The sequence below is a fragment of the Saccopteryx bilineata genome, chromosome 9 (genome assembly GCF_036850765.1).
Source record: "Saccopteryx bilineata isolate mSacBil1 chromosome 9, mSacBil1_pri_phased_curated, whole genome shotgun sequence".
NCBI lineage: Eukaryota > Metazoa > Chordata > Mammalia > Chiroptera > Emballonuridae > Saccopteryx > Saccopteryx bilineata.
Window position 1 is genome coordinate 92871966 of NC_089498.1, and position 109070 is coordinate 92981035.

The 109070-nt window shown below is 41.9% G+C and overlaps 1 protein-coding gene, 1 non-coding gene and 1 pseudogene across 4 annotated transcripts; 2 read left to right on the forward strand and 1 right to left on the reverse strand.

Moving 5' to 3' along the window:
• Positions 1 to 28674: 28674 nt before the first annotated feature.
• ERCC6 (ERCC excision repair 6, chromatin remodeling factor) lies at positions 28675 to 108858 on the reverse strand. 3 transcript variants are annotated; one of them, XM_066242279.1, is made up of 21 exons: positions 108720 to 108858; positions 103340 to 103771; positions 101332 to 101452; positions 99080 to 99194; positions 93310 to 94039; positions 80048 to 80176; positions 75489 to 75647; positions 66152 to 66287; positions 56974 to 57144; positions 56321 to 56497; positions 47879 to 47995; positions 45839 to 45934; positions 42830 to 43045; positions 42258 to 42368; positions 41752 to 41871; positions 40947 to 41041; positions 39456 to 39601; positions 38672 to 39370; positions 37035 to 37239; positions 35775 to 35853; positions 28675 to 34667 (listed from the first exon to the last, which is right to left on the reverse strand). In XM_066242279.1, the coding sequence occupies exons 2-21, from the start codon at positions 103759 to 103761 to the stop codon at positions 34248 to 34250; spliced, it is 4464 nt and encodes a 1487-aa protein (XP_066098376.1). In that variant the 5' UTR covers positions 103762 to 103771; positions 108720 to 108858; the 3' UTR covers positions 28675 to 34247. The 3 variants fall into 3 exon arrangements, with proteins under 3 accessions (XP_066098376.1, XP_066098375.1, XP_066098377.1); XM_066242278.1 differs by having other exon boundaries at positions 103340 to 103775; XM_066242280.1 differs by lacking the exons at positions 101332 to 101452; positions 108720 to 108858 and having other exon boundaries at positions 103340 to 103477.
• On the forward strand, positions 51286 to 54391 carry LOC136313409 (scaffold attachment factor B2-like; annotated as a pseudogene).
• LOC136313744 (U6 spliceosomal RNA) lies at positions 104524 to 104630 on the forward strand. Its single transcript, XR_010727189.1, has one exon. It is a non-coding gene; the product is annotated as a U6 spliceosomal RNA (small nuclear RNA).
• Positions 108859 to 109070: the final 212 nt, after the last annotated feature.

The window sequence follows — 109070 nt, forward strand, 5'->3', positions numbered from 1 at the left end:
TGAATGCATAGTTTGCCACCTGGCTATCTTGGTAAAAAGGGAGTGGGTAACAGCTCTTCCACTTCCGCACTTCTGTGCTTACTCTAGGGGGCTCCTTTTCCCTGGCGTTGCCGTCACTCCCCTCCCTCCCCCCCACACACACACTTCTGTATCTGGCTTCTCACTGGCAATGCCTATGCTCAGCTCCTCTCTGTACAAGGCATGCCTCTCTCCTTCTGTCTCTGCAGTAGTTCTCCCAAGAGCATTTGCATTGGCTTTGACCTCTCACCACCTTCACCCTTTTAACCAGAAAATAGTGTTTGCAGGGAAGAGGTATGTGTGAATGCATAGTTTGCCACCTGGCTATCTTGGTAAAAAGTTTTTTGTTTGACCAGAATTGATATTGGCTTTGTTTGATAATGTTTAACATGTGAAAACAATTGTACAGAACAGCACTGGCTGAGGCCCATGCCATGCCCTGTGGAATATCTTGCCTGTCACATGATGATGATTTCAGCCTGATGTCAAAAGGCATCTCAATTTACAATTCCTGAATAGATATTTTTTCAAATTTTTATTCTTGAACATAAAGCTCTTCTAATTAAAATATAGATTACCTACAATATTATATTAGTGCCTTGTGTACAACATAGTGATTTGACATTTATATACCTTGCAAAGTGATCACCACAAGCAGCCTAGTAACCATCTGCCACCGTACAAAATTACCGAGATATTATTGACAGTATTCCCTGTGCTGTACATTATATCCCTGTGACTTATTTATGTTGTAACAATAAGTTTATACCTCTTAATCCCATCTTCCTTTTTGCCCATCCCCCCACTGCCCAACCCTACGTCAACTATCAGTTTGTTCTCTGTGTATATGAGTCTTGTGTTTTGATTGTTCATTTGTTTAGTTTTTTAGATCCCACATATAAGTGAAATGATAGATGATTTGTCTTTCTCTAGGTGCATCCAGGTTGACACAAATGGCAAGGTTTCATTATTTTTTCTACACACACACACACACACACACACAGTGGAATATTACTTAGCCATGAAGAGGTGCAGCTCTTCCAGGATCTAGACGTTGCATGTGTTACCCCTGCTTTCATCCTCTTGTCCAGAACTGTGCTCACATCTAACCATTATGGAGGCTTAGAAACAGTTTTTATCTTGACATCCATTTGCCAAGACAAACATCAGTTTCTATTATTATGGGAGAAAAGAGAGTGGATATTAAAAGACAACTCTCCATATCTGCCACAATGGAGAACAGGGAACAATTATCAGTGTCTGGACTGTTGTGGGATGGTTGTAAGATACATTTTTAGTAGACAAACTATTTCATCAAAGAATAAGCTATATTTAAGATTCCTGAGGCCCTGGATGGTGGCTCAATATAGAGCATTGGCCCAGCATATGGATGCCCTGGGTTCAATTCCTGGTCAGGGCACACAGGAGAAGTGATCATCTGTTTCTCTGCCTCACCCTCTTTCCCTCCCACAGCCAGTGGTTCAATTGGTTCAAGTGTGGTCCCAGGCACTGAGGATAGCTCTGTTGGAGCACAGCAGCCTCAGGCACTAAAAAATAGCTCGGCACTGGAGCATCAACCCCAAATGGGGGTTGCCAGGTGGATCCTGGTCAGGGCACTTGTGAGAGTCTGCCTCACTGTCTCCCCTCCTCTCATCTAAAAAAAAAAAATTCTGAGAGTTGTTTGCCCTTTTTCCTGTTTATAAAAAAGCCCATTTCCACTTAAATTTTTCTTTTTGGCTTCCCCTTTACCTTGAACACACTACAGCTTTCCATCCTTTCACAAGGGGACCAGTCTACGCTGGGTAGTAGACTTCAGTGAACATAACTCCAAATGGAAAACAGGTCCGTAATGCAAATCCCACAAGCCTGAGTCAGCCCCTTTATTTGGGGGTGGCAAAACTGCAACCAGAAACAGTCACTAAAATGGTCTGGAATGTCAGGTATTTTTGCTGAGGATCCACACACAGGCCAGGGGATGGAGGTTCAGATGGAAGCCCTGACCCTCCAGATTGATGCTTGAGTAAAAAGGTTGATTGAAGACAGAAGTTACAGTCAGGAAACCCAAGGCAGAAGGACACTTGAGTGGAAGGTGGACTGCTGTGGAGGCAGGTCTTGGAACAGGCATGATGCCGGGGCTTTTCTTTTCAGGGTGACGGAGAATGATTTTCATTCATAAGGTCAAATAGCAGTGAAGATGCCAGGCCACTAGCTGATTTCTCCCCATAAGAGGGTCATTTAACAGTGGTCCTCAGGAACCCATTAAGCTCCCCAGGGTGGGGGTGGTCTTAGGGGAAGCTTTCACCAGCAGATGAAGCTCTCTGTTTACACCCTTTCAGAGTGGCCATAGTTCCTGGGTCACATAGGTCAGTTCTGTAAAGTCCATGAAAAAGTAAAATCATAATAGCAACTGGTGTCTCAAACCAAGCAGAGGGAGGGAAGGTAAATAGGGAAAACCCTAGGCAACTCCATCTCAGGAAGCAAGGGCATATAGAGGGAGGAGGGATCTCTGAATCCACAGTTTCCCAGCCATTCTTCACCGGACCGGGCTGAGGAGGTGCCGACCCACTGAGCAATTGCTGAAATGACTGCAGCTGTCTTGACGTTGCAGGGAACCAGCCAACACAGAACTGCGTCCCCCACCCCCACCCCAAGCCAGAGCCAACAAATGCCACCTGGTGGCACCAAACTGCAAAGGCAGTAGGTAGGTCCTTTCCTCTTCTGCAAAAAATTCTGTAGCTACAACTTTGTGTTGAAGAACAGGGCCCTGGCTCATTTATCTGAGCTTTGCCAACTCCCACCAAGGCCCTTGCACAGAATAGGGTTGCAGGATGAAAGGATTTCCCTCTCAGGAGCTGTGCACCCTTCTCCTTCAGGTGGGCGCTGAGATGACGCTGAAGAGATATGGCCTTGACCTCACAAGCATTTTGCTGACTGAACAAACAACCCCCAGCCATTCTCTGGCTGGACCAGCTTACAGAAACCCCTGCTCCCCTCTGTACCTCCTGCACTGAGCCAGGACTCCCCACCACCAGTACAATTCATTACCCTCAGAAGTGCTCCTTCTTGCTAAAGAGGCAACTTCTCCTTAATCTTCTTGCTAATTATAAGTCCTATAGTCCAGCCTCTGCACCACCACCATTGCAAACTTCATTCCCTTACAAAGTTCAGAATAAACAAATCCACTAGATTTTTTTTTGAGAAAGAGAGAATAAGAGAGAGACAGGAACAGAGAGAGGGTGAGAAGCATCAACTCATAGTTGCTTTCACTTAAGTTGTACGTTGATGGTTTTATCAAATGTGCCTTGACCAGGTGACTCAGTGTCCCCTTGCTCAAGCCAGCAACCTTAGGCTTTTCAGGCCAGTGACCTTTTGGGTTCAGGTTGGTGAGCTTTGAGATTTGTGGTGATCCCTTCTCAAGCCAGTGAGCTGACGCTCAGAGCCAGTGACCTCAAGGCTTCAAACTGGAGACCTCAGTGTCCCAAGTCAATGCTTCACCCACTGCAACACCGCTGGTCAAGCCAATAGATCTTGTTTTAATTATTACTGTTTAATGGGCCATAACAAAAGTAGGATGAGAGTGCTCAGAGGATATGATTTCAAGTCCACACAGGTGCAGGGCACCGGTTAGCAAGAGACCCTTGCTGTCCAAGTCTCTTGTGCTGTGATCCCCGCTGCCTCTCTGTGCCCAGAAACCCACCACTTATTTAGCCCTCTTCACCTTTGGCTCCAGGCCTGCCAACCAGTAGGATATCTGCCCCCTAGAGAGGAATCAGGAACCCAGGGAGCAAGGGACAATGGACGTCGCCACGGGACAGGTGCTTGGGTCCGTTCCCCCACACTCATGGGGTGGCAGGTGATTTTTTAAATATCTGACACTCTGACAAGCCACATACAAAAGAAAGGCAGGCCCTGGCTGATTGGCTCAGTGGTAGAGCATTGGCCCGGCATGTAGAAGTCCCAGGTTTGATTCCCAACCAGGGCACACAGAAGAAGCGAGCACCTTCCCCTCTCCTTTCTCTCTTTCTCTCTCTCTTCCTCTCCCGCAGCCAAGGCTCCACTGGAGCAAAGCTGGCCCAGGAACTGAGGATGACTCCATGGTCTTGCCTCAGGTGCTAGAATGGCTCCAGTTGCAACCAAGTAACAGCCCAGATGGGCAAAGCATCGCCCCCTAGTGGGCATGCCAGGTGGATCCCGGTAGGGCACATGCGGGAGTCTGTCTCTTTGCCTCCCTGCTTCTTGCTTCAGAAAAATACAAAAAAAGAAAGAAAGAAAGAAGGAAGGAAGGAAAGAAAGAAAGAAAGAAAGAAAGAAAGAAAGAAAGAAAGAAAGAAAGAAAGATGAAAGAAAAGCATTTTGTTTTATCTTTTCTTTTTTTCTCTCATTTTTACGGCATTAAACAGTTTACAATGCACATATCGCCTGTGATGTACAGTGGTACCTTGAGATATGACTTTTATTCATTCTGTAACCGAGCTTATAAGTCAGTCAACTCGTATATCAAACAAATTTCTCCCATTTAAAATAACTGAAATAGATTAAATCCGTTCAAGCCTTGTAAAACATCCCCAAATCATCCTAAATTATGAAAAAGGACATGTTTTTAATTAAGAACCACACATGTATATTTTACCAATGCATAACAAAATATATGAAATAAAAGAAAAAAGTGTTATTTAGTACTGAATTCTTACCTTGGAGATAGACGAGTGAGCCTAACAGAAGTGAATGGTGGAGGAGGAGGGAGGGAGCAAGGGATGCAGGCACTGCAGACACGTAAACTAAAACTGCACTTTCTTAACACTAAATGTAAACTAAAATTGCATTTTCTTTAAACGAAACTAAAACTGCACTTTCTTTACTTAAAATGAAACCACAAAAACTTAATTGTAAAAAAAAGGCACTTTCTTTTTTTATATATAATTATTTTATTTTTTTAATGGGGTGACATCAATAAATCAGGATACATATAGTCAAAAATAACATGTCCAAGTTATCTTGTCGTTCAATTATGTTGCATACCCATCACCCAAAGTCAGATTGTCCTCTGTCACCTTCTATCTAGTTTTCTTTGTGCCCCCTCCCCCTCCCCCTTTCCTTCTCCCTCTCCTCCCTCCGCCCGTAACCACCACACTCTTATCAATGTCTCTTAGTCTCACTTTTATGTCCCACCTACATATGGAATAATGCAGTTCCTGGTTTTTTCTGATTTACTTATTTCACTTCGTATCATGTTATCAAGATCCCACCATTTTGCTGTAAATGATCCGATGTCATCATTTCTTATGGCTGAGTAGTATTCCATAGTGTATATGTGCCACATCTTCTTTATCCAGTCATCTATTGATGGGCTTTTTGGTTGTTTCCATGTCCTGGCCACTGTGAACAATGCTGCAATAAACATGGGGCTGCATGTGTCTTTACATATCAATGTTTCTGAGTTTTGGGGGTATATACCCAGTAGACGGATTGCTGGGTCATAAGGTAGTTCTATTTTCAGTTTTTTGAGGAACCACCATACTTTCTTCCATAATGGTTGTACTACATTCCCACCAACAGTGAATGAGGGTTCCTTTGTCTCCACAGCTTCTCCAACATTTGCTATTACCTGTCTTGTTAATAATAGCTAATCTAACAGGTGTGAGGTGGTATCTCATTGCAGTTTTGATTTGCATTTCTCTAATAACTAAAGAAGATGAGCATCTTTTCATATATCTGTTGGCCATTTGTATTTCTTCCTGGGAGAAGTGTCTGTTCATGTCCTCTTCCCATTTTTTTATTGGATTGTTTGTTTGTTTGTTTGTTGTTGAGTTGTATGAGTTCTTTGTATATTTTGGATATTAGGGCCTTATCTGAACAGTTGTTTGAAAATATCATTTCCCATTTAGTTGGCTGTCTGCTTATTTTGTTATCAGTTTCTCTTTCTGAGCAAAAACTTCTTAGTCTGATGTAGTCCCATTCATTAATTTTTGCCTTCACTTCTCTTGCCTTTGGAGTCAAATTCATAAAATGCTCTTTAAAACCCAGGTCCATGAGTTTAGTACCTATGTCTTCTTCTATGTACTTAATTGTTTCAGGTCTTATATTTAGATCTTTGATCCATTTTTTTTTTAATTTTATTTATTTATTTATTTATTTTTAGAGAGGATAGAGAGACAGAGAGAAGGGGGAGGAGCTGGAAGCATCAACTCCCATATGTGCCTTGACCAGGCAAGCCCAGGGCTTTGAACCAGCAACCTCAGCGTTTCCAGGTTGACGCTTTACCCACTGCGCCACCACAGGTCAGGCTAGATCTTTGATTCATTTTGAGTTAATTTTAGTACAGGGGGACAAACTGTAGTCCAGTTTCATTCTTTTGCATGTGGCTTTCCAGTTTTCCCAGCACCATTTGTTGAAGAGGCTTTCTTTTCTCCATTGTGTGTTGTTGGCCCCTTTATCTTATTTTTTTTATTTATTTATTTATTTATTTATTTATTTATTTTTATTTTTTGTATTTTTCTGAAGCTGGAAACGGGGAGAGACAGTCAGACAGATTCCCGCATGCGCCCGACCGGGATCCACCTGGCACGCCCACCAGGGGCGACGCTCTGCCCACCAGGGGACGATGCTCTGCCCCTCCGGGGCGTTGCTCTGCTACGACCAGAGCCACTCTAGCGCCTGGGGCAGAGGCCAAGGAGCCATCCCCAGCGCCCGGGCCCTCTTTGCTCCAATGGAGCCTTGGCTGCGGGAGGGGAAGAGAGAGACAGAGAGGAAGGAGGGGGTGGTGGTGGAGAAGCAGATGGGCGTTTCTCCTGTGTGCCCTGGCCAGGAATCGAACCCGGGTCCCCTGCACGCCAGGCCAACGCTCTACCGCTGAGCCAACCGGCCAGGGCGTTGGCCCCTTTATCAAAAATTACTTCAGGCCCTGGCCGGTTGGCTCAGCGGTAGAGCGTCGGCTTGGCGTGCAGGGGACCTGGGTTCGATTCCTGGCCAGGGCACACAGGAGAAGCGCCCATCTGCTTCTCCACCATTCCCCCTTTCTTTCCTCTCTGTCTCTCTCTTCCCCTCCCGCAGCCAAGGCTCCATTGGAGCAAAGATGGCCCGGGCGCTGGGGATGGCTCCTTGGCCTCTGCCACAGGCGCTAGAGTGGCTCTGGTCGCAGCAGAGCGACGCCCCGGAAGGGCAGAGCATCACTCCCTGGTGGGCAGAGCATTGCCCCCTGGTGGGCATGCCGGGTGGATCCTGGTCGGGCGCATGCGGGAGTCTGTCTGACTGTCTTTCCCCATTTCCAGCTTTGGAAAAATACCAAAAAAAAAAAAGACTAAGCCTTTCCCACCCTTTAAAAATAAATAAATGAATAAATAAATAATTATTTGACTATATCTATGTGGTTTTATTTCTGGGTTTTCTATTCTGTTCCATTGGTCTGAGTGTCTATTTTTCTGCCAATACCATGCTGTTTTTATTGTCGTGGTCCTATAATATAGTTTGAAGTCAGGTATTGTAATGCCCCCAGCTTCATTCTTTTTCTTTAGGATTGCTTTGGCTATTTGGGGTTTTTTATAGTTTCATATAAATCTGATGATTTTTTGCTCCATTTCTTTAAAAAATGTCTTTGAAATTTTGATGGGAGTTGCATTAAATTTGTATATTGCTTTGGGTAATATGGCCATCTTGATTATATTTTTTCTTCCTAACCAAGAACAAGGAATATTCTTCCATCTCATTATATCTTTTTCTATTTCCCTTAACAACGGTTTATAGTTTTCATTATATAAGTCCTTTACATTCTTTGTTATGTTTATTCCTAGGTATTTTATTTTTTTTGTTGCAATCGTGAAGGAGATTATTCTTTTGAGTTCATTCTCAAATGTTTCATTGTTGGCATATAGGAAAGGCTAAGGACTTCTGTATGTTAATTTTGTATCCTGAGAACTTACTATATTGGCTTATTGTTTCTAGTAGTCTTTTTGTGGATTCTTTGGGGTTTTCGATGTATAGGATCATATCATCTGCAAAAAGTGATACCTTTACTTCTTCTTTTCTGATATGGATGCCTTTTATTTCTTTGTCTTGTCTGATTGCTCTGGCTCGAACCTCTAGTACCACATTAAATAAGAGTGGAGAGAGTGGACAACCCTGTCTTGTTCCTGATTTAAGGGGGAAAGCCTTCAGTTTTGTGCCATTTAGTATGATGTTAGCTGATAGCTTATCATATATGGTCTTTATCATGTTGAGATATTTTCCTTCTATACCCATTTTGTTGAGAGTCTTAACATAAAATTGTGTTATATTTTATCGAAAGCCTTTTCTGCATCTATTGATAAGATCATGTGGATTTTGTTCTTTGTTTTGTTGATATGGTGTATTACACTAACCGTTTTACATATGTTGAACCATCCTTGAGATTCTCGGGTGAATCCCACTTGATCATGATGTATTATTTTTTAAGGTGTTGTTGTATTCGATTTGCTAGTATTTTGTTTAGTATTTTAGCATCTGTATTCATTAGAGATATTGGTCTGTAGTTTTCTTTTTTTTGTGTCATCCTTGCCTGGTTTTGGTATGAGGGTTATGTTGGCCTCATAAAATGTGTTTGGAAGTATTGCTTCTTCTTCAATTTTTTGGAAGATTTTCAGTAGAATAGGAACCAAGTCTTCTTTGAATGTTTGATAAAATTCACTGGTATAGCCATCTGGGCCTGGACTTTTATTTTGGGGGAGGTTTTTAATGGTGTTTTCTATTTCTTCTCTACTAATAGGTCTGTTTAGGCTTTCTGCTTCTTCTTGACTCAGTCTAGGAAGGTTGCATTGTTCTAGGAATTTATCCATTTCTTCTAGGTTGTTGAATTTAGTGGCATAAAGTTTTTCATAGTATTCTACAATAATTCTTTGTATATCTACGATGTCCATGGTGATTTCTCCTCTTTCATTTTGAATTTTGTTTATATGAGTTCTTTCTCTTTTTTCCTTGGTAAGTCTTGCCAAGGGTTTGTCAATTTTGTTGATCTTTTCAAAGAACCAGCTCCTTGTTCTATTAATTTTTTCTATAGTTTTTCTGTTCTCTATTTCATTTATTTCTGCTCTGGTTTTTATTATCTCCTTTCTTCAGCTGGTTTTGGGTTGTCTTTGTTCTTCTTTTTCTAATTCCTTAAGGTGTGAAGTTAAGTGGTTCATTTGGGCTCTTTCTTGTTTGTTCATATATGCCTGAAGTGATATGAACTTCCTTCTTATCACTGCTTTTGCTGCATCCCATAGATTCTGATATGTCGTATTGTCATTTTCATTAGTCTGTATATATCTTTTGATCTCTGCACTTATTTCTTCTTTGACCCATTCATTTTTTAAAAGTATGTTGTTTAATTTCCACATTTTTGTGGGATTTTTTTCCTCTTTTTTGCAGTTGAATTCTAGTTTCAAGGCTTTATGATCAGAAAATATGCCTGGTACAACTTCGATTTTTCTGAATTTGCTGATGTTGTTTTTGTGGCCAACATATGGTCAATTCTTGAGAATGATCCATGTACACTGGAGAAAAATGTATACTCAGTCTCTTTGGGATGAAATGTCCTGTAGATGTCTATCATATCCAGGTACTCTAGTGTTTTGTTTAAGGCCACTATATCTTTGTTGATTCTCTGTTTGGATGACCGATCTAGAGCCGTCAGCGGTGTATTGAGGTCTCCAAGTATGATTGTATTTTTGTCAGTTGTTGTTTTAAGGTCAATAAGTAGCTGTCTTATATATTTTGGTGCTCCTTGGTTTGGTGCATATATATTAAGAATTGTTACGTCTTCTTGATTCAGTATCCCCTTAGCCATTATGAAATGGCCATTTTTGTCTCTGAGTACTTTTCCTGTCTTGTAGTCAGCATTATCAGATATGAGTATTGCTATGCCTGCTTTTTTTTGGATGTTTTTGATTGGAGTATTGTTTTCCAGCCTTTCACTTTGAATTTGTTTTTATCCTTGTTACTTAGATGAGTTTCTTGTAGGCAGCATACAGTTGGATTTTCTTTTTTAATCCATTCTGCTACTCTGTGCCTTTTTATTGGTGAGTTTAATCCATTTACATTTAGTGTAATTATTGACACTTGTGAGTTCCCTATTGCCATTTTATAGATTGCTTTCTGTTAGTTTTGTGTCTTGTTTGATCCTTCTCTTTCATTTTTCTATCTTTTGTTTTTATTTGGTTGTATTCCATACATCTTTCCTCTGTTGCTACCATTTTTAAATCATGTGCTTCTGTGGTGGTTTTTTCAATGGTGGTTACTATTAAGTAATGAAAAGGGTTCCTACCCTGTTCACTGTAGTGCACTATTTTGTGAGTACTTTTGCACTCCATTGTCCTTTACTACTGTTAATCTCCATCCTCTCCCCCCTTTCTTTTTGTTGTTGTCACAGTTTAAATTTGGTTTTGTTGTGTTATTCTTGGAGCTTTTACTTGTGGCTCTGTTTTTTTTGTTGTTGTTCTTTGTATCTGATTGGAGAACCTCCTTTAGTAATTCCTGGAGTGGAGGTTTTCTGATGATAAATTCCCTCATCTTTTCTGTATCTGTGAATGTTTTTATTTCTCCTTCATATTTGAAGGATAGCTTTGATGGGTATAATATTTGTGGCTGAAAGTTCCTCTCTTTCAGGACTTTAAATATTGGGGTCCACTCTCTTCTAGCTTGTAGAGTTTCTGTTGAGAAATTGGACGATAATCTAATGGGCCTTTCTTTATATGTTGTATTCTTCTTTTCCCTGGCTGCCTTGAGAATTTTTTCTTTGCTGTTGGTTTGTGACAATTTCATTATGATGTGCCTTGGAGTAGGTTTCTTGGGATTAAGAAAACTCGAAGTTCTGTTTGCTTCTTGAATTTGAAGCTTTAGTTCTTTCCACAGGCTTGGGAAGTTCTTCAGTCTCGTTGTCAGTTGAGGCTCATTAGCATTTATAGGCTCTGACTGTGAGAGAGTCCATGTTCCTGGAGCCTCTCTCCTAGTCTTTCCTTCCTGAATTAGTAGCCTGATAATCCAGCTATGGGGTTGCTGCTTCCTCTGCCTGGATAGTAAGAGGCTCAGAGAGCTGGCAACTCCCCACTTTATTCCCACTCAGCACAGGGCTCTGGGTAAGGCTCAGTCAGTCAGAGCTACTAGCATAATCAGGCGGGGCTTCCGCCCACTCAAAGACCTCTGGCTCTGCCACTTGTCCGGTAACACGGGCGGCGCCCACTCCCAGGGCACTTGGAAAAAACTCTCACTCACTATCTGCACGCGCAGACCAGGATATCAGGCCGGCAGTCTCACCCTCTGAGTGAAACCCCCGCCCGCACAAAAAAGTTCCAGCATTGGAATTGGCTTTCGCTCTCTCCCCGTGTGCGGCTTTTTCAGAGTGCTGGGGCAACCTGGAGATTCTGCTTTTGGCCCACACAAAGGCCTCTGACTCTGCCCCTCTGTGGGATAACACGGGCACCCACTCCCGGGGCTTTCGAAGGAATCTCACACCCACTATCTGCGCACGCTGACCAGGAGATTGGGGTGAATGGCTGCCCCACTTGTCTTTCTTTGTCTGGGTTTGGCGCAAGTGTTAGCTTGTGTTGCCTGGGTTGCCACAGTCACAGTTTTTCCTCGGCTTGGATCTCCGTGCCAAAGCCTGGTTCAGCCGTTTGTGCTGCGGCCTGGATCTATTCACACCCTTTGCCCGCCTTAGTTTCTATACTCTCAGTTCTCAGTGAAAGCAGCCCTATTTAGGTTAGTGAGGAAGGCGGAGGATTTCTTACTCCCTATTTCCCTCGGGGTTTGATTATATATTTAGCCAATTTTTCACTCGACCATACCTTTGGGTGTATTGTGAAACATCTGGAGGCTCCAAGGATAGGTTTTTCTGTTTCTGGTTGAAGATCTTGTTAAGTTTGGGGGAAGATTTATTGGCATTGCTTCCTACCACACCATTACTCTGTGTCCAGACTTTTTTCACAGACCTCAGTAGGGTGTGGCCCCAGAAGTCCAGTGAGTCTGGCCTCTGAGACCCAGAGGTGTGGTCTGCCTGCAGTCTGGACTATTTCCACTGAGTCTCTCATGAGGTGGAAGCACCAGTCTTAGACTCAGGAGTGTGGTGGAAAGCTTTGGCCTCAAAACCAGAAAACTGAGTCACTATCATGCCCCCTGCTTCCTGGTCTCTCAGAAATGACCCTTTGTCATGACTGGGGCAGGAGAGACTCCCAAGGACGAAGTAGTTGCTTTTCCCCAGGCTGGTGCTGCTCAGGAGAGGACTGCTCCATCCACCCATGAAAGATGGCGATTGCAGTATTGGGGGAGTACTCAACACAGGGGTTCTGGTGGCCATCCTTCACAATGTCTCTCCCTGAGCCTCCAACTTACCACTCTCCTTATGCAACTCTAGTTCTCTCAGCTCTCCCTCACTGGAGCCTGGGGTAAGTGGCTGTGAATGAGATTTTCTGTGTGGGCCCTTTAAAATAGAGCCCATGTCTTCAAGAGCTCCATCTCTTTCTTGCAGAGAGAAATCTGTCTCTTTTCACCACCAAATGCTGTCTGGACTCCTCTTATAGGCCCTGGTGCTCTAGGCTGGGGCTCTGGACTGGGGCTGAGCACCCATACTTCTCAGGGCAACACACCCCCCCTCACAGTGAGAGCCCCTTCAGACCCTCAGCCACTGCTAGCTCCTGGGAGCAGGGCAGCCCTTTCCATGTCTCTGCCCTTCCTACCAGTCTCAATGTGGCTTCTTCTAGGATCCCGGATTATAGACTCCTCTCCGTTTAGTCCAAAGTTGGTTTTCCACGATGATTGTTCTTGAATTAAGTTGTAATCCAATTTGGTCCTGGGAGGTGGCAGTTGGAACATCCACCTACTCTGTCACTATCTTGGAATTTTCAAAACAGAGACATTTTTTAACTTAAAGGGTTTTGTGTGCTGACCTGGATCCTCTGCTTTTGTCATCATCAAAAGAGTGGAATAAAGGTGGGGCTGACATCCATCCTGCAGCCCAGCACCTGCATGCGGTGTCCTGGGGCTCCTGAGCCTGACATGCTCCCTGGGAACTGACACCAGGGAAGCTGGGTTTTCAGGTTGGGGAAGGCCATGGAGACTTATCTGAGACCATGTCTGACCCACAGTGGGCGCTGAACAACCTGGCTTTCTCACTCTACAGCCCCACCAGCCGGGAGAATTGAGCCCCTTCGCTTGGACCACCTGGATGACAACAAATACCAAACCAATTTTGAAGGTCATAGGCAGGTCCTTGCTGAGAGAACATCCTCTATTCTGTGTCTGGGGTGTATCCCAGGACCTCGCGCACTTCCACCATGAGACATGGCAATCTGCAGTGAGCTGAGCCCTTATCCTCAAAACAGAAGGGGAAAGCAGCACATGACACTGTGAAGAAATAAGACCCAGATGCTGAAAAATGCCACCATGTAGGCCCCTATGTCAGCCAGGGAGCTGGCCTTGCCCTTCTGGGGAAGTTTGAGGGATGCTGACCTGGGAGTCCTTTCAGGAAACAGATTCAGAGAGTAGAGAAAAGACCTGCTTTCATGGATGGTCCACAAGTATCATTTATAACGGAAAAAACAGGAAGCTATGTCAAGTTATTGTGACATATCTGCATGATACTATGTTATATGACCAAAAGAATTCTCTACATAGGCATGACTGGTGTAAGACACTAATGGAAAATATATATATATATATATATATATATATATATATATTTTTTATATATATATATTTTTATATATATTTATATATATATATATTTTATATTTATATATATATATATATTTTTTTCCCCCAGCCCCAGCCCCGAGGCAGTCCGGCTCACCCCTCCGGAAGCACTGCACCATGTTGCCCATGTTATATATATGTAAAATAGACTCTATTATGGAAAAACATTCAGAAGAAACAAAGACTGGAAGGAAATACACCTGGAAGTTAATTATAGTTGTTCATGAGTAGTACGATTATTGATATTTTAATCAGTTCTCTATACTTTATGTAATTTCCAAATTTCCTTCAGGAAGACTGTGCTGTGTCTCTTCATTACCTCTGAAGTAAAATCTAGCTCCTTACCTGTCACTCCAGGCCTTGCGGGATGATCTCCAACCCACCACCACCTTGTTCCAGCATGGCCTTCCCTGTTCTCTTCCCGGCATCCCTTCCTCCTCTGCCTGGCATGGTCCAGGCATCTCTCAGGAATGGCCTGGATAGCAGGAACCTTCCTGGGGACACTGCTTGGCCTGCAGTGGGTGCCCCGCAGATGACCGTGGAATGGACCTGAGTAATGCCACCTTCTATGCCAGCATTCCTTGGATCCCTGTGAGAATCCCTCTGTCTGTCTCTTGCAATGTGTACCAGAGTGTGGGTTCATCCTGACCCTTGAGAGCTTATTGAAAGCCTGTCTCCTCAGGATTGGGTCTCCTTTGCCTGCTTGACCCTTAGAGAATGAATTAATGGTATAAGAAATATGACCCAAATGAAAGAGGGAGTGGGAGGGAGAGGAGGAGAAACAGAGATGGAAAGGAAAGGATGAATTTGGGTAGGGACTTGCTAAATTCTCTCCAGAAACACAAAGTGATCTTCCTGTGCACTTTAGTGCCTGCTGCTGGATACCCACCTGGTCTCCTTCAGAAGGAAGCCTCTGCGGCAAAGGTGCTATCTCCCATCACAGTCTCCGCACGGCCTCCCCAGGTCCCTTGGGAGAAAGCACTCCTGCCAGAAACTTTGGTGCAGCTGCCCCGACACCCACCAGCTGTGTGCGATGAGGTAAGAGCTTGGGGAAGATACATATGAATGGGCCAAGCCGGCTGTCCCTTCCCAGACACTCTACCTGTGTCTTGACTGGAACCAGTGCAGACCAGCGAGCAGCCTCCCTCAGGCCCTGCTCACCCTGTGGACATGGTGGGCCCTGTTATGAGCAGGGGGCTAGTGTGGATGAAGGAACTTGAACACATGGAGCTCAGCTCTTCAAAGCGTCCCATGTTTGCCCACTGAGGACACGCTGAAGAGAAAGTGGGACTGGTCTACATACACTGCCAAAGACCTGGAAGAGCGGGACGCGGGCAGCATCCATGCCCCCTTGTTCTCACCCTGACACAAGGTTTGGGGACAGGAAGGGTAAGGCAGAGGGGGCTGGGTCAGTGGAGAAGTGACAGGTTCAGGGCTGGTATTCAGTGCCCGGAAAGTGGAGGTTCTGGCCTCACTCTTCACTCCCCTTCCCCTTCTTCAGTTCTCCTCTTTCGCCCCACTCACCCTCTACCTCCAGGCCTTCCCTGCAGGTTCCCGCCACCCCACTGGTAACCCCAGCCCCAGCCCCGAGGCAGTCCGGCTCACCCCTCCTGGCCCTGCAGGAGGGGCACTGCACCGTGTTGCCCATGAGGGCATGGGGTCCTTGGTGATCCCACTGGATTTGGCCCCCCTCTGGAAAAGGTCCAACATGAAGCCAGGTGGACTTCAGCTAAGCTCCTCCATAGTGAACAAATATTCCTCCTACACCAGCTTCTACTTCTTCTGGACGAGGTCCCTGGCTGCCAGCACCTCCAGGCCCAACAGCAGCAGGGCACAGATGGCCCAGTGCCCCTTGGTGAGCAGCTTCAAGGCAGCCACTCCCTGGGCCCTGGAAAAGGGGGCCTGGGTCCTCCCCAGGGAGATGGTATCACAGAAATGGGGGGTGGTGATCAAGGGGTGAGGAGGGATCAGCAAAAGCCCCCTGGGAGGAAGGCCTCCTGAGGGACACAGAGAGCATGCTCTGTGGCCTTGAGCTGCCTTGTATGTGGGCCTCAGTTTCCCCATCTGAAGGGAGCTCCTAGAACTCTTAAGGGTCCCAATGGATAGTCTGAGGCTGTGATTGGGGCACCAGAAAAGCACGGGCACCAGACATGAACTAGTTTGAAGGGATTCACATTGGACACCTCAAAAAGAAATCTAAGTGAACAGGAAGCAAACCAGTACTTGGTGGGGCCTCTCCACATTTCAGATTAGTATTGGGGTATTTGAAATTAATGAGAAAGGAGCATTATAAGATATTCAGTTGGAGGTTCTAAAGGTCATTATGAACCTTGCCAGCAAGCCACCACCTGTCTCCCTTCTTTCACTGGGCAGAGGTGGGACTCCCACAGGACCCACCCCCAGATGTTCACTCCCAAAATGCTGCTGGGTGTCCTTTCAGCTCAGGCTCAAGGCTGGACATCTAGCCCACCAGATCACCACAGTTTTCCCTGCCTTGGTTTCTCCATGAGCGAACCAGAGATTCATACTCCTGTTGCTGACCTGCAAGGAGCAATAAACAAAGCAAGGGTGTGAGCCCACCTAGCCCGCCTGCTAGACAAGACGCAGCTATGACCAACCCATGGTTCCCCTTTCAGAGTTCTGCCTGAACAAAATCAGAGATTGGTAAACCTGGTTGGCCCCTAATATTTTTAAAATCAGGAGCCTGAGGAAACTATTTTAGGGAAAACAGGTGAGCAAGGCTATGACTGAATCCTGTACTCATTTGGTTTAGAACTTGATTAGGATTCAGAGAAACCTAACAGCATGTTCTGTCCCTTGTGCAAACAGGTGCATTTTTTTATTTCAACTTTTTCATCTACCACAAGGAAAGATAACGTCCCCTCCCACGGCTTGCCTGTGGGATCAGTGATCAAAATTACTATATTCAACAGCTCGATGGGAAGACTAGTGCTGGGTGCCTCCTATCCAAGCTCATCACCTTCGGTGGGAAATCCCAGAATGGATGGAAGGCTCTGAGAGCTCCTCCCAACAGCCACCCCAGAGCCAGGAGGCCCCTGGAGGCCCCGATGGCTGAACTGACAATGCAGCCTCCTTCCTTTGGGATTCAACAGGAAAAGCCATTCTATGAAGTAATCAAGTCCAGTGGTTCAAAGATTTCATCATGGTGACAACCCTCTGGTCTTTTTTAAAATATTGAACTCATTCCACCTATTTCTCCCACTGGAGCTTAAGGGACTGATGGGAGAGGGGCCTGTGGGGCCTCCTTCTGCAACTCAGCCCTCTGCTTTCATTGCCCGAGGCCATCCCCACTTCTAGCAGGTGACTTTATCCAACCCTAGCTGATTAGAGTCCTCCCTCTCCCTGTCACTGCTCTTTATGCTGAGGAGTGATCCTCCCCAGACAGTCCTTCTCCTGGGCTCCAAGGATGCTGTGAAAACGCCTTGACATGTGTTGGGGTATCCCGGGACTGTCTCCCACCTTGAAACAGGTCCCCCTGGCATGATAGCTGTTTGTATTTGCAATTTTTCTTTAGCAGTAAATATCCACCGCATTTTAAATGTGCACTTGGTCTAGAAAAAAATGCAGCACATGATAGTGCCACCAAACCATTATTGGACCTTTCTTGCTCAGATACACAGTCAGTGGCAACAATTTTAAGACAAATGCCTGTATAGGTGCTTTCTGTGCACATAATTGTGAAGAATAGAAACCTAAACTTTGATTGCTGGGCCAAAGGGTGTGTTTGCTTTTCATTTAAATGGACACAGAAAACTTCTATTCAAAGAGCCACATCGGCTTACACTTTTCTCCACAGATGGTTAGAGTGTCCCCTTCCCACCTGGGGGACATTGTTCATTTTTTGTTATTTTTTTGCATGTCAGAGTTAACACATGCAGATCCTTGGTGACTGTTGTGCCCTTTTGGTTCTGATCACTCCTGAGACTATATTTTTCATGATGCCTCCTGGCCATGTGTTCTGCACCATAAATTGCCTGCTAATCGATGTATTCCACTCCTCCATTGTCCTTTCTTTCCTTACGGCTTTGTAAACAAATCTGTGTGTTCTAGATGTTGCAATATGTCCTCCAACCTTGGTTTTTACCTTTGCTTATTGTGTCTGTTGTGGTTCAAAAGTTTTCAATTGTTGAAGGAATCAAATTTATCAACCAGCCTGGCCAGTTGGTTCAGTGGTAGAGTGTCAGTCGTGTGTGTGGAAGTCCCGGGTTCAATTCCTGGTCAGGGCACACAGGAGAAGAGACCATCTGCTTCTCCCCACTCCTCCTGCCCCTTCTCTTTCTCTCTCTCTTCCCTTCCCAGCAAGTTGGCCCCAGGTCCTGAGGATGGCTCTGTGGGTTCTCAGCCTCAGGCACTAAAAATAGCTCAGTTGTGAACATGGCCCTAGATGTGCAGAACATCAGCCCCAGACAAGGGTTGCCTCATGGATCCCTGTCAGGAAGCATGCAGGAGTCTGTCTATTTCCCTTCCTCTCACTTGAAACAGAAGAAAAAAATCCAAATTTTAGAATGAAGAAAATGATAAAATCATGTCCATTTGGGGAAATAAATAAAATTAAACCTTTACCTCACACCATGCATAAAAATCAATTCCAGTTGCGTTAAGTACTTAAACAGCAAAAGTAACATTTTTAGTAAAAAATATAAGTAAATATTTTTCTGAATTTACAGTATAGGAAAATATTTTTCAAACAGTACATAGTAGGCACTAACATTAAAATAAAAGATTGATAAATTTGACTATAAGAATTCGTGTTCATCAACAAACACCTCAAAGAAAGAGCAAAAACAAGCTGCAAACTGGGAGAAAATATTTGTAAAATGCATAACCCACACCATACCGGTATCAAGAATATGAAAGGGACAAAACAAACAAACTAAAAATGAACAGGGAAAAGACAGGAAGAGGAAAGGAAACATGTATGAAGAAATGTTTCAAATCATTAGTGAATAAGACAAATCAAATTAAGATCAGGATGAGATTTTATACTCATATGATCTATAAGAATTAAGAAGCCAGTCAGCATCAGTATTGATATGAATTAGCAGACTTTCTTAAAGTATAAACAAAGTATGTTTGAAGAGGTAACCGATATTTGGTACAACTGGTACAATGCCATTTCTGGTTATATGCCCAATAAAAATAGTCTTACCACCGTATACCAGGAAGTATATATCAGATTGTTGATAGCTACTACCAAGTTTATAATATAAAGACTGAATGTCTTTTGTTGACTTCAAGAAGAATACACCTGCCAAAAAGGGCTACTCGTGGTTAATTGGATTCAAATCAATAACCAGAGACCAGCTCCCCTTGTTTGCAGAGGACCCTCACCAAAGCTGCATTCAGGGGAAGTCACAGGCTGGGCTGCCAAGCTTCCGGCACTGTGCCGCTACCCTTTGAGTCAACCCTTATAAAAGATGGCAAATCATCCAATGGGCTGAAGAACTACCCCAGCCAACTCACTCTGCTATATTCTTATTTGCATCTTCACCAACCAACCAGAATGACTGCATTTCAACCAACCAGAACAGTGCTCTTTAGACCAAACTGTGAGGATTTGGAGCTCGTATTTGCATAAAAATCGGCCAATCAGAAACCAGGGGTGGGAACTCTTCTATATAAGTCAGCCTCACTCCTTTCTCCATGGAGCATACTCTCAGTTTCTGTAGAAGACTGTGTTTCCTCAGCTGAAGCAGCCACATCAGAGCTAGAGCCGTCTAGCTAGACCGCCAGAGTGGAGCAGAGCTGGAGCACAAAGGCTGGTTGGCAACCTGGCTGGGCTGCCTGGGCTGCCTAGCCGGGGCTGCCTCACAGCCACGACGCTCCACAACTGAGCTGTGTCACAACTGAGCTATTCCACAGCTGGGCTGTTTGCACTGAATAAAGTCTGTTTCCCTCTTCACCGCACTCCAGACTGGGATTCCAGTGGGCATGGAACTGATGGCAGTGACCTTCAGTTGACACCTTCAATAGTAGAATAGATAAACTGTGAATATTCACAAAATGGAATATCATTCCACAGTGAAAGATAAAATACAGCTATGTGCAGTAGTATGGATGAAACACAGCAATATCATATCAACTCTAAAGAACAAGTCCCAGAATATAATGTACTGCAAGATGCCCTTTTTATTAAGAACAGCTCAAAATAAGTGGTGTACTTTTATAAATACACAGAAACACAAGCAAGAGGATGAAAAGCTCAGGAACCAGTATAGTAGTTACTCAGTTGGGAAAGCAGGAAAGGGAGTAAGGGGCGAAATAATTAGGGAGACGTAAGCTATTGGAGGTGTCCTTTCTCTCATGTCAAGCAGGGCTCCCATATGCTTATTCCTATATACAGTACATAAACATAACACAACAGGTCAGGACAAGATAATGATGGGCATCCTGAGCCAAGAATTCTCACTTATTCAATTCTGAGCACGTGAGACCCATTAGAAAGTTAATAACATAGTAATCAAAGAAATAATTGAGAGAATGACAAAATCTAAATGCTTTCTTTGAAAAGGTTCTTTGAATGGACTAATGAAAGAGACAACCCCCTAGCATGATATGAAGATAAAGAGGAAAGGCACAAAAACAACCTTAAAAATATTAAGGAACAATTACAGATACAATCAAAATTTAAATCACCATTTCAGAATAAGATAAATAACTTTATGCCAATAAATGTGAAAACCTGAATACAGTTAAACATCTACAGAAACAGAACTTAATAAAAGTAATAGGAAAAGGTATAAAGATGCAGAATAGATTCATATCTATTTAAGTTGAATCAGCAGTTAAAACTCTTCCCACATATATAGACATACTCAGTAATACAGGTGCATTTTTCCAAAATTTCAGGGAAAAAATAATCTTATGCAGATTTCTTCAAAGAGTTGAAAAGCAGGGTAGCTCTCTCTCCCAACATAACATATGTTTTAAATGAGAAAAGTACACAAAAGGAAAACCATACACCAGGTTTACTTATGAGCACAGGTGCAATGACCCTACATCAAACAGTGGCAAATAGAATCTAACAGTGTATTTTAAAAAGTGACAGTAGAATTTATCACGGGAACTCAATGACAGCTCCACCTTAGACAACAGAGCAGTGTGTTCCATCATGTTAGAAGATTAAAGAAAGACATACAACCACAATCCCCTCAGTAGGTGTAGGGAGAGCATTTGATAACTTTCAACACCCATTCCTCGTAAAATCAGAGAAGTCTGATTTTAGTCTGGTAAAGGCCAGCTATCAGAACCAAAAACAAACATCATACATAATAGTGAAATTTAGAAATCATCACCTTTAAAAAAAAGAATAGGAATTTTTTACAAAGGACACCTGGCCTGTGGTGGCACAGTAGATAGAGCGTCAACTTGGAATGCTAAGGTCACTGGTTTGAAACCCTGCGCTTGCCCAGTCAGGGCACATACAACAAGCAATTAAAGAACTAAAGTGAAGCAACTATGAGTTGGTATTTCTCGCTCCCCTGTCCTCTCTCTGTAAAATCAATAAACAAAATCTTGAAAAAGAAAAAAAGAGCCTGACCAGGTGGTGGTGCAGTGGATAGAGCGTCGGACTGGGATGCAGAAGGATCCAGGTTTGAGACCCTGAGGTTGCCAACTTGAGCGCAGGCTCATCTGGTTTGAGCAGAAAGCTCACCAGCTTGGACCCAAGGTTGCTGACTTGAGCAAGGGATTACTGGTCTGCTGAAGGCTCACGGTCAAGGCACATATGAGAAAGCAATCAATGAACAACTAAGGTGTCACAACGAAAAACTGATGATCGATGTTTCTCATCTCTCCTTTCCTGTCTGTCGGTCCCTGTCTATCCCTCTCTCTGACTCTCTCTCTGTCCCTGAAAAAAAAGAAAAGAAAAAAAAGAATTTTTTACAAAGGAAAAGGCAAAAGAATCTATAGCTAAAACTAACGAATAGATCTCATAGAGCAGGGGTCCCCAAACTTTTTACACAGGGAGCCAGTTCACTATCCCTCAGACCGTTGGAGGGCCAGACTATAAAAAAAACTATGAACAAATCCCTATGCATACTGCACATATCTTATTTTAAAGTAAAAAAAAAAAAACAGGAACAAATACAATATTTAAAATAAAGAACAAGTAAATTTAAATCAATAAACTGACCAGTATTTCAATAGGAACTATGGACCTGCTTTTGGCTAATGAGATGGTCAATGTGCTCCTCTCACTGACCACCAATGAAAGAGGTGCCCCTTCCGGAAGTGCGGTGGGGGCCGGATAAATGGCCTCAGGGGGCCACATGTGGCCCACGGGCCGTAGTTTGGGGACCCCTGTCATAGAGGATTCAATCACCAATTGATAAATACATCAACAAACCATTAGGAAATGTAATTTTTAGAAGGTATTAATCACAATAGGAATAAAATCTATAGCTATCATTGAATATATATATTATTAAAAATAATAATATAAAATATATATATATATATTAATATGAGTGGAGGGGAGGCAGAGACAGACTCTCACTAGTGCCTGACTGGGATCTACCCAGCAAGCTCCCTACAGGGCAGTGCTCTGCGTATCTGGGTCATTGCTCCATTGCTCAGCAACTGGACTATTCTTAGTGCCTGAGGCAGAGGCTGTGGAGCCATACTCAGTGCCTGGGGCCAACGCACTCCAATCCAGCCATGGCTGAGGAAAGGGAAGAGAGAGAGAGAGAGAGAGAGGGAGAGAGAGAGAAGCGAGAGGGGGAGGATAGGAGCAGATGGTTGCTTCTCTTGTGTGCCTGACTGGGAATTGAACCCAGGACATCAATACACTGGGGCTGATGTTCTACCACTGAGATAACCAGCCAGGGCCACAGAACTGCATAGCTTTTCATAGCTGATTAGTATTTCATTGTTTGGATATACTACATTGTTTTATCCATTCATCAGTAGATATTTCAGTTGCAGCCACCTTTTGGCTATTTTGAGTAGTGCTGCTATGAACATGGATGTACAAATATCTCTTTGAGACCTGGTTTCAGTTCTCATGGACATATATCCCAAAGTGGAATTGCTAAATCACAAGGTAATTTTATTTTTCTCACCAACAATGCCAAAGGTTTCAATTTTCCGATACCTCATTGTAATTTTGATTTGCATTTCCATATTAATGTTAAGTATCTTTTCATGTGCTTATTGGTCATTTGTATATCCTCTTTGTGGAAAAATGTCTACTCAAGCTCTTCACCCATTTTTTTAAATTTATTTATTAAATTAAAAGCAGTGACATTGATAAATCAGGGTACATATGTTGAGAGAAAACATCTCTAGATTATTTATTTATTTATTTTTATTTTTTTATTTATTCATTTTAGAGAGGAGAGGGAGAGACAGAGAGAGAAGGGGGGAGGAGCTGGAAGCATCAACTCCCATATGTGCCTTTACCAGGCAAGCCCAGGGTTTTAAACCGGCGACCTCAGCATTTCCAGGTCGACGCTTTATCCACTGCGCCACCACAGGTCAGGCTAGATTATTTTGACATTTGACTGTGCTGTATACTCCTCCCCCAAAGTTAAATTGTCCTCTGTCACCTTCTATCTGTTTTTTTTTTTGTTTGTTGTTGTTGTTGTTGTTGTATTTTTCTGAAGCTAGAAACCTGGAGAGACAGTCAGACAGATTTCCGCATGCGCCCGACTGGGATCCACCCAGCACGCCCACCAGGGGGCGACACTCTGCCTGCTCTGCCCCTCCGGGGCGTCGCTCTGCCGCGACCAGAGCCACTCCAGCACCTGGGGCAGAGGCCAAGGAGCCATCCCTAGCGCCCAGGCCATCTTTGTTCCAATGGAGCCTCGGCTGCGGGAGGGGAAGAGAGAGACAGAGAGGAAGGAAAGGGGAAGGGGTGGAGGAGCAAATGGGCGCTTCTCCTGTGTGCCGTGGCCGGGAATCGAACCCGGGACTTCTACACGCCAGGCCGACGCTCTACCACTGAGCCAACCGGCCAGGGCCTCTATCTGGTTTTCCTTGTGCCCCTCCCCTCCCCCAACCCCTCACTCCTTCTTTGCCCCATTCCCCCTCTCTCCACCCCCTACCCCTGTTGCCATCACATTCTTGTTCATGTCTCTGAGTCTCATTTTTATGTCCCTTCTATGTATGGATTCATATAGTTCTTAGTTTTTTTTCTGATTTACTTATTTCACTCCGTATAATGTTATCAAGGTCCATTCATGTTATTATAAATGATCCGATGTCATCATTTCTTATGGCTGAGTAGTATTCCCTAGTATATATGTACCAAAGCTTTTTAATCCACTCGTCCTCTGACGGACACTTGGGCTGTTTCCAGATCTTCGCTATTGTGAACAATGCTGCCACAAACATGGGGGTGCATTTCTCCTTTTGGAGCCGTTCTATGGTGTTCTTGGGGTATATTCCTAAAAGTGGGATAGCTGGGTCAAAAGGCAGTTCAATTTTTAATTTCTTGAGGAATCTCCATACTGTTTTCCACAGTGGCTGCACCAGTCTGCATTCCCACCAGCAGTGCAGGAGGGTTCCCTTTTCTCCACATCCTCGCCAGCACTTATTCTGTTGTTTTGTTGATGAGCACCATTCTGACTGGTGTGAGATATCTCACTGTGGTTTTAATTCGCATTTCTTTAATTATTAGTGATGTTGAGCATTTTTTCATATGCCTATTGGCCATCTGTATGTCCTCTTTGGAGAAGTTTCTATTCATCTCTTTTGCCCATTTTTGGATTGGATTGTTTGTCTTCCTGGTGTTGAGATTTACAAGTTCTTTATAAATTTTGGTTATTAACCCCTTATCAGACGTATTGTCAAATATGTTCTCCCATTGTGTAGTTTGTCTTTTTATTCTGTTCTTGTTGTCTTTAGCTGTGCAAAAGCTTTCTAGTTTGATATAGTCCCATTTGTTTTATCCTGTCTTTTATTTCACTTCCCCGTGGAGATAAATAGGCAAATATATTGCTCTGAGAGATGTCCAAGAGCTTACTGCCTATGTTTTCTTCTAAAATGCTTATGGTTTCACGGCCTACATTTAAGTCTTTTATCCATTTTGAGTTTATTTTTGTGAGTGGTGTAAGCTGGTGATCTAGTTTCATTTTTTTGCAGGTAGCTGTCCAATTTTCCCAACACCATTTGTTAAAGAGGCTGTCTTTACTCCATTGTATTTCCTTACCTCCTTTGTCAAATATCAGTTGTCCATAGAACTGTGGGTTTATTTCTGGGTTCTCGGTTCTGTTTCATTGATCTATATGCCTGTTCTTATGCCAGTACCAGGCTGTTTTGAGTACAATGGCCTTGTAGTATAACTTGATATCAGGAAGTGTGATACCTCCCACTTTATTCTTCTTTTTTAAGATTGCTGAGGCTATTCCTGTTCTTTTTTGGTTCCATATAAATTTTTGGAATATGTGGTCTATATCTTTGAAGTATGTCATTGGTATTTTAATTGGTATTGCATTGAATTTATAGATTGCTTTGGGTAATATAGACATTTTAATGATGTTTATTCTTCCTAACCATGAGCACGGTATATGCTTCCACTTGTTTGTATCTTCCTTGATTTCTTTTATCAGTGCTTTGTAATTTTCCGAGTACAAGTCTTTAGTCTCCTTGGTTAAGTTTACTCTTAGGTACTTTATTTTTTTGGTTGTAATTGCGAAGGGGATTGTTTCCTTAATTTCTCTTTCTGTTCATTGTTGGTGTATAAAAATGTCTCTGATTTCTGAGTATTGATTTTATATCCTGCCACCTTGCTGAATTCATTTATCAGGTCCAGTAGTTTTTTGACTGAGACTTTAGGGTTTTCTATATACAATATCATATCATCTGCAAATAATGATAGTTTTACTTCTTCTTTTCCAACTTGAATGCCTTTTATTTCTTCTTTTTGTCTGATTGCTGTGGCTAGGACTTCCAGGACTATGTTAAATAAGAGTGGGCTCTTCACTCATTTTTAAATTGTTTGGAGAGGGTTTTTTTTTTTCTCTCCCATTCTGTGTGTTGCTTTTTTACTGTTGGTAGTGTCCTTAAAGTACTTTTGAAATTTTCATGATATAATTTGTCCATTTTTTTGTTGTTGTTGCCTGTGCCTTTGGTGTTATATCCAGAAATCATTGCTAAATCCAATGTCATGCAATTTCAGTCCTGTCTTTCTCTGAGTTCTTTTTTATTTTTAGTTATGCTTCTCTCCTTCTACATTAATAAGGTTTGTTTTACAGCCTAGTTCACAGTCTATTGTGAAGAACGTTCCATGTGAACTGAGAAGGCATATTCTGTAATTGTTGGGTGGGGTGCTCTATAAGATGCCGGGCTCAGTTGGCTCATAGGTTGGTCAGATCTTCTGTTTCACTGTTTACCTTCCACCTGGTTGCTCTCTGCGTTAATGAAGGTGGGGTACTGAAGTCTGTGACTATTGTTACTTTCTTCATTTCTGCCTGTTTTTGCTTCATGTGTTTTGGTGCTGTTATTTGGTGCATCTGTTTATAATCGTTCTATGTTCTCACTGGGTTGACCCTTTTTCCATTATAAAATTTCCCTCTTTATCTCTAGTAACAATTTTTAAGGTTTTGCAGTCTATTTTGTCTTATGTTAGTATAAGTGCTTCAGCCTTCCTATGGTTGCTACATGAAAACCCTTTTCCACTCTTCTTGAGTCTCTGACTTTAAAGTGTGTCCTCCTGCAGACAAGATCTTGTAGATACTTTTTTATTTTTAAATCCAATCTGACTTATGATTGCTGTTCATTCATTCACATTTACTACTGGTATAGTCGGGTTTCCATGTGCCCCTTTATTTTTGTTCTCCACATGTCTTTTTTTGTTCCTTGTTTCCTGTTTTCTTTTGTACTTAAGTTTCTAATGTAGTATTTTTACTAATAATTTTTTCACAATTTTTTGTTAGATTTATACTAATTTAGCTAATAATGTATAGACACATTACTACTATATAGCGTTTTTGCCTTTTTCCATTCTCTGTAGCAGCTTTGTGATACATATTGTGACAAACCCGATATTACATTGTTAGAATTATTATGTTACCATCTGTCACCATTTCATTAGCCTATTACAGGCTTGCTTGTGTCAACTCACTTCCTTGGTGCTGTTACGTTTCTATATGTGATAGGCCCAGCAATGCTTAATTTTAAAATTGTTTTTTGAATCAGTGTAGAGAAAAACATGCATTTAGTGTTGTTTATATTGATATTTTTACTATAAAATCTTTTATTATAGTTCTTTATGTGGATTTGCATTACTATCTGAAGTCACCGGCTTTCAGCCTGAAGAACTTCCTTTAGTATTTGTTAGGCAGGTCTGCTAGTAACAAATTTTGGTTTTATCTCAGAAAATGTATTTCACTTTAATTTTTGAATACCTTTGCTGGATACAGAATTGTTGGTTTATAGTTTCTTTCTTCGAGCACTTGAGTTTTATCCTTACCTTCTGGCCTCCATTTCTCTTCTGAGACATTAACTGTTAATCTTAATGTTCCCTTGTAAATGGTGCATAATTTTTCACCTTTTACTTTCAAGATTTTCTTTTTATCTTTGATCTCAGCATAATTATGATGATGTAGCTGTGGGTCGCTTTGCGTTTTTCCTGTTTGAAGTTAAGCTTCGTGGATGTTTTTCAATAAACGTGGGCTGTTTTCAGCCATTATTTGAGGGGTTTTTTCTTCTTCTTTCTCGATTCTTCTGGCATCCCATTATGAGTACATTGGGGCACTAAGTGGTACAGGATATTTCTCTTGAGGTTTTGTATTTTTAAAAATTATTTTCCACTGTGCCCTTTGCATAACATCTTTATTAATCTACCTACAAGTTGGCTGAATACCCTGCCATTTTAAATCTACTGCTGAGCCTGTCTAGTGGATTTTTAACTTGTTATACTTTTTGACTCCATGAATTTGGCCCCTGAACCTTGAAGCTGAAGAGGGTGAGATATGTGGGCAGCATGCTCCTTCCATTAAGATACCGTACCCCTTGATTGGGAACTAAGAGAGGAAACACAGCTTCTGTCATTACACTGAGATGCAGAGGAGTGACAGGAGAAATAAATTGTGGCTCAAAATGACGGGCTCTTACTGTAGATTTCTTGATCAAGTGTTTGTTTGCAGTGTTCCCCTAGGACTGTTTCTGAAAACATTATTTTTGGGGGGGGGGAATGGCAGTGGTGTTTGTCTTCTGGAATTTTGTCCAAGTATAGCTGCTTTCTGGATAGTAATTCAATTGGGGTCCCTCACAATGCCATTCTGAAAGTGGCATTCTAAAAGATGCTTTAATGTTGGAGAATTTAAGTGTGTACTTTATGATACTAAGAGATATTTAAAAGAGAAAATTTACACAATTAAATGAACAGATGTGGACAAATTATTTAATACATTCATTACTGGATTCTGGACCAGAAAGAGCACTTCCTTAACCTGATTAAGACAATCTTCTAAAAAACAACAGCAACTGTATGTCAAATAGTAAAACATTAGATGCTTATTGTCAATCTCAGGCACAAGACAAGGATGCTAATCATTGTCATTCACATTCATTATCATATTGGAAATATATAAGTATTGGACTAGAAGAAATATAATTGTCATTATTTGCAGCTGACATAATTGTCACATACAGGACAATTTTTAGACGACTAGAATTAATAAGAGTTCATAAAGATGGGTAGATACCAATATGTCAAAGTCAACAGTAAAACTAGAAGACAATTTTTAAAATGTCACTTATTGCAGCAACCAAAACTATAGGATGATTAGGAATTAAGTGTAAGATGTGTACAACCTTATAAAAAAATCAGTGAAAGACATGAGATTTGTCTTAATAAGTATGCATTATAAATGGAGTTATATCCTTATTTATAGGTGAGAAACTCACTATTGTTAAGCCTAATCCGGAGGGACCCGAAACATTGAAGACACGAACAAAGTCCGTCGATTACACATCAAAGCTTTATTGTCTAGCTTGGCCAAGCAGCAGCTCCTCCAAAAGTGGTCTGAGGGCGCGGCGCACGCGCCGGCCCTTTGTTCTACTTGGTTTTTATAGTTTTGTAAGTGGGAAGTACAGAAGCAAAAATTGTAATTAGGAGCCCTTTACCACTATTTGTTATAGTCGTATGTCCTTTAACATGATAGGGCCATGTTCCACTTGCAAGCCATACATCCTTTTGGAGAAAACAAAATTTACAAGTCAACACAATGGCAGAAATATATCTTTTTACATATTAAAAGGCATTCTCATATTATCTAGTGTTTATCTGCTCTCTGTCCAGAGTCACACGTATTAACTACACGCATTTACATAGGAGACGTAGTTTCCGTGGGGACAAAGGCCCACAAATGGCTCATAGTTATAAGAAAAGGTTTATTTTGGCTTTTCTCTTCCTGCACCTGGCTAGCCATTCACCCCTTCCCCCACAGGTGTGGTGGAATGTCTGGGGATCCATGTTTTCCTCCCCTTGCATTTACAATACAATGCCAATCACACAGTACAGAGACTATTCTCACAATTTCTCTGCACACCTTAACCCAAATTAATAAAATGTTCTCCAAGCCTCTTAAAATATTAATATTAATTCTGTAGTTTTTGGTACCTTACAACACCTGTGGATGTAGTGGCTCAGTGGCTCCTCAACTATTATAAAACAATTTTCCCCAAGCAATCTGTACAGTTATTACAATTTCAAAAACAACAAAATCCAAATACAAGGCAGTCCCAAAGTCTATATGGAACAAACATCCAAGAATTAAGGCATTTTTAGAAGATGGCAGGAATCATTCTATCATATATGAGAGCCGATTATAAAGCTACAAGATTAAAATAGCAGGTTATTGGCAAAGTTAGATAAGTGGACCAATTAAACAGAACACAGAGCCCAGAAACATTTCTGTAATTACATGGAAATTAAATATAATGTAGAGATGGCTTTATGAATTAGAAAGGATGAACTATTCTTTTAAGGGTATAGCAAAAATAACTATCCATATAGAGTTTACAAGAGAAATTATGAGAATGTAATTGTGACCTTAAGTTATTAAAGGGGTTCTTAGATAAGTAAACAAAACATGGAAAGACTGAATTTTACTATAAATTAAAATTTTCTGTATAATAAAAGACATCATGAACAAAGTGCATATATAGATGTTCCAATTCCTCATGTTTTTGTTAAACTAAAAAACTTCTCAGCCAAAACAAAAATACTATAATATTCCTAGAAATAAATTTAATACAAAATGTGTAAGGCTTTCATGAATAAAGTTATTAAAATTTTATCCATGAATATAAAATATTTTAATAAAGAGGTCTATCATGATACTAATGGGAAAAAAATATATATATTAATTATAAAAAAGTTTGTTATCCTCAAATTAATGCATAAACTAATGCAATTCCAATAAAAAGAGCAATCCAATTTTAGAAGAACTTCATCCATTGATTCTAAGACCCCCAGAACAGAAACTGTACAGGAATAAGAATGAAGTGGGAAAAGGACGGGGAGCTTGCCTACAGATAGCAAACTGCACCCAAAGTCCAACAAGTGAGGAGTGTGGCTGGTGGGATAAACAGCCAGGTCCACAGTCCAGAAAAAGGTCACTTACCATATGATAAACTTGACCTTTCAAACAAGTGAAGAATATTCAATAATAGTTGGGACAACTGCCTTTTCATTTTTGCTGGGGGGGGGGGAAGGGTGAGGAGGAACCCCAGAAGATAAATAACCAATAGTAAAACTAGACAAATATGACATGAACAGGCAACATAAAATTGCGTATATATCAAAAAAAATTGAGTATCTATCTATAAATGACCAAAAGTAATCAGAGAAATTCAAGATAAAGCAAGATTATTTTCAACCACAAGACTTAACAAACAAAAACAAAAACAAAAAAAAACACCTCTGGAGACACCATTATCTACTATTAGCAAGGGTGTAGATATGGGTTCTGTGAATTGAAGAACAGTTTTATTACAGTCATTAAAATTAAAAATATAAACAAATTTTAACCCAGCAATTCTATGAAAGTAGAACTGTAATTAAAGGGATGAAATGATGTCTTGCATACACTATTAAATGAAAAGTTAACTATAAAAGAATAAGGATGGTATAATCCCATTTATGGAAATCACAATATAAAACAAAACTAGCTGCTATAATAAAGACTCCTAAGGACAGTCGTTTAAACAGGCGTTTATTTCGCTCCTAAGCAGCAGGTGGAAGGATACAGCTGAGACCGGCAGTCCTGTCTCCTCACCCTCAACATGTGACTCCTGTCGATCACCCGAGGTTCACAGTCCCACTGGCACCTCGGTCAGCAAGAACAGAGTGACAAGAGGAGTGCACACCCATTCCTTAAGTTCTGCTCATGTCCACCGCCTGGTCATGTGGCCACAATCACCTTCACAAGAGGCCAGGACAGTCCTTACCTGAGCAGACACACGTCAAGACAAAATGTGGGTACTTTACCAGTAAGAGAAGGAGGAAATGGACGTTACCGCAGTAGTCCCCACCATGCGTCTGTGAACAGTGTGAGAAAGTGCACACACCACACGTAGTGCTCATCTTTGGAACAGGGACAAGAGTTGGGGGAGGCAGAGCAATTGCTTGAAAATTTTAAAACAGTATATTTACAGACTAAGGAATTTTTAAAATTTCACATTTTACAATCTTTCATTTGTACCTTGATACTGATCTAATATGTTAAAAGCATATAATCTATCTATACTGTACAAAGCTTTTAAAGTTCCCAAAATTAGATTTTATCTACACGAGTCAAGTTACTCTCTCATTAGAACCATTACATTTAAGAGCACATCCCACAAGCCTCTCACTCCAGGAAACATGACCGGACTTACAGGACAGGGACACTGAGACATAGGCCAGGCAGTGACCTACCCATGGTCCCCACACACCAGCAGTTGAGACAAGAGCTGCAGTGAGGACCACCTTGCTCTCACTGCATCATCACTTCTGAAAGCATTTTCTACATGTTATGAAAGGTGCAACTTCTCCAACACAGTGTAGTTTAGATTTCAGATATGATGCCCAAACACTTCACACTCATTAACTGCAAACAGGAGTCTCAGAACAAGCCTATAATTCTCTCATAGGCTAATTGTTAGTGCCAGTGGCTGAGGGCAAGCAGGTTCACACTGTATTCGGGGAGATGGGAGAAAAACTGTGGAGCCAGAAAGTGTTAGGCCATTCCATTTAATAAAGTCTCACAACAGCGGACAAGCACACAAGCAGGGGAAACCGCCTCTCAGGCAAACAAACAGCAAAATGGCCCCTCACAGTGGCGGGCAGGCCACCCGCCATCAACAGTCCCCCATCTCTCATCTCTTGAGCGCAAGCACCCATATCTTTATGTAAGTTATGCACACGGGCCTCTGCCACGTGCTCACGCACTAATCAAGCAAAGAGCTTACAGCTGGTAAACCAGCTGCCCCACACTAATGATTACAAAAATAAAAATAAAAAAAAAACTTCTCAGAAAACAAATAGTGATGAGTCTGACTCCCTTCTGAGCCAAGTACTCAAGTTTAGGATTTATGGAGCTGTTGAAAAGTCTTTTCTATGGCTCCTAGGTAATGATGGCAAATAAGGAAAATGACAGAATCTTTCTTCTCTAATGTTGAATCACTGGAAAGGCAGGAAAAAAATGAACAAGTCAGAATTCCCCCTCCCCCTCAAAAAACCCAGAAAATCCTCATAGTAATCACAATTCTATAACATCTCCCCCCGAAGGGGAGGGGTTCTTGGCACCAGCTTTTTAACAAAATCTCAGAATAGGAAAGTAAAACCAAAGTCTTCCAACTCAAGCTGCATGCCGCCTGCAGAGGCTCCCTCGACCCCCACTCCCAAAGCCCTCTGCCTGAAGGGCAGGGAGGGACACACAGAAGTCATGGACACAGCTGCTCACCTCCAGCAGGAGTATGAAGTAACAAAGTAGAATGGGAGGAAGGCAAGCGCACTGTGGAAAGATCAGAGGACAAAGCGAGCCTGAGAAACAGACCCAAGAAACACGGAAGATGCACTTTTAACAGCTCTAGAAAAAAATTAAGGAATGCAACGAATTGAGAAAACAAGACTTCAGAGCTGAGATCATAACATAACAATGAGAGGAAATAAAGAAAAACAAAGCTAAGGGAACAAAATGAGGGTCAAAATGACACCGTCATAGAACTACAAACACATAACGTCTAGACACAGGCGCAACTGAAAATCAAGCCCCTTCAACAGGACAGTCATTGTGAACATGAAGGAGAAAGAGATGGGAACAACAGGACAGAAGGTGACTGTGGGGCAGCTGTGTGAGGCTTGCTCACGGGGTTACCAGCTGCAAGCCCCTTGCTTGATTAGTGTTGTGAGCACGTGGCAGAGGCACGTGTGCATGGCTTACGTAAGAGAGGAGAGACTGGGGATTGCACATGTCGGATGGCCTGCCCACCACTGTGAGGAGCCGTTTTGCTGTCTGTCTGCCTTGAGAGACGGTTTCCCCTGCCTGTGTACTTGTCCGCAGGCAAGAGACTTTATCAATGCCCTAATGCTTTCTGGCTCTGCAGTTTCTCTACCGTCTGCCTGAATCCAATGTGAACCTGCCTGGCCTTGGAGACCAGCATTACAGTGACACACCAGAACCATGCTGCTGCAGAGAAAGCAATTAGCACCATTAGCAAAACAGACAATGAATAATATAGAAACGTTCATCACCTCCCATCATGAAAGCAGAGACAGGGCGGGAATGGTCACTACCTGGTAGCAGCAGCCCACCTGGCTGGGGTCTGGAGTGATGTTTGTGTGCGTGTTGGTTGTGTTATCTGTACTTTTCACTCTACCTGTTTTTTTTGTTTTTTAAAATAACATTTCATTTTTCTAAAATCAACAGTCATTGTAGGGACGATGCTTAAAGTCAAGCCAGCATAAAACTGAGTGTATTACAACCTCCTACAAACACGTCTTATTACCAAGCTATTTTATGCTTGACTAACAAAACACCTGACAATTTAACACACCTTAAAACAAAGATTGTTTAAAGGCAATTAAAATGAATCAAAAGATAACAGATCTGATCTTTTGGGGAGTGGCAAATACTAAATTTAAATATTTAAAGAATCTAAGCAGCAAAAATAATGCTGTTACCAGATACTGATAAATTAATTTATTGAATAGGTCTGACTGAATATAGGTTTTTAGCACCAATAAAAAAAATTTGAGATTTCTCATTTACAGACTTATAAATAAGCAGTGACGTGCCCCTGAGAGCATCTTTTGGGGGGGAAATAACAAACATTTCCAAGGACTGTTAGGCTCTGATTTTACAGTCTGATTCATACTACTAACAAAAAATTAATCCAAGTATTCTTAAAACTTTTGTTTCAAAGAATTTCTTCTTCCTTAAAGTTTTAATTACGAGGTAGCTACCATTCAAAGAAAACATCAAATGCAGACAACCTCTGTTGATACATATGATTACTAATGGTAATAGTTGGAAATTTCCATTTAAAAAGTCAATTATAAGTTTAGAAATTAATGTTAATTAGCAGTATTCTGGCTTTAGTTTCCAAATTCCTTCACCACCGGAAGTTCTATGAAAAGTGCAGAGGTTTCTCAGTAGTTCTCGGAAGACACAAGACTGTGAGACAGACAGCCTGGACTCGAACTCCTGCAGGATCTCCTGAGTGCTGGCCTGCCCGTCCACACGGGCCTGGAAGGCAATGAAGTTCCTCACGTCTACCAGAAGGTCATCGTGCTCCGTGGCAGGGGGTGGGGCGGCGGCCTCTGGCAGGTGCAAGCTGTCACTTCCGAGGCGCTCGGGCAAAATCAGGTGGTTTCTAGCTCTCATTTTCGCCAGCAGTGAGGATGACGTGGGGACCCCGGAGGAGGGCTCTCCATCTTCTCCTTTTCCACTGAAATGCTCAGAAATATGGTCTTTTCCATCCTTTCTCATGATGCCACCCTGAAGAAAGAGACAACTGCATTAATACACTGAATTTCTAACTTATGGTCCCACCAATCTTCCCAGAGCCTCTGAGGGCCATGAATAACACCTGTGCCCAGGCAAGGGTGGTCAAGTTAATTGAGAGAGTGAAACACCATCGACCACAGAGGGAGATGAGGTCAAACATCTGAATCCACCCACTATTGTTATTTCCTAAAAAACAAACACCCCCGCAAATTACACTGTTCACATCATCACCATCCTGAGTGACAAGAACGAAGGGAAGAGCAGAGCCTGGGGACGGGCTTTAGGAGACCGCCTTTAGGGAGGCACAAGACCCGTGGGATCCTCCTTACGCTTCCTGCCAAGTTTACCCTGATCTGACAACGAAGGATAAACAACAATATCACAGCCTCACTTCTTTTTCTTTGCTTTTACAGCAAGTTATTCTTTACTACTTCATGCCTCTTGTTCTTTGCTATATATATATATATATATATATATATATATATATATATACATACACATACTTTGTTTCCTTAAAACAACAAAAGTTCTCTATTCTTAACTGTGCTCATGTTAATCCAAAGTAAAAGTCTGAACCTGGGAGCTTCCAAATGTTACAGTAACATATCCCTTCACCAGAAAAGACCAGAGAGAGTGCTGAACGGCCTGGTCATTACTCTCAGCTAAGCGCTCAGGGCATAAGGGAGCTACAAGACGGGATGAGACCCACATGGTGCTCGAGCAGCCAGGAAACTGCAGACAGTTCAAGGCAACTTTCTAGAGCTTTACTCCAAAGGGTAAGGATCCGTGGAACGGGGACTGAGCCTCTGGGTGGGGCCGGCATATGGGCAGAACATTAACTCTCTCCCCCACACCAAACTTATACCAACTTTCTAAGGAAAAAATAGATTGTGCCACAGATTCAGGGTTCAAGCCTTTCTATTTAGGAAGTCAGCTGTCCCTTTTGGATTCAGGTGAAAGTGCTTCATAAGTCAGAGCACACAGCACAAATATAAGGTGTCATGCTAGCGTTTTTTTCACAAAGGAATTGGGTTAAATTCTCCTGGCAATTCAATCAAGTATTTTCACACACGAAATGCAAACAGGCTGTCACATTACCTGGCACTTTTCCTTTGCAGATGCTGAAGAAGGATGCTGTATAGAGAAGCTTGAATTCCTTTTCTGACCAAATCTACTCCTAAATAAGAAAAAGAATCTTAGTAGATAAAATGCCTGCCTTTGTGGCTTATGAAAATGCCTTTTCAACAAGTAAACTCTTCTTGGGAAAATTTTCTTCTGTAGTTTTCTCCTTTCATAGTCATGACTCTGATTCCTCTACTTTATTCTCCTGGGAAGTCACTGCTGCATCTCAAGTAAGAACCAATCAACATCCCTATTAACATGTAATTGAGACCACGCTCAATCCTACTTAGGAAAATCCTTCCAGGAGAGTACACTGAACAGCACAGCAACTGCTGACTACTGACAACTGGCTAATCATCTTAATAAGGTTTAATCATGACTCAGCATCTCGTACTATACTGCTCACAAAAATTAGGGGATATTTCAAAATGAATATGAAGTGATAAAAAAGATGCATTTGATTTTTTTTATTAAACAAGAACATCAGGAAAGCAAAAGACAAGTCAAAGAAAGTTGTTTGATTATGCAAATGAGATGCAAAACCAACTTTTATTTCATTGGTGAAAATGCACTATAGGAAAGGCTGAAAGTACTGGAGTATATCTGCACATTCCTGGATCCCCTAATTTTGATTTTGTTTTTTACAGAGACAGAGAGAGTCAGAGAGAGGGATAGACAGGGACAGACAGGAATGGAGAGAGATGAGAAGCAACAATCATTAGTTTTTCGTTGCAACACCTTAGTTGTTCACTGATTGCTTTCTCATATGTGCCTTGACTGTGGGGCTATAGCAGAACGAGTGACCCCTTGCTCGAGCCAGCAACCTTAGGTCCAAGCTGGTGAGCTTTGACTCAAACCAGATGAGCCCGCGCTCAAGCTGATGACCTCGGGGTTGAACCTGGGTCCTCCGCATCCCAGTCCGAGGCTCTATCCACTGTGCCACCGCCTGGTCAGGCTCGGACTCCCTAATTTTTGTGAGCAGTATATTTTTATCAACATCATCCCTTAAACAGAGATTATTTCTCATCCCCAGAAAAACTCGCTTTGGAAAGCAGGAGAGGAGAGCGAGAAGAAGACTATCAATGTGCTTCCCAAGTCACAAAAGTGGCTGACCCCGTCCCTCCCTGTGGGATCTCCACTCCTACAAATCAATAGGGCAGGGTCCACCCCGCCCTGACTATATCCAGAGCCTGGATAGATGGACCTGCTCACAGCACAGCAGCATTAAGCTCTTACTTCATTCCCGCTGGAGTACTGGAAGTGGCCCTGCATCCAGTCCAGGTGGGAACCCCAGACCCTGCTCCTAGACACCACCGGCGAGAGAGCCGCAGCGCTTTCAGGGCATCCTGTGCCACGCGGGTGGCCTCCGCCTCCACAAGCACATAGTCGGGGCTGGCTCCATCCACGATGGCGTCGTGTTTCATGACACTGTGCACGCCAACTAATAAGCACAAAGGATACAGCAGCGTGTTATTTCAGGTTGTGAACAGTCCTAGCTCTTCCTCTGTACAGTCTAGCATGTTCTGGTGGAGAAAAACAATGAACGTTTTCAGTTGCTGTTTCCCAAGACCAGGAGCTGCACACGGCTGTGGCTGTCTGTCTGAACCTTCCCTGCCCTGTGAGGTGGAGACTACGACTAACCCTGCATTACAGGGAGCATAATGTTTGATCACAACTTCAACATATTCTCTTCCCACATACCTAGACAATTTGTAAACCTTCTATTAATAAATTCTTTATCAAAAGGAGAAATATAAACCAGAATTGTAGAATTACTAAATGTAATGACCATGAAAACACTACATATCAGAATAATTCAAGGGTGTTATCAGTGGAAAATTCACAGCCTTAAATACTTATACATCAATAATAATAGAATAAAAAAAATTTTCTAAATCAAATGATTTTATAAAAATTAAGTCAAGAAATACACCAAATCACAACAAAAACAAAAACACAAGAAAGAATTAATGAGGTAGAGAATAATCATGGATCTAATTTAAAAAATCAAAATCTTGGTTTACTGAAAAAAAAAATATAGACAAACCACTACCTTAATGTAAGAAAAAAAATGGGGTGGGGGGAATATACAAAATTAGAAATGACAAGGTGGGAATTATCTTGAAACACAAGCAATTTAAGAAATATCACAAGAGTCTTTTCTATGTCTCTATGCAGATGAACTTGAAAGCAAGACAAAGCAGCAAACTTCCTAGGAAAGCAGACCAGTCTCTGCAGAAAAGTGTTAACAAGTTATGAGAGCACCAGGCCCAGGCAGTTTCTCTCTAGAATGCCACATGTGAACCTGCCTTCTTGAACAGAGAACTCTAACAGCAATCTTCACAGTCCAAGTTCACATCACACTGAACACAGTGACTGCCAAGGCCTGAGCACGATGACACCCCCAGGGACGGCTGCGCTGCGCAGAGCAGCCAATCCTCCAGGGCTCTGAGCAATCGTGGACTCTGCTCCCTGACTTTTCTCCCCTGCTGTTAGCTGTCAGCTTTCCTGCTTCCAGAGCGCCTGCCTCTGGCCACACCCCACCCTCTCCGCCCCATGGAATCACTGACATCTGTGGGAAGTCAGATAAACACCGCATACAGAGACAGTGAGAACAAAGCCACTGGAAGCACTGCACTGTCCCATGAGGCTATAAATACCACTGTTCTCCCAAGTGTCAAATTCTTCTCAGGCTTCATAAAAAAAAGGTGAATATGATTTTCAAAAATGTTAAAATTCAAATCTCAATTTTAGAAGAAAAAACATTTCCAGTGGAGAGGCCACTGCACTTTTAGTGAGCGCTGCTCCTGCTGGAAACGGCCTTCTCACGGTCTGTTCCCAGCAGCTGCGGCAAATGCAACAAAACAGGTTACCTGATTTTCGAAAGAGCGTCTCTAAAACGTAATCATCACTGCTCTGCTCCTGGGGCGCACTCCCACGCTCACTGCTATGCCTCTGGTACTGCCTCTTCTTCACCAGGTGTGGGACTCGAATGCCTTCGAACTTGGCGTCTCTTCGACACCTAGACTTCCTGGGCTTTTCTTCCAGCCTCAGAAGTTTCTCCTGGGTCTCCTCTGCCACACTATGTTTTATTTTTGACTTACACTTAAAAAAGATATTTTCCATTTGTTCACACTCCCAACGTGATTCTGTTTCAACCTGGCAGTTCTGTCTTTTATCAGAAAGACCTTGCTTTTCATCGATGCTCTCCTCACCAGACGTCTGGTACATTTTACTGGTTCTTAGAGAATGTGAACACTCCCCATTCCCACTCAACACAAATGAGTCCTGCAGTCTAGACACCACGCCTGTCTCCTCTCTAACCCCGTCACTGCCAGTCACTTCCCCAGCTGTCTGAGGAGCTTCTCTCAGAGGAGCGTCTTCACTAGATGTCACTGTGTTTACATCAGCCTCTCTAGCTGCAGACTTCTCTTCACATGACGTGCCATCATTAGCAGATGCGCTAGAATCAGGAAACTTTTTGCATATTGGAACATGCTGGTCTGTCCCATACGCTAGTCCAGGTTTTCTTGTTAAATGGCGTTTGGTTGTCTGAACATCTGAACCAGTTCCTGTAAAAGGAAAAAACACACTAATATTACATTTTGTAATTCTCACATAATTCAGTCGTTTAAGTGAAGTGACTTTGTGTAATACCTGCAAAAATGGCACTGGTCTCAGTGCTCTGGGCCGCGTCGGGACTGGTCAGCGTGAACAGCTCATAAAGATCGTTGGACTTGAAAAAGCGCTGCTGCTTTGGATCTTTGAGCACTCTGTTTGTCAGAAACTGCTTGAAGATTTGTCTAAAAGAGAAACATTAAACTGGTATACGACAATATTTAGCTCTACCTCAAAGTTCTGATTATAAAACAATATGAGATATGATTGTATGGATATCTTAAAAATCCCCAAAACTTTTAGTTTGAAAAATTACAATCCAGCAAGTACGTAACACATCAGGCGGCCTCCCATGTTTCACAGAATTTAAGAAATAAGAGCTTATTATTATTCATACCCAATGGGTTTTTGCAACTTCCAAGATTCATCATATTTTAAGCAATACCTTTTCCTACACATTTAAGTGACTCCCAGCCTCCCTAAGCTGAAAAGTCAGCCTCCTGACTTCTGGACCGGGGTTCTCCTGCCCTACCCTACGCAAGACCCTCCTGTGACGGGGCTCCGGAAGCTCTCAGATGAGCCTTACAAGGTCTCACTTAGAGCTCTCTCAGCAGCTTCCACCCACCAGCCCACACTTGACTAGAGCACCACACTACTGTCACTCCTGCCCAGACATCTCCACAGAGCAGCCCCTCCTCGTCCCTTATTCTGAGGCTCAGGCATGAACTTCTAACAGAAAGCTCTCCCTCTCAAGACTCAACTCATCTCCAGTACTCTCACATTTAGGCCCGGAATAACACAAACCACCCATTAGTGGCCCAACGCACAGGGGGAGCAGGGGCCTCCCTTTATGAGCTGGGATGTGGCTCAACAAAGGATGTGGCAGGAGGGGTGGGGGAGAAACTGGCAACATTTCCTCTCTGCTGTAAGAGTTACCCTTGCTTAATCCCCTACCCACTAGAGAGAGAAAGGTGGAGGGTGAAACAGGTGTCCTGGTCAACTTTTCTCTGTGGGTACCTGAACCAAGGCCACCAGAACCCCCACACTAGTCACACCTACATGCTATGTGTCAATACCAGTATGTGAGCATTTTAGTTCTGCCACTTCTATAAAAAGAAGAAAAGAAATGATTAAAAAAATACCTTTTTTTCTGAAAAAAGATGGCACACTATAGTAGTAGATAGGGACATTTCTCTTAAATAACAATATAAAATTTAAACATAAGCAGTCCTTGAAGTTTAATAAGTAGAAAAATGGACATGTTCAAAGACAGTTTTTTAGAAACTCACAATAACTCATTTAGGTTTATTTTAGTAAAAAATATATAAAAACAAAACAAAACTTATAGATAAACCACATTATTCCTCAAGTTATAGCAACTATTGCTCCAAGATGGAAAGACTTGTTAAAACAATGCTTTTATTTAAAAAAAAAAAAATCTCTGCTTGAAAGCTTGCCGGGGTCCTGGTACACCCTGCACAGGTTGCAGCCAGAGAGCAGATGCCAGTCAAGGCAGACGTCCGTACTGACCGGTGGTAAATCTTCTCCTCAATGGTGCCCGCAGTCAGGAGGCGGTACACTGTCACCTGCCTCTTCTGGCCGATCCGCCAGGCACGCTCACGGGCCTGCAACAGAGAAGAGACATGTCTCAGCAAGGCCCCAGGGACAAGCACTGACTAAAAAGAAAGAAAGATCACTGGCTGCTTCCTTCCACTCACAAAGTTAAGAATTTTGCCTAATGAGACTAAATATACCTAAGGCCTATTAAGAAGATCAACAGGCAAGTGACAAAGGAAGACGGGTATGTTTACCTGAAAAATAATGAGTGTGTCTAATATCACATCCTCACACCTAATATTTCAGCTCGACCCTGGTGATGGATGCTGTGAACAAACTGCCAGAAGGCCTCCTTCAGTGGCTGCAGGGTGTCTTCCTTGTACTGATGTGAGGGAGAAGCTAACACGAACACTAGAGACACAGCCAAGTGCTAGCACTAAACTACAGTTGGCCTTGAGCCACATGCTGATCCCAGCATAAACATGTGCGTGTAACTTCTGACTCAACCCCAAATTAACTAACAGCCTACTCTTGATGGGAAGCTTACTTACAACATAAATGGTTGATAAACACATAATCTGTACATTATATGTATTATATACTATATTCATACAATAAAGTAAGCTAGAAGAAATGTTACTAAGAAAATCATAAAGACATACATTTACTGTACTTATTGAAAGAAATTCACATATAAGTGTACCCACGCAGTTCAAACCTGTGGTGTTCAAGGTTCAACTCTACGTCACCAATACACTCCTTTTAAAAAGAGACAGACCTGTGTGTCTGTGCTTGGGTTCCAGTCAGGGTCGTAGATGATGACTCTGTTGGCCCCCGTTAGGTTGACTCCAAGGCCACCCACTCGCGTGGTCAGAAGAAACACAAATACAGATGTGTCCTAGAGTAAGACATGCGACACTCAGTATGTACATGAGACCAGTCGGAACTCTCCACCTGCTTTCTCACATTCTACATATGGAACACATTCCTGATACCAGGAATGGGTTACTTCCTAAAGACCTTTGGCGTCAAGGTGCCACCTCTCAACTCCTACTTTTAATATAAATATTAGTAATATGTAAAATTAGATTTTCAAGAAAAAGTATACACATATTAATAATTTTAAATATACACATCAATACTCCAGAAATGCACAGAGTTAAAAGCAAAAGCATGCCTGCACCTGCTCCCCCACCCAGGAATCAGCACTGCTCAGGCAGGAGCTCGTCCTGCCCTCGACACACAGCAGCACTCTCTGACTTGACTGTCAGAGTTACCTTATACCTCATTGTATCTCGTGATCAGTGGCTGTCGTGAAGCTATTGCAGTAGTTCCATCCATTTTGAGATAGGAATATTTCTGGGCTCTAAGGAATACTTCAATTATGTCCAACATCTGTTAGGGAGAGACAGTGGAAGATGAGTTTAAAAATCAAACACCCCCCCCAGCGAGTACTCCAACATTTGTACAAACAGTCACACCTTTCCACATGTCTTAAATTAAAAGGGTTTCTTGCTTTGAGGTAGACAAATGATTGCTACAAGGGTATTTCTGGTACTTTTCTGCTATTAATTCTTACAGGTTTTGTAAATAGCTGGGCATTTATTTGAAGTAGGCCCCAAACTCGCCCACACCCCAGAATCACATTGGTAACTAAACTAAGTCTTTTTAAAATACCAATTCTGGGCACCAAATCTAGAGGAAGATCTAAGCTCCCAGAGAGATCTGCAGGCTAACAGTATCGGAGGTAGGCCTGCATTTGTAATTATTATTGTGGACTGTATCCCATATTCTGAATCCTTGGTGATAAGCTATGAAGAACCACCGTGTTTCCCGTAGAAGATGGGTGTGCTCACCTGTCTGGACTGAGAAAATAGCAGCACCCGCTGGCCCTGCTTGTGCCATATCTTCAGCAAGGACTCAACCACGATCATCTTCCCAGAACGTTTCCAGTATCCAAACTGGTCTTCCTCTCGCTCATCATGTGAAATGCCTCTGAGATTCTTTGGGCCTCCAGAAAAGAGATCAGGGTGGTTGCAGATTTTTCTCAGGGCAGTAAGTCCAGCAAAAATCTGTGACACAAAAGAATTATGTGCACCCAAGATTATTTCATGTAAACTCATATTCACTCAGGAAGAAAGGGGAGGAGGCTCCTCACTATGTAATGCAGATTAAGAAGTAATTCTTCACTAGTTTCTTAACTTTCTCCCTAATCAGAGCATCTCAGGAGCTGGAAGAAATCAACCTTCACTCTTCCTCTCCTGATAGGACAAATTCTCTAGACACAAAAAAATTCTATTGGGCCAGACATGTCTATAGGGGTCATAGTCAATTACTGGTGATTTATTTTCCCTCAAGAAAAAAAGTATGCAGCTCACAGCATTAGAAAACCTTGATATAAAAAACTGATTCATCTTTTAAATATAAATAAAAAAGGTCATGCCCATCTAAATTTGAAATCAGTTATGTGACTTAGCAAATGCATTACAGTCCTAATTACCTCATTAAAAGTTCTATAACTTGACTCAGAGGTTGAAGTTTATTTTTTTTCTTTTTTTAAATTTTTATTTATTCATTTTAGAGAAGAGGGGCAGAGAGAGAGAGAGAGAGACAGAGAGAGACAGAGAGAGACAGAGAGGGGGGGAAAGAACAGGAAGCATCAACTCCCATATGTGCCTTGACCAGGCAAGCCCAGGGTTTTGAACCAGCGACCTCAGCGTTCCAGGTTGACGCTTGATCCACTGCACCACCACAGGTCAGGCCACAGAGGTTGAAGTTTAGCTTACCTTTACGTTAGTATTATATCAGAAAATGTATCTGCATGGAAAGTACAGAAACGGAAGATATGAAAGAGAGTTTGCTAGCAGGACCCAGACACAGGTGAGTGCCTGCCCGCCCCCCCAGCAGGAGGGAGTCTCTCACAGCTTCCAGAGTGACTCACACCAAACTTACCAGTGTAAGAGCCCAAGCAGAAAAAGATAAATCATAGATTAAGCCAGTAATTGGAGAGTATGAAGAGTTTGACCAGTAAATAACAGTTAAACAAAGACTCTATAAGAGATCTGAAATAATCAGGAACATTGCCAAAACTCCCCCAAAGAGGCATCTTAACCCATATCCCTTTCATTGGCCTATGCTGCCCAGAACAGCAGTCATAGATCCACGTCTGCTCTGCACATGAAGTGCAGCTTCTCTAAACTTAGATGTGCCACAAATGTAAGATACAGGTGATCCTTGAACAACACTGGTTTGCACTGAGCGGGTTTCTTATATGTGAACATGTTTCAATACCTGTAGTCGGCCCTTGTACCCAGGGCTTTAACATCTGTGAATTAAACCAACCATGGACTGAACACGGTATTTTGATTTGAGGCTGGGAATCCACTTTATGGGGACGGCTGACTGCAAGCTCTGTTCTATGCCATTTTATATGAGGGACTTGGGCATTCTTGAATTCTGGTATCTGTGGGTAAAAATCTCCCTCAAATACTGAGAGACAACTACAGTTAAGTTTCTGAGGAATCAAAAGTTAAAAGCAGATTTTTGACTGTGTGGGGTGCCAGTGTCCCAACCCATGGGTTGTTTAAGGGTCAACTGTACGCAGTTTTGAGAATTTACTACAAAAGAAAAAAAAAAATACAGGCAGTCCCTGGGTTATGAATGAGATAAGTTCTGTCGGTTTAAAAATGTTTATTTCCAGGCACAGAAAGGTAAACATAAATACTATGTTAAGACAAACATCTAAGTTGTATTTAATAGGCAAATGTACCTGTTCCAACTTACATACAAATTCAACTTAAGAACCCACAGAACCTGTCTTGTTCATAACCCAGGCACTGCCTGTACCTCAATAACTATTTTAAAATTTTGATTACCTATAAAAATGGATTTCACCATTTTTCTTTACCTTTTTTAATGTGACTACCAATTTTACATCACACGTATGGCTTGGGTTCTGTTTCTACTGAATAGTGCTGATCTATACCATCAAAGGCGTCATATCTTGGAAGCATATGAAGATAAAGGGAAATTTAGGAAAAATAAATAGATGCAAATAATTTTAAAACTTCAATTAAAGACAAAATAATAAATTATAAACAATAGTTAAAAGAACTGCCAGGACTTAATCTGGAGGAAAAAGCATGTGGAGGTTAGGGAACATAGGTAGCCATGCCACATGCATTCATCTCTGTTTCTTTTTCTAGAGAGAGATAGGGACAGACAGACAGGAGAGGAGAGAGATGAGAATCATTACCTCATAATCGTGGCATCTTAGTTGTTCACTGATAACTTTCTCATACGTGCTTTGATCGGAGGGCTGCAGCCAAGCCAGTGACCCCTTGCTTAAGCCGGCGACCTTGGGATCATGTACATTAGTGGTCGGCAAACCGTGGATCGCGAGCCACATGTGCCTCTTTGACCCCTTGAGTGTGGCTCAAAGGCCAGCTTAGGAGTACCCTAATTAAGTTAATAACAATGTCCCTACCTATATAGTTTAAGGTTAAAAAATCTGGCTCTCAAAAGAAATTTCAATTGTTATACTGTTGATATTTGGCTCTGTTGATAATGAGTTTGCCGACCACTGAGATGATCCCAGCACAGGATCAGCAGTCCACTACAGATGCTGTCAGCCGGTGCTCCTCTTCCACTAGACCACACAGTGTTGGCCTCAAGTGAAATGTAACACTACTTCAGTGCAGACAGGAAGGAAGTGGGCTGGAATTTAACTGTGTGGTCTCCTACTTCTGTAAGGCTTCCAAATTAAGTGAAGGCTTACACCAAAATGCTCTCAAGAGAGTAATCATGAGCCCTGACCAGAGCTAGTTTCCTTCCTCCAATTTCTCTAGCCCTGTCATGTGACTGACCTGCATCTCTCCATTGAGAATTCTGTAGACTTCTTTGGAGTCAATGAAATTCTGGTAGACTTTCTGCTGCTCATCAGTGAGACGGCAAAATAAGACCTGTGGGGGCGGGGGGGCGGACAGAAACTATAATTTCAAAAAAATTTTAACAGGATAAAATAATTAAAATATCAACAAAATTTCCTAATCAAAACAGCACAATGTATGCATTTTTAACAATGTATCTCTTGTTTAAAAAAACCACAAAACAAAATAAAGCCACATCTCAGGAACTAAAAAACAAGTACAGTCCTAAGTTCCCTCCTCTCACCAACCCCCATTTCTGTCATCTGTCCACATCTTGGTCCCCACCCCACTACCCCATAGGTCCCTGAAGACTGGCTTGCTGCTCACAGGAACGTCTGGGACTAGGTGCACAAGCCTCCCTCCACCTAGCCAATAGCTGCTCGACCGGCTCCCCGGTGTCCCTCACCTGTACTCGCCAGCAAGCCTAGCCAGGGACTGAACCTCACCTGGAGTCCCCAGAGTAGGGCCCCAGGTTCACCCTGCCCTCCCAGCCCCACTGTGCCAGCTACTCCAAGTCATCATGCCCCCTTGACTTGGCTTCTCACCCTTCTTTTCCATCTTCAAGTCCACCACCACCACCTCATAGCTGGACTTAATTCCTTGGCTGGTCATGTTCCCAGGGAATCTTCCTTAGTCACCCCTCAGCCACCTGCTGCATCTTCCCAGGAAACTCCCAAATCTCCTGCTTCTCTACTCCTTTCTCATAAGTGCTGAGCACTGTCAGGGCAGCATCCTGCTGCTGTCGGCCCTGGTCCCCTGGGATCCTCTGTGCATTCTCTGCCCAACACCTTCTGCAAACCCAAAATGGCTGTGACAACACTCGCCACTCTCCCCAAGCCACCCATCTACCTTTGTCCTAACCTCTACTTAAAAACTAGTTTTCACTCCCTAAAATGTATCCACTTCTTCATTCACCTCAGTCTTTTCCCTTTATTCTCAGAACAATAGGCTCCTGTTTGAAATCAAGAGCAACCCTTCAATCTTCTACCAGACCTAAACCTTCATCTTCCTCAGGAAAGAGTCCCACCTCTGAGCCTCTCCAAAAATTGAGGGGGAAACTCCTTCAAAGTGTCACGTACAATCACCATCTCCATGTCCTTGCTTTCTAGTCTCTCATGGACCCACACAACCCCAGAGGGCACTTCTGCTGACACCACTGAACCTGTTATGGACGAAGTCGCTAATAACTTCCTAGTTGCCAAACACCCCAGGGTGACTCTGCTTCCCCTGGCCCGTCCCTTGCCTTTACACAGGCCTCCAGTCTTCCCAGTCTGCACCATGACCGGTTGGCCCTGGTGAGCGGGCCAGCAATCTGACTACTTCCTCTGAGCCCTCTCCTTGCTCCTGCCCTCCAGCCACATCGGCCTCCTTGAATGTACTGACACTGCCCTACTTTCCATCCACCTAGAATGCTCTTCCTCCACAGTCTCCTATAACTCCCTCCTTCACCTTCTTTAGGCCCTGCTCACAGGGCGGTTTATCAGAGAAGTCTGCTCTGACCACCCTTAAAACAGTCTGCTTCCCCAGTCCTCGCCCTCATCAGCCCATCCCCCACACCCCACTCCATCTTCACCTCCACACTTACTACCACCAGCCATCTGATATACTTATTTATGACTGTCTCTCCTCAAGAAGGAATGTGAGTTCCGTACGGGCGAGTGTTTGCTTCATTCACTGCTATCTCTCAGGCATGTGTGTCACCTAGCACACTCTCTCTGTAACGTGAATGAACTGGGGACTTGAAGACAGAGAAGCTTAGAAAGAGTACTGTGGGATGTTAGTGAGAGACCTAAGCCTGTGGACAGAGAAGGAGCTCTGCCAGGGCAGGGCCGCAGCAGACTCACCAGCTGCACGCTGGTCTACACAAGTGTATAAGCCTGCCCCACAGCTCCTGCTCCTCACCAACTCCGCACGTGGAAGGTGGGACGGAGGGACGGGTACTTTAGCAATATTTTGGTGACCCCTGGATTTACAGACCTGTTCGTTTTTATCTGGTAAAGAGAGGCTCATTTTGACATCTGACTTCATTCTCCGCAGTAGGTATGGATTTATGGTGTCTCTTAAGACACATGCACACTTATAAGCAGTTTTAACCTTTAGTAAGATAGAAGAAACAATTACTGCATGGTTAAAGGATGCATTTCTTCTTACCTCTCAATTGATTCCAACGCTCAAAAAAAGAATTTTCAAAAGAATGAGCAATGATTATACAAAACTGATTGGAAATGACTAAAAAATGGTTTAGAAAAATCAGTATAAGTTAAACATGCTTCAGGAGGTGGGAAGCTTTCATAATAATATCAGTAAAAAAGAACTTAATAACCAAAATACACAAACAAAAGAACAATTAGCAATCTTTCACCCCATTCTTCTTTGCTTTAATTATTGTTGTAGAGTTAAACCCTAAAATAGAGATTTATTTGGTTCTCAGCTACCCTTTAGGGATCAAACTGCTTTCAAACAAATCTGCACGTATAAGCCTGTACTCTGCAAAAACTAGAAGGGAGATGCTACTCTGTGAGCTGAAATCAAACACTGCTACGAGGGAGCATGGCAGTATGAGCCATCGATGCTCGGCAAAGCCCACTGCTGCTGGAGACCCCAGAGAGTATGTGCAAGAAAAGCCCTGTGAGCCCAGAAATGAAAGGTCCCCACAGTCTGAAGGGAGCACCCGTTCTGTAATGCAGTGTGGCCACAGGAGGTGGGACTAACTGTGCTAGAAAACAGACCCTCACACAGAAAACTCTCTACAGTCCACTGCAAGGCAGACAAAGATTTCAGTAAATTACTGATAATAAAAAACAATCTAAATAGGTTTAACAACCTAGTAAATTACTCTTTAATGGAACAAGGAAAATTCCAACCAAAGTTTAAATTTAAGAAGAGTAGCTGCAAAATGAATGAGAGGTTGATCATAATAAATACAGAAGAACTCATGTTACATGGTAAGAAATAAAACATTTTAAAAGACCGTAAGAATACCTCAAGTGTATAAACGTGCACATGCATGCATGTGTGTTTCTCTTAGGTGTGTACGAGTGTTAAACATAAACAATAGGTTTTACAAGGACTTGCAGACAACCATAAAGCTCAGTATCATTTAGACCACGCGTCCCCAAACTGCGGCCCCCTGAGGCCATTAATCCAGCCCCCACTGCACTTCTGGAAGGGGCACCTCTTTCATTGGTGGTCAGTGAGAGGACCACTGTATTTGGCAGCCCTCCAATGGTCTGAGGGACAGTGAATTGGCCCCCTGTGTAAAAAGTTTGGAGACCCCTGATTTAGACATTGATTAAAATTACCTTTAAGATGATGATCAGGTACCTAGTACTTATTATGGGTTGTAACACAGAGATAGTTAAATTTCAGAATTTAACATTACAATCCAACCAAGGAGGCAAGTACTTGTTCAAATTCTTCCTAAAATACACATATAGTGTGTTAAGACTACACCACTTTCACCCCTCACCTCAACTCACTTTGCTCTCCCCTCCCCCGGGGACTGAGTGAGCTCATGGGTGATGCTTGAGAACCAGGGCTGGGCTACTGAGTGGCCCTGTCACTCATTCTATGCACCTTGTCCTGCCTATTCACTCTTCTGGAGAGTCCCACAGCTCTGGACCACTGCAGTGAACCAACAAGGTCAGAGTCCAGAGTGGCTGGGGACAGATCTGGTCTGCCTGTCACTGTCACACCCACTTATCCCTAGAGGAAGACCTTGGACTCCAGCCTGGGGTGAGGACAGGAGGGCAGGGAAGGCTGAGAGAACCAGTTTAGCCTTGATGTCAGCTGCATTCTCCAGACTGGTTTGAGGGAGCCTGAAGTTCAGGCAGTAAAGCTGACTGTACCTAATTCCCACCTGCCTCTTGTGTCTTTTCCTTTGTGAATGAGAACACAGGGAGGGGATCCACCTGTACCTCCCTACCTCTCCCACTTCCCCAGCACTGCGGGAACACAACACGCTACTCTGACAGGGTGGAGTGATAATTATTATCCAGCTCTGCCTCTTCCAGACCTAGGGGACCTTAAGTCAGTCACCAAGATGCTGAGCCTCAATAACCTTGAGCATGAAATGAGAGGTTCAATTAGATGATTCCGGGTTCCTTTCATTTCTAAAATCCTTTGCACAAGTTAAGAGTCCAATGCAAGAACAGTCCCTAGTTTTGGCAATTACTCTTCTTCCCCTCACCTTACCAACCTTTTAGGTATCAGCAGTCACCTACCCCCAGAAAGCCTTTCTTGATTCCCACAAGCTTTGACACTGGATTCTCCTCTGATCACAGACCTATCACCCTGTACTATGATCACGTTTACCACATTCCTCCCTGCACCTCCACAATGGACTGGAAATGCTATTCAGAGGCAGGTCCTGGTTGCCAGCCGCCTCCCGTAATTTTAGCCCCAGCCAGACACAGTAAGTATCTTCCTGGGATTCCACAATACATGGACCTAAACAGAAATAGGCACGTGAAAACAAACAAGAATGGTCAGTGCACAGACCTCTGAAACTAGACCTTCAAGGAGGGCACAGACAATATAACATGGTCTCTAAATGCTCCCTCACAAATGACTTGTTAATTTCAAAGGAGAAGTGGTAACTTCAGAGTTTAGAAATCTGGCTAATACTACCTCATCCAAGTAATCAGACCACCACCTACTAATATCAGCAACAAAGGGACAGACCAGCAGCATGTGCCTCCAGACAGGCAGCACCATGAAAGGCACGGGCACTTCTGTGATGTTCCTGCCAACACTGCACCACCTAACTCCAATCTGAATGAAAGACAAGCCCAAACTGAGTCAGTCATATTCTATAGAATACAGGCCTGTGGTCTTCTAAAATGTCAAGGACATCAAAAGGCCTAAGAAAAATTAGAGAAGCTGTACCAGGTTAAAGGAGACTAAAGAGGCCCTGCCCAGTTGGCTCAGCAGTAGAGCATCGGTCCAGAGTGTGGAGGTCCTGGGTTCAATTCCCAGTCAGGGCACACAGGAGAAGTACCCATCTGCTTCTCCACCCCTCCCACTTCTCACCCCCCCCCCCCCAGGCATGGCTAGAATGGTTCCAGCAAAGTTGGCCCTAGATGCTGAGGATAGCTCCATGGCCTCACCTCAGGTGCTAAAATAGCTCTGTTGTTGAGCAATGGAGCAGTGGCTCTAGATGGGCAGATAATTGCCCCCTAGTGGGCTTGCCACTGGAGGTGCATGCAGGAGTCTGTCTCTCTGTTTCCCCACCTCTCATGGAATGAATGAATGAATGAAGGGATGGATGAATGAATGAATGAAGAAGACTCAAAAGACACAGCTACTACCAGAAAAACTGGCAAAATGTGGATGACACATACTTTCAATAAAAAAAAAAAGAGACTGGAGATGGGAAACTCAGCATGGCGGAGACTGTTGGGGGGCCTGGCGATTCAGGTTCTGGTACGGCTGCTGTTGGTCTGGTCATCTCAGAGGCAGGGATGCGGCGGCTCAGCGAATTGCGGGTGATCGATCTGCGGGCGGAGCTGAAGAAGCGGAATCTGGACACAGGTGGCAACAAGAGTGTCCTAATGTAATGGAGCGACTCAAAAAGGCAGTTAAGGAAGAAGGACAGGATCCTGGTGAAATTGGTATCACATTGGACACCACAAACAAGAGGACAGTGAAGAGATGTGTTAAAGGACAGAAAACAGAAGAAGAAAACACAGAAGACAATGGGCTGGAAGAGGATTCCAGAGACAGGCAGGACGATGTGGAAGCAAGTTTTGAGAGTTTGCAGAATATTGATATGATGGATGTTAGTATGCTAGAAGAAGCTGAAGTCGAGAACAGCAGTGCCCCAGACTTTGGGGAGGATGGCACAGACAGCATTCTCAATTCCTTTTGTGATAGCAAAGAGTATGTGGCCACACAGCTGAGAGAGCTCCCAGCTCAGCTCACAGAACATGCTGTAGATGGGGAAGGCTTCGAGAGCACTTTGGATGCTTCATCATTGGACTTCAAAGTACCTTCAGATATTGAAGAACCACTTTTGGAGCCAGAAAATGAGAAAATACTCGACATTTTGGGGGAAACTTGTAAATCTGAGCCAGTAAAAGAAGAAGGTTCCGAGCTGGAGCAGCCATTTGCACAGCATACAAGTAGCGTGGGGCCAGACAGAAAGCTTGCGGAGGAAGAGGACCTTTTTGGCAGCGGCCATCCGGAGGAGGGTGATTTAGATTTGGCCAGCGAGTCAACAGCACAAGCTCAGTGGAGCAAGGCAGACACCCTGTTAGCGGTAGTGAAAAGGGAGCCCGTGGAGCAGACAGGCGGTGACGAGAGGACGGACTGTGAGCCTGTAGGGCTAGAGGAGCCAGTTGAGCAGAGTAGTAAAGCCTCAGAGTGCGCAGAAGCCTCTAGCGAGGAGGTCGTGGAAGCACCCCGGGAAGCCTCAAGCCCAGACTCCAGAGATAGCAAAGAAGACGTGAAGAAGTTTGCTTTTGAAGCTTGTAATGAAGTCCCTCCGGCTCCTAGAGTCCTCAGCCAGTGAGGGCGAAAATGAGTTCTTTTAAGGAAGAAAAAGATATAAAGCCAGTCATTAAAGATGAAAAAGGTCGTGTCAGCAGCAGTTCTGATAGGAATCTGTGGGTCAGTGGGCTGTCCTCCACAACTCGAGCAACAGATCTGAAGAATCTTTTCAGCAAGTATGGCAAGGTTGTCGGAGCCAAAGTGGTGACCAATGCTCGCAGTCCTGGGGCTCCGTGCTATGGCTTTGTTACCATGTCGACATCCGATGAGGCCACAAAGTGTATTAGCCATCTTCACAGAACTGAGCTGCATGGAAAAATGATCTCCGTAGAGAAGGCCAAAAATGAACCTGCTGGGAAAAAGCTCTCTGACAGAAAGGAGTGTGAAGTGAAGAAGGAAAAAGTATCCAGTGTTGACAGACATCATTCTGTGGAGATCAAAACTGAAAGAACCGTAATTAAGAAGGAAGAGAAGGTTGAGAGAAAGGAGGAGAAAAAGCCTGAAGACATTAAAAAGGAAGAAAAAGATGAAGACGAACTGAAACCAGGAACCACAAATCGGTCCAGAGTCAACAAATCAGGAAGCAGAGGAATGGAACGGACAGTCGGGATGGATAAATCAAAAGAAGAGCCTGTCAGCCCTGGCCGGTTGGCTCAGCGGTAGAGCATTGGCCTAGCGTGCGGAGGACCCGGGTTTGATTCCCGGCCAGGGCACACAGGAGAAGCGCCCATTTGCTTCTCCACCCCTCCGCCGCACTTTCCTCTCTGTCTCTCTCTTCCCCTCCCGCAGCCAAGGCTCCATTGGAGCAAAGATGGCCCGGGCGCTGGGGATGGCTCCTTGGCATCTGCCTCAGGCGCTAGATTGGCTCTGGTCGCAACATGGCGACGCCCAGGATGGGCAGAGCATCGCCCCCTGGTGGGCAGAGCGTTGCCCCTGGTGGGCGTGCCGGGTGGATCCCGGTCGGGCGCATGCGGGAGTCTGTCTGACTGTCTCTCCCTGTTTCCAGCTTCAGAAAAATGAAAAAAAAAAAAAAAAAAAGAAGAGCCTGTCATTAGTGTGAAAACCACAAGCAGATCAAAAGAAAGAAGCTCCAAGAGTCAGGATCGCAAATCAGAAAGCAAAGAGAAGAAAGACATTTTGTCGTTTGACAAAATCAAGGAGCAAAGAGAGTGAGAGCGCCAGAGGCAGTGGGAACGGGAAATCCGAGAGTCGGAAAGGCTGCGAGAGCGGGAGCAGCGCCTGGAAGCCTGGAAGGAGAAGGCACGGCTGCAGCGGGAGCACATGGAACTTGAGTGCCAGCGGCATCTCCTGGAGCGCGAGCGCATGGAGCGGAACGCAGGAAGGAGCAGAAGTGCATCCACCGTGAGCGGGAGGAGCTGCGCCCAGGGGCAGCTACGAGCAGGAGCAGCGGCAGGGGCTCCGGAGGCCCCATGATGATGGGCGGAGAGATGATGCCTATTGGCCAGGAGGAAAACGTGTGTCCCTAGAGGATAGGTACCGCCCAGACTTCTCTCGGTATGATCACCACTTCCATGATGTTGACCATCGAGACCTAGGCCAGTACCAAGACCATGCAGTCGAAAGGAGGGAAGGCTCAATCAAGGTCAGTGATGGGAGAACGAGATGGGCATGGAGGCCCACCAGAGCGCCACAGCCGGGACGGACTCTCGAGATGGCTGGGGGAGCTACAGCTCGGACAAGAGAATGAGCGAGGGCCGGGGACCACCACCTCCACCTAGGGGTGGACATGACTGGACGGAGCACAGTCAGAGGCTAGAAGAGCACCAGGAGTGTGTATGGCCGGGCATGGTCAACACAGGCACGGCCGGCCGGGAGCACGCCAGGTGGCTAGGCGAGGCGGCTTTGCACAAGGTGGGCATTCCCAGGGCCATGTGGTGCCCAGTGGAGGACTGGAAGGTGGAGGACTGCCCGGCCAGGACCCGGGCAGCAGAGTCCCCCCCCCACCCCCACCCATACCCCCAGTTCACTCGCCGCTACTAAACCCCACTCTTTCCACGTGTTCAGGTAGGCAGATGCACTGTTGAATCTCTTAGCCAGTTACCTTGAACTTGTGGAATCTTTTAAGAAACAAAAAACAAATCCTGCCACCATGTTGTAGCTCTGTAATATGTGAACTCACTTTTTTAAAAAAATAAATAAGCGTGTTCTTGTTCTGCCATTTTTGAAACAAGGTTTCTGTAATGAGGCATTCCATTTTCCAGTAATAAAAGTTTACGGTTCAAAAAAAAAAAAAAAGAAATATATATATATATATACACATACATATATATATCTCAATATGAAATTTCCTCCTCATTCTGATGTGGCAAAATGTTAGCAAAATGCTAAGAATTGGTGAATCTGAGTGAAGAATACATAGGAGTTTTTTTTATGATTCATGCAATTTTCTGTTCAATTTGAAATTATTTCAAAATAAGAAGTGTAAAAGACAAAAAAAAAAAAAAAAGCCTGACTAGGCGGTAGCACAGTGGATCAAGTCAGACTGGGACACAGAGGACCCAGGTTTGAAACTCAGAGGTCGCCAGCTTGAGCATGGGCTCCCCAGCTTGAGCACAGGGTCACTGGCTTGAGCGTTGGATCACAGACATGACCCAATGGTCACTGGCTTGAACCCAAAGGTCACTGGCTTGAAGCCCAAGGTTGCTAGCCTGAGCAAGGGGTCACTTGCTCTGCTATAGCCCCCACCCGAGTCAAGGCACATATGAGAAAGCAACCAATGAACAACTAAGGTGCCACAACAAAGAATTGATATTTCTCATCCCTCTCCCTTCTAGTCTGTCTGTCCTTATCTGTCCCTCTCACACATACACACATATACTCACACACACAGAAGTGTAAAAGAGAACACCATAAATGAAGAACAACAGGGAGTCAGTAGAGGAAGAGAGCCCTTACAAGAGTTAATTAAAATTATTCAGTCTCAAATGCACAAGTTATTAATGTTGCTGACAATCCTCTCATTTCAAAGGTTTAAAATACTTTAACTGAGAATTTAAAACATGTGAACCTGTCTTCTGGTGAAAGGCTTTCCTGTGGCTGTGGTTCAGTCCATCCAGGCTGTAAGGACCCTGCCCTCCCCTAGGCTGGGGCTGCCCTCTGGTCAGCACCTCGTCCTGGTGTTCCTGCCTGTGACAGCTCCAGTCTATGAGCCACCCAGGCTGACAATCTCTGGGGTCAGCTGCAATAACCTCACTACCACCCACCCTACTTCCTCTATCTTACCAGCCTCCACATCTTGTCATTCCACCTGAAAAGTTGCCTCTGGAGGCCCCTTCTCTCCACCTTCTTCCTTAGGGCCACCACGCAGATCCTAGTCGTCACCATCCTCACCCTTGGTGACTCCTGCAGGTCCCTCAGTGCCAGCTTCCTGTCCTAACCCTGCAGCCAGAGCAGCCTCTGAGAACAGCCCTCCTGCAGCCTCCTCCGAAGACAGCCTCAGGGCTCTGTCCTCTCTCTAGGCTCCCATTCCAGAGCCCAGAGCTTCCTGCTCCTTCCCACCAGCATCTCCAGTCGGATCAAGTAAGTCTCCTCACTGCCATGGAAACATATTGTGGCTGCTGCCTTTATCTAACACCCTTGCTCTTCTTGGCCTGCTTCCCCTCATTAGGATGAGGGATGCCCATCTCAGTAAGTCTACCCTGAACAATTCTCTCTGGTTTCCCCCTTTCTAAGACTTTATACCACTACCCCAATTTGCAATAAATTATATGCTGTCCAGAATGGATTCACTCATTTCATTTATTTCTGACTGCTCTTGAATATTTCACATGATTTTTAACTCACCTGGAGAAATATGAGCAATCGAGCAAAAATGATTTTGTGATTTTTATCAGATACCAATTTACAAGCTTGGCCATTTCTCTTATATTCTAAATGACTTGGCTACAAAGCATAATATTAAAGCGTTACCTGTACTGGGGAGGCATTTGAATACCCTCCCATAGTGATGGGGACTGAGAACTGCTCCATGAACACGGGCAACGTGCCCAACTTTCCTGGGAAGACAAAGTCAAAGAGCGACCACAGCTCCCGGAGGTTATTCTGCATCGGGGAGCCAGACAGGATGATGCGGTGAGGGGTGCGGAACTGTGGAGAGAACATGTGCTTAGTAAAGTCACCTTCTAACAGACAATCGCCAGCCCCACCCCAAAACACACCCACTCAATCAAGGGGGTTACTTAACCCCTTTAGGTATCATTTTGGTTTTCTCCAAAACATAGAAGACATTTTATGTAATTTAATTCTTTGATTACATAGGGAAAATTTTTTTTCTTATTGTTCAAGCTGAATACTATGGATTTGAGTTGGATTTGGTTTCATTCTAACTGATCCCTACAAGAGACTTTAAGTAATATTAGGTAATATGAACAATTAGAATTTTAAAAAACATGATTCAGAGCAAAAATAAAGAATTTCTTGCATTAAGGCAAAAATGTATATTTCAAATTCCTTATGCAAAAGCACACAAAAAGATTCAGTAAATGTGCTACTAAGATCAGGGAGTTTATTCTCAGTTAAACACTGTTTCCCGCCTGGAAACCATGTGTTATAAAATGTCCTACCTGTTTGCAGGCAAGGGTGATCGCAGCATTCGGATTGCGGATTTTGTGTCCTTCGTCCAAGATCACGTAGTGCCAGTCGTGCCTACTAATACCATCTTGCATCAGCCGAATGTAGGAGTAGGAAGTGATCAAAATTCCGTGACAATGAGCAATATCTCGAATTAATTTCTCCTACAATGATGATACAGTGGTAAAGCCAGTTTTAAATAAGACATTAAATTAAATAAGCATGACTCTTAAAATGACAATCTTCCAACCATGATGTAATCTAAAGCACTTTATAAATATGTATACCAACATAATACATACAATTGTAACTATACATTATCAGCAATGGAAGATTACTGTATGTTTCATTCACTTGTATGTAGTAAATACTAACATAGCCACTGTTGGAGGGGGAAGCTCCGAAGAAGACCACAAAACACTATAACATACTAATGCTTACTCAATTTTTCTTTCTTTTTTTAAAATTATTTTTAGAATTTAATAATGTATCGTTTTTGTTTTCTTGAATATTCAGAACATAGCTGCACATGTTTCATTTAAGACAAGAAATTTGAAAAATGTTATGTATTGCATTGTACATGACAGTGTCATGGGGTGAACAAAATAGATATCATTACATATGATTTTTCAACCCAATAAATAAAAATTAAGAGAATACAACTATTTCAACCAAGCTAAGTAAAAAACACCCTCTGTGTCAATCCTTGTTAAACTTAAAACAAGGTAGATAAAAAGTGACTGATTTTAAAACAAAAGCAAGAAGATGAGAGAAAAGCCAAGGAGATAAGAAAAACAAATCCAGGAGCTCTATCACATGAATTCCAGAAAGATGGAGTAGAATGATATCAAACAAGTATTTTTAAAATGGCAGAAAAAAATTCTGAGGAGACACTTGGGTCTATAGAGCAAAATATCCCAGAAACACTGAAAAGACTCAGACTTAGGCATATCCCTATGAGATGCCTGAATTCCAAAATTAAAGAGTGAGTAGCTTCTACTAAAGAAAACAAGAAGATTCCCTTCAGAGGAAAGACTCCACCTGTGTTGAAAATCTCTGCAACATTAAAATTTCAGAACACAGAGGGAAAATCGTTCCATACTTCCAGGGGAAGCAGTGATTGGAATTCTGCACAGATCCAAATGAACGTCATGCACAAGGAAAAACGAATCCCAGCTTCAGGCAGGCCAGGAGGGAAAGCACACCAGCAAGTGTGGGGCTGGTCCAGCACTGCGTGCATCTGAGCAGGGCGGCGGTCCTGGGGGACACACGGGCCTGCAGACAGCAGTGTTCCCACCCGGCACAGCCACTACACATGTGCACTCAGTCCATACTGACAGGGCAGTTCTGTCACTAAACTCCATCTGAGAGGGCACAGTGGCCCGAGACAGAGAGTGACGTGTCAGGTCGCACAGCTGCTAAGTGGTGGAGTCAGGATTTAAATACAGGAAAGAAGCCAACTCTAAAGATAGTGTTAACTAAGTATTAGGAAACGCTGCTTCCTACTTTACTATAAAAGAAAAAATTTAAGGGAAAATTACATGTAATAGGCATACCAATTCTTAAAATAAATTATTAAAACAATAAATACATATTAAAACTTTTAAATACTAATGAAACTTATAAAATGACCTAAAGTATAAAAAGGAATATATTTTTAAGCACTGTTACAATTCTGGTTTAGTTTAACAAAACCTAGAGTAAGAATAGGGGAAAATAAAAGAGTACTAAAAATCCCACCTATTCCAAGGGTAGACAGGGGGGCATAGGTCACAGATGCTGTTTAAGTCTTAAATGCAAGAGAAAAACAGGTTGACACACATTTGTAAACCATTTATGCCCACTTACTGATTAATAGTTGCTACTTCAGCATGAGTGTGAAAAAAAGAAATAAATTATAGAACTAGCAAACCACTACTGGGAAGAAAGAACGAAACATGCCAGGGGTCACATGCACAGTGGGCTATTAGCAGCTGGATTTTCCACTGGGTAAGTGTTGCAAAAACACAGTCTTGTGTTTAAAAGACCCAAATGAGACTTGACTGAAAGATGAAATTATGGCAATTGTCAAAGATAGATCAAGGAAATGCAAACAAAAACAGGGCAGGATAAGAAATATAAATATCAGACAAAAAGAACCAAACAGAAAAAAGAGGGATGTTTTATATTTTAAAGGAGACAACATAAAGAAAGAAGAGCCATGAACCTCTCACTAAGATAAAACATGAAAGCATAGCCCTTCGAGCTCCCATGACAAAGCGCACATCCACAGCCTGCAAGGGACCCAACCACAGCCTCTCCGAGCTCCAGAGGCCAGAAGAGAGAAGATATCAAACAAAAACCTAGATACAAAGGATCTGAGCACCATCATCAGTGAGCTCCTGTGCTTGGTACCAGCAGAGCTGCCGGCCACACACAGAATGCACCTTATTTACACTGTCAGAGGGCTGAAATCAAACTCAGCAGTCAACAGTCTGCTAAAAGAGGATACTGGGAGGATAAATAACAAAAACAAAAATTAGTGACTCTTAAAGAAAAAACCTGGTAGAAGTGATAAAGCAAAAACTAAACGATTCTTTGAAAAGACCAGAGAGAACTAACTGACAAACCTCTACAGATTCAGCTGGAACACAGACTCAGCCACGCAGCCTGAGAAGTATGGAAGGCGTCTACAACCATACCCTGAACTTGCCAATCTCGACTGATCTCGGAAGCTAAGCAGGATCGGGCCTGGTTAGTACTTAAATGGGAGAACTATGGCAGGAGTGACTGCAGAAACAGTGCAAACATCAGCCATTCTGTGTGTATCTAATGCCAAAATCCCTGAACACCTGACAGAGGACAATTGTTAAAAAATAAACCACCAAAATGTACCCAAGAACAATGAGACAAAGCAACGCTACCAATACTGAAGAACTTGAAAAAGATGTTAAGTCCTTCCCACCAAAAGTTTTCAATAGTAAAGTAGGAATCGATTGTTATTTAAACTGTTCCAAAATACAGGAAAAAACAGAACACATTCCAAATCATTAATACAAAGCTAGCAAAATGCTGTTTTCAAAACTGAAAGACATAACACATTAGAGATTTATTACTTTATAAATAAAATTTAGCAATATATTAACCTAATAAGGCTTATTACAGGAATAGATGAATAGGTAAATATCAGGAAACCTAATACAATAATTCATGTAATCACAATCATATAAATTTTATAAAATTCAACATCTTCAAAAATGGTATCACAATAAACCAGGATTACAACATTTTTAAATTACATAGAGTACAACAGGGTTTAACAAGGGCTAACAAAATTTTGAAAGATGTTAGTCAACAGGAAGACTTGTCTTCTCACATGTCACAATACACCTCAGACCCCCAGAGCTAGTGACTCTGCTCTAAAGAGTAACCACAGGGCCCGAGGCCCATGGAAGGTTCCGTGGAGGAGAGTCACATCACTGCTCTTTTCCCACCTTCCTACTCGCAGGTCTCAGGGCCTGCACAACACTGCATTACAGCCACACCAGATGTAACCATTTCCTGACCTTCCACCTCATGATGAAGGTACCAGTGAAGACTTTGGGACCCACAGCCTCACAACACACGTGCCAGCTCTCAGGACCTGCCTGATCCATTCCTTCCTGACCCCTGTTTCCATGGCCACCGACCACTATGGCTGTCAAAGCAGGCTGTCCAGAGGCACTGCTCCACGTCGAGCACCCCACCCCACCCGTCCTGTCTAAATGTTCCACAGAGATTCTGGGTAGACAGCTGTCCCAACCCCACCCCATTTTCCCTGCTGCTAGAAGTCATGAAGCAGGTAGAGCAGAAGACAGACGACTGCAAACTGAAACCCAGAATGCTCCATGCCCCTTCACTGCAGGCACAGAGCTGTGTGTGCACAGAGCTACATGTGTGCACAGCACGAAAAGGGAGGAAAACAACCACCTGGGGCCTGAAACACAGCAGAAGTTAAATGACCACTCTCATTTATAAAACTTCCACTGGATCACAGCCAGACCCTTCAAATGTGGACCTTTGCAAATGTCTCCATTGTAAAGATAATCTCTACTTAATTAATGCCTCTAGGTAAAAACACATCTAAGACTATTCGTTTTCACTCGATTCAATCACAGAACTCTGTAACTGCTTGCAGACTGGAGTTTCAATAATGGCGAATTGTTGAATATTATAGACGTCTCTATCCAAATACTTAAGACAAATTATCTCGGGTGGTTTCAAATTAAAAGCTTGTAAAATATGTAACCTCTCTCCTAGTTTTTGCAATTAATAGGGTATGTCTGCAATTAGCCTGACTCACTGAATGCAGTGCTGTTGTCATTAGAAGATGTGTGTGAAAGTGCTGCTGTTATTATGAAGGCTCAGGAGACCAATCGCTCCTAGAGAGCAAACAGTGAACTGGTAGGAAACAACAGCCATAAATCACACTGTCAGCAGTGGGGAGAGCGAAGGGGAGCACACAGGCACATGAAGGCCATTCATGGGAAACACGGCATGGCAGCTTTCCGGGCAGGACTGACTGCACCTGTAATTAATTAAAATTTCCTTCCAGCTAAATCTTTAATAAACAAGGATTTGTGCTGACAACAAAGGAAAAGGGGCTCCAGCGACATAATTTTACAATATACCTCACAAAACAAGCATAACATCTATCATTTTTTGTATCAGGTGAATATACTGTCTCTAAAGTTAATAGGAATTACATCACTTTGTGTAATAATTTGTGTACTTGGAATGGGTCTGAGATAGTTAAGATACTTGAGGGACTACGTGGCCCTTTTATTTATGTTTTTACTCCCTTCTAGCTTTTTACAAGGCCAAATCTTTTCCCTCTAGTGTTTCAGAAAACAGAAATGATAGTTTCATCAGATGACCATGTTTTTGTGTGGTTTCTTCTTCTTCAATCACTCCCGATAGGTCCCAAAAAGAATTTAACATTCTATTTCATTGTTTCCATCTGGGGCTCAGTGTGTCTGCACTTGAGGAAAAATGGTGTGTATGTGAATGACCATGAACATTTTTGTTATTTATATGGAATCAATCAAAAATGTCAGAGAATCTTTTCATTCTCAACTACTAATATTCTTTTGTTTCTAACAGTAAAAATTACCTGAGCAAATTTAAGCTTTTCACACACACATACTAATCCAACAAATCCTCATATAATTACTAAAAATTCCCATTTTACAGAGCTAAAACTGGGTTCATAGAAGCTGAGTGACTTTTCCAGGGTCACACAGCTGTAACCTGACAGACTTGACTCAAACCCTGGTCTCGCACAAAACCTGGGCTCCAAACCTTTGTGCTGTCACGCATTTCTCTCTCTCAAGCCTCTAAGCATCATTAATTGATCAAAATGAGATAAAATCCTCTGAATTATGTAAAATATTCCACAAATTTACTACATCCTACATACAAGAATAAGGTGGGAGAGACAAAGTGACAGTTGTTTCAAAAAATCAGCAAGAAACTTCTCATTACACATTTTCCAACAAATGGAAACTTAATTATATCAACTTCACAACAGAGTGGTAAGGACCCTACCACCCATACAGCATAAGTATCACAAAACTGTCTTCTTTTATTATCTTTTCATATATATATTTACTTTCCCCAAGAAAATGGTTAGCTTTTCAGTCAGTTAAAACCAACACATTCATTTGGCCTCCGCCAAACAGCCTGGAATATGATGTTTATTCAACAAATATTAATTGACTAACATTAAGTGTCTTTATATTAGAAAAATAGGATCATAAAACCTAATGAGAAAGGGAAAACCTTTGACTCCTGTTACATAAGATTTCAACTAACCATTAAAAAAGATTCAAAAGACTAAAAAGTCTTTACCTGATTGGGTCATTTGGTTGAAAATATTAGACAAATATTTTTTTGCATGGTCGGGTGTTTATTTAATAATTCTCAATTATGCTGTCAAAGAAAATATTAACAAAGATAAAGATAAGGTAAGACAAAATGGTGAGAAAGGGGGAAGCTAAGAGGAAAGCTATTTAGGGAAGAAGAATGATAGATGTGTCCCATTCAGAAATTGATCATTTAATATGTTCTCTAAAGGCAAAAATTTCAAAATGTTGCCATACTAGCTACAACAAATCATAAGAAAAATAATCTATTTGAATGATAAACAGACCAATTCTGGCATTATTACTCTTAAGTCTTTTTTTTTTTTTTTTTGACAGAGACAGAGAGAGGGACAGACAGAGACAGACAGACAGGAAGGGAAAGAGATGAAAAGCATCAGTTCTTTTTTGCAGCACCTTAGTTGTTCATTGATTGCTTTCTCATATGTGCCTTGACTGGGGGGCTCCAGCTGCACCAGTGACCCCTTGCTTAAGCCAGTGATCTTGAGCTTCAAGCTAGCAACCATGGGGTCATGTCTGTGATCCCACGCTCAGGCTGGTGAGCCCACGATCTCAGAGTTTTGAACCTGGGTTCTCTGCATCCCAGTCCAATGCTCTATCCACTGTGCCACCTCCTGGTCAGACCTTTTAAGTATTTTTTTTAAATCTCTTCTCTTTTCTATTTTCCCCAGCACTGAATGTCCCTATGGCCAAGTACCAACATTTCATTTAGAAAGGACAGCCGATGGTGCACACAGAAAGCTTCCCCATGGACGGAAAGGTCAGACAACAGAGGCCAGGTTAAAGCCCAGGCTGACACTGACAGAATATTTGAAATGTGATTAAGAAACATGAATTCTACTGCCATCTAACAAACCTGTAAGATAACAGGTATGCATGAGGCAGCAAAGGCCATGCATACAAGTGTAAAAGAACGGGACAGGGGTCAACGCCACTTGGGTGCTGGCATCCAGAAGCCAGAGTTCTGATCTCGGAAGTGTTACCAACAAGGCCTGTGCAAGGAATTAACATATTTTTGACATGCTGTCATCACAAAGAGTAAAATGATACTTGCATTAATAATAAATAATAAACTGATGGTGTTTCTAAGTCAAGAGTTTGGTTTGAAAGATGCAAAAAAAAATCATTTTGATCTTTTGCTTGACAGCTTGTATCTTTAGAGATCTGATATATTTTGCAACGAAAAAGAAACAGGTGAAAGAGTTAAGGGTCAGAGTGAAAACAGAAGTCCACTGCTTTTCCTCAAAAGTTAAGTTAGAAACGTCAAGTCCTTGGTGAACTGTGAAACCCTGGAAAAGTCATGCGCAACCACATGCATGCGTGTGTCTATGTCTGCAAAACAATCTCTGTTTACAGGGAATCCCTGTAAACAGAACTGAAATATCTGTTCTTTAAGGTTTGCCTCTGAACAAGTTAAAGAAGCAAGCATTACCAAGAAACACTGACCAATGTCAATGCTATTTCCATTAATGAACCAAAGTAGTCAATATTTAATTTACATGAAGGTAGCTCTTCAGGTTATAATTACAGAGAAAATTCAGGGGAGCCATGATCTAGGTGAAGGTGTAAAATATATATACTTCACAAGCCCAAAAAAATATAAAAAGATAAAGGAGAACTTATGAAAAATTTGTCTTTTAAAGAAAAACATCAACTAATGAATCTTTCCATTGAATTTTACAATACAAAACTTAAGAAATGTTTAAATAGACAATGGAAGTGAAAAAAGAAAAATGTTTCCAAGGGTGATGACAAGATGGTTACAATTTATTTTGAGTAGAAAAAAAAAATCTAAACTGTTGTTTCCACGCTGCTAAAAAAAATAAAAATCACTTTTTTATCACAGCATTATATTTTAATTCAGTTTGTTTTTCATTTACCATTTAAAATTCAAGACAATGTCAGTTGGTTTTAACAACAGCTAGCATAAGGAAGATCCTGTCTCCCCAAACTTGACCTACCAAACTACAGATAATCCCAATTCACTTGTATCAAAAGTTCTGCTTACTCATAATCACAAACAAGAAGGGAATTTGGAGGAAAGGGGTATTGACAAAATTGCAGAAGCACTGGTGTTTAGTGGCTCCCACGTGTCTCACTCAGCAAGGCCAACGTTCACTAGCTCTTTATGGGGTACAAGAGCTCACTCAAGAGCTCTGAAGACTCGGGAAAGAAAAAACTCAATGAACTACCATTTCATGTCAATAAGACAACCTGCGCACCCCAGTGAAAATGTGCAATTATTACTTATCCAGCAAGGGAATAAGGAATAGGGAATTTGGAGTACAAAAATGAGGAAGACACAGTTCCTACTCTACGGAGCTTACCAACTAGATGATGAGAAAGACTAGAAAAAAAGCATAATACAACATATCTATGCTACCCACAGGAACACAAATAAACCTCCCTTTAAATAATGTGGCTAAAATTATGAATAAGTGAGAAAATACAACTATTAAAGTACAGTGCTTATATTTATATGATGATCAAGGATTCAAAGAACAGCCTGACTAGGCTGTAGTAGATAAAGCGTCGGATTGAGATGCAGAGGACCCAGGTTCAAAACCCCAAGGTTGCCAGCTTGAGCGCGGGCTCATTTGGCTTAAGTGTGGGGTTGCTGGCTTGTAGCCCAAGGTCACTGGCTTGAGCAAGGGGTCATTCGCTCTGCTGTAGCCCTTGGAGGCACATATGAGAAAGCAATTAATTAATGAGTTGATGCTTCTCATCTCTCTCCCTTCCTGTCTGAAAAAAAAAAAAGGATTGAAAGAACTACAAAAAAAATAAACTAAAAAGCAACAATACAAATTGTAAAATTCTCAAAATGGCAGGTTGCTCTTTCATTCATTAAAACCATGTTTTAAAAGCATATTAACAAATGTATTTACACCAATTAAGAATTATTATATTACATTTTGTACCCACCTTCCTAAAACTGTTTAAAGTTAAGAGTGCTCCTCATCAGCTAGGTAACTGTCCCAGAGGACCTGAGCCTTGGTCCCACTTGTGCTGCCCACCCTGTGCCCTGTCTGTGCCCAGCTGTTTCCCTGGATAACAACAACGTCTCAACACCACTAGGGACTATGAATGGGAAAGCCTACATTCGTAATTGTTTATAAATTACAGAGCTCTAAATTAAACCAGTAACAAGTTTAAATGCATGAAGAGAAACAAACGTATTTCAGAAATACACAGATCAAAGAAAAAACAAGAATGAAAAACAGAGAGCTTTAAGACAAGACAAAAATAAAAGTACAAAGTGCTGTCATGTTACCTTTTTGCGGGTATAGGAGCCGGTTTCGTGCAGAATTGCTACTCTGAAGGGAGGCCACCACGTGTGAAATTCCTTCACCCACTGATGCATCACTGTCGTTGGACAGACAATAACAGTTGGACCCAAACCCTCAAACCTACACCCAAAAGAGCCAAGAAGAAAATACAACCATAAATGACAGCATATGGATGACAAACTGCCAAAAGCAAAAAGAAACAAAAGTTAACACTTCAGAAAAGAAAATCCTAGCTCAGTAAATTAATTGATATTCTTTTTAAAGAAAAGCTACTGAGGTTAAAAGCCAGTAAATGAACTCTCTACAACCCCATTCAAGTAGTGAATGCAGGTATTTAAACACCAGTTAATACAGTAAAAAAAAAAAAAAAAAAAAAAAATCTAAAGTAAGAGAAAATCCAACAAAAATTATACAATAAAAATATTTCACTTTCCTCCCCTATTCCAGACTAATGAAGGTATTATACGTCACATCTTAAACTAAGTGAACATCAGAATATCTTCCGTTTACATGACTCTCTGTAGTCTACCAAAAGTTTTCACCCACAGAATTTCAACCAATCTCAAAGCCCTGGAGAATAAGGGCAAAAATGCTCTGGCATTTGGAGGCTCTGAAGGTTGCTGTGTCCAAGGCAGCGTGGTTACCAGATGAGGCAGTGCCTACAGATCAGTCTTTTGAATGTTGAACCTGTTCTTTTACAACACGCTGCTGCTCGCTTCCCGTCATACAACACCAGAGGAGCACCACAGTGACCGTCTCTAGTGGCAAGCCCACGTCCATCAGTTGTAACCTTCTCCATCCTCGTAGAACACATAGCAAGAGCTTTAACAATAGCCCACGTTTGCCAGCAATCCCAAAGAGACATTTATGTACCAGAATATGCACTGCAAAATAATTATACTGTGGGAAAAGTAGGCCTTTTCCCTATATATTTCCAATTTCAACTTAAAACATCCACAAATAAGAGAAGCATTGGCCCTTATTACAGAAAACTGCCAAGTATTATTAGAGCATTAAAAACTCCTGAAATAAATAGGTATACAATGTTCACTGTCAATTATTCCTGAGTACTTTATACTTTTTGTAGCTATTATGAATGGGATATTCCCATGTTTTCCAACTGGTTACTGTGAGTACCTATATAGTAGTGCTATTGATTCTTGTATGCTCATCTTGAGAAGAAAGCTTTTAACATCAACTTGCAATATTTATCAAGAAATTTTTATTAAAGAAATAAATTTGACATTCATTCTTGAGAGAGAGAGAGAGAGAGAGAGAGAAGGGTTGGTCAGACCACCCCAGTCTTTAATACAGCGAACACTAGTTGTTAGCAGTGCCTGGTCTGAACCCCAGCTCTGTACACACTAAGTCTGGGATCTTGGGCACAATTATTTAATCTTTCTGAAGCTCAGTTTCTCATCTGAAAGTAGGAATAATAAAACTGCTGTTCATACAGGGTTATATAAAGGTTAAATCAGTCAATATCTGTGAAGTGCTTACAATAGTACTATGCAATAAATACTATAAGGCCTAGTTAATTAAGACGGACCATCACATAACCATTACTGTTCTTTTTGAGGAATATTTTAAAACCTGGAAATATGTTCATAATAAGTCTTTTAGAAAAACAAAACTATGTATGGATTCACCCCAATTCAGTTCTACTATCTCAACATGACTTTCTCCTATCCCTCCTTCTTTGGAGAACCATGACTTTGTGCAGGCACCCACTCTTCCTTTCCAGACGTGGGCTGGAGGAGACTTTGACCTGGTTGGGCTACAGTGAAGGGGGAGGAGCAGTAGTCCTGGCTCCTACAGCCTACGCACACAGCCTTCCCCTGGCAGCACTCACCAGAGAGCTGGGGCCCGAGAAGACTGTTTCACTCAGAGTGAGGAAGGACATCAAGTAGTCCTTCCTTACCTGTAGTTTTGCTTTCCATGCTTTCAGTCTGAAAATACTAAATGCAAAATTCCAGAAATAAAAAATTTGTTTTAAATTGCATGTTGTTCTGAATAGCATGAAGAACTCTCACAGGCTGACATCATCCATGAGTCACCTCTTTTCCCAGCATGTCCATGCTGCATACACCCCTCACCCATCAGTCACTCGGTAGCTGCGGGGGCTACTGATAGACTGCCGTGGTATCACAGTCAGCTTTATGTAGCCTGATGCCTCATCACAACACCCACATCACCTCATTCCATCTCATCATGTAGGCACTGCCCCACCTCACATCATCACAAGAAAAAGAAGGGTGAGTCCAGTATAATCAGATATTTTAAGAAAGCAATCACATGCATATAACTTTTCTTATAGTATGTTACAATTATTTTATTATTAGTTATTATTTTTCATTGTTTCTGTGCCTGATTTATAAATTAAACTTTATCATAGGCATATATGTATAGGAAAGCAGAGTATAAAGGGTTTGGTGCTATCCAAGTTTCTGGCATCCACTAGAGGTCTTGGAACATCTCCTCCTCAGATAAGGAGAGGCGACTGCACCTTTTAGGGTGGAGGAGAGCTTTCTCTGTTGGGTCTCTCCTGCTGTATGTGAACAAGGGAACAGCTCAGTGGTCACTAAGCAGCTGGGCTATAGCACAAGGAGACCTTATGATGGACCACAAGGAGAACTGGTCTTAGGAGAAGAAGCTTCCTATACCTGGTTCCTTGATGACTTCCCTAACCTACTGATCACTCTGTGTCGATAGCCCACTCCTGTGGTTTCTAGGTATATCACACATGTTGTGAATGTTTAATCCAATTTGAGATAAGGTTTTATATGCTTACAGTCAAAATGTCCTAATGCGTTATATACCATCAGTACCTCACAGTCTACACATCCCGAGTGTACCTTCTCTTGTCTGAGACCATCCCAGCTTTGCCTTGCTGGGAGCCCATGTCCCATCACAGCAACACTCTCATGACTGTAGCTGATTCATCAGCAGTCTTGGGTGCTAGTTAAGTGCATAAGATGAACATTAAGCAAGTCAAACTAACTATGGGAACCTCTTCAACACTATACTCACTCAGTTCATGCTATAAGAGGAAGGTATCTGGGAGCCTAGACTGGCTGAGGACACTAAAGACCCCAACGGCCCACCTCTCCCTCATGGGGAGCAGCCACTGGCACTTTTTAAACTCTTTCTTCCCCTCACCTACACGTGTTGAATAAGTTAGATGCACACTGCACTATTTTCCCTGTGTTATCTCATTAATTCCCATAGTTTCAATTACTCCCTCTACACTGAGATGCCAAGCCAAGGTCTCCAGCCCAGATCTCTTTCCTGAACTCCAAAGTACCACATGCTTGGAGGTCTAACTGCTGGCCTATATCTCCACTTAGACATCCCCATAGTGTAAGCCTCCCCTACATTTCCTAATCCAAAAGAAAGAACTGTCACCTATTCCCCAGCTGCTCAAATCAGAAATCCAGGCCTCTCTTTTTCTCTATATCCAACCCACAGAGTTCACATCACAAGTGCCTCCTAAATCCCTCTCAGAGCCACCCTGTCTCTCCATCTACAGTACTGCTGATACTCCAGTGATGGCCATTAATATCTTTTACCTGGGCAACTATACTTTCTAGCATGATCATTTCTTTCTTTCTTTTTTTTTTTTTATTCATTTGAGAGAGGAGAGGGAGAGACAGAGAGAAGGGGAGAGGAGCTGAAAGCATCAACTCCCATATGTGCCTTGACCAGGCAAGCCCAGGGTTTCGAACCGGCAACCTCAGCATTTCCAGGTCGACACTTTATCCACTGCGCCACCACAGGTCAGGCCTAGCATGATCATTTCAATAAAACAAAATATGAATGCTTCATCCTTTTGCTTTAAAAGCCTTTTAATGTTTGTCCATTGTTCTTGGGAAAGTTTAAACACCTCCACTTGGCTTGTGAAACCACAAGGATCTGCAACATGCTCACCTCTGCAGCCTCACCTCTCCTGGTCTCCACCCCAACACCTGCCTCTGAGGCTCACCCTTCACCTGCCAGCACTGTCTTCAGTTCCTATAAGAGCATAACCCTGACCTCTCACCCTGTGCCTTGTCCCTTTTTACCCTTTTATCTTAGCTACTGTCTACTGGTCCTTCAGACCTCAGCCTCTTCTACGCGTCTTCCTTATGTCCTTTTCTCTCCAGAAGGACTAAGGACCCTTCCAAGGTGCATCCACACTGATAAGAACCCCATACTAAATCCTGTCATATCACCTATTGTAACCATGCATTAGAGCCTTCCTAAGTTCCCTAAAGGTACAGATAGCCTTTCTTCAAATGATCTCAATGCCCAAACCATAGGAGGTATAATTAATGAATATTGTCTTTATTAAAACATTTTTTGCCTGACCAGGCGATGGCGCAGTGGATAGAGCGTCGGACTGGGATGCAAAGGACCCAGGTTCGAGACTCCAAGCTCGCCAGCTTGAGCCCAAGGTCACTGGCTTGAGCAAGGGGTTACTTGGTCTGCTGAAGGCCCACCCACAGTCAAGGCACATATGAGAAAGCAATCAATGAACAACTAAGGTGCTGCAACGCGCAATGAAAAACTAATGATTGATGCTTCTCATCTCTCTCTGTTTCTGTCCCTGTCTATCCCTCTCTCTGACTCTGTCTCTGTAAAAAAATTTAAAAAAACAAAAAACAAAGAAACAACATTTTTTTCAGGGTTAGGAAAAAATATATTGAAATGTTAAAAAAGGTAATTTCTGAGTTGGAGAATCATGGGTGATTTTTATGTTCTTACTACATACAGCTCAATAAATGATACCAAACCTTAAAAAAACTAAATTAGCATAAATCACACAGTGCTTGAAATATTAAAAGCAATCTTCTACAAAACTGAAAAATACCTGTAGTTCTAAGACAATAACAAGCCGAAACTTAACTGAGGCTTGCTCTCACTCCCAGGTGACAAAGCGTCTCCCTCTACTTCCCAGTCCTTTCTCCCTCCAGCTGCAGGCCCTGCCCAGCCCTCTGCTGCAGCCAGTGGCAGCAAACCACTCATACACCCTGTGCAAGTCCCAAGAACCCTGCTTCTCACGGGGACAGGGCCCCCGCAGGCTCCCTGGGGAGAGTATAGCTCTGCCCTGGCCCCTTCCAAGACAACAGCCCTTTCTAAAAGGAGTAAATGCACCAGCTTATATCCTCCAAGAGTTTTGGAACAAAAGAGTTATCGTCAATATGTACTTAGCAGGGATCAGGAAACAACACATCAAAGCCTGTCTAAAATAGTTAAAAACAAACTCACTTTTATATAAGCTTAAATACACACATATGCTTTTCAATTTTTTAAGGTTCTACATTTTTCTCTGTTTATAACATTTTCTGTAAACTGCTACAATGACTCACATTTTGTCATTTAAGGCCAATACTTTATTCTGGCTAAACATCCACCTGGCACTCTTATGCCCTTTAATTTCTGCCATTCTCCCCTTACTAGAAGACTCCATTTTCAGGCTAAGTGGACAGCTAGGAGCAGACCTACACTGTTCTTGAACCACGGAAGGGCAATCAATCCATTAACAGTCATAGCAGCTACACCACCCTTTTCCAGCCCTCAATACTGGTGAAATGACCACTAAAAATGGCTGAATGTACTCAAGTGATTATCATCAATTACCAAACTGGCTATAGTTCCTTTCATCTTTGATTTTCATTGATGATCTAATGAATTTAGGACAAGTCAATAGTTCCAGGGTCAAATATTTCCACCTACAGAATGGAAATTTGTTATTAATAGCTTAAAACTTACCAGAAATTACAAAGTAAAATATCAACCTTTGAAAGTTTATTAACTTTTTCAGGCCATTTATTTGTAATTGGGAATTTACTAAATGATACCCAAGACGTTGAAGTATTAACTGAAGTTTGAAAGATAAATTATGTATCTCCTCTCCATCACAAAATCTGGAGGGTGTGTGTGTGGGGGGTCTATCAGAATAGCAGAGTGAAAATAAGATAGCATGTATATTATAAACTAGGAACACGAGACCAACCAGTACAAATTTAATATGTTTCTTTCTTCTTTTTTTTTAGGTGAGAGAAGGGGAAATAGTGAGGCAGATTGCTTCTCAAAAACACACACACATACAAAATACATTTGGGGCCCTGGCCGGTTGGCTCAGCGGTAGAGCATCGGCCTAGCGTGCGGAGGACCCGTGTTCGATTCCCGGCCAGGGCACACAGGAGAAGCGCCCATTTGCTTCTCCACCCCTCCGCCGTGCTCGCAACATGGCGACGCCCAGGATGGGCAGAGCATCGCCCCCTGGTGGGCAGAGCTTCGCCCCTGGTGGGCGTGCCGGGTGGATCCCGGTCGGGCGCATGCAGGAGTCTGTCTGACTGTCTCTCCCTGTTTCCAGCTTCAGAAAAATGAAAAACAAACAAACAAACAAACAAAAAATACATTTGGGAAAAAAAAACACAACTTCTTTTACCATTACACATTTCTTCTTTCTATCCCAGAAACTTTTTAACAATCATGGACCTTAAAACTGACACACTAAGACCATCTCAAATTAGGGCCCAAAAATCTACAGTCTATAGGAATTGAGAGGAAACACACAACAAATGAAACAATGCCCACTTACAGCACTTGACAATTCAGTTTCATTTAAACTTGACTATTCATCTGACTCACTCTTTAGGACACAAACACAGAGGAAACTCTAACTTTACTCAGCTGCATAAGAGAACGTGTTATAAACTGTCATACAATCTGCTCTGGCACACAGAAGTGGCGGGGTCCCTCGTACACTTCTATTCATGAAGAGCCAGCTGTTTTGATGATATACAACCACATTCTGGGAGCTACATCTACCGATACTATTTTAATGAAGATGATCTGGGCTATAGTCCAACATGCCACACTATATCATTATGGAAAAAAGGATATGAGCATCGATAGTTAACTGATTACAGCCGTTGTTCAGCCCTGACTTCACTCTAGGACCGTGATGGCGAACTTTATTATAAAAACCGCCCACTTTTGCAGTACTGGTCAACCTGGTCCCTCCCGCCCACTAGTGGGAGTTCCAGCTTTCATGGTGGGCCAATCATGGCACCGTTCGGTTGCTTCGCTACTGCCCACCATGAGAGCTGGGCTGCCCACTAGTGGGCGGGAGGGACCAGATTGACCAGCACTGCAAAAGTGGGCAGTTTTTATAAAAAGGTTCGCTGTCACGGCTCTAGTAGAACTGTCACTACTCAAGAGAGCATGTTTTAATTTTTAGATCAAAATTACAATGCAGGGGCCCTGGCCAGTTGGCTCAGTGGTAGAGCGTTGGCCTGGCGTGCGGGAGTCCCGGGTTCGATTCCTGGCCAGGGCACATAGGAGAAGCGCCCATCTGCTTCTCCACCCCCTCCTCCTTCCTCTCTGTCTCTCTCTTCCCCTCCCGCAGCCGAGGTTCCATTGGAGCAAAAGATGACCCGGGCGCTGGTGATGGCTCCTTGGCCTCTGCCCCAGGTGCTAGAGTGGCTCTGGTCGTGACAGAGCGACGCCCCAGATGGGCAGAGCATCGCCCCCTGATGGGCATGCCGGGTGGATCCTGCCTCCCCATTTCCAGCTTCAGAAAAATACCCCCCCCAAAAAAAAATTACACTGCAGGGATGACTTCAAATTTCCTAGACCTTGAGTACTAGATTCTACACAAGTTTCACGATAATAGGAAAGGAAGAAAAGACATAGGAAATAAGAAAATCCCAGAAATCATTTAAGGAAAGAAAGACAGTCCTAGAAAACCTTGGGGCCGCTCAGGGTATTCTAGTTATCAAAAACAAAAGAACACAGCCCAACCAGAACTACAAAGCCAAACCATCCAAGGGCTTATCTATGTAGAACACAGAAAGCATTCATACAAATGCTAAACTAATGGCAGTCATAGAAAAGAAAATATTAATGTGCATCTCTTTAACTTTGAATTTTTACTTGGGTGGGAATGACTTCACGCTTTTCCAGGCAAAATGTAATAGAATTCTATTATTTAAAGAAAAATCTCTGCTTCAGTGCAACTTTCTTATAACAACAAAATATTTAGTATTTTAAAATCTCCAAATGTTTTTTCCCTTTCCCACATTTATATGAAATTTATAAAATATTCTAAAACTTGACTCCTCATGACACGTGCTGATCAGCTAAATTAATAAAAGAGTTAAATACAAAGCACTAAACTCGAAAGACCAAAAATAAAGTTCTTCATTCAGTAGTTTACGGTTTATATTCGGCTCTCTCCTGAACATTTATCTGCTGATGACCCAGAGAACAGCACAGGAACTTTCTGCAGTTGCTGATGTTGGGCACACTGACACAATTTTAAAGGAATCTCCAAGCATATCTAGAGAGTGCCTAAGGTTTCTACAATAAAACCATCTAGTAAATATCTTTTTGTTAACTCCTTAGACAAGTCTATTGGAATCTAAGTAGCTCTCAGACTAACTGGGTTCAAGATTAAATAACCCACATAACTTACTTAGCATTATTTTTACCAACACTAAGTTATATAAAGCAAATATACAGCTTAGATATCAAACACTATTGTACTGATTTCAAGATAAAGTACTGCAGTGCTATCACACCAAACAGTTTGAAATGCTTATTCTTTCAGGATACTAAAGCTTTCTCAGTTTATTTCAATTCCTAAAGGGAATAAAGACTAAAATCTGAACACAGTTTTCTAGCATTTTAGCATTTTAGACAGTCATTTAGGCTTTGGCCTTAGAATTTATATGAACTTCTGAAAGATGTAGAAAAGTAGAAAGCACAGTGAAGAGACAAGTAATGTCATTATAAAGTCACTTTCTCTACATGCTCTCATCCACACTGATTATAAAAGAAATTTCGGAGGATGGCTTCTCCAGAGCTCCAACTTTCCCCCTGAATAGACTTTGTACTTACGGTAATGCTCACCTGGTTTCCTGCCAAAACAGATATTTTAATATAAAGTTTAATAAATGGAACTAAAAGTACTGTCTCATTTAAAATTCCATATTGTGTAAACTATTGATATTAACATAATTGAGTTTGTAAACAATCCATTTGTAGAAGCTAACCTTAGACAACTGTATTGACCCAAAATATCTAGTGGGGCTCATCTGCAAAATGAAGCCTCAATGCCTGGAATTCATTAAAAGTGTTACATGTTTAATTTCTCCTGCCCTACAGCTCCACTGTCTCGTAAAAATTTTCCTTTGATGTCCCCCACTAAAAGAATTAAAGGAATATTGTAATTGAAATGTCATCAATAATTCACAAGACCCTCCTCCACAGCACATTCCATAAAATATTAATTGAGCTCCACAGACTGACAGTCTGCAGAGGAGCACTTGCCTGTAATTTGAGCCACGAGTCCTGATCTTGCTGTAGCTCAGACCTGCCAAGAAGGCAATTATCTGGATGGTCTTGCCCAATCCCATTTCGTCTCCCAGAATTCCTCCTGCCTGCTGGCAGTGCAATTCCCACAGCCACCTAACACCTGTCTGCTGGTACCTACAACAACAAACATCAATAAGAAAAAGAAAACAGCAAATGGTGGGTAATACAGACTGTTAACAGAAAGTACTCATGAATTAATCATTTCACTATTCCAGCACCAGAGAAACATACTGGACGTGTGTTTTATATGACTGTTGTATTTAAAAGGTCATACATTTTGATTACCTAGGCATAAAATCACAAATTCTTCTCTACAGAACATTAACACATTTCTAATTAAACTGATGGGGTAATTAGAAACTATTTTATTTCTTTAACAACATTAAAAATAGCTTGGTAAACATAAATAAACTTAGTACCTTTTATTCAGTATCATTTCTGAAAAAGAATCTCAAACATTTTTAGTTTTTTTAAGTTGCAGTAATTTTTCTATTAAAAAAATAGGCATAAGCAGCATTAAAAAGCAGGACAGAGAACACCACAACACAGCATATACTGTTGAAAAGTCACTTGGTAATCATATTCTTTTTATTAAAAAAATTAAATTATATTTTAAGGCCATAAATAAGTCTGAAGAAGATTCCTCACAAAATAAATACATAACAGATAATTATCATATTCTAGCAGATGCAAAAAAGAACAGTTGAAAGACTCAAAAATACAAAAAGGCTTTTTAATATTTTAAAGCAGAACTTGATTCAGGGGCTTTTTCATATATACAAAACATCAGAGCTATTAAAATTTTAAATAAGGAATAGAGGTCAAAGAGTGCCATCTACATAGTCCCATCTACAAAGAAAGAAAAATAAAAAAGTTCATATTTTCCTCTCTCAATGGAACGTTTAACCTATAATCTAAAAATGAAGTTTAAAAAATAATGCAGAAACAATTTTTGAGTGAAAGATTTAACATTGGAATGGTGTAAAGATTATATGCCAAGTTAAAAAAAAAAACAAAACCTAAAGCAAAAAACACAAGTTAAAAGACAATGAAATCCAAAGAATTTTCTTTTCAAGGAAAATACGAAGACTAACAAGCCTCCCACTTTAAAAAAAATTTCATTGTTTTACTGTCAAGATGTCTGCTATATATTTGGTCCATGGTGCGTCTTCTTAAAATCTCAATATGAACTTCAGTCCTTGTTGAACTAGTTCTATTTCACCTTCTCTCAGTATATGTGTCATAGTTAATTTTCCCCTAGTATTGCAAATCAATTCTAGAAGTCTGACTCTAGCTTCTGCCATTATCTATAAGGAAAGCTTTGAATGAGAATTGTGCTGCTTACTAAGTTTACTAATTATAATATACACTTTAAATATGCACCCTGGAATAAAGAATTAAAAATCAAAACATAGTAAGTGCAGTATGAATAAAAGATCATTTAATTTGGCAAGAAGGACAAGTTCTACTAACATGTGGTATACAATCAGAGAATAATGGCAAGTACTTAAGGAGCCCAGAGCCTGCTGCAAGGGAGGCACCAGCCCAGGACATTTGGAGATAGCCTCAAAACCATCCTGTCAGGAGATAGCAGTCCATTTTATAGTGAGGTAACGAAGACACAGAGAGGGTAAGCAACTTGCCAAAGGTCACACTGCTAGGGATAAAATGAGCAAGCCTGAACTGAAATTCAAAACCTCTGGTTCCAAACCACTTTAGAGATCATTGTGACCAGTGGTTCCCAAGAAGGCGGTTATTTTGCTCCCTCGGGGACATCTAGCACTACCTACAGACATTATTGGTTATTACAACTGTGGAAGTGCCATTTGTTACCTAGTGGTAGATGCCAGAGATGCTGGTCAATGTCCTACAATGCAAAGAAATAGCCCAAAACACCAGCTGTGCTGGAGAGGCAAAGCCCAGCTCTAGAATAAAAGCTGGCTGTAAAGTGACTACAATGCACAAATCCCAGCTTCAGAAAAGATGTATTCCAAAACTCTCTGAACAACTAACTGACGGGCAGTAGTCCCCCTTTAACTGTGGTGTCGCTTTCCATAGTTTCAATTACTTGCAGTCAATCACAGTCCCAAAATATTAAGTGGAAAATTCCAGAAATAAACACACCATAGTTTAAATTTGCACACCATTCTGAGAAACATGATGAAACCTTGAGCCTTCTCCGTCCTGCCCAGGACATAAATTCATCCCTCTGTCCAGTGTATCAATGCGGTATATACGCTCCCCATGTATATATGCTCCCCATATATATATAGTCACTTAGTAGCCTTCTGGGCTATCACACCACCTGTTGAGATATCACAGTGCTTCTGTTCAAGTAACCCTTATTTTACTCTATAATGGCCCTTAAGGACAAGAGTAGTGATGCTGCCAATTCAAACAGGCCTAGGAGAAGTGAAAAGGGAAATCTGGTACTATCCACTGTTTTAGGCATCCACTGGGGTTCTTTAGGGAAAATCTCTAACAAACTATTGCACAGCAGTGAAGAAATTACTATACTCTGCTTATCCCGTGAGATTAAAACATCACAAAATAATCACATATAATTGGTATATTCTGGCATTGTAGCATTTACTAGTGTAGCCAGAAGGTCAAGAGTGAAGTTTGTCATTCCATTTCTAAATTATACAGATGAATGCATTTGCTGGGCAAACTTTCAAAACAGAACTTTAAAAATTGAACACTATCTTGCAGAAAATAGCACAAATGGATAATGGTACCTTCAGACTCCCTTGTGTGCAATACTCTGTTAATGTAATTCCACAGAGTGCAGTAAATACAGTAAAAATATATATCCACAGTTTAAAATTAAATTGGCCGACCTAAAATTCAATCATAATGGAAAAACAAAGACTATCAATCCTATCACTTTTTTCATATAGCAGAAGAAAAGGAACAGAAGTTTTACAACATTCATGAAATATTTAAAATTTTGTTTTTGAAAGATGGAAGACAGAAACAAAAGACCTTCCAGGGATGTGTAATTAAGATAATTCAACAAACAAATGTGTTACATTAACTACAATAAGGTTAATCGTCAATACACTGCATCCTATATACTCTTAGTAAGCAAAGTTGGGTTGTATTAACTGTAAAATTTTTTTTCTAGAAAATCTCACATTTATAAAAACAATGCACATTCAATTCAAGTCTTGAGGATATTTGCCAATGTAGAATCATCTTGTCTTTGAGAAATCAATTTAATCTGTAATTTGGGTATTCCATTTGCTAGTACAACACTGATATTGTTTGGCCTGTTACTTAATAAGCAGTCACTTGAGAGAAGATGAAAAGAGCTGACAATAAATGCTTTTATTTACATTCCCATAGTTAATTTTCACTTTGGAAAAATAGCAAAGTAGCCATCTCTCCAGGCTATAAAATACGTAAAAAAATTACTAGAGAGACTTGAATTTTAATTTCCTTACAGCCTTTCTGTTCAGTTATTGCAACTCAACCAACGTACTTCACCCTTTCAGGATTCTGATTTCCTGCATGTTTCATGGCATAAAATAACTCTCCCTGCCCTTGTTTTCTTCCCCACACTCCAAGAAAAATTAAAACTATAAATGAAAGCTCTTTGAGATGAAATATAAAAAGCATGATATTTTAAAATAGACATCTGGCAGAAATTTAAAGCATGGCTGACCGATAAATCTATGAGGATGAAACATAACCCTGAAGAAAGAAGTTCCATCCTGTACTCAACTACTCAGTGATGATACAAGACACACAAAGAAGACATTTAATGGTTTAACTTCCTATATGCATCTAAGAAGCCTTCCTGAAGTACCTTGTTAAGCAAGTCCCAAGAGTAATGAGATGGAAAATGCGCCCCGGAATTTACATGAGCCACAGGAGCCCTGCCCTGCCAGTGCATAGACTTTGGCGTCGCCTATCCCACAGCATCCGGCTGTACGTAACCTGGGGCCACTCCACATACAAACCACGGTCAGTTTCAAACAGCAACTAATCCTGAAGGTGTTCATTTTTGTCATTACAAAAACATCTAAATAAAATATTTAGATCACATTTGGTCAGCTCAAAAAAATTACGCCCTTAGGTACAATATAGGGCACTCATAAAATAAACAGTTTTTATTTGCACACAGGAGTAAAAAACCTCCTCAATATTGATTTTAATATACAACTCTTCTTAATTAATCTGATTTAAGAAATTAGAGGTTTGGTTCCTTAAAATTCCTAAGAACAAGAAAATAATGTAGATGGCTTTTAAATGTGCTGCTTTTAGTTTGCTAAGACAGGTCCATATAGATTTATCAGTTTATAAACAGACCCAATACACACTTCAGCCAATTTATTATCATCTAATTTTAATGAACAGCATGTGCCTAAAATTTCATTTGACAGTATCTGCACTTGCAATAAATTGCTACAAGTACCTAAGGGCCCGAGGTAACGACTGTGCAATTCCTAAAATATTAATCTGCACACCGGCCTGATGACAGACACAAAGGAAAGAACCAGGGCACATACTTAAAAAGCTTTCTGAACAGAAAACCTGGCACTTTAAAGCCTTCATCAAATTCGGCATCACTTTCCTCAGAACCATCTTCAGGCTTCGGACACTTCTCCTTGTCCTGTAGTCTCAGTTTGTTCCATCTCCTACCATGAAAATAAAAACCATGTTTCCATTATTTTGATTGTAAAACAGATTAAAATAGATCTAGATAATGCACAGGAAACACAGGCAAATTAGAATTATCTCTTAGCTTTTTGTTGCCATCATTACCCAACACACCAATATTCAAAGAAGAAAAACAACTAAATTCTCTTCCTTCCCAATTCAATTCTTATTTGAATTATCATGGCTGCACTAGAAATGTTTTCATGAGGTCCCATTTCATTATCAAAACTACATGTTCCTCTTCTGGCACACCCTATGGAAAAATTTCTCTGCTAGTTCCTAAGATATATGAACTTAACTCTAGAAAAGATTCAATATAACTATCTCTAAAAATTTTGATGTAACTACCTCCAAAACAGCAATATAACAAAAAAATTTTATTTAAAATTCCTATTTTCTGTGCTAAAAATATGCTAGTAATAGTATAAAACATCACAGGACCTTGATAAAGCAAATTTTTGGTCAAAATTATTATATATCAAGTTTAAATGTTGATTACTTAATTAGGGAGGCATCAGCAATATGAAAGCACCGTTAATTACACCACTGAGAAGTATGTCCACTAAACAAGTTGTAAATTTAGTAATATGATGTTTCTCAAATATAAAGTAAAATAAGCATTTGTATTTCAGAAGGGTAACTAGTGGGTGATCAGAAGCTGCTCTCCAGGCACTGAAAGACCTATAAGTAAACCCTGTTACTGATTCCCATACAACAGTGAATGGAAGAGGCAGTATGTAGCCAAGTCTAAGGAAATAGCTTCATATAAGGTTTAAAATGTGATGGTCTCTTTACGTAAAAATTAATATCTTTTTGTGCTTACTTCTAAAGGCAATCTCTTCCTCTCTTTTATTTGTATTTTTTTTCCTTAATAATCATTTCCACACAATTGACAAAATGAAATACCATTAGGTGGCTCTAACAGTCTTCTGAGTTTCACATTATTTATAAATTTAGTTACATGCAATGGCATACAGCAGTGGTTTTCAACCAGAGATAAATGACCATCTTCCATCACCCTCTTTGTCACCAGGGTAATCTGACAATGCCTGGAGATATATCTGGTTGTTACAACTGCTGGGGGAAGGCAGATACACTACTAGCATCTAGCTGGCTGAGGCCAGGGACACTAAGCATCGTACAGTGTCGACAGGAGAGTCCACTACAACAAAATGTCATCTGGTCTCAAATGTCAACAGTGACAAGGCTGAGGAACTCTGGTACATAGGTATTCCTTATCAGTGGAACTTAAATGTTATACATTTTCCTGACATATATATGAATTCTTGTTGCTCACTACCTAAAATTTAGCAAGCAAGCAAACTCAGATGAGATATTCCACAGTACCCAAACTCTTACAATCAGAGCTCAGAACCAAACATCAGCATAACAAAATATATTTGTATTGAGCAAATTTGTGGATAATACAAAATTCGTGAGGGGAAAAGGTCACAAAAACTATCACAGCCATTTAAAAGAACTTCATTTTGTAAATGCTCTTAAGATAATTTTATAAAAAGAAAAACACCAGAAGTTAGTGGTTTTAGAAGTTTAGCATAACAGGTCATTAAAGAGGATCACATATTAAACTTCATTGACAGATGATCACTATCACCTTAGATTTCACCAGTAAATCTTTGTGGCTGTTAAATTTCCCACCACATCACTCTGTATTAATGGGTTCCAGCTTCTTCCTTCTGTCTCCCTCCCTCCTAAAATATAGGCATCATGTCACCACAAAACACACAGCCCCTAGAAACCACATAAGCCACTACAGAAATGACTGCATTCTACTTCACAGAGAAAGATAAGAAACATTTGTTCAGCGTGGCTAAAGGATGAGTAAAGGTGGTGGGGAAAATCATTACCACCTACCAACATTTGTGCCATTGTGAAAACAAATCATCACAGTAACATCATATACACATTATTAACAACAGGAAATTCAGTTATAAAACCACTTGCATTTTATAACTGTGTGGCTCAGCAGTTCCTCATGTGGCTTGTAGCAAAAAAAAGACCTAACCAACTAACCAGTGCCCACTGAAGCAGAACAGCACCAGGGTCTAGTTGACAAGAAGGACAAGGCACACTAGAGGTGGAAGAGAGCGAGATCCTTCTGAATTCTGCAAGACACAGGTGCTTTTCCCATCCTAGAAGCCACCAACGGTCTTACGCTCTTTTTAGCGTGCTTAACCTGCTTCTCCTACAGCCTGGAAGGCTGAGTGACCTGTCTGGCCAGCAGATGTCAAAGAGAATTCTGTGCTATGAAAAAATTGGGTCAGACACATGCAGTAAGCACAGACCAAAAAACATAAAATCTAGATGCAGGCAGTCTAGAATCAAGTCCTGACTACCATGTATTAGCTCCTTAGGGCACAGGAGTCAGTGAGCATCTGCAGCGTCCAAATTTCCCCCACAGTGAGATGAGGACAGCGGCATGCAGTTCACTGGGTGCGGAGAGGGTTAAGTGAGGTTTCACAGGTAAAGCACTTATTAGCATTGGTCTAAAATAAAATAAGTGCTAAATAAATTAATACACTATTACATGTAATGCTACCTATATGTGCAAAACCCTCACACCCTGAGACAGGAACTACTTCTGTGCTCATTTACAGGGGAAACGAAGGCGATATACAGCCCAACTCAATCACGTGTGAAAAGGCCAAGCCCCACCAAGTTTGAGAGAACTCTCAGAACAAGTATATCTGAACTAAACAAAATGGTTTACCAAACAGATGCTATGTAAGTTATGAATAACACGACCACCATGAACAAATACGCCTATCAGAGGGTACCTGCTAAAATACTGCAATTTAAAATTCTGTAACAGATGTGTAAAGACTAAACTGTCATGAAGTATGGCTGTCTTTTAGATGACACAACAACAGAAAAGGCACAGGATGACTTAAAATTAGTTGGCATCAGGAAAGTAAGACCCAGGCCCACGTAATCTGAAATCTTAAAATTAGAAATGGCTCCAAAATGTCCAAATTCTATTACATCAATAAGTACGCTAGATAACTGATTTAAAAGTGGAAGGATGTAGTAAGTAGTCTAATATTTACATTTTTGGAAAAGAAATAACTTTTTCCTGTTTTCTAGCCTCTCATTTTAAAAACTCCACACAAGCAATCGTCACAGCTGCAGCCACATAAAGCCACATAGGCATGGGGCTCCTTGGCAGCATCCTCCCTCCTCACATGCTGCCCGTCACCCGCTGCTTACTCCACTGGCACCCACTTAGGAGAGAACCTGGTAATAAACATAAACTTCCATTCCAATCAGATGCAGGCAGAGAAAGCACTCCCCGCTTCCCTGTGTTCATGCAGGAATGAGAACCTGGCCCAAGCTGTGGGGCCTGTGGCTGAGACTACAATAACACTCTATCAAAAGCAACTCGGACTCAGGGCCAGTCTGCTGGCAACAGCAGCAGCACATAACCAGTTGAACTGAACAAGAAATAATACCTCCTACAGTCCTATCCTATGGGGGGCACCTTGTCAATGCAACCCTAACAATATACCTGAGAGCTAGCTGCCACCATTTAAAGTAAATTTACTTTCAAAAGAGAATTTTCAGCATGTTGAGGATGTTCAATACACACAAGCAGAAACACAGCCAGCTGGCACTGCTATACCTTGTGACTTCCTCATCTCTGGGTATCTGCATTCCCGTACTGCCCCAACCCCCCTCCCTCCTATACACACATTCACACACTCTGTGGGGCCTTTCGAACTCCGCTCAAGCAGTGCTTCCAGAGAAGAAAACCTCCCCTGACCCAGCAGTCAGCACACTGTCCCCCGGGTGCTCTCCTAACCCCACAAAACCTTGGGAACACTCAGTGTACCTACTACAATGCTCACTGGTTAGCATCTTCGGAAATCCATTATCTGTCTCCCCCTAAGACTGGAAGCCACTTGAGATTAGAGACTGTCTTAATCATTTTTATATCCCTCCTAGACACTAGTATAAGTGCCCACCTCACCACAGATCCTCAACGAATGCTGAATGAATGAATGAGGTTCAGAACTGGTATAAGGAGAAGGAAAACAGCAGGACTGAGAAACATGGCTTAAACATGGTCAAAGTGGGTCACTCAGAAATAATTCAAGAAACTTCTAGGTCTATCTCATTTACAGCCCACCTCCTGCTCCATTTCCTACCCTTTCCACACATACAGCTTTAAGGCACTACCAGCTGTGTCCGCAGGGTGACCACGGTTAAGGACTACTACAAAGACTCAGTTGTGAAAAATGGCAACTGCAAAGTCAGAGAAATTTTTTTTTTTTGCTTTTAAAGAAATTCTTAATTTAGAATTTTATAAGAAAATAAACTTATAAACTTTGTAAGTTATTTTCAAGTCCTGAGTTTTGTTTTTTGTGTTTCTCAGTGGATTCACTTTGCAACTTGGTTTCACATATCAGTTGATGGGGAGAATCAGATACTGCAAGTTGGGTCCGAGCTCCCCATGACCAAGTGAGAAAAGCTGGCAAAGGGTTAATAGATTTTTATGAAAAAATTTGTCTTCTGATAGAGGAAAAGAGATGTTTACAGAGCCCTAAAGTATATTTCCATTAGTAGAAAGTAACTCATGTTTTTGATGTTCCCACCTTCACCTTTTTCTTTACTCCATATGGGTAATAGTCACAGCTGCAAGCAAACAAAATGCATACATTATTCACCAAGGGAAGGCGGGTTCTAGTTGCCACTGCTCCCAGGCTCCAGGGGCAGCCACTAGAGGAGAACCTGGAACAAACACAGACCTAAAGGATCTGTCGAGAGTGAGCACCAGGTGTAACGGAGAGCTGCTTTATAGGGCTAGACTTTTGAAACATCAGGTAACAATCACTGCACTTGTCTCCTTGGCCACAAAATGAGTCAAATATTAGGTTCTTAAAGAACTAAATGAGATTACATATGTATTATACCCTTTGGAAACTTTTATATGCAACACACATGTTACATGATGCTCTTATAACTACTGGCAGGAGATTACACACAAAAAAGGCAAAACTGAGAAATTTCAGTTAATTGTAGGTCAAATGCAAGTAAAAAATAAATGTCCAACACATACTGCAGTCTTGGGCAGGCAGGATAGTTAAGTGAAGCCCCCAAGTCTAAAGGCCACCATGCTATCGCATCCCTACCGTCAGTCAAGATCAAGATTATTACAATCCACTCTGGCATAACGACCTATACACATCTGAACAGCAAGAGCATGAAAACCAAGCCTTACAAGGCACAACAGAAAGACCTAGAACACTGACCTTAGAACAGAGAACTGTGAGGACCCAAAGCATAATATTGACCCATGGGCACTGAGAACCAATGAAGCTTGACTACTCCCTGGACAGATGTCTAGTGCACCCTAGTATGATCAAAAGAGAAATAATTTTTTATTTTTCCCCAAACAACTGTTGATAATATAGTTATATTTGTAGATACTTTACCACTAAGTGGAGTCTTTATTATTTTAATAAAAATGTATAAAAGGTAAGAAAAGCCTAACATCAGCAAAACTAAGTGTATAAAAGCTAATGGTTTGGCTATTAATAGTAATAGCAATTGTAAAAATGCCTTTTACTTTAGAAAGAAGTCACCTTTTCATATATCTCAATATTTATGATTCTCGTGGAGCCTCTTACAGGCTTGATGGGGTCTTTGCAGTAAATGTCTTACCTGGTAGGCATGCAAACAACAAGAAGGGCTAATATTTATGGAGTGCTCGACTTCTGCCAAATATCTTAGATGTATTATCATTTGTAATCCTTGTAATAAAGAAGGTACTGCTCTGATTCTTGGCTTATGGATGAGGAGATGCACAAAATCTCAGAGCTATTAGCTGAGACTTGGATTCTGATGTCATGGCCATGATATCTAACTCTCTGCCAAACATTACTCAACTTAAGTAATATCAGCTAGCTCTGATCATATTGTGTTTTTAAATTATATGTACGTACATACATATACATATTTATGCATAATATTTTTTAAATTTACAAATACTAATAACAATGACTTATAATACTAATGCTCACTGTGTGCTGAGCACTGTTTTAAGTATTTTACATGTACTAACTCATTTAATCCTTAAGCCCTATGAGGCAGATACTATTATTGATCTCTTATTCACAGTTAAAGAAAAGTAGGCAGGAAGAGATACAGTAGCCTGCCCAAGATCACCAACGTGAAGATTCAAACCCAGAACATGGAACTCCAGAATCTATACTCTTAACTGTTATATAATCTGCCTCTCAAAGAGTATTCTTCAAAATTCCTAAAATCACCTCTTTTCTCATATTACCAGCCAAAGAGTCAATTACCACTTCTTTAATTGCTATACAATAAAAACAACTATACAAGAGCAGGCCAAATTCTAAAACTTCAAATTTGTCTCAAAAAATGTCAGTGCTTAAAAAAAAAAACTTTTTTTAGGTGAAAGGAGGGGCGATAGTGATGCAGATTCCTGCATGCGCCTGATCGGGATCTACCCAGCAACACGTCTGAGGCCGATGCCCAATCAATAGAGCTATTTTTAGTGCCTGAGGCTGACGCCCTCATACCAACCCAGCTATCTTCAGTGCCCGGGGCTACATTTGAACCAATCGAGCCACTGGTTGTGGGAAGGGAAGAGGGGGTAAAGGGGGAAATAGGGAGAGAAGCAGATGGTCGCTTCTCATGTGTGCCCTGACCGATAAAACCGGGATGGCCACAGACCAAGCCAAGCCTCTATTCACTGAGCCACAGGCCAGGGTCTAAAAATTAAAGGAGGGGAAAACGGTCTTTATTTTTGTACAATAACATGATTTCTTCCCTACCTTGATCTGTGCAGTGAATGCAAACTCACTTTTCACTGCACACCTGTTATCTTTTCCAAGGAACAGTAAAATCAGTTTTCTTTTAACTATAGGTAATCTGTGATGAACAAATACATAAAATACATATAAAGCAGACAAAACAATATACTCAACTGCCTATCCAGTGGTCAGCAAACTCAGTAGTCAACAGAGCCAAATATCACAGTACAACGACTGAAATTTCTTTTGAGAGCCAAATTTTTTAAACTTAAACTATATAGGTAGGTATACTGTTATTAACCTGCGTGCCCACATGTGATATTTTGTGGAAGAGCCATACTCAAGGGGCCAAAGAAGCTGCATGTGGCTCACGAGCCATGGTTTGCCAACCACTGGCCCATACCAACCCACAAAAATATGTAAAATATACCTATTAATAGGAATTATCAAGTATCAGTATTGATATTGAGCTCACATATTATTTAAAAGAACATGCCCTCTCCAAAATTTCAAGGAAGTCACATGTTGAACTTCTTGATTCAAAACTTATCTGACTGCTCTGTCTCTTTTTCTACATTGCACGTGCTGCCACACCTGGAGCAGCCACACAGTTAAAGCACTGCTAACACAGGGTGAGATTTCAGTCTGAGGAGCATTCCCCACTCACTGCAATGTTCATGAAAGAAAGTCTACAACAGAAGCACCATTTGATTTTTAAAAATATATTCGAGGCACCAACCAGGTCGGGTACCGAACACCTACACTTCTGCAGTGCACCTGGTTTTCTATTTCGGGCAGCTAAGAGTCCCTCACAGATCACTCTAATTTGCTCAACTGAGATACTCGATGTTTTACTTTCCTTACCTCCCTTTTATGGTCTACCTGGGCAGACTTAATTGGCACATCTCAGCAGATGAAACGCCCTCCGTGAGGAGTCCAGGTCACACAGAGTAAATTAAGACTGATGTAGATAATTATGCACAGAGCAGAGAAGAAGAGGTGTGTGCAGAGCACAGAGCAAAATTAGCCTTCACTTGTGTCCTAGCTTTGTCATTTACAGGAAGCCAAGACACACTCTTAGAGAAAGGGAGTAACTTCTTCTTCCCTTTAAAACACAAATTCTTAGAAGAAAACAAATAAAGGAGAGTTTTGTTTCTTGAGAAAGAAATTAACTCTCAGAGACTTATTATATTTAGGTTTCTGGAACAAGTCCACCTAAAACTTTTTCTAAATTCAGATTTTTAGGAATCGAATGAGGTAGGTTTGTTTGTTTGAAGGTATATGCAAATCAAGCGTTTACCATGTGCATAATGTGGCCTTTGTCTCCCTGCCACCTGCAGGTGCTGCCCAGGGCAGACAGAGACCCAACTGAAAGACCAGCGTAAATCCAATGCAGAGTGAGGGCTCTCCAGGCAAAAAAGAAAAAAAGAAAGAGGCCCCTGAAAACAATAAAATGAAGACAGAGCCCCTGAGAGCTTGGTCCTAGGGACACGGCCTTCAGCAGCATTTCAGGTGAGGATGGGGCCTGCACAAAGTGTGCAGCTTGTCTACATCGAGGGACAGGAGAACCAGTTGCTGAAGCAATGATTTCCTGTGTCCACTACACAGATCACGCTGACAAATTGCTTCACCCGACCTAAACCAGTCAGACTCAAAATTATTCTAGCTTTTTAGGGCTAAGGTCCCCCATGGGGCTGTGAGGATTACACCAACTAACCACATGACATGAAGCTCTGCACAGCAATTAACATGCAACAAGGCCAGCTGTCACTGCTGTTACCGTACAACCTCCTCCCACCCCCCACTGATGCGACCCTTGCCCAGGCCAATGGGGCCTCCACATCTCCAAATCCATGACTTTTTCAACATTCATCCTTAATTTGACCCCTCTCAGCATCTGACAATGCAGAGTCTTCCACTTCTAGAATTATGCGTGTACACAGCCAAACCCTCTATACCAGAATCCAACTCACCCCTGGTCACAAAAGCCCCAATGCTCAAGAGGGAGGACAGTGAAGACAGTGTTTTCCCAAATGACTACAAGATATTCTGTAAGATTTACATAATGAATGGAGTCATCGGTCCTTTTTAATTAAGTTATTCGTGTAAAATAAAGTAAAACAGGGCAAAAGAAAAGGAAAATCTTTAGATCAAAAATGTATTAAAAACTAGTTACATCAACAGGCATCATGACTATGGGTTCAGGTTATACGAGACCATGAGGTCAATTCTTTCTGTGTCCACCCCATGCTTGTCAGGTATAGTTCCCTAGCAGTCTCCCCAAATCCCTCTGAACTGGCTCTTTTGGTTCGGTTTCTGGTCAGGGAAATGTAGGCAGCTGTGTGCTGACTCTTGGCACCACCTTTTGGTCACATCTAGATATTGCACATCCCAAATAATTCACAAGAAGAAGGAAACCAGTGTTTACAAACCCTGTGTCCTGCTTCCCAATCCCAGTTCTACCTCTTACCAGTGAGATCATGGGCAAGCTGATTAACTTAAAAGGGCCAAGAAAAAGTGTTTGTACTGCCGATAACAATTATAGCAACTGAAAGACATGTATACATCAATGCAAAGACTGGAAAAAATGTAAAAAAGTTACAACAACAAGGTGTAGGCTGTCAGAATGGCTATCATCAATAAATCAACAAATGACAACCATTGGCAGAAATGTGGAGAAAAGGGAACCCTCCTGCAGTGCTGGTGGGAATGCAGACTGGTGCAGCCACTGTGGAAAATAGTATGAAGATTCCTCAAAAAATTAAAAATGGAGCTGCCTTATGACCCAGTCATAACACTTCTGAATATACATCCTAAGAATCTCAAAACACTAATTCGAAAGAATATATGCACCCGTGTCACTGCAGGATTATTTATACTAGTCAAGATCTGGAAACAGCCTGACCAGGCAGTGGCACAGTGGATAGAGCGTCAGACTGGGATGCAGAGGACCCAGGTTCGAGTCCCTGAGGTCGCCAGCTTGAGCGAGAATTCATCTGGTTTGAGCAAAGCTCACCAGCTTGGACCCAAGGTCGCTGGCTCGAGCAAGGGGTTACTTGGTCTGCTGAAGGCCCGCGGTCAAGACACATATGAGAAAGCAATCAATGAACAACTAAGGTGTCGCAACGAAAAACTGATGATTGATGCTTCTCATCTCTCTCCGTTCCTGTCTGTCTGTCCCTGTCTATCACTCTTTGACTCTCTCTCTGTAAAAAAAAAAAAAAAAAAGAACTGAGACTTCAAGTGAAGGCAGAATATGAACACAACCCAGAACCCCAGAATACAAGCAGGTTTTAAGAGAATAGGTGTGGACAAAGTAATTCCTGTGAACAAATTAATAAAGTTTCAGGACAATTTTGAATTTGTTCTGTGGTTCAAGAAGGATGCAAACTATGCTGGAAATGACTGACCTTTAGCTGTCACACAAAGTCAAAGAACTGCAGTGGCTCTGTCCCTCACTGTTCCATCTCTGAACCACTGGCAGAAACCTCTCGCTCCAGCCGTGCAGCCTCACAGAGGCCCACTTCCACACACAGAAGCACTGCCAGCCCCATGCTGACCCAGGCATGGCGACAAAGAATGTGGGCCATGGGGCGATGAAGCAGAGGACCTGATGTCACCAACCACCTCAACACCGTGAAACTGACTGTGGAACTTGGAGAGAGAGCAATTTCTACTCTGGAAAGCTACAAACACTGAAGTGACTTGCCAGGAGAACAAGGGGTAGAACAACCCTTAACTGCAGAGGACTAGGGACGTACTCCGTGGCACAGAGGAAGGCTCTGTGACACCTGACGAAGGGCCACAAGGGAAAAAAAGGAACAAGAAGAGTATTAATGGCCTGGATTCCCCCCCAAGCAACATCCAAAATCTTCACTCCAAGTCTGCACTGAACTGTAAAACCCTCTTTTAGTATTCTTAGAGGCCTTGTGCTTTCTCTCCAGCCCTGAGATGTTGAGTTGAATAGTCTGACTTCCACTGGGCATTTCTTGACAATTTTCCCAATTACGTATAACTGAAACTTCTATTTCTTGTTGTTTCTTTTTTTTTTAACTCTTGGATCTAAACAGGGGTTGTAGCCCATTTTATTGTCTTTTAAGTTTTCATTTAACACATTTCTCTGCTTCCTCACCCACTGGGGACTCCTCTTTGGCTCCTTAAAGTCTGCTGCTAGAGTAGAAGTTCAGCAGGCAGGTGACTACAAGTACATTCTGGATCGCTGATAAAGGGAGTGAGAATGAAGCCATTGCTACCTCAGGGTCTGCAAGGCTGGGCGTTTTGTACCTGCTGTCCACAGCTCTCCACTGTTACCAGAACACTCTGCCAGTGCACTAGTCTCTTTGGAGATAAAACTCATTAGCATGTTACTAATGTTAATTTTCCTTTGCAGAAAATACAGTACCATGTCTGAATTAACTATTAATATTTAAACTATTCCAACCCTAACACCCCTCATTTGCTTTGCCCACAGCCAGTTCAGTTCCTTGGTCAGGCAGATTCTGCAAAATGTGTGTCACCCACTGCTGAGACTATTCAGCCCCTGAAGTGTTTGTATGGATTAGTTTCTGGAAGTAGCTAGTCCTAAACTGTATGCAGAAAACAGGTACTTTATGATAAATAGTGCATGGTTGGTGTGGAATTCAGAGAAAAACTCAGATTCAGTAATTAACAATGAAAAAAATGCAAGTCACTAGCCATTGTTCAAATAACAGTGGCACTATTTCTCTTTTACAGCCTTTCAGACTTTTGTTGTACTAAAATTCCATTTCATTGGGATTTCATTTTCCACCTGGTCTCTCATGACAGGATTTTTTTTCTAAATTAAGTAGTTTCCAAATAAAATTCTGTATTTCAAAAAATGGTCCAGGCCCTGGCCAGCTGGCTCAGCAGTAGAGTGTCGGCCTGGCGTGCGGGGGACCCGGGTTCGATTCCCGGCCAGGGCACATAGGAGAAGCGCCCATTTGCTTCTCCACTCCCCACCCCCTCCTTCCTTTCTCTCTCTCTCTTCCCCTCCCGCAGCCAAGGCTCCATTGGAGCAAAAAGATGGCCCGGGCGCTGGGGATGGCTCCTTGGCCTCTGCCCCAGGCGCTAGAGTGGCTCTGGTCGCAGCAGAGCGACACCCCGGAGGGGCAGAGCATTGCCCCCTGGTGGGCAGAGCGTCGCCCCCTGGTGGGCGTGCCGGGTGGATCCCGGTCGGGCGCATGCGGGAGTCTGTCTGACTGTCTCTCCCCGTTTCCAGCTTCAGAAAAATACAAAAAAAAAAAAAAAGAAAAAAAAAATGGTCTAGCTTGGGTACATAGTACTAAATTCTAAGTGTTTAAAAAAACTCACTTTATACGTTGTAACTATATGGGGCTTTACTCTGATCATCCATCTTCCAAATATTGCTAAAATAAGATCCCTCTACTGGGTATACACCCCCAAAACTCGAAAACATTGGTACGTAAAGACACATGCACCCCCATGTTCATCACAGCATTGTTCACAGTGGCCAAGACATGGAAACAACCAAAATGCCCTTCATTAGAGGATTAGATAAAGAAGATGTGGTACATATGTACTATGGAATACTACTCAGCCATAAGAAATGATGACATTGGATCATTTACAACATGGATGGACCTTGATGACATACTGACTTGATAAGGGAACACATTCATCCTCCCTTTTATCTTGTATCTTACTTGTATCATATACCAACAAAGTTATGGGAATAAAAGTCAAAGTAAGTCTCTAGCAGAAAAAAATGTCAGTGAACAGGAAAGGTACGCTGTGCACACAAAGTACATCTCTGACACGACAGTGGTTCATGACTCTGTAGATAGTTTTTCAAGATAAGAAGGGAAGATTTAAGAATCCAAGTTTATTCTTTCACATGCTGAAGTTTAAATTTCAGCTCTTGATTGAAAGGCAAGTCTTCTAAAATTACTTTCCTGCTTCAAAAGAAAAACCAAACCATCCGGCAACGTATGCTGTGTCAGCGAACCTTTTCCTCCCTGACCCTGTCCCAGGGAACCACTTATGGTCTGAAGGTATACAGCTCATGCTTCAGGCCTCCACGCCTCCTCCTGCCTACGTCTCCCCTAGGCTCATTTGCTTAGACTGAAGACCCAGAAGCAGAAGCATTTTGGATCATCTCCATCAAGGACTCAGGGGCTCTGATGGTTCTAGCAGGCTAACGAAGTCCAAACTTTGGATAAACGGGGGTCTAATATATTAAGCTGCATCTAGACCTCTCATTTATAAATAAACCTGCTGCCTAATATAAAGCACACAGTACAACCTGTTTATAATACTCTCTGCAGACTGACCTTAGCCGCTGTTTATAATACTCTTCATCTCCATCGTCTCGACATCTCACTACTTTCCGAACTCCTCCTTGGGCGACTTCAGCTTCTTCCCCAACACTTGGGAAAGAGTCATCATCATCATCATCATCATCGGTCTCCTGCACTGTGACTCTCTTCTGCCATCTCAGGCGCTTGAGCCCAGGCCCCACTTCAGAGTCAGTGTCTCCTGTGGAGGGGTCCCCTGCCGTCTCCTCTGGCTCCTCCTTTTCCTCCATGGGCAAATACTCAGACCCACCACCCTCAGAGTCTCCCTCAGCCTCTGGGCGCTCGTCAGACTCCCCGCGTTTCCTGCCCTTCAGCAACCCTACTTTCCCCTGCAACTGAAGAGCTCTCTTCTGGAGTTTCCTGATGTGCTTTTCCAAGCGCTTGTCTGTTTTCGAGAGCACTTTGTTTCTCCTGTTTGGTTTGTTTTCACTAAGCACTGGGCTCAGCTCAGAAGTGACCGAGGCAGGCGTTTCTCTAGCTGCCCTTTTATTACAAGCATGCTTCTTCCTTTCAAAAGACAGTTTTGCTTGATCTGCCAAATACTTTTCAAAACCTGATGCTTCATTGAGCATTAGTTTCCTAGGCTTTTTCTCCTGTTTCTGAGGGATCTGGGTTCCGAAAGGTGTCATCTGGCCAGTGCGGATGAGCTCTTCCCAAGCAGTCTCCTGAACAGGCATAAGCATGCTGCCGAGACAGGATGGCCCCGCTTCTGAAAGAGGGACGACAGTGCAGTGGGCACTAGTGTAAACTTCACAGGAGTACAAGAAATAGATTCACTTATTCAATAAATAGTAGGCACCTCCAAATAATGCATATTAAAAAATATATCATTAATGTACTCAAGCATATTATCTATGAATACAATAAAATTCTTCATGCCAGTTTTAATACACTCCTGTTCAAAAAGTGATTTCTCAATAAGTTTTTCCAAAATACAGCGTTCTAAATATACTCTTGTGCATCCAAACACAGACCTAGGCATGTGTAACATAAAGATAGATAAATTTAGCTATGTATCCTTATCAGTTAAAGAGTAACCTGGCCCTGGCCGGTTGGCTCAGTGGTAGAGCATCGGCCCAGCGTGTGGAAGTCCCAGGTTCGATTCCCGGCCAGGGCACACAGGAGAAGCGCCCATCTGCTTCTCCACCCCTCCCCCTCTCCTTCCTCTCTGTCTCTCTCTTCCCCTCCTGCAGCCAAGGCTCCACTGGAGCAAAGATGGCCCGGGTGCTGAGGATGGCTCATGGCCTCTGCCTCAGGTGCTAGAATGGCTCTGGTGGCAACGGAGCAACGCCCCAGATGGGCAGAGCATCATCTTCTAGTGGGCTTGCTGAGTGGATCCTGGTTGGGTGCATGCGGGAGTCTGTCTCTCTGCCTCCCTGCTTCTCACTTCAGAAAAATATGAAAAAAAAGAGAGAGTAACCTGCGAGAAAGCAATCTCCCAAGTTTCCATGTCACTGCTATCATCAGCACTCAGGCAGACTTGATTTCAAGAGACAGTAAAACTGAGAACAGACATCTAAAGAATTATCATGTTCCTAGAGAGGTAAAACATAAATATTAGATCTGCACTGCCCAATAGAATAGTTAGCATGTGGCTACTATGCTAAGTGAAATGAGCCAGTCAGAGAAAGACAAGTACCTTATAACTCATATGTGGAATCTAAAGAACAAAATGAACTAACAAGCAGAATAGAGATAAACTCATATAGCGAGAACAGTTGACAGCTGTTGAAAGAGAGGGTTGGGTGAAGAGGTAGAGAGATTGAGCAAAAAAGGACAAAAAGAAAACGAAAGAAAAAACTCGTAGACACAGACAACAGCCTGGAGATTGCTACAGTTTAGGGGAGAGGTGGAGGGGAGTATAGGGAGTAAAGTGATGGATGAAGACTTGACTTGTGAACACACAACAATACTAGGTACAGAGATGTGATGTGTGGAGTACTGGGCAACTGAAACCTGTATTATTATGCTAACCAGAGTCATGCTAATAAATCCAATTTAAAAATAAATAGATTTAAGTTGAAAACTAAGTTTTTTCCTTAGTTGCACCTGCCATATTTCAAGTGTTCAACAACCACATGTGGCTAAACAACACAGACAGACATTTCCATCACTGCAAAAGGACTACTGGACAGCACTGTGCTACGTGTGTGAAGTGCACTGGCTGAAGGGATGGACTGAAATTGGAAGCTATGCTATAACCCAGGAACATCTTTCTTTCATTGGTTGAAATTAATAATCTCTGGCAAGATTACTTCACCCATCATCGCCAAAATACCAAAAGAAGTAAGGCTTAACAGGAAGAAATCCATATTTTAAACTATTTCTTGTACACTAATAATAACAGGGCCAGTTTCTCATTAAACCTGCACTAAAAAAGAAAAAAAAATCACAAACAGCATAAATCCTAAATGTACAACTCAATGAATTTTCAGAAAAAATATACCCATATATCAGCATCCAGATCAAGAATTAGAAGTTACTGACACCCTAAGCCTCTACTCCACCCCGAGATAACGACCTAACTTATCAACAGTAAAGACGAGTTGTACCTGACTTTGAATTTTATGTAAATGAAAATGTTCATACTCTTGTGTCTGGCTGCTTCTGCTCAACATTACACTTGCAACATTCACACTTGTTGCATACAGTTGCAGTTTGTTGATTCTCATCACTGTGAGTATTCAATTAACTATACAACAATCTTTTCATTCCACAATTAATGGACATTTGGGTAGCTTCCAGGTCTGGCTACTAGGAATGTTGCTATGACTATTCTGACACACATCCTTCGGTAACACTTCTTTATTCTTTGGGTATGTAAAGCTTTAGTCGACACTGCTAGTTTTCCAAAATGGCCTTCAATTTTAAGTTCCACCAACAGCTTTTGACAGTTTCAATTGGTTCACATTCTTGCCATTCTACTGTAGCTACTCTGTTAGGTGTGTAATAGTTTTACTTTACGGTATAATTTTTATTTCCCTGATAACTAATGAACTATGGTACCTTTTCATAGATGTACTGACCTTTTGGATAGCCTTTTTTAAAGAAAATGTTCCAGTCTTTTACACATTTTTCTCATACTTGGTCTGCCTTTTTTTAAAAAAAAAAATGTCTAGTTCTTTATACATTCTGGATCCAAGTTCTCTGGTTGACACCCAGATCACAGTGTCTTCCCCTGTCCTGTTGCTTCTCAATCAATGCTGCCTTTACCATACAGAAATTCTCATTGTACTATAGTTCCTTCATCGGAACTTTTCCTTCACAGTGGGCATTTCTATCTCATTAAATCTCTGCCCCAAGGACATGAAAATGTTCTCCCACATTATACTGTGAAAGCTCTGTTTCACCACTCACATTTAGAGCTACAATCCATTTGGAATTTATTTTTGTATATGATGTAATAGGCCAAGATTCATTTTACCTTCACACAGATTAACTCAGGACACTTTCTGAAAACATGACTCCTCTATAGCACTACACTTCCCCATCTATCATAATCAAATGACCGTTGTGGCTGGGTCTGTCCGCTGGACCCTCTTTCTGTCTCATTTGTCTATCTACCTATCCTAGTGCCACCACTGCAGGGACTTAGTTTACTATATCTTGATAACAGGTCTAGATATTTGGTTCTTTTTCAAGATGGTCTTAACTATTCTTGGCCCAACAAATTTTTATATAAATTTTAGAGTCAGTTTGTCAATTCCTCCCACCCTGGTCCTGTACTTCCCACCCCACACCCCTCCTCAACCCCCGAGAACCACACTGGGCTGCACTGAAGCTACGGGCAGCAGAACTGGCACCAATGCAATGCCAGTCGCCCAACCCATCCCCGCGGAGTGCCGCCCCACTGAGGTCTTCTCCAATTCTCAGTAACATGTGCTAGCTTTTTACGTAGAAAGTACTGCAGGAAACCACATTTTTTTGTTAAGATTTATTTCTAGGTATTTGATTCTTCTTGCAATTAGCATCTTTATTAAATTTTATTTTTTGTTTTTGCTGGTATATAGAAATATGACTGATTTTTATATATTGCCCTTATAGTCAATGATATTGCTAAGTTCACATATTAATTGCAATAGATTATCCATTCTTTTGGATTTTCTACATTAATAATATTTCTTCACTTCAATCCTTATGCTTTTTATTCCTTTTTTCCCATTACTACACTGTCCAGCACAACATTGAACAGACAGGAGACAGTGAGTGCCTCATCTCACCCAGAGAGGAGCAGAGCCTACCTGCAGGAGAGGTTCTTTTATCAGGGAATCCTCACAACAACCTGAAATGGATTGCTATACAGAGAATGGGAAAGAACCCTCAGGGGAGTATGTGAGCACAGAAATGAAGGCCTGCCATACTCACACCTGTCTGGTAAGCGCAGAACATACTAGGATGGGTGAGGAGCACAGCCAGTCTATGTTCAGGCAACGCAGAGCTGGGCACACAACGCCTAAGGTCCCAGACACTGTTTTACTGCCTCTCCACACCGAGCACAGGGCACTAGGGATGGAGAAAGGGTAGAGGAGGGAAAGACTGAAGTGCTGGCTGGCGCCCAATGAAAAGGTAACAGAAACCAAGAGCTCAGAAAAAAGGCAAGGCCACAGGTCTATAAATTTTAAGATACTAGAACCCAGGTACCCACAAAAGCTGTGCAGAGTAGATGAGGTTATTTGAGGAGAGGTCCAACAAGAAAACTCTGCAAAAAATCCTGAGAACAATCAACATTTAAGATAAGGCCAGAAAAGCTGGCCAAAAAGAACTAAACAGGAATGGTTAGAGGGCCAAAAGGAAACCGAGAAGAAAGACAGAGACCCAGAGGCAAAGAAGTGCAAGTTGCTGAAACAGGCCAGTGGGGCAAAACTGAGAGAGGTTTGTGCGTTTGAGGAAGTAACTATTCATTTGGGGTAGTTTTACCAAAGAAACAAGGGAGATGAAATAGTAGCGAGTTTTAGGCAGCCAGACAAGAACAAAAATTTGATACTAATGAGAAATATGGTACCTCAGCAGCAAGAAGCATGAGCTTTAAAGGTACATCTCTCTAAATATTTTTTCTATTGCCTCAATTAATTCTTCATAATTCTCTTGTCTTATTGAATAAATTTCTGGAGCTAGTAGAAAATATTTGCTTCAGGAGCTTAAATGCTAAGACGCCTTAATCTTTATTTCAAGTAATGAATGAACAGCTACCAACAATTTCTAAACACATACTGACTAAAGATATTTCATTTCAGAGCTGATACATTTTCTCAAAAGGTTTTCCAAAAGACACTCACCCAAGGCAGCAAGTGAACAAACAAGATCATGACCATGGTATGACTGGAGTAAAGGTATCTTTCTTTAAACAACAGAACTGATGTTTGGAAAACCTGAAAACCTGTCAAATTATCTCAAAAAGATGCATGAAAGCAATTCTATGAATGCTGAATGATGATGTTGGGCTTACAAATGTAATTCATCAAGATGTTAGCTGTCTTTATTAAATTAACTATATAAGAATGTTAAAATTTCTAATTAACTATAAACATAATACTAATGATGTACATCAGCAGCAAACTGAGTTAAAATATTATTTTCATTCTCTAACTTAAGAGATTTGGTTCTGCAGCTTTAACAAATCAAATTTTCCCAAATCAGTTTTGACACAAGGCAAAGAAATCTATTTTTCTCAAAACCTAGGCCAGGAGTGACCGCAGGCATCAGGCATCAGTAACACAGTAGAACACAGAGGCACTGTCCTCAGAACCCTCACCTGCATCCTCCTTCAGACTGGCATGATCCATTTCAATTTTTACCTCTACTCCTCCAAGGATGGCCTGAAGACGTTTTTGTTTTGCTGTGATCTTCTTTAGCTGTTGTTCCTTAAATGGTAAATACAGAATACAGAAAACAGTAATGAAGCGATTTATTGTCAAACACAAAAAACAATATTACAAAATTTAAAAACATTAATCAAGAGCAAAATAAAAATAAAACAGAAACTCCATATATTATTACTTTAGAAAACCTCATCTGAACAACTGCCCACTTTCTAGCAGGAAGTAGGCCTCGAAGCACGCCCACCAGGAAGGCATCCTTCCCTCACCCCCATCACTCTCCTGACATGGTTTTCTATGTACCCAGTACAGTGCTACATGTACTGACTCTCCGCTGACTTGGGAGGTAGGACTGCTCTATTTGGTTCCCCCATTATGACTGGGTAAATTGCCAAACTTCTGTTTCAGACCTTAACCACCCATGGGTTACGAGGTCAAATAGGCTAAAGGAGTAAGAAATACAAACATGAATGTTCAAAATTTGAAAAAGCCAGTCCCCTTTGATAACCTGTCATATTTATGATTGTCCTTTATAATATTCTACTCAATTATAAAATTTTAGAAGGAAAATATATTTTGATATACTTTCACCCTTCTCACCCCAGATTCCTCTGTCTTATCACCCTTTACATCACCAAAGCTCAGATATGGGGACATTCCTAAGGCCTCCTCAGTTAACTAGGCCTGTCTTCCCAATATCAACAATATCTAGATACCAAGTATGAGGTTCCGGCAAGCAGAAATGCTGAATATAAAGACCAAGTTAAAATGTATTGTAATTTCTTTCCTCTTGCAGGTTTTCACAGCAAAATCTTATTTAAAACAGCCTTTCTCTTTAAGAGTCTATCTCTAAACATCAAAGAGCTGCTAAAGAAAGACAGGAATATATAACTGAGTTGGACTATTACCTAAAACAGCCTAAAGTTTGATCCTCTCCTCTCACTGAAACCCCAGCCCACCAGAAGCCCCAGGTCAGAGAAGGTCTCTGCACATTAATAGACATGCTCCCACAAGAGGCCAGATGCTCCCTCTGATTTGGGAAGGCCAAGAGCTGCAAGTCACTGCTAGCTGTGACTTTTGGGCTGCTAATTTGGGGAGAGAAGATGAGGTCAAGATAATGGACTGGTGAATAGAAAGCAAGGGAGGAACTGAATCTATACACTAGCAGAACTTAAAGAAAAGATGCACAGAATCTACTCATTGCAATGAATCAACTGCAAGCACAAGGACGTGTTAATCATTCCGGATGGCAGAAATAATCAAAATGAGTTGTTCCTATCTTCTGCAATGTATTTTCATAAAGTGTAAAGAAATTCTAGCAAGTGCTTTGAATCTCATATAAACAATGTCACATGTAGGAGATATTCCCTACGCTTAGGTTCTACACTCTAAACGCAGACCCAGTGTGGCCAGGGGATGACTGCGACACCTCAGGCCAGCCTCTCAGAACAGTGAGCACAGTGTGTGAAGGAGGACGACCACACTAGCAGGAAATAATGTAAACAAGCAGGGCAAGCAGGAGTTGAGCAGAAAGAGAAAGTTCACAAACAACTAGGGCAGTGGTCCCCAACCTTTTTTGGGCCATGAACCAGTTTAATGTCAGAAAATATTTTCATGGACTGGCCTTTAGGGTGGGACGGATAAATGTATCACGTGACCGAGACAAGCGTCAAGAGTGAGTCTTAGATGGATGTAACAGAGGGAATCTGGTCATTTTTTAAAAATAAAACATCGTTCAGACTTAAATGTAAATAAAAACGGAAATAATGTAAGTTGTTTATTCTTTCTCTATGGACCGGTACCGGTCCGCGGGCCGGGGGTTGAGGATCACTGGACTAGGGGACTGGGCAGAGGCTGGCACACCAGACAGGAGCTGAGGCTGGGTGAGAGGTACTGTACAGTAAGGAAGTCTGAAAGTACATGAGTGAGGAGGCATGCAAGGCCTAGAAAAAAGCTTTCTCTCAAGTACATATGTATACGTGTGAGTATGTCTGTGTATTTTTAAGACTACTCTAAAACAGAGGATATAAGAGAAACAGCTCAAAAATTAAACATGCAGAAAAAAAATCTCAAAATTTTCTGTTAAAATATTTTTTTCACAACTTAAAAGTACTATTCAGGCTATTTCCTAAATATTAAATAAGCCTAAATGATGACTTTTCCAAGTCTTATTTGAAATCACCTTATTATACTTTTGTCGTTTAACAGAATCTAGTTTCCTGTTGATGTCTCTGTTGGTGGCAGCTTGAGGGCTAAGTTGTTCAATAATTTTATTGATTTGCCTTAGGGATGTCGTGCATGACCTGAAAAATAAGATAAAATGTCTATTTTCCACCCTGGTAACATTTTTAATAGTATAATATAAAGAGAAAAATACTAAAATCATGTCCCTTTTACTTCTTATTAACTAAGATAAAAGAAATTAAACCAGAATGCATTCTTGTTGGCCACAAAGAGAACGTGGAGAACTATTAGAAGTTTAAGATGACCACTAGTGTTTTCTCTTATCTGGCTTATTTAAATTAGCTCATTCCGCTTTGTAAGCAGATTAATTTATTCTACAGCTAAAACAATATGCAATAAGTTGTCCTTTTATATGAAAAAATGCATACATGATTTCTTAAGACTATTTTAATAGCAGTGTTAGGTTCACAGCAAAACTGAAAGTTCACAGATTTCCCATATACCCCTGCCTCAAGCATGTGCAGCCTCCCACCATGATCAACAACTCCTATATGGGATTTAGAAGCCCATTATGGAAGTCTTCCAACATTTGGAAAAGTACTAAAAATGCTTAAAACACTTTCTTACGTAAGTCAGATATCTGTGACAATATTTTCCTTTCACATAACTATATAGAAAATCTGTACTGCTCACAAAAATTAAGGGATATTTTATTGCTTCATATTCATTTTTAAATATCCCCTAATTTTTGTGAGCAGTATATTTGCTATAGTATTACCCTTCGTAGGGTGAAGGAAAAAAAAATCAACTTATAATACACTGCTTCTAAAATAGACACCCTAGAATTATAGCTCCCAATTTTCAAAACACAAATTCAATCTTGATGCTTATGTAATTTGCTGTTATATATATCCTTTATGGATTTCAGCATAAAAAGATGTTATCAATGCCAGTTACTGGCAGGCTAAGCACCACATGCCACCATCCACCTAGTGTTAACCTGCCTCGTGACTCTGCAGCACTATGCTGTCACCTCTGTAAGCAGTGGACATATTTCTAAGATCAAATGTAAAAGGTGTGTTCATTACAAAAAGTTGAGGTCCTCATACCTGAAGGTCAGGCTACAACTATTTGAAAACACTTGTTACTCACAAGGCCAAAAAAGCATACCGGGAAACTTAATAGAAAACATGTCCTTAAGTGCCAACAGTCACCTGTATGACAGCCTTCCCCAGTGGGCAGCCAACAGCTCTGTGTTTCTCCTTCCCTTCCCCCAACAACCCCTATCTAAGACTGTTCCATCCCTCCACCCCATCCTCCCCATTTCTTGCTTGCCTGACACTGCCTAGAACAGTGGAGGGAGAGTGAGCTCAACCCTCCAATGCCCCTCCTCCAGCCCAGGTGCAGTCTCCCCCTTCTCTACCAATGTGCTATGCTCAACAGAGACCAAGCCTGTTTCTCCTCTAAAACACAAAACCTCCATGGGACTTCATCTTCCCCTACAATCAAAAGTAGGACTGAAGAAAGGAAAAGTAGAGAGATGTTTCTCATTATTTCTAGAAACGCAAAATCTGAAAAATTACCAAAAGACTGATACTCGGTTTAGGGACAGGAAACTGGAGAGAAACTGTAAGCCAGAGAAAAATGTGAGGGACAAGTGTGTTCTAGCATCTTGAGCAGGACACATCAGACCTGCAGGTGCACTTCTCCTCAGAACCATCTTGTACACATGCTTGTGAGTTCTGGGTCACTTACTTTGCTCTGTGACATCGTGCGAAAACAGGCGGTTGTGAGCTGGACTGAGACCCTAACTGCTACAGACAGTGCTGTGCTGGAGGGAGAGGGCTGAGGTTCAAACACAAGGTCCATGACTGCCCTTATTGACTCTATCTTCCAAATTAGAAATTCTGTAATTTTCAATTTCTGGAATACTTCAGCTATTACCAGAATTTCTCCATTATATGTAAACAGAAACTCTACAATTAGAGAAGATGGTCTACACTCACGTGAGGTCATCCAGGACTGACTGGTACTCCTTCTCTGCATCAGCGAGCTGGCTGGCCTGACTGGCCTCTTGGATGGCACTGTCCACTTGCTGCAGCACACCTTGCTCCAGCACATCCTGGTCATAGACATCCACACCCAACCCCTGTAGTTCAAGAGCCTGCTTACTCGGCTCCACTGCCTGGATCTGATGTCTGTCGACGTGCAGCAGGGCAGGCCTTCTCCTCAGAACCTCCGATGAAATGTGCAAGGCGGACATGGACGGCCCGTTAGCAGAGGAGCAGGAGGGGAGGCTCCCCTCCATCTCTGTATCACCATCACTTTCTTGCGTGGTTGTCATTTCTTCTGTATCACTGACATCTTGACTCTGTAAACAGTCTTGCTCCTGAGTTTGACTTGAGTGGGGGATTCCCTCATTTGGCATCTTCTACAAACTACCTAAAAGGAAAAAAAAAATCAATAAGCCCTTTGGTTTTATAGAATTGATAGTTATGTAATTTCTTAAAAATTTTATGAAGCAGACTGATTTCTCAAAAGATCAAGTAATAATCCTCCAATTATATATAAATTCAAGTTTCCAAGTATTATTTTTCTTATAAGCTATGTATGTCCTTCAGTTTTGATAACAAATAAAAAATATGACCAGAAGAAAAAAGAAAAAATGGAGTATCATCAAAGGACATTTGGGTAGCCAGCTAAAAAAACTGGCAACCAAAACCCTGATCAACTCTTACAGTCTTCTCCAAATCAACTGAAGTGATTTGACTGATGCTTCCCCAGTTAGCATCTTCACTGCATTATGGCATAAATGACTTACACTATAGTGGCATGATCAATTATATAGATTTAGATTTAGTGATGTAAGCAGAAACCTTCTATATGAATCTCACACTAGAAACTTTTAGATTGAACATTTATTCCAATAAACAGAAACTCTGAGCAAGAGATAATTACAGCACCAATCAAATCAGAATCTGAGAAAAATTAAAATATTCTCAAAAATAACTCCATTTCAATGTGTGATATAATTTCTTGCCCATCAAGTTGGCAAAAACATAAAGCCAAATAATATCCAGTCTAGACAAGAAAGATACACTGGCGCACAATGCTGGTGAGAATATAAATTAGTGAAGCTCCTTTGGAAGGCAATTTAACAATATCTTTTAAGGTTTAAAATATATACGACGTGCTCGCTTCAGCAGCACATATACTAAAATTAGAACAATACAGAGAAGATTAGCATGGCCCCTGAGCAAGGATGACACGCAAATTCGTGAAGTGTTCCATATTTTTTTTAAGTCAAATAAAGTTTTTAACCTGGGGAAAAAAAATAAAATAAAATAAAATATATACGACTAGGTACAAGCATATTTATTATAGCATGTTTTAATAGCTTAATGTAGGCATTAAGCATATTCAGTGGTACTAATACCAGTCTTGTAAAGTGAAAATAGCCACAAATATAAACATGCTATGTTGAGAATAACATGTATCTGCATCTGTATATATGGAATGAATTCAAAGTGATCTGGATACACACTAAACCTGCAATAGTTGGGAGGGAAAAGATGGAGAGGGAGGAATAAAGAGGAACTTTTACACTTTCAAGTCATCAGGAACTCCTTGAATGAAATACATTCACTATATATACTATAGTACCTTGAGATACAAGTTTAATTCGTTCTGTAACCGAGCTCGCAAGTCAGTCAACTCATATATCAAACAAATTTCTCTCATTTAAAATAACTGATTAATTTAATCAGTTCCAGCACTCTGAAACATCCCCAAGCCATCCTAAATTATGAAAAAAGACATGTTTTTAATTAAGTTACACACAAGTATACTTTACCAATGCACAGCGAAATATATGAAATAAAAGAAAAAAGTGTTATTTAGTACTGTATTCTTACTTTGGAGACAGACGAGTGCAGCTAACGGAGGTGAATGGAGGAGGAGGAAGGGAGGGAGGAAGGGATGCAGGCACTGGAGACACATAAACTAAAACTGCACTTTCTTAACACTAAATGTAAACTAAAACTGCATTTTCTTTACTTTAAATGAAACTAAAACTACGGCAGCTTCCCAAATCACGACTCGTATCTCGGAATTTCGCTCAGATCTCGAACAAAAATATGGACTGAGTCGCAGCCTGTATCTTAAAAAATTCATGTTGGTCTGTTCGTATCTCAAGGTACCACTGTAATGCCTGCATAACTCTAATAGATTATAAAGCAACACAATGACCAAGAGACAGCAGTACTTTTAACTGTGAATAAACAAAGGGTTCTTCCAACTCTGAAATTTTACTTCTATGAAATGACAAGTTCCCCCAATAAGCCCAACTCACTCCTCATTAAATAAAGAGATCCCAGAAGCCAAGCCCTATATAATACAGAGATGCCAGGAACTTAGTGTCACCCTGCCCTGAGTGGCTCATTGTCTAGTGGAGAAGAAAGTCAAAAATGACCCAGCAGTGTGAATCTGTAGCACAGACATGGAGAAGAGGCCACGTGGACACAGTGGAAGGGACAATGTACTGGATGTGGAGTTCAAAAAACATATACAAGCTAAAATTTAAACACCTGGCCCAGGGTCTGATACACAGAAGGTGCTCAATATATGCTGAAAAAAAATCAGGCTCAGATAGGAGTCTTAAATAACAAGTCTGGTCTGGACAACTGAGTCACTGGTGAATTGAGCCACAAAAGGACAATCTCAGAAAGAAAGCAGATGGAAGAAGGGAGATGGGCTGGAGAGAGCTTATAAACTGCCAGTAACATGTTCACAATACAGTCACAAGTGCAAACCTGGGCTCAAGAGAGAGATGTGGTGTGGATGTATCACTAGACAGAACATCCAGGGACCCCCAAGGCTACGACAAGAGAGGTCCTTTCAGAGGCTAAGAAGAGGCTAACAGTGAAAAGGTTAAAAGTGAACAACAAAGCAAGAAAGGCCCTCCCTTTTTTGGCCTTCTAATCATTTCCAGGAGAAAGAATTAGCTTAGTGCTCCATCATTAACTAGGCTACACTTTCAACGGAGAAGGCAGGAATCTGCCTCAGATCCTTCATACTGGCTAGAATTTAACAATTTTTTTTTCATTTTTCTTATTGTATGTATGCAAGCATTTCCTTTTTCAGTTAAAAAAGACATTATTCAACCAAAATTAAGTAATAATATTGTAGACTAAAGACAAGGTTAAAACAGTGTTTGTAGAAAACTTCTAATAATAGAAAAGGAAGAAGAGGGACTAGTTACAAGTAGAAAAAGATATGGCAAGTTCACACTAGAAAACTTGAAAGAGTCCACTAGATTCAGAAATGAGCATATCACCGATTACCTTAGTAAAAAAGTTTCAGTAAAGCAATGGGGAAGAAACCTGACTACAGTGAGTTAAGAAGTGAGTAGGTTAGGAAAGAGGCCACAAGTGGGTAGCCTACCCTCCAGGGAGCTTGCCTACGGAAGGCCAGAACAATAAATAATGAGTTGAGAGAGGAAAACTAGGTTGAGAAAAACTATCAAATGTAACAGCTGGAGAGGGAGTAGGGAGATGACCTACACGGAACGTTCTATTAGACAAGCAGGAAAAGAAAGAGTCGACAGAAGGCACAACAATCTTCCTCTGATTCTGGCAGGATGAATTCTGATGTACTTTTAAATCCATCGGTACAGAGGAGGGAAGCTGAGGTGGACCACAAGGCAAATATCCTATCAGGTAGAGATGGGGCATTTCATGAGTCTGGAGACAAACTTGGGGCAGGCACTGGAGCATAAGAATATGGGATAAATGCCCTGTACAACAGGAAAGCTGATTGGGAACACTCATTGATTAGAGGTGTGGAAGGCCTACCTGAAGTTGGACACCCAAAACCATAGATTGCCAACAATCCCCAAAGCCATAAAATTTCCTTCTTCAGTAATTAACAATGCCAGGGGAAATGTCACTGTTAGGGGTTTTCAGAGCAGAAATAGCAGAAGGACAAATGGACATGGGGTAAAGACGCTGAGAAGAATAGTTCAAGTTACTGACCTTGGGGTCCAAGCTGGGTGGATTTAAAAAGAAAAAAACAAACAATAAAACAAGCTAGAACAGACTAGAGATGGGCAGGATGGGCAGGAAGCAGGGAGACAGGGAGGGAGGGAGAATGGAAGATGAAAGCAAGACATCAAGAAGCCACTTGGAGGGAAGTCTGTAGACCAAAGAACACATTTCCTGGGGTCAGAGTTGAAAAATAAGGTTGTCATTAGAAGGTAATGAGATTCAGAGTTGAAATAAATCATCCATTCAATACAAATATTTATTGAGAGTCATTACACCAAGCAATGTGCTAGGTTAATTAAGACACATTTTAAGAATTATATATACATACATACATACACAGACACACACACTTGTCGTTGTGGGAACTACTGTAAGAGGAAAGTACCAGATTCTTTATGATAAAATTGTAGAGAAACTTAAGTGACACTGTGGAGATAGACGTGAGGTCAGAGAGGCATCTCTGATAAAGTGGTATTTAAACCAGTCTCTGAAAAAAGAATAGGAGATAATCAGGCCAAAAGTGGAGTGAACTTTTTTGCAAAGAAACATAAATACTAAGGCTGGTAAGAGCTGGTTCATTTGCGAAAACGGAAAAAGGGAGCATAGTTGAGTTTATTTTACACAAATAACTGAATTAAAGAACTTGATAAGGGCTCCACTCATCGTGCAAATCTTCTAATGCTTCGCAAGGTTTAAATCATCTGGAAAAAGGTCTTCCTCGCCCTCCCCTCGGAGCACGGGTGTCTGGTTTGGGGGCTGGGTTGCACGCACACAAAGCGGAGGGCGGGCCTAACTGAAGAGCAAGGTGAGCAGGACCCGAGCCCCGAGCGCCTGGAGTAAAGGCGAGCTCGGTTTTTACTTCGAGTGCGATGTTAAGTTTTAAACACGACGATGACAGCATGACCCAATTGATGACTGCGGGCTACTGTATCGATAATGGGTTGGACTGGAGGAAACAGTGCAACAAGACGACAGGGGGCAAACGGGTGGAAAGTGACAGCAGCGTGTCACGGGAGGACAGAGGCGACGACGGACATTGAGTGGGCAGCACTGGGCCGGCATTCATAGGACACAACATGACTGTGCCAACGCCCGAGGTGCCTGGCTCGCACTCAGCCCGGTTCTCAAGTAATAAACAAGCCTGGGATTGAATCGAGACCAAACCGGGCCTCGCTGGCCGTGCGCGCAGGGCTGCCCCGCTGGCTTCCCGCTGGCTCCCCGCCCGGGGCAGAGTCTGGGCCCCGCCGCCAGGCGAGCGCGCGCCGCACGGGATTTGGGCCCGCAGGTGGGCGGGCAGGGAAGGCGAACCGGGCTGCCCGGAAACACGAGCGCCAGCACTCACCCCAGGGCCGCGAGGCCGCGGCACGGAAACGTGGACGTCGCCAACTGCAGCCGAAGATTCAGACTGGCAAAGGGCACGACAGGCGTCCCGCGCTGGTCGTAAGCACTGCCCCCAACAGTGACCCCGCAGGCTGGCGTGGGTGGGGCCGACGGCGGAAGGCAGGCGAGGCCACGTGGTTGGAGGGAGGCGCGGGGCCCCGCCTTTCCACCTTTGAGCCGGAAGTGAATGGGGCTCGGCTTCCGGCGGGAAGTGGGACTGAGCAGTCTTCAATGTTTACCGCGGGGAGCCCGCAGGAAGGGTCTACCTGGGAAAGTAGCGGCCGTGCGGGAGGCTCTGGGGCTGCTGGGGATC

Bases quoted from the DNA above. Each gene is read 5' to 3' on its own strand.
- ERCC6 (XM_066242279.1), bottom strand. From the start codon at position 103,761: ATGCCAAATGAGGGAATCCCCCACTCAAGTCAAACTCAGGAGCAAGAC. The intron at 101,453-103,339 runs GTGAGTGTAGAC...CTTATTTTTCAG, and splicing joins TCAGTCCTGGATGACCTCAC to GTCATGCACGACATCCCTAA. The intron at 94,040-99,079 runs GTTCTGAGGACA...CTCTTTCAGAAG, and splicing joins GAAGGAGGATGCAGGTGAGG to CGGGGCCATCCTGTCTCGGC.